Source organism: Telmatherina bonti (assembly GCF_933228915.1).
Source record: "Telmatherina bonti genome assembly, chromosome: 22".
Taxonomy (NCBI): Eukaryota; Metazoa; Chordata; class Actinopteri; order Atheriniformes; family Telmatherinidae; genus Telmatherina; species Telmatherina bonti.
In genome coordinates this window covers 2,994,149-3,134,868 of record NC_136631.1, presented here as the reverse complement: position 1 = coordinate 3,134,868, position 140,720 = coordinate 2,994,149, and the positions used below count along the sequence as shown (strand labels likewise).

At 51.4% G+C, this 140,720-nt stretch overlaps 1 protein-coding gene across 3 annotated transcripts; it reads right to left on the bottom strand.

Moving 5' to 3' along the window:
• Positions 1–27,222: 27,222 nt before the first annotated feature.
• setd3 (SET domain containing 3, actin histidine methyltransferase) lies at positions 27,223–100,084 on the bottom strand. Of its 3 annotated transcripts, XM_079262551.1 has the most exons (14): positions 99,946–100,084; positions 97,166–97,287; positions 95,528–95,620; positions 95,301–95,449; positions 95,077–95,149; positions 91,026–91,282; positions 50,302–50,360; positions 37,919–38,033; positions 36,752–36,826; positions 36,518–36,684; positions 30,003–30,088; positions 27,965–28,125; positions 27,606–27,887; positions 27,223–27,479 (listed from the first exon to the last, which is right to left on the bottom strand). In XM_079262551.1, exons 2-14 carry the CDS (start codon positions 97,266–97,268, stop codon positions 27,441–27,443), a joined length of 1,659 nt encoding a protein of 552 aa, XP_079118677.1. In that variant the 5' UTR covers positions 97,269–97,287; positions 99,946–100,084; the 3' UTR covers positions 27,223–27,440. The 3 variants fall into 3 exon arrangements, with proteins under 3 accessions (XP_079118677.1, XP_079118675.1, XP_079118676.1); XM_079262549.1 differs by having other exon boundaries at positions 27,223–27,887; XM_079262550.1 differs by having other exon boundaries at positions 27,223–27,887; positions 97,166–97,283; positions 99,946–100,044.
• Positions 100,085–140,720: the final 40,636 nt, after the last annotated feature.

The following is a 140,720-nucleotide window of genomic DNA, read 5'->3' as shown; positions in this document are numbered from 1 at the left end:
TGTGTGTGTGTGTGTGTGTGTGTGTGTGTGTGTGTGTGAGGATGTGTGGGTCTGTAGGTGTGTGTGTGTCTGTGGATGTGTGGGTCTGTAGGTGTGTGTGTGTGTGTGTGTGTGTCTGTAGGTGTGTGTTTGTGTGTGTGTGTGGATGTGTGGGTCTGTAGGTGTGTGTGTGTGTGGATGTGTGGGTCTGTAGGTGTGTGTGTGTGTGTGGATGTGTGGGTCTGTAGGTGTGTGTGTGTGTGTGTGTGTGTGTGTGTGTGTGTGTGGATGTGTGGGTCTGTAGGTGTGTGTGTCTGTGTGTGTGGATGTGTGGGTCTGTAGGTGTGTGTGTGTGTGGATGTGTGGGTCTGTAGGTGTGTGTGTGTGTGGATGTGTGGGTCTGTAGGTGTGTGTGTGTGTGTGTGTGGATGTGTGGGTCTGTAGGTGTGTGTGTGTGTGTGTGTGGATGTGTGGGTCTGTAGGTGTGTGTGTGTGGATGTGTGGGTATGTAGGTGTGTGTGTGTGTGTGTGTGGATGTGTGGGTCTGTAGGTGTGTGTGTGTGTGTGGATGTGTGGGTCTGTAGGTGTGTGTGTGTGTGTGTGTAGATGTGTGGGTCTGTAGGTGTTTGTGTGTGTGGATGTGTGTTTGTGTGTGTGGATGTGTGGGTCTGTAGGTGTGTGTGTGTGTGTGTGTGTGTTTGTGTGGATGTGTGGGTCTGTAGGTGTGTTTGTGTGTGTGTGTGTGTGGATGTGTGGGTCTGTAGGTGTGTGTGTGTGTGTGTGTGTGGATGTGTGGGTCTGTAGGTGTGTGTGTGTGTGTGTGTGTGTGAGGATGTGTGGGTGTGTAGGTGTGTGTGTGTGTGTGGATGTGTGGGTCTGTAGGTCTGTGTGTGTGTGTGTAGATGTGTGGGTCTGTAGGTGTGTCTGTGTGGATGTGTGGGTCTGTAGGTGTGTGTGTGGATGTGTGGGTCTGTAGGTGTGTGTGTGTGTGTGTGGATGTGTGGGTCTGTAGGTGTGTGTGTGTGGATGTGTGGGTCTCTAGGTGTGTGTGTGTGTGGATGTGTGGGTCTGTAGGTCTGTGTGTGTGTGTGGATGTGTGGGTCTGTAGGTGTGTGTGTGGATGTGTGGGTCTGTAGGTGTGTGTGTGTGTGGATGTGTGGGTCTGTAGGTGTGTGTGTGGATGTGTGGGTCTGTAGGTGTGTGTGTGTGTGTGTGGATGTGTGGGTCTGTAGGTGTGTGTGTGTGGATGTGTGGGTCTCTAGGTGTGTGTGTGTGTGGATGTGTGGGTCTGTAGGTGTGTGTGTGTGTGTGTGTGTGTGTGGATGTGTGGGTCTGTAGGTGTGTGTGTGTGGATGTGTGGGTCTGTAGGTGTGTGTGTGGATGTGTGGGTCTGTAGGTGTGTGTGTGTGTGTGTGTGTGGATGTGTGGGTCTGTAGGTGTGTGTGTGTGGATGTGTGGGTCTGTAGGTGTGTGTGTGGATGTGTGGGTCTGTAGGTGTGTGTGTGGATGTGTGGGTCTGTAGGTGTGTGTGTGTGTGGATGTGTGGGTCTGTAGGTGTGTGTGTGTGGATGTGTGGGTCTGTAGGTGTGTGTGTGTGTGTGGATGTGTGGGTCTCTAGGTGTGTGTGTGTGTGGATGTGTGGGTCTGTAGGTGTGTGTGTGGATGTGTGGGTCTGTAGGTGTGTGTGTGTGTGTGTGTGGATGTGTGGGTCTGTAGGTGTGTGTGTGTGTGGATGTGTGGGTCTGTAGGTGTGTGTGTGTGTGGATGTGTGGGTCTGTAGGTGTGTGTGTTTGTGGATGTGTGGGTCTGTAGGTGTGTGTGTGTGTGTGTGGATGTGTGGGTCTGTAGGTGTGTGTGTGTGTGGATGTGTGGGTCTGTAGGTGTGTGTGTGTGTGGATGTGTGGGTCTGTAGGTGTGTGTGTGTGTAGATGTGTGGGTCTGTAGGTGTGTGTGTGTGTGGATGTGTGGGTCTGTAGGTGTGTGTGTGTGTGTGTGTGAGGATGTGTGGGTCTGTAGGTGTGTGTGTGTGTGTGTGGATGTGTGGGTCTGTAGGTGTGTGTGTGTGTGTGTGGATGTGTGGGTCTGTAGGTGTGTGTGTGTGTGTGTGTGGATGTGTGGGTCTGTAGGTGTGTGTGTGTGGATGTGTGGGTCTGTAGGTGTGTGTGTGTGTGTGTGTGTGTGGATGTGTGGGTCTGTAGGTGTGTGTGTGTGTGTGGATGTGTGGGTCTGTAGGTGTGTGTGTGTGTGTGTGTGTGTGTGTGTGTGTGTGTGTGGATGTGTGGGTCTGTAGGTGTGTGTGTGTGTGGATGTGTGGGTCTGTAGGTGTGTCTGTGTGTGTAGATGTGTGGGTCTGTAGGTGTGTGTGTGTGTGTGTGTGTGTGTGTGTGTGTGTGTGTGTGTGTGTGTGTGTGTGTGGATGTGTGGGTCTGTAGGTGTGTGTGTGTGTGTGTGGATGCATGGGTCTATAGGTGTGTGTGTGTGTGTGGACGTGTGGGTCTGTAGGTGTGTGTGTGTGTGTGTGTGTGTGTCTGTGGATGTGTGGGTCTGTAGGTGTGTGTGTGTGTGTGGATGTGTGGGTCTGTAGGTGTGTGTGTGTAGATGTGTGGGTCTGTAGGTGTGTGTGTGTGGATGTGTGGGTCTGTAGATGTGTGTGTGTAGATGTGTGGGTCTGTAGATGTGTGTGTGTGTGTGTGTGTGTGTGTGTGTGTGTGTGTGTGTAGATGTGTGGGTCTGTAGGTGTGTGTGTGTGTGTGTGTAGATGTGTGGGTCTGTAGATGTGTGTGTTTGTGTGTGTGTAGATGTGTGGGTCTGTAGGTGTGTGTGTGTGTGTGTGTGTGTGTAGATGTGTGGGTCTGTAGGTGTGTGTGTGTGTGTGTGTGTGTGTAGATGTGTGGGTCTGTAGATGTGTGTGTGTGTGTGTGTGTGTGTGTAGATGTGTGGGTCTGTAGATGTGTGTGTGTGTGTGTGTGTGTGTAGATGTGTGGGTCTGTAGATGTGTGTGTGTGTGTGTGTGTGTAGATGTGTGGGTCTGTAGGTGTGTGTGTGTGTGTGTGTAGATGTGTGGGTCTGTAGGTGTGTGTGTGTGTGTGTGTGTAGATGTGTGGGTCTGTAGGTGTGTGTGTGTGTGTAGATGTGTGGGTCTGTAGGTGTGTGTGTGGGTCTGTAGGTGTGTGTGTGTGTGTGTAGATGTGTGTGTATACCAGGCTGATGGTGAGGGGGTGTGAATGTGTTGGTGTGTAAAGGAGGAGGGAATGCAACGTGTCTCTGGGTGGGGGCGTCTCCTGGGGGTGTGGGGGCGGTGGGCCCTTGGTCTGTCTCACCTTCCTTGCCCCCCCCCCGTTGGTGCCTTCTGGGGCCGGTGGCAGCTCCTGTGTTGGTGTTGCTGATGGCCCTGGTTGTTGGGGCAGCTGCCCTTGGCCTGTCCTGGCCTTCGGGGGCCCCGGGAATGGGGGAATGCGGGAATGCCGCAGGTGGCTCATCTTCTTGAGGGAGGCGCGCTTCCCTCGGGACCTAAATCCCCGGACCCCCCTCCTTCCCTTCTTCCAGCACACAGGCAGGGCGTTGGGAGGTGGACACGTTGATCTGGATGGTGAGAGAGGCCATCAAAGTGGTCTCCATCGCTGCACCCAGCATCGGTTCACCTCCCAGTTTTAATTACACTTAGTCAACATAACACAAAAAACACACACATGGACATATTTTGGGGGGCGGGACTGCTTTGGTGGTTACTTCTTCCCAATTTTAATTGCAAACAACAATCAGGGTGTAAGAATTTAGGAAAATACATATATATATATATATATATATATATATATATATATATATATATATATATATATATATATATGCCTCTCCCTGAGCCGTCACCTTATCGTGGTGGAGGGGTTTGTGCGTCCCGAAGATCCTAGCAGCTATGTTGTCGGGGGCTTTATGCCCCTGGTAGGGTCACCCATGGCAAACAGGTGTCTAGGGGAGGGACCAGACCAAGCACGGCTCATAGACCCCTATGATGACGACCAACCTGGGCATGAATGTTCCCTTGCCCGGACGCGGGTTACCGGGGCCCCCCTCTGGAGCCAGGCCTGGAGGCGGGGTACGAGAGCGAGCGTCTGGTGGCTGGGCCTTCGCCCATGGGGCCCGGTCGGGCTCAGCCCGAAAGGGTTCCATGGGCCCCACCTCCCGTGGGCTCACCATCTGCGGGAGGAGCCGTAGGGGTCGGGTGCAATGTGAGCTGGGCGGCAGCAAGGGGCGGGGACCCTGGCGGTCCGATCCCCGGCTGCAGAAGCTGGCTCTAGGGACGTGGAACGTCACCTCTCTGGTGGGGAAGGAGCCTGAGCTTGTGCGCGAGGTTGAGCGGTTCCGGCTAGATATAGTTGGACTCACCTCGACGCATGGCTTGGGCTCTGGAACCAGAACCCTCGAGAGGGGCTGGACCTTCTTCCACTCTGGAGTTGCTCATGGTGAGAGGCGCCGAGCAGGTGTGGGCATTCTCATCAGCCCCCAGCTTGGTGCCTGCACGTTGGGGTTTACCCCGGTGGATGAAAGGGTAGTTTCCCTCCGCCTCCGGGTGGGGGGACGGGTCCTGACTGTTGTCTGTGCTTATGCACCGAACAGCAGTTCAGAGTACCCACCCTTTCTGGAGTCCTTGGAGGGAGTGCTGGAGGGTGCTCCTTCTGGGGACTCCATTGTTCTGCTGGGGGACTTCAATGCTCACGTGGGCAATGACAGTGGAGGGGAGTGATTGGGAGGCATGGTCCCCCCCCCCCCCCCCCTCTGAACCCAAACGGTGTTTTGTTATTGGACTTCTGTGCTCGTCATGGATTGTCTATAACGAACACCATGTTCCAGCATAAGAGTGTCCATATGTACACCTGGCATCAGGATTCCCTGGGCCGCAGTTCCATGATCGACTTTGTAGTCGTATCGTCGGACCTGCGGCCACATGCCTTGGACACTCGGGTGAAGAAGGGGGCGGAGCTTCAACTGATCACCACCTGGTGGTGAGTTGGCTCAGATGGTGGGGGAGGAAGCCGGTCAGATCTGGCAGGCCCAAACGTGTTGTGAGGGTCTGCTGGGAACGTCTGGCTGAGTCCCCTGTCAGAGCGAGCTTCAACTCCCACCTTCAGCAGAGCTTCAACCATGTCCCGGGTGAGGCGGGGGACATTGAGTCTGAATGGGCTGTGTTCCGTGCCTCTATTGCTGAGGCGGCCAGCCGGAGCTGTGGCTGCAAGGTTGTTGGTGCCTGTCGTGGCGGTAATCCCAGGACTTGTTGGTGGACACCAGCAGTGAGGGATGCCGTCAAGCTGAAGAAGGAGTCCTATCGGGCCTTCTTGGCCTGTGGGACTCTGGAGGCAGCTGATGGCAGAAGATGGATGGATGGATGTATATATATATATACATACATATATATACATATATATATATATATGTATATATGTTTCACGACAGTATATTTGTTAAAAAATACTATCGTTCTGTATATGTTGAAAATATGTCATTGTGCCATATGTGTGAAAAAATGTCACAGTATTGTATTATCAAAAAATTCATAGTATTGTATGTGTCAGAAATGTTATTGTCTTGTATATGTCACAACATAGTATTGTGTCAAAAGTGTCATGGCATTCTGGATATCACAACATAGTATTCTATGTGTCAAAAATATCATAGTATTGCATGTATCAGGACATAGAATTTAGTCAAAAAAAGTCAATTGTAAGTCATGACATAGCATTGTATGTCTCAAAAAATGTCTGTATCGTATTTGTCCAAAAATGTCAGTCCTGTATGCGTCTCAATATAGAATTGTATTTGTCCAAACATGCCGTAGTACTGTAGGTTTTGAAAATATGTCTTAGTATTGTCATGACATAGTATTTTGTCAGAAAATGTCAGAATTGCATGTTATGACATAGTATTATATGTCTAAAAAAAAAAGTTAAAAAAAAATGTCAGTATTGCATCCGTCTCAACATAGTATTGTTTGTGTAAAGAAATAACATTGTATTATATTTGTAAAAAATGTCACAATATTTGTCACTATATAGTGTTGTAGGTGTCAAAAAATGTCACACTTGTATTTGTTATGACTTAATATTGTATTTGTCAAAAAAAATTCCCAGCATTTTATTTGAAAAAATGTCATCGTAATGTGTGTATCACAACATACTATTGTGTGTCAAAATATGTCAAAGTGTAGATTTTGTCAAAAAAAAAAAAAAGTCATGGTATTGTATGTGTCAAAAAATTCCTCAAATTTTATGTGAAAAAATGTCATGGTTTGTATGTGTAAAAAACAATCATTCTATGTGTTAAAAATAATCATTGTATGTGTCATAAAAAATGTCATAGTATTCTATGTGTCGTGGTCACGACTGTCATTCTATTTACATTTTCAGTATTGCATGTCACCTGAGGTTTTTGTCATGTAATATAGATTTGTATGGTAAATATGTGTAATATTCTAGTTAGAGTATTTTCTTTGTGCACTTCTGTTTGTATATATTGTGTCATTGTGTCACATTTTTTATGTGTACATGTACATACAGCTGTTGGTGATCACCTTTTTCTGATTGGTTGGACGATCAGACCGAGATTACTTGAGCAGGTGCATCACTTGTTGTTCTCATTCTGAGGAAGGGCCGTGGCCCGGAACATTCCTCGCTTTTGTTAATAAAACATATTTGGAGCTACCTCTAGTGTGCAGACATATCTTTCTGTACTGTAGTCCAATGTTGTCCATTCTTGGGTGTGTTTAGCTCTGGGTCACATTGTGCCAGACAGGACACAGACATTCAGACTGAAAATTGACCATTATGTTATGAATAAAGATGCACTTGCATATTTCTGTATTTGAAAGTGTGAAACAGACCCAATACAGTTTACAAGAAAAGCCTTTGTAGAAATGGAAAAACAGCATTAACAAGGCGTGAATGAACAATTCATATTTTCTTTCATAAACAAGAAAAATGTAGTTACATGAAAATGCGACTGGGTCATTTCTTGCCTGCGGGTATCTTGGGACTTGTAGTTTAATGACTACGTACAAACTGGTAGGTAGCTTTCTGAGCCCCTCAGAAAGGCAGGCAACGCAGAATCAATGTTCTACATACATTTTTTATTGCATTTTATGCTTTAAACTTTTTCTGAAATTAACAAAAGAAAGGAGCCAGATGAGGTGGTTCGGGCATCTGGTTAGGATGCCTCCTGGACATCTCCCTGAGGAGTTCCCATCCCTGTAGGAGGAGACCCCGAGGAAGACCCAGGACATGCTGGCAGATCCGCTCGGATGAGCTGGCAAATGTGACAGTGGAGAGGAAAGTCTGTCACAGCTGACAGGATCTACAGCAGGACACGTCTTCATGACACTATCAGTGTAAACCAAACGAGACCAAAACACATCTGATCAACATGTGACGTCACACTGACTCCACTCTGACTGATCACGGATCAATACGAAGTCTGCAGGCCGTCCTCTCTTCATCCGTCCTCCATCAGATCCTTCCCTGATTTTTTTCTCTTTGATCAACAGTCAGATTGGATCAGTAACCTAAGATCCATCAACAAACTGATCGGACTGATCAGTCAGCCATCAGAGGAGTCGGATCAACGGTTCTGCCTCCGTTCGGACGTCCTGTGTTTGATCCTGGACTTGGACTGTACCTGCAGAGAGGAGAGAGAGAGACAAATAGATAGCTAGATAAATAGATCATAGTGTTTCTGCACAACACACACGTGTGTGTAAGTGTGTGTGTTCTACTTGGATGTCCTCCACTGCAGACTAGTCTTGATAGGAGTATTGGGGATGAAGTAAGTGATTGATCTACATGTCAAGTGACTAAGTAGTGTCTCTGCACACAGCTCAGATTGGTGTGTGTGTGTGTGTGTGTGTGTGTGTGTGTGTGTTGTAGGGAGGTGAATAAAGATGAAAGGTAGCCATGACAACATGCTTTCTCTGTTTGCATGCGTCTTGGTGTGTTCTGTGGGTTTGATGTGGAGCTTCACCAGGAACCTTTCGTTGCCGTGGAGTCCCTTCCGGTCTGGTGATGTCTTTGTGTCCCCTGTGGGCCTCCGTAGAAAGCTGATACGTTACGCGGGACTTCATTTTAGACTTGATTTCTTATTTCACACCAGAAAGTTGGACTTTGAGCATCATTGCTGAACAACGTGGAGTTTTTGGCTGTAAACATCCCAACGGCGCTTTGCCATGGTTACCACGGCAGCGACCTCTTTCCTGTCTTGAAGGTGGGGCTGCATCATTAAACCGAGCCGAAGCTCTGACTTTGAGCGCATCCCGGTGAGCTGGTCACGGCGGTGAAGTGCTGATGCTGCCTGCAGAGAATTCCCCACGGCAGCCGGGTGTCTGCAGGTCTCCATCAGCTCTAACAAATGAGCTTCTCTTCTGGGCAGGTGGCTGCACCTCCACCACCTCCTCCCTGCTCTCACTGCTGAGAAATGATCCTGGAAGGGTTAACCCCTTGCTCCCCTCCAGCTCTCCTTCTCCTACCCCTGACTTCTCTCGCCTCCATCCATTTGCAAATGATCCGGCTTGTCTGCATATTGTCACCTGCAGCCAGCCCGGCCATTCATCACCTGTCAGCGACTCCCAGCGTCCTCCACACTTAATTGTTCCCTCTCTGACCTGCAGAATGATGCTGGTCTCCTCCCAAGGAGACAGAAACAAGGAGAACTGGTCGGTCTCTCACCATGCTCTCTGTTTCTAGGTCGCATCAGGCAGAGAGGTCATGTTGCTGCATCCAGACACAGAGACCACCTGGTCCAGGGTCCCATAAGAGGACACGAAGACCACCTGGATCAGGGTCCCATAAGAGGACACAAAGACCACCTGGTCCAGGGTCCCATAAGAGGACACGAAGACAACCTGGTCCAGGGTCCCATAAGAGGACACGGAGACCACCTGGACCAGGGTCCCATAAGAAGACACGGAGACCACCTGGTCCAGGGTCCCATAAGAGGACACAAAGACAACCTGGTCCAGGGTCCCATAAGAGGACACGAAGACAACCTGGTCCAGGGTCCCATAAGAGGACACGAAGACAACCTGGTCCAGGGTCCCATAAGAGGACACGAAGACAACCTGGTCCAGGGTCCCATAAGAGGACACGAAGACCACCTGGATCAGGGTCCCATAAGAGGACACGAAGACAACCTGGTCCAGGGTCCCATAAGAGGACACGAAGACAACCTGGACCAGGGTCCCATAAGAGGACACAAAGACAACCTGGTCCAGGGTCCCATAAGAGGACACAAAGACAACCTGGTCCAGGGTCCCATAAGAGGACACGAAGACAACCTGGTCCAGGGTCCCATAAGAGGACACGAAGACCACCTGGTCCAGGGTCCCATAAGAGGACACGAAGACCACCTGGATCAGGGTCCCATAAGAGGACACGAAGACCACCTGGATCAGGGTCCCATAAGAGGACACGAAGACAACCTGGTCCAGGGTCCCATAAGAGGACACAAAGACAACCTGGTCCAGGGTCCCATAAGAGGACACGAAGACAACCTGGACCAGGGTCCCATAAGAGGACACGAAGACAACCTGGATCAGGGTCCCATAAGAGGACACGAAGACAACCTGGTCCAGGGTCCCATAAGAGGACACAAAGACAACCTGGACCAGGGTCCCATAAGAGGACACAAAGACAACCTGGACCAGGGTCCCATAAGAGGACACAAAGACAACCTGGACCAGGGTCCCATAAGAGGACACGAAGACAACCTGGTCCAGGGTCCCATAAGAGGACACAAAGACAACCTGGTCCAGGGTCCCATAAGAGGACACAAAGACAACCTGGTCCAGGGTCCCATAAGAGGACACGAAGACAACCTGGACCAGGGTCCCATAAGAGGACACGAAGACAACCTGGTCCAGGGTCCCATAAGAGGACACGAAGACCACCTGGATCAGGGTCCCATAAGAGGACACGAAGACAACCTGGTCCAGGGTCCCATAAGAGGACACGAAGACAACCTGGTCCAGGGTCCCATAAGAGGACACGAAGACCACCTGGATCAGGGTCCCATAAGAGGACACAAAGACCACCTGGTCCAGGGTCCCATAAGAGGACACAAAGACCACCTGGTCCAGGGTCCCATAAGAGGACACGAAGACAACCTGGACCAGGGTCCCATAAGAGGACACGAAGACAACCTGGACCAGGGTCCCATAAGAGGACACGAAGACCACCTGGATCAGGGTCCCATAAGAGGACACAAAGACAACCTGGTCCAGGGTCCCATAAGAGGACACAAAGACAACCTGGTCCAGGGTCCCATAAGAGGACACAAAGACAACCTGGACCAGGGTCCCATAAGAGGACACGAAGACAACCTGGACCAGGGTCCCATAAGAGGACACGGAGACAACCTGGTGCAGGGTCCCATAAGAGGACACGAAGACAACCTGGTCCAGGGTCCCATAAGAGGACACAAAGACAACCTGGACCAGGGTCCCATAAGAGGACACGAAGACCACCTGGATCAGGGTCCCATAAGAGGACACGAAGACAACCTGGACCAGGGTCCCATAAGAGGACACAAAGACAACCTGGACCAGGGTCCCATAAGAGGACACGAAGACAACCTGGACCAGGGTCCCATAAGAGGACACGAAGACAACCTGGACCAGGGTCCCATAAGAGGACACAAAGACAACCTGGACCAGGGTCCCATAAGAGGACACGAAGACAACCTGGACCAGGGTCCCATAAGAGGACACGAAGACAACCTGGTCCAGGGTCCCATAAGAGGACACGAAGACAACCTGGTCCAGGGTCCCATAAGAGGACACAAAGACAACCTGGACCAGGGTCCCATAAGAGGACACGAAGACAACCTGGACCAGGGTCCCATAAGAGGACACAAAGACAACCTGGACCAGGGTCCCATAAGAGGACACGAAGACAACCTGGACTAAGGTCCCACTTTCTATCTGTGGACCTCCGGGTCTGCTGTCCCAGAAACGGTCATGCCACCAACGGCCTGCACCTCTTCAGGACGACGGGACGTCTCTAAGCAGATGTCTGAAAGCACCAAAGACTGTTCCCCTGATCCAGAGCCTGTTGCCCCACAGTGCTGAAACACTGTGGTTTTTATCAGCTTTTAGAACTCATTTACATCCTCCTGCTCTCTGCTACTTCAATTCTACATCTTTCTAAATATACTGAAGAACTTGTAAATGCTTCGTACATGACTGTGCACTATTTTACTCCAGAAACACGCTAATGGCCTCATGAGCCTCATTAGTACAGGAAAGCTTTGAACACGAAAACAAAACGTTCTTTTCCAACATGACATCAACGGTCCGTTATCTCCAATTTCCTGAACATCTGTTGAAAACATGTGTGATTTTTGTTAAACAGATACATTTACTGATCAGAGGTCATTCAGCTAAAAATGGCCAAAACATTTCCTTCTTTTTATCTGAGATTCATACCTTTAGCTCACCAAGGTTACCCGACTGTGGTGTAAAGTGGGTCTTTAATCAGGTTTAACTGGATCTTTACTCAGGTGTAAATCATATTTAATCAGGTTTAACTGGATCTTTACTCAGGTGTAAATCATATTTAATCAGGTTTAACTGGATCTTTACTCAGGTGTAAATCATATTTAATCAGGTTTAACTTGTCTTTAATCTGGTTTAAATCATATTTAATCATGTTTAAGTTATATTTCATCAGGTTTAACTAATCTTTAATCAGGTTTAAATCATATTTAATCAGGTTTAACTTGTCTTTAATCTGGTTTAAATCATATTTAATCATGTTTAAGTTATATTTCATCAGGTTTAACTAATCTTTAATCAGGTTTAAATCATATTTAATCAGGTTTAACTTGTCTTTAATCAGGTTTAACTCGTCTTTAATCAGGTTTAAATCATATTTAATCATGTTTAAGTTATATTTAATCAGGTTTAACTAATCTTTAATCAGGTTTAAATCATATTTAATCAGGTTTAACTTGTCTTTAATCAGGTTTAACTCATCTTTAATCAGGTTTAACTCATCTATAATCAGGTTTAACTCATCTTTAATCAGGTTTAAATCATATTTAATCAGGTTTAACTAATCTTTAATTAGGTTTAAATCATATTTAATCATGTCTAACTAATCTTTAATCAGGTTTAAGAGTTGTGTTCAGCCGGGACAAACTGTACCCAGAACTCGTAGAGTTCATGTTTACGAAGATTACGGCAGAGAAAGATACAAAGCTGCTAGAAAATCCAGATCTGTGATCTTCACCTCCTGGGTGGATGCATGGCTGGCTCCGGAGTGGGGTGGTTGGGCTGTGGTGGGGTGCCTGCCGGCTGCCCAGGGCTCAGGGTTCTCGTTGCCTCTCTATGGGCGGGGCCAAGTTGTGTGGGCGGGGTCACATTGGCGCAATCACTCTCCTCTGAACACGTTCCACTCTGTATGTTCTACATGTGACAGTCACTGAGTCGTCTGCAGGTTTATTTACTAACAGCAGCTGGTTTTCTTTCTGTTTCTGGTTTAAGTAGTTAGTTTTCCATCCTCTTCTGTCCGATCCAGCAGTACAAACTCTGGAATACAAACAATAATGCAAAATGAACAGAAAAATGAAAAAAGAATCCAGAATATGAAGGGGATCATCATCTCTACAAAGCTCCTCGTGGCAAAGTAAATTTTCCCAGCAGAACAGCATCCAGATCATCGTTCTGCTGCTTCAATGCTGGACAGGACAAAGAAAAAAAAGAACATGATTGTGGTGATTAATGAACAGCTTGTCTCTGTTAGCTAACAACATGCTAAGTCAGAACATTACGTGATCCCGACACGAACTCAAAACCACCTGACATGTTTCTTCTGAGAAACGCAGCAGTTAGAGGGACGGTGGAGAATCCTCCACCTGTTTGGTTCCACAAATCCTGCTGGTCCAGGTGGTCCTGAGACAACCATGGGCAAGTCTACATCCTGGAAAGCTTCTCTGACCGACTTCATTTAGATTTTCATCATATAAATAACTTTGTAATCATTTTCAGTTCATTTTTAGTCTATTAGAAGTATCAGTACTGAAGCGGGAAATGGTTCCAGATACCAGGAAGTAGAAGCTTCCTCCTCGTACTGGTCTCCTGTCTGGTTCCTCCTCCTTGAACTGGTCTCCTGCCTGGTTCCTCTGCCTCATACTGGTCTCCAGCATGGTTCCTCCTCCTCATACTGGTCTCCAGCATGGTTCCTCCTCAAACTGGTCTCCTGCATGGTTCCTCTTCCTCGTACTGGTCTCCAGCATGGTTCCTCCTCCTCATACTGGTCTCCAGCATGGTTCCTCCTCAAACTGGTCTCCTGCATGGTTCCTCTTCCTCGTACTGGTCTCCAGCATGGTTCCTCCTCATCGTACTGGTCTCCAGTCTGGTTCCTCTGCCTCATACTGGTCTCCAGTCTGGTTCTTCCTCCTCGTACTGGTCTCCTGTCTGGTTCCTCCTCCTTGAACTGGTCTCCTGCCTGGTTCCTCCTCCTCATACTGGTCTCCAGCATGGTTCCTCCTCCTCGTACTGGTCTCCTGTCTGGTTCCTCCTCCTTGAACTGGTCTCCTGCCTGGTTCCTCTGCCTCATACTGGTCTCCAGCATGGTTCCTCCTCCTCATACTGGTCTCCAGCATGGTTCCTCCTCCTCATACTGGTCTCCAGCATGGTTCCTCCTCAAACTGGTCTCCTGCATGGTTCCTCTTCCTCGTACTGGTCTCCAGCATGGTTCCTCCTCATCGTACTGGTCTCCAGTCTGGTTCCTCTGCCTCATACTGGTCTCCAGTCTGGTTCTTCCTCCTCGTACTGGTCTCCAGTGTCGTGGAATTTATCCGATGAGAAATAAATCTATAAATCAACTGTTTTCTGTTTCATTTATTGACGATGCCCAGTTGTTGCAAGTGAGATGTCTGGAGAGCTCTGCCCCTGCTCAGGGTGTTACAGTGATCTTTAGACATACAGAAACAACCTTTGCCTGGCAGCACTAGTCAAAACAACTGCTAGCTTGGAGATAAGAACAGTCAAAGCTGAAACAGGCCTTGAACAGAACATTCAATTTGATGCATGAATCTACTAAAGCAAGCTTTCTTAACTACTCTAAACTATACAGAATTTAGATTTTGTACTACATAAAAGAAGCTTAATAAAGGAGTAACATATTAGAACTACACTATGTGCATAATTTCCATGACATTCCCCCCTTTTGATTCTTTCACAGTCAACACAAGAGAAGCACAATTCAGGGACACAGTAAAACAACAAAACAACCCCAGAAAAAATGAACTGCTTAAAGAGATACAGGAATATCTAAACATCAGAACAGCCACTCCCAGCAGGGTTGAAGAACATTCGTCATAAAACATCTTGAAAGGAAAAACACTCACATGTTAGTGTCAGAATCAGAAAAGCCATCACTATCAAAAAAAAAAAGGGAAAAGGATCAGAGAGAGAGGGAGATCCGAAGCAGGAAGAGAGTAATAAACAAGCCGAGGAATGCGACATCCTAAGGCAGAGTCAATCAGCCCAACCAACAAGGATCTGATACACGGGACGACACAGCAAACACAGAACAAAAAGGGCAGCAAGTACTGCAATGGAACCCCAATAGCGTTGACGTAGGCAGAAGCAGCTGAGTCGTCAGGATGAACAGAGTGTCTGGACCGGGTGACCAGATAAGGGGGCAGATGGGAAACCCAGGAAGACAGCTGTAGGCAAGAGAAGGGCGACAGGGGCACATATACCAGTTCACTTCCATGGCACCACGCCCCTAAGAACCAGACCACCGTACCACCACCAAAGGCCGGCGCAGGTCACAGAAAATTAACAGCATAAAAACTGTCACACCAAGCACGGTCCAAAACCCCTACAAAACCAGAACCCGGAGAGGAGCTCATGAAGCAAGTAAAATCTTGCTTCATCACACCTGAACCAAACAGGGGACTATGTGCAGGATGTAACAGGGAAAGGAACATCCCAGGAAATGTATTATTGAGAGGGTTAGGGTTCACAGAAGAAAGTAAATCAATCATACAGGCGGAGTCAAACTCAGGTGGAGGGGTAACTACACGCAGTTCAAGTCTGGGCCCCAGGCAGACCACACAAGCAACTCCAACAGACACACCTACCCGTTCTACTAACAGCAGCCAGTTATTGCTGATGCGGATATGCCAGTCATCATTTCAAAAGAAACATCTATGTCCGGTTCACCGTTACACACAAGTATCACCTCGTCTAACTGAGAATCGGGTCCTGGAACGAGGATGCTAACGGGGGGAATGGGAAAGGAATCAGTTAAGGTACGAGACGCAGTTATAACACTACGGCACACAGAAAAATGAATGAAAGGGTAGGTCCCTGTACACGCAAAAACATTCCCCCAAGTAGAGATGAAGATAGAATCAGACAAACACCACCGGCAACCAGTCCACCGATCACCATGCCATCCAAAGAACCGGAGCACACACGGTGCAGGTATCTTAATGACAGAGGAGACCGCACAGGGGCTCCTTAGAGTGCTAGCTGGGGAATAAAAGACCGCACGTCTACCTGTTAGAACCCTTCTGGACACTCAGTGACCGCGGGGCAGAGAAGGAGCTGTAGTGAGTGGCAGAGCGGTTAACAGGGGGTGAAGCAGAGTGATTAAAGAAGACAATAGGAAACACAATGATGATAGCTAAAATAACCAAGCAACACATTGAGCCCTTTAATGATCAGACATGAACCCTAAATGGATGCCAGGGCCGATCTCTCTCTATGATGCCGGGTGGGCGGAGCTTGTGTTGGAGCTTGGCACGCTACTGTTGCAGGTGGACGCTAATTTCACTCCACACTGAGATTGCTTGAGAACGGCGGCTGGTCTTCAGGTGTGAGAGTAGACTGTCTCACTACCCACGCTACCACAGGGATTATTCTGCCCTCTGCTGGGTGGTGCGTTATTCTGCTGCGTCATGTGTAGCAGCAAGCCGGAGAGCCACGGTCGGTGCAGGAAACTTCCTGAAGCGATACTACAGCAGTTGGATACTACGTGCACCCAAATAGCATGTATTCAGCCCGGTAGCACGGTCATCTGTCTGGGTCGCCAGAAGAATCTGAAACAGGTGGTCCCAGCACTGACGTTTGAAGCTCCTCATCAGTACAAAGTCTCCAGGCTGAAGTAAACGGAGCTGCTTAGACGCTGGTTCAGGAAGGTCTGCAGCAACCTGAGAGCAAATGCCTGAAATGGTTCACATGAGATCAGCACTGTATGTTAAAACATTACTATCACACAGGGCCGTGTCTGGAGGGGGAGCCTCGGAGGGGCCCATGCCCATTCGGGTGGACCTGTGAAAAGAATCTACGGGGGGACCAATTGGGTCCTCCCCTTTTACGCATGCGCATGGACAACAGCACGAGAGGAAGTGCTTTGGTCAAAGGAAGGCCTGAGAGAGACCAAGGAGGAAATCTCTCCATCTGTGGGCCATGAGAGAAAAGAGGAAGTGAAAGGCTGAAAAAGGAGGGTGGGTCAGAGACGCAGCCTTCATCTGCAGGAGAGTCACCTGTAGAGACAGGGTCAGAAGAGTCAGTGCACATGTGCATACAGCAACCTGTCAAGGGAGCAAAATGGCAGAAAGAAGGGAGTCAATAAGGCGACGGTGACGAACTGGGTCACCATCAGATGTCAGGAAACCACAGTGTTTCCACAACGCTCCAAAACCCACACCTGGGTCGGGGTTCTGAGAGCGGAGCCATCAAGTCAGGGTCAACTAGAGGTCGGTCAGAGAGGTCAGGTCTGGGGGTGCAGAGGATGGCCAGTCCAGCCACACAGTCATGGAGCGTGTCATCGACAGGAGCGGGAGTAGAGAGGCTGGATGTAGGACTGTGTGTCGGTTGACAGTGGGAATAAAACATCCAACACTGATGTTAAAGATGATTTCATCCACTACAACAAGACACACACACACACACACACACACACACACACACACACACACGTGCATACCCACATGCACAGCAACACCTCCTCCTTAGTGGTTTTGGAGAATTAAGAATGTTCTCCAATGTTACACACACACGTCTCCACTGGACTCAATGCAAATGTGCTTATCAGAAAAGACCAAGGCTAACAGTTTAGCATAATTAGCTTAACCTTGAAGTATCAATACTGTCCTGAATGATCGGCCTCATGTACATGTTATTTTGAAGAAATACAGGGTTTAAATGATTTGTTTGTTACCCTGCTCAGCGTGTTGACCCAGAGACCAGGCTGTCTACTGACAGCCATCACAAGAGTTGCTTCCCCTCATCAGATAAAACCACTTTATGTGTCTTTAAAAATAACAGAGTTCAGATCAGGACTAAAACACCAGGCTGTCAGCAAATAAAAACATGGAGGATTCCAAACCTTTCCTGATATTCTTCATCGATTGGTCATATTGTACCTTAGTGGTGCACACCAAAGCCAGAAAATGACCCTTTTACTTTTTGTCATACAGCGATGCAGTAATGCAGCCTCATGTTGTCTGGGCCGAAATTAGAAATGCACAGGGCTCGAGCCGGGAATACTCAGAGATCATCTGTGTGCTGTCTTTAAAACAGGTTTGCCACCGTAACGGCTGCCTGGTGCATGTTCTGTCAGAGACACTGAAGAGAAATGTTTTGTGATAAGGCACAGCTAGAGACGTAGAGCGTGCCAGAAGTTGTTTTGTCTGTAAGAACTGATGTTTAGTTTCACAGCAGCAGAGCAGAGAAAATACTGAGACCTTGTTCAGTTGCAAAAGTCTGCAGGACTGCAGAACTTTGTATGCATGTTCATAAGTGTAGTATGAAGCTAAGCAGAAATAATGAGAAAATGTTTGGTCTTTGGTCTAATTGTGTGGCCTGGTCATGTCGATACAAGGCCAGGAATATATGTAGGCGTGTATAATCATTCAGCCTGGACCACTCGGTCTGCTCAGGAATCAGATCCACTACAGTCACCACGCCCCACCCACCAATCAGCGTACAAGCAGAAATTCATGCCAGGAAGTGCCCAACACATGTCTATTAAAGCTTCCTGGTAGATAAGGTTCCTGGTTCCTTCTCCTCATACTGGTCACCAGTCTGGTACCTCCTCCTTGTACTGGTTTCCTAGCTGGTTCCTCCCCCTCATACTGGTCTCCAGTCTGGTTCCTCCTCCCTTTTACCTTCTCATGGGACCCTCTCACTCCTGGGGGTCAGGTGGATGGTCTGTGATATTCGGGAATTAGTGCTTGTCAGACTCGACATTTAGGTGGGTCACAGTAAGTCGTCTGTGCGTCTGGTCGGGTCGGGTCGCCCAGGACTGGTGGCCCTTGGAGGCGGCCGGGGGCTGGCCTGGGCTTGGCGGGTGGGTTTGCGGTGGTGTGGGCTGGGTGGGGGATGTTACCTCTGGGTTGGGGGGCCCTGCCTGCCTCTTTGGTACCCGGCAAGTACCCTGAGGACTACAATGTCTCCGCAGAGGAGTTGGGAATTGGGGGGACTAGGGTTCATTGGAGGTGGGAGGGGTGAAGGGTTTTCTCTTCCACTCTGAGTGGGCTGGTCCCGCTGTGGGGCCAGTGGGACCAGCCCCGGCTCTGCCAGAGGGAAGGAGTGGTCCTGGGGCCTATGGGGTCAGGTTCTTCCTGCGACACGCACTTTGGCGACTGCTGGGCCTGCTTGCCGTCACCCAGTGCTACTCGGTGCCCCCCTCGTGCCTTTGGGTCCCGTCCGGGGGCTTCCTCGGCTCTGAACTTGGTGGCCTGCCGGGCCCTGGGGATCTCGGGCTCCTTCCTGACGCTTCGATGTCTGGCTGTGGTCCCCTTACAAATACACAGTTCACTGTTGCTGCATGGTCACACGTGCACATTCATACGTGTGCGCCCACAAAGCTTTCCATCTGCTTTCTAATGAATGTTTCTGATGTTTATGTGTTGTCAGGTTCCCTGCAGGTCTGTTTACGTGTGTTCTTACGTACCTTTAATATTCTATACTAGGTATCCTGTAGTACCATAGTGTGTGTGTGTGTAAACTGATTTTGGCAGCTAGACTAATTTTTACTTCACACTTTCTCCACTTTTCTCTCTTCTTATTTTCTCTCTTCCTTCCTTCCCCTCCTCTGCCAGGTTTAGCATCGCCATGTCAGGACCGATGATTACAATAAAAAAAAGAATAAAATATTTAGAATATCAAGGGCAGCCATATATAAGACATGTCTCTTTTGGTAGAGAAAATCTGCCGGGCTAAATATGCACACAAACTGTTCTGTATGCTGTGATGCTGGACTGGACAGGGGGGAAAAAAAAAGCTAAAAGGAGCTAACCAGCTAACGGAGGTAAGTGGGCTAAAGGTAAGTCACGCTGTCCATCAATCCGTAACCGAACCACGTTCCAGAATGAGAAATGGTTCCTTTACATTGACATTTCAGTTCAATCCAGCTTTATTTTAACATCTTCTGCTGCTTATCCAGAGTCGGGTCGATCTCACGCTCTATCCTTCCCTCACTCATGAACAAGACCCCGAGATATTTGCCCCTCCACCTGGGGCAGGACTTGACTCCCGACCCGGAGAGGACAATCCACCCTATTCCGGCTAAGGACCATGGTCTGAGATTTGGAGGTGCTGATTCTCATCCCAGCCGCTTCACACTGGGCCGCGAATCGCTGTAAGTCATATGACAAATTTTTATATGAAATTACTTCTAAATGGAGTAGTTAGAAAAAAATTCACTCTCCCCACACTCATCATGAAGGTAAACCTGACATATTAAAGCTAAAATGTTTTTGTACCAGGTTGTAAACATCTTTATTTCTGCTGTAAACATGTTTATGTCAGCTGTGAAGTTGGTCTTATTAATGTGGGAGTCTGGGAATTTGCTTTGTTCTGAAGTCCCTAGTGAACGAGGGGGAAACCGCAATGTTTGGCACTTCCGCATAGACTTCACTTTTAACCGCCAGAGGTTGCTGCTTGGTTCCTCTGCATCACCATGAGAATCTCCCGTTCCACCACATCCCAAAGCTGCTCTGCTGGATGTAGATCTGGTGACTGTGGAGCCGTTGGAGGACAGTGAACTCATCGTCATGGTGGAGATGATGTGAGCTTTGTGACATGGTGCATCATCCTGCTGGAAGTTTCCATCAGAAGATGCTACACTGTGCTCATAGAGGCATGGACATGGTCAGCAGCAGGACTCTGGTTAAACCCTCCATGTTATGTTGGCCTACTGGCAGCAAGTCCAAGGAGATCCACTCTTATTTTGTGTCTGTTTAGAAAACTTTTTCTTCAAACTCGTTTTTTTTATTGTTTAGAGGTTAACATACCAAAACAAGGCTCATCAGGGAGACGACAATCATATTTACTGAATGATGCTAACTTCTGCAAATATATGGGAAAGAAAATTGAGGAATTTTTACTCACTAATAACACCAAGGATACATCATATTTTATCCTGTGGGAAATATTCAAAGTGGTTTTGAGGAGCCATGTAATTTCACATAAAAGCTCACAAAGAAACTTAGGAACTTTACGACTGAGGGAGATTGATAAGATAACGGAATTGATAAGATAACATTTTACAGCTAAAATGGCAACAACATTATTCTACATGAAATTATCACTCTCAAATTTGAATATAACACAATTTTAACTCAACAAGTAAGCGCCCAAATGTCTAAATTATGTATGTGCTACTTTGAGCTTATGAAAAAACCACAATCTTTTGGCCTCACAACTTCATGGTTAACAAAATAGCAGGACAAAACATGGGATTAAATCCAGGTCTGGGAATGACATTACTCTCCACAAGTCAATAAATAAATGTTGGGTTGGTTTCTACAAAGAGTTGTATAACTAAGACCCAGGGGAATGCAGACACTTGGCTCCAACATATCTCCATTCCAAGACTGGATGAGGCATCACGTGATGCTTTAAATCAACTCTGGACTATAAAAGGAGGTATTAGACTCTATTCAGTCATTTCCAAGAGCAAAAGCCCCTGGGCATGATGGGTTTGGGGTTGAATTTTACAAAGAGTTTTCTGGACAGACAATCTCAGTCCTACTGAGAATGCTTTCCCATTCTATGGAAGTAAAAACACTTCCTTCCACTCTGTATGATGTAAGCACAGTTCTTTACTAAAACCTGCTAGAGATGATTCCAACCCAGCATCATAACGTCCAGTCTTTGTTAAATCTTAAAAGAATTTCACTAAAATACTTGTTAGTAGATTAAATCTCTGTATGAATCAGTTGTACAACTCTCGCCATTGCTATTCGCCTTGGCGATCGAGCCCCTGGCCATCACGATCAGAGAAAACCCATTAATCAAACCCTTATCGATTGAGGGGGGTAGATCTTAAAATATCACTCTATGCTGATGATATTGCTGTCTTTATATCAGACCCGGAGCATTCAATCCCCAAACTAAATCTAATAAATGGTTTTGGGATGGTGTCAGGACACACAATCAACTGGCAGAAGAGTGAACTTATGGTACTCAAGGCAGATCTGGATCCACTGTTTTTGGCCTCAACTCAATTTAAAATTTCAGATAGTCAAATACCTGGGTATCAAAATCACAAAAAACCCAAACTCTCTCTAAACAGAATTATACTGAAAAATTAAATGCTCTAAAAGAGAACAATGGAGAACACTACTTTTGTCATTGACTGGCTGAATAAATAAGATTCCTGTATCCATATTCCAAAGTCATACATTGAGCTGATCGATTCTATTATTATGCCTTTTATTTGGGGCTACAAAGCGCATAGAATATCAAATCAACATCTCCAACAACCTAGGGAGTGCGGTGGTCTTGGCTTACCTTGTTTCTGCATTACTATTGGGCTGCTTGATAGGAAGGGCTCCATACCGGTACACGTAATAAATTTCCTTTTTTTGTGTGGGTGTGCTACTATGTCTTTGTGTATATGTGCCTTAAATATTGAGCTTGTTTGTGGGGGAAATGTACGTATGAACAAGCAACATTACGACAGACATCATTCCTTCTCTTATGACTTTAACTACCTCTCTGTGTGCTAACTGATGTTTTTAAGGAATTTAATCCCTCATGTTGTGATTGGCACTTGACACTTTTTTTTGGTAAACGTTGTTAAAGCTGACAAACTCGAAATGAACAAGGTGAAACAAGGAGGACTGGTTAGAAAGGCCAGCTCAGTGCTGGGTAGGGAGCTGGATCCTGTTGGAGCTGTGGTGGAGCAGCAGATGAGGAAACTCCAGGACATTGTGGACCGGACAGGACAGGACAGAGAAGCTGCAGGACCGAAGTTCAGGACATCCTTTGTCCCCACAGACATCAGACTGTACTGTTTATAGACCACGTCGTCCAGGAAGTGATGTTTACTTTTAACCAAGCAAAGGATTGCAGGGTGTCAAGCTCCACCCCTTCATGTCCAATGGAAGGCTCCCAGAAGAGTAGGGGTGCATTCCCAACAGGATAGTCTGCTAGAATCGGTCCAATAGGAGACTCGGTCCACTTGGGGACTGTGTCCAGCTGTAGGGGGGTGTATCCATGCGGACCGTGTTCACGCTGCACTTTGGTGAAACCAGCCAAACCATTAGAATAATATCTCCCCATTCCCACCAGAGGCGGCGCTGCACTAGTATTTAGCAGAAGAGAGGACCAGACCGGCGTGAAGAAGAAAACTCTGTTTCCTCCACCTGCCAGTTAAACATGGAGACCAAACTAAGGCTGTTTTGGGTTTTTATTGTGTCTTATGCAAGTATCCTGCAGAAATCCACTGCAACAATGGACGCAGTGTGAAGACCAGACGAGGCAGAGGACCCTTAACGCCATCGCGATGGATTTACCCACAATGCAACGCTACGCCACATGCAGGAAGGGACTTCTTGTAGTCCGCTTCCTGGATTTGGTCCACTTGGAACAGGCTGAGACCTGCGTTTGTAGGCGGACCGAGTCCGGTTCTTTGGTCCGAATCAGAAATCCTTTGGCACGTTCACATTTCCCCAAACGAAGCGACTTTCCGACAAACGGACTCGGATCAGAACGGCTGATGTGGTTGTGTCCCAGGACAGAACCCGACCTGTTGGTGGACCTGAGGCTGAAGGGGTCCAAAAGTCCTCCATCTGCTCCCAGGTTGGATGTGTTTTAGATCCAAGAGAACGTCCAGATCCCGCTGCCTCCACGCTCATGTCAAAGTTAAACATCATGACTCAGAGAAGTTTTAGGACCAGAGAATAAAAACCAGCAGACAGTCTGAGTTTTCATACAAAGTGTCATGTTGTCATATTTCAACAAGAAGACAAGAATCCGGAGGGAGACAGGAAGTCCCTCCGTCTTACAGTCTTACAGTCAACCCGTCGGGTTGACCGGGTCTGACGGGGTCCGACCGAGACAGACCGGGTCCGACCGGGACAGACGGGGTCCGACCGAGACAGACCGGGTCCGACAGGGGACAGACCGAGTCCGACCGGGACAGACCGGGTCCGACCGAGACAGACCGGGTCCGACAGGGGACAGACCGAGTCCGACCGGGACAGACCGGGTCCGACCGAGACAGACCGGGTCCGACCGAGACAGACCGGGTCCGACCGGGACAGACGGGGTCCGACCGAGACAGACCGGGTCCGACAGGGGACAGACCGAGTCCGACCGGGACAGACCGGGTCCGACCGAGACAGACCGGGTCCGACAGGGGACAGACCGAGTCCGACCGGGACAGACCGGGTCCGACCGAGACAGACCGGGTCCGACCGAGACAGACCGGGTCCGACAGAGACAGACCGGGTCCGACCGAGTCAGACCGAGTCAGACCGAGACAGACGGGGTCCGACCGAGACAGACGGGGTCCGACCGAGACAGACGGGGTCCGACCGAGACAGACGGGGTCCGACCGAGACAGACCGGGTCCGACCGAGACAGACCGGGTCCGACCGGGACAGACCGGGTCCGACAGAGACAGACCGGGTCCGACCGGGACAGACCGGGTCCGACAGAGACAGACCGGGTCCGACCGAGACAGACCGGGTCCGACAGAGACAGACGGGGTCCGACCGAGACAGACCGGGTCCGACCGGGACAGACCGGGTCCGACCGAGACAGACCGGGTCCGACCGGGTCCGACCGAGACAGACCGGGTCCGACCGAGACAGACCGGGTCCGACCGGGACAGACCAGGTCCGACAGAGACAGACCAGGTCCGACCGAGACAGACGGGGTCCGACCGAGACAGACGGGGCCCGACCGAGACAGACCGGGTCCGACCGAGACAGACCGGGTCCGACCGAGACAGACCGGGTCCGACCGGGACAGACCGGGTCCGACAGAGACAGATGGGGTCCGACCGAGACAGACCGGGTCCGACCGGGACAGACCGGGTCCGACCGAGACAGACCGGGTCCGACCGGGTCCGACCGAGACAGACCGGGTCCGACCGAGACAGACCGGGTCCGACCGGGACAGACCAGGTCCGACAGAGACAGACCAGGTCCGACCGAGACAGACCAGGTCCGACCGAGACAGACGGGGTCCGACCGAGACAGACCGGGTCCGACCGGGACAGACGGGGTCCGACCGAGACAGACCGGGTCCGACCGGGACAGACCGGGTCCGACCGAGACAGACCGGGTCCGACCGGGTCCGACCGAGACAGACCGGGTCCGACCGAGACAGACCGGGTCCGACCGAGACAGACCGGGTCCGACAGGGGACAGACCGAGTCCGACCGGGACAGACCGGGTCCGACCGAGACAGACCGGGTCCGACCGAGACAGACCGGGTCCGACCGAGACAGACCGGGTCCGACCGAGACAGACCGGGTCCGACAGGGGACAGACCGAGTCCGACCGGGACAGACCGGGTCCGACCGAGACAGACCGGGTCCGACCGAGACAGACGGGGTCCGACCGAGACAGACCGGGTCCGACCGAGACAGACGGGGTCCGACCGAGACAGACCGGGTCCGACCGAGACAGACCGGGTCCGACCGAGACAGACCGGGTCCGACAGAGACAGACCAGGTCCGACAGAGACAGACCAGGTCCGACAGAGACAGACCGGGTCCGACCGGGACAGACCGGGTCCGACCGAGACAGACCGGGTCCGACCGAGACAGACCAGGTCCGACAGAGACAGACCAGGTCCGACAGAGACAGACCGGGTCCGACCGGGACAGACCGGGTCCGACCGGGACAGACCGGGTCCGACCGAGACAGACCGGGTCCGACAGAGACAGACCGGGTCCGACCGAGTCAGACCGAGTCAGACCGAGACAGACCGGGTCCGACCGAGACAGACCGGGTCCGACCGAGTCAGACCGGGTCCGACCGAGTCAGACCGAGTCAGACCGAGACAGACCGGGTCCGACCGAGTCAGACCGAGTCAGACCGAGTCAGACCGGGACAGACAGAGTCAGACCGAGTCAGACCGAGTCAGACCGAGTCAGACCGAGTCAGACCGGGACAGACAGAGTCAGACCGAGTCAGACCGAGTCAGACCGAGTCAGACCGGGACAGACCGAGTCAGACCGAGTCAGACCAGGACAGACCGAGTCAGACCGAGTCAGACCGAGTCAGACCGGGACAGACCGAGTCAGACCGAGTCAGACCGGGACAGACCGAGTCAGACCGAGTCAGACCGGGACAGACCGAGTCAGACCGAGTCAGACCGGGTCCGACCGAGTCAGACCGAGTCAGACCGAGACAGACCGGGTCCGACCGAGTCAGACCGGGTCCGACCGAGTCAGACCAGGACAGACCGGGACAGACCGGGTCCGACCGAGTCAGACCGAGTCAGACCGAGTCAGACCGGGACAGACCGAGTCAGACCGAGTCAGACCAGGACAGACCGGGACAGACCGGGTCCGACGGGGTCTAACGAAGTCCGACCGGGTTGGACGGCGTCCGATTGGGACAGACCGGGTCAGACGGAGCATCAACCCTCTCCGAGCACCAGAGGATGATTGTCAACAGGAAAGAAGCAGGTGAAGACGAGCGACTGCTGTAGGATGGTAGAAACATTTTCACTCAAGACTTCTACGGCGCGGCATCGGCGGGCTCGGTGGCGGGCTCGGTGGCAGGTCGGTGGCGGGCTCGGTGGCGGGCTCGGTGGCGGGCTCGGTGGCGGGCTCGGTGGCGGGCTCGGTGGCAGGTCGGTGGCAGGTCGGTGGCGGGCTCGGTGGCGGGCTCGGTGGCGGGCTCGGTGGCAGGTCGGTGGCGAGGTCGGTGGCGAGGTCGGTGGCAGGTCGGTGGCGGGCTCGGTGGCAGGTCGGTGGCGGGCTCGGTGGCAGGTCGGTGGCAGGTCGGTGGCAGGCTCGGTGGCAGGTCGGTGGCAGGTCGGTGGCAGGTCGGTGGCGAGGTCGGTGGCAGGTCGGTGGCGAGGTCGGTGGCAGGTCGGTGGCAGGTCGGTGGCGGGCTCGGTGGCAGGTCGGTGGCAGGTCGGTGGCAGGTCGGTGGCGGGCTCGGTGGCGGGCTCGGTGGCGGGCTCGGTGGCGGGCTCGGTGGCAGGTCGGTGGCGGGCTCGGTGGCAGGTCGGTGGCAGGTCGGTGGCGGGCTCGGTGGCGGGCTCGGTGGCAGGTCGGTGGCAGGTCGGTGGCGGGCTCGGTGGCAGGTCGGTGGCGGGCTCGGTGGCAGGTCGGTGGCGGGCTCGGTGGCGGGCTCGGTGGCGGGCTCGGTGGCAGGTCGGTGGCAGGTCGGTGGCAGGCTCGGTGGCAGGTCGGTGGCAGGTCGGTGGCAGGTCGGTGGCGAGGTCGGTGGCAGGTCGGTGGCGAGGTCGGTGGCAGGTCGGTGGCAGGTCGGTGGCGGGCTCGGTGGCAGGTCGGTGGCAGGTCGGTGGCAGGTCGGTGGCGGGCTCGGTGGCGGGCTCGGTGGCGGGCTCGGTGGCGGGCTCGGTGGCAGGTCGGTGGCGGGCTCGGTGGCAGGTCGGTGGCAGGTCGGTGGCGGGCTCGGTGGCGGGCTCGGTGGCAGGTCGGTGGCAGGTCGGTGGCGGGCTCGGTGGCAGGTCGGTGGCGGGCTCGGTGGCAGGTCGGTGGCGGGCTCGGTGGCAGGTCGGTGGCAGGTCGGTGGCGGGCTCGGTGGCAGGTCGGTGGCGGGCTCGGTGGCAGGTCGGTGGCGGGCTCGGTGGCAGGTCGGTGGCGGGCTCGGTGGCGGGCTCGGTGGCGGGCTCGGTGGCGGGCTCGGTGGCAGGTCGGTGGCAGGTCGGTGGCAGGTCGGTGGCAGGTCGGTGGCAGGTCGGTGGCGGGCTCGGTGGCAGGTCGGTGGCAGGTCGGTGGCGGGCTCGGTGGCGGGCTCGGTGGCAGGTCGGTGGCGGGCTCGGTGGCAGGTCGGTGGCGGGCTCGGTGGCGGGCCCGGTGGCGGGCTCGGTGGCGGGCCCGGTGGCGGGCTCGGTGGCGGGCCCGGTGGCGGGCTCGGTGGCGGGCTCGGTGGCGGGCTCGGTGGCGGGCTCGCCACCGACCTGCCAGGATGTTAAACTTTCTATTCCCTCTCCTTGCAGAGCGTTCAGCAGCAGACAACTACACAAAGCCACGCTGAGGAACACGGCCGACAGATTTCTGAGATGTTTGAGAGACAGAAAATAAATAAATATCGGTCGGTTATTCTCTCTTCTCCTTGGGATCGTCTTCAGTTCCATCGGCCACTTCAGCCAAAGTTGTCTGTCCGTTAGAATCTGCTCCTACCTCCCCATTTAGGAGGTCTTCCTCTAGCCCACCCTCCTCCACCTCCTCCAGCTTGCGCAGGATGATGGGAAGCTTTGCATCGTTGTTTTCCAGCAGAGCGATGTCGCTTTCCTCAAAGTGCGGCAACGAGGCACCTTCCTCCAGCTTCTTCTGGAAGTGCATATGTTTAGCTCGACCGCTAGCTGACGCCTTTTCCAGGATCTGCTTCTCTGCCAAGCGGAGCCGGATGGCCAAACGGGAGTGAAGAGACAAATCCGGTTTCTCCAGCATGGAGCGATCCTCCTGGAAGAGGAAGATGGAAGTTCATCAGTCAGTTATCAAACGTGGTCACAAACCATAACAAGCGAACTCTGGCCCACCTCGGAGGTGGTTTTGTAGGTCTTGAGCAGCAGAGCAGCTCTAGTCTCCAGGAAAGTCCACAGCTTAATCTCATTCTCCCAGCTGACGGGAAACTCTGCGTTGCCCAGAGTGAAGACCTTATTAATGGCGTGCTCTCCAAGCAGGTAGTCCTTCAGCTCCTCTGAAATCATCAATATGATCAATAACAATGTTAGAATATAGATAGAGAAGTTGAGAGATACATCTGTCCTTCCATAATGTTACCATGTTGCTATAGCAACGCTAACAGTAAAACCCCCCACAAGGTCCATGATTAATCACCATGATAGAGGTGATGCACCATGAACCGAATCATTCTGATGCTCCGTAGGATCTCAGCAGAACCTCAGACAACTGGCTCTCACATCAGCAGCTAGCGCTAAGACAACAAGAAGTCCAATAACAAAACACCATTTGGGTTCAGAGGGGGGGGACCATGCCTCCCAATCACTCCCCTCCAGGTCTCACTGTCATTGCCCACGTGAGCATTGAAGTCCCCCAGCAGAACAATGGAGTCCCCAGAAGGAGCCCCCTCCAGCACTCCCTCCAAGGACTCCAGAAAGGGTGGGTACTCTGAACTGCTGTTCGGTGCATAAGCACAGACAACAGTCAGGACCCGTCCCCCCACCCGGAGGCGGAGGGAAACTACCCTTTCATCCACCGGGGTAAACCCCAACGAGCAGGCACCAAGCTGGGGGCTGATGAGAATGCCCACACCTGCTCGGCGCCTCTCACCATGAGCAACTCCAGAGTGGAAGAAGGTCCAGCCCCTCTCGAGGGTTCTGGTTCCAGAGCCCAAGCCATGCGTCGAGGTGAGTCCAACTATATCTAGCCGGAACCGCTCAACCTCGCGCACAAGCTCAGGCTCCTTCCCCACCAGAGAGGTGACGTTCCACGTCCCTAGAGCCAGCTTCTGCAGCCGGGGATCGGACCGCCAGGGTCCCCGCCCCTTGCTGCCGCCCAGCTCACATTGCGGTCTGTCGTGGTGAAGAAGGAGCTGAGCCAGAAGGCGAAGCTCTGGATTTACCAGTCGATCTACGTTCCTACCCTCACCTATGGTCATGAGCTGTGGGTCGTGACCGAAAGAAGGAGATCTCGTATACAGGCGGCTGAAATGAGTTTCCTCCGCAGGGTGGCCGGGCTCTCCCTTAGAGATAGGGTGAGGAGCTCGGTCATCCTGGAGGAGATCAGAGTAGAGCCGCTGCTCTGCAGTTGAGGTGGCTCAGGGCATCTGGTCAGGATGCCTCCTGGACCTCCCTGGTGAGGTGTTCCAGACACGTCCCTCTGGGAGGAGACCCCGGGGAAGACCCAGGACACGCTGGAGGGATTATATCTCTCGGCTGGCCTGGGAACGCCTCGGGATCCCCCCCACAGAGTTGGCAAATATAGCTGGGGAGAGGGAAGTCTGGGTATTCCTACTTAGGCTGCTGCCCCCGCGACCCGACCCCGGATAAGCGGCAGAAGATGGAAACATAAAGCTGGATTGAGCTGAAAAGGAGTCAGAACCATGTCTGGTTCTGGAACCCGGACTGGAACGTGGCTCAGTTACGGAGGAGGAGGAAAGACAAGTGCGGTGCACCTTTCTGCCATGACACGTCTGTTCAGAGATGTTGACACACACACGTTTGTGTGTGTGTGTGTGTGTGTGTGTGTGTGTGTGTGTGTGTGTGTGTGTGTGTGTGTGTGTGTGTGTGTGTGGAGAGGATACACGTCTCTGCAGACACCAGGACTGTTTTAAAAATGAACATGCAGCATAAATGTGAAGAGTGTATCAGGCAGGATCCTGGAAGTGGGGAGAATGTGGCCTGCTGTGACATCGCAGCCTTTCTGCACACATGTCAATGAATATTGTAAACCCCGCTGAGGATTGCTGCTACCACACATCTGCTGGCCTGCCTTTGTCAATTAACTGAGGATGGACAGGTGTCGTCCTCTTCTTCCACCGCTCCTCTGGGAGAGGAAGCAGCGAGGATGTCGGAAGACACCAGAATATGTGGCTGCATGGCTCGTGTCTCGTACCTTCGGTCATGCAGAAGACCCTGAGGAAGGCCAGGAGCTGGGCCGAGATGGGAGGTTCGTTGCAGTGCAGAGCGAAGACGCAGGAGCTGGAAGGAAAACAGAGGATGGACGACAGACAAAGCTTTGACACATTCAGCACGTTCAGTCAAAAAACAAAATAAGGAATGAATTTCAGAAATAGATATTAATAAGCATAGATATGTAAAAACCTAGTTGGAATCACCTGGTTTATGGAAAGGTCCGCCCACTTTCATCTAGGGCTGGGCGATATGACCGAAAAATAAAATCTCCGATTTTTTTTTTTTTTAAACCAAATCCAATTTCTAATTTTAAAATTTTTTAATTCTAAAGTTTTTTCTCCGTACTTTACAGAAAATAATAATTACAAACGTCAAAAATTCTTTTTCAACAAAGCTTTTATTGCAGTCAGCCGAGCAGTTTACCTAAATTTTAAGTGCAGCTAAACAAGTTGTTAAACAGGATTATAAAAAGAGATGCAGGCGCTGCCGCTGTAAACATTATAAGAAACAACATGTTTGTACTTCGTGTGTTTCCACTGTGAGATAGTTTTTTACTTTTGATAGTACATTTAATAATACGCCTCACTTCACCTGTGTAACTTTAATCTAAAATAAACTAATAATTAATAAAAAAAAAAAAAGCCTCCTCTTGGAAGAAAAATAGTGATTCCTTTCATTTGACATCGAATAACCAAAACAATTTCCCACATTGGCAATGAGGAAATAAAAATGAATGTTTCTTTACACTTATCATGTGTTTAGAGAAAATTTACCTCTTTGATACAAAATACTATTTTTAAAAAATCCCTGAATGTTAATTAAAGCTATATTTCTAACATACATGTATTATTACATTCTCGCTGTTTTTTGTTAAATTGAAACATTTTTGGCAAAAAGACGAGTCTGTCGACTGCATCTGACCGCGGTGGCATGTGCCCCCTCCCACACTGGAAACCCTGTGTTTCCATGACAAGTAGAACTTCGTAAAAACTAAATATCGCCATAAAAACCCACTAATGGAAACGCCTACGTCTAAAAAAAAGTCTCAAATATTGTTAAAGCTTTTACGATCTTTTACGATCTCAGGAGGTTGTTCTGACATTTTGATATAGAAATTTATGTCAAAAGGGTAACGGAAGCACTTTTTGGTTTTACGTGTCCCCAGGCCTGACGGGGGGGGAGTAACATGGGGAGGGACGTGAGGTGGGGAGGGATGTGATGAGGGGAGGACGTGACGAGGGGAGGACGTGACGAGGGGAGGATGTGACGAGGGGAGGACGTGACGAGGGGAGGACGTGACGAGGGGAGGACGTGACGAGGGGAGGACGTGACGAGGGGAGGACGTGACGAGGGGAGGACGTGACGAGGGGAGGACGTGACGAGGGGAGGATGTGACGAGGGGAGGACGTGATGAGGGGAGGACGTGATGAGGGGAGGACGTGACGAGGGGAGGACGTGACGAGGGGAGGACGTGACGTGGGGTCGGGACGTGGGGAGAGACGTGACGTGGGGGTCGGGACGTGGGGAGAGACGTGACGTGGGGGTCGTGACGTGGGGTCGGGACGTGGGGAGAGACGTGACGTGGGGGTCGTGACGTGGGGGTCGTGACGTGGGGGTCGTGACGTGGGGTCGTGACGTGGGGGTCGTGACGTGGGGGTCGTGACGTGGGGGTCGTGACGTGGGGTCGTGACGTGGGGTCGTGACGTGGGGTCGTGACGTGGGGGTCGTGACGTGGGGGTCGTGACGTGGGGGTCGGGACGTGGGGTCGGGACGTGGGGTCGGGACGTGGGGTCGTGACGTGGGGTCGGGACGTGGGGTCGGGACGTGGGGTCGTGACGTTGGGGTCGTGACATGGGGGACGTGACGTGGGGTCGGGACGTGGGGAGAGACGTGACGTGGGGGACGTGACGTGGGGGACGTGACGTGGGGGACGTGACGTGGGGGACGTGACGTGGGGGTCGTGACGTGGGGGTCGGGACGTGGGGAGAGACGTGACGTGGGGGACGTGACGTGGGGGACGTGACGTGGGGTCGTGACGTGGGGACGTGACATGGGGGACGTGACGTGGGGTCGGGACGTGGGGAGAGACGTGACGTGGGGGACGTGACGTGGGGGACGTGACGTGGGGGACGTGACGTGGGGGTCGTGACGTGGGGGTCGTGACGTGGGGGACGTGACGTGGGGGTCGTGACGTGGGGGACGTGACGTGGGGGTCGGGACGTGGGGTCGGGACGTGGGGTCGTGACGTGGGGGTCGTGACGTGGGGGTCGTGACGTGGGGGTCGTGACGTGGGGGTCGTGACGTGGGGTCGTGACGTGGGGGTCGTGACGTGGGGGTCGTGACGTGGGGGTCGTGACGTTGGGGTCGTGACCAGGTAATTCCCGGTTAAGACGGCGCGGTGTGGAATAAACAGTGAATTTCAGAGTTTTAACAAGAAAGTGAGGCAGAAAAGCTTAGAAAAATCTGAATTCTCCGCAGCAAGTAGAAAACCCTAAAACGTGCCCACGTTGCATTAACCGCAATTACAAAACTTGATGGTCATGTGCTAAACATTGTTCAATGGAAACACCCACAAATACAAAGTGTTGTTTGTCGAAATGTACAGATATCATTTATATTTTGCAACAAAATGGGAGGGGGCACTTGTTTGTTTCTAGCTGGTACGGAAGCCCAAAAGTGCTGGCAGACCAAAAAAAAAAATCCAGATTTTCATAAAAATAAATCTTCATAAACAGCAAATTCGAATTAATCGATTAAATCTATTAATCGCCCAGCCCTACTTTCAACAGGCACCACAGTGGAGGACTGGAGGAGCCTTTTCACTGGTTCTTGCTTGGCCAATTGATCGAATATTGATAGTATAGATACCAAAGCTAGTACTGGTCTTGACTGACAGCATCATGATGAGATGATATCAGATCCGTTCTGGATCTCCGGTCACGTGACGGTAAAACGGCTCCTCCTGCGACTGCAGGGAAAATGCGTCCTAATGTCCACTGGTGCTACTTGACCATTACTGGTCGCCGTACTTTAATGATGGTGCAGTCATGTCTCCGTTGACCTGGTTTATTTCCAAATCCTACAAAGTGCAGCAATACATACCGTGAGCCGTCCCAGTATGTACAATATTGACCATATGTACAATATCTCACCAATAGTTCCCCAGCTTCACAATTCCCATTCCAACTGTCCACCCTGTCAGATCAGATATGAGCTCCTTACAAACATCAAGCTCCGCCCCAAGCAGGAAACTTCCCAGTTGTCGCCGATAATACGGTTTTTCTTCAACACCATTTGTTCTCCGTAGCAAACATCCCATAAACACTTGAACACCCCAACATTAGTATAATCAACGTCACACAGACGAACATGATCAATAACACAATGCAGCTTGTCAGTGCGCCATGTGACAGTGACATCACTGCCGCATTGTGACATATGCGGCCGGAGTGTCGCCTCGGTTTTCACAAACTACCAGCGGACCTGGAAACACACGGTAAGTACTCGTCCAGCAGCTTAGTCACAGTATTAACAGCAAGACAACGAGGCGTGCACCCCTAATAATCCACCAACGGTAACTGGAAAGTGGCTGCTAACCAGTACCGCAGGTGTGTCGCTGGTCCTCGGGACAACCATCAGGTGAGTACAAATGGCGTTGTTTGGCAGTGTGCATCACACGCCCCCTACTGACTTACCCGTCATATCTACAAGCATTTCTTCGTTTATGAAAATGTGTCAGATATTAGCTGAAGTCATAACATCAATAACACAGCTACAAATGCAGACACACCTGGGCCAGAAAGTGTTACGCAATGTTCCCTAAAAACAGTCTGTCCGTCCATTCAGCCATGTATCAACCCATCCATCCATCAACCCACCCATCCATCTATCCACCCATCCATCCATCTATCTATCCACCCATCCATCCATCTATCTATCCACCCATCCATCCATCCATCCAGCCATGTATCAACCCATCCATCCATCAACCCATCCATCCATCTATCCAGTCATGTATCAACCCATCCATCCATCTATCCAGCCATGTATCAATCCACCCACCCATCCATCTATCCACCCATCCATCCATCTATCCACCCATCCATCCATCCATCCATCTATCCACCCATCCATCCATCTATCCAGCCATCCAGCCATCCATCCAGCCATGTATCAACCCATCCATCCATCCATTCACCCATCCATCCAGCCATGTATCAACCCATCCATCCATATATCCAGACATGTATCCACCCATCCATCCATCCATGTATCAACCCATCCATCCATCTATCCACCCACACATCCATCCATCCATCTATCCAGCCATGTATCAACCCATCCATCCATCCATTCAACCATCCATCCAGCCATGTATCAACCCATCCATCCATCTATCTAGCCATGTATCCATCCATCTATCTAGCCATGTATCCACCCATCCATCCATCATCTATCCACCCATCCATCCATCATCTATCCACCCATCCATCCATCCATCCATCCATCATCTATCCACCCATCCATCCATCCATCCATCCATCCATCCATCCATCTATCCAGCCATGTATCAACCCATCCATCTATCCAGCCATGTATCAACCCATCCATCCATCCATCTATCCACCCATCCATCCATCAATCCACAACATCCATCCATCCATCTATCCAGCCATGTATCAACCCACCCACCCATCCATCCATCCAGCCATGTATCAACCCATCCATCCATCTATCCAGTCATGTATCAACCCATCCAACAATCTATCCAGTCATGTATCAACCCATCCAACAATCTATCCAGCCATGTATCAACCCATCCATCAATCCATTCACCCATCCATCTAGCCATGTATCAACCCATCCATCAATCCATTCACCCATCCATCTAGCCATGTATCAACCCCATCCATCAATCCATTCACCCATCCATCTAGCCATGTATCAACCCATCCATCAATCCATTCACCCATCCATCTAGCCATCGTATCAACCCATCCATCCATCTATCCAGCCATGTATCCACCCATCCATCTATCCAGCCATGTATCCACCCATCCATCTATCCAGCCATGTATCAACCCATCCATCCATCTATCCACCCACCCATCCATCTATCCAGCCATGTATCAACCCATCCATCCATCTATCCACCCACCCATCCATCTATCCAGCCATGTATCAACCCATCCATCCATCCATCTAGCCATGTATCAACCCACCCATCCATCCATCCCATCATGTATCAACCATCCATCCATCTATCCAGCCATGTATCAACCACCACCCACCATCATCCAGCAGTATCAACCACCCATCCATCCAGCCATGTATCAACCTACCCATCCATCCATCCTATCCACCCATCCATCCAGCCATGTATCAACCCATCCATCCACCCATCCATCCAGCCATGTATCAACCACCCATCCATCCATCATCCATCCAGCCATGTATCAACCCACCCATCCATCCATCCAGTCATGTATCAACCCACCCATCCATCCATCTATCCAGCCATGTATCAACCCATCCATCCATCCGTCCGTCCTTTCAGCCATGTATCAACCCACCCATCCATCCATCCAGCCATGTATCAACCCACCCATCCATCCATCCAGTCATGTATCAACCCACCCATCCATCCATCTATCCAGCCATGTATCAACCCATCCATCCATCCGTCCGTCCTTTCAGCCATGTATCAACCCACCCACCCATCCATCCAGCCATGTATCAACCCATCCACCCACCCACACACCCACCCATCCAGCCATGTATCAACCCACCCACCCATCCATCAACCCACCCATCCAGCCATGTATCAACCCATCCACCCATCCATCCATCCATGTATCAGCCCAACCATCTGTCCATCCATCCGTCCGTCCATGCGGCAGCACAAACTGCAAATTATTATTGTACAACTCGTTTATTTCAACTCGCTAACTGCACTATCTAACTTGTACAACTTAATAATAATATATGATAAACTGTAACAAGCTGATTGGATGAAAACTTCAACCTGTTTTTATGGAGGAACTATCATTTAGTCCCGGTTTTCTCTGTTTAACATGTTTGTTCTGATGGATAGATGTGTTGTTCTCCTCCTGCTCCTCCTCCTCAGGAGAGCTGACTCCAGGCTAAAAAGGCTGCATTAAAGACCAGTGGCTGCTGATAAGAGACCAGACATAAAACCTGGTGCCTCTGAACACAATCTGGGAGCGAATGTGTCACTTTAACAGTTCTGATTGTTTCACTTAATTCCACTGCTGAGATTTACTCTGTCATCACCAAAAGATTAAAGCGTGTGATTAGAAACGCAGCATGTTGCATGAAATGAGGAGCTAATGATGAAACGATGAAGCTTTTTGGTGATGAAACTGCTGGGCGCGGCGGGGCGGGGGAACATCATGGGGTCTAGCTGGTTGCAACGTGGAACGTTGGGAGACAAACTACAGCTCAGACCTACGAAGGTGGAGGACGGAAACTCACGCTGGGATGCCGGCTCGGGCCAGAACCTCCGCCTTCATGGCGTACAGCCGTTCGCTCTTGCTGACGCCCAGCTTGATCTTTACTCTGTCGTGGGCGTTGTCTGGGAAGAAGAAGCCGTTGTGGATGACGAACTCTGCGTTGGATCTCGTGCCGTAGAAGATGTAGATCTGCAGAAAGAGGAGTGCTGTGTAAAAACCGGCTGCTCGTGTTTGAGCGTGCTCAGTGCGTCCTCACCTGTTCATTCTGCTTGTAATCCTGCAGAGCAACGCACTCGCAGCGGTCGTCCTCCAGGTTGTAGCCGGTAGTAATCTGCACGGTAAACAGTTTTTACTCGTTGAAGCAATGAAACAGGGAAAACACCAAACCTGGAGTCCCATCCAGGGTTCGGCTTCCTGACATGTCACCATAACAACAGTCAGACCAAGCTGTGTGTCACGGTTTCCACGTTGGTGCACAGACCCCAACCCATTATCCCGACTGGACATCTTTAAAGCTTCTGTGAGACGCTGCCATGTGATTGGCTGATGTGTGGGAGCAGGCAGCAGGTGAAGGGGATGAAGAGAATGGTGAGTTTACCGCAGATCTCAGGCAGCTGTTGTCGAGTATTTATTGGCTTCTGGTTGGTCAGTTAAGGGTCAGCTGATCTGAGGAGCGGACCAATCATCACCAACAGTCAGGTGGAGGTAACAGGTACATCCAGCAGGTAAGAAAAATAAAACAATTCACAAAAGCCCAATAAAAAGAAAAGAACGTTTCTGAGTCTAATTGCTGCATTTATAGAATCTGAATGTAGAAAACCTTTTACTTTTCTGTCAAGTCATAATTATTCATATCATTTATTGTGTTAAAAGTTATTCAACTTTTAAAATAATTTTTATTTTACTTTAATTTCCTTATAAATTTATTATTTATTTATATTTATTTATAAATATATTTTTTTTCTGAAGAGATGATTCTTAACATGAGTAAAGTTTCATTATTTCTAATTTAACTAAATCCTATAATAAAAATAAATATTGAAATCTTATGGACAACCTGCCCTGTTAGTGACGTGCCTCCATCTGGTCAACGCTCCACCCGCTCCACCTCCTGCATGTATGAATACGTCACTCTGAGCTGCTTTCATTCAGATGAGGTTGTGATTTAGTAAAATACGATTTATGCTAATGATATAGAGCCAAAGAAGTTACACCGTAGCTTTATTATATAAAACAGAAAAATGTCACAAAGTTTGTAATGAAGGAATTATCTCCATCTTTGTAACAGTTTCAGTGTATTTTCTGTAGTTTTTGCTTTTTCATGGAGAAGAGAAAACATGAAGGAAGGAATGAAATCACCAAAATCTTCATGTTGGGGATGAAAACACGGAGTGTGTGTGTGTGTGTGTGCTGCAGACGTTACCAGGCCGTTGGTGTGGTTGCACATGTCCCACAGTGGGATGAGGGCCAACGTGACCCGGCTGCCGTCCTCGGTGGGGATCTGGTTCTGACGGGTCATCACGGAGGACACCGCCCACCTGACACACAACCCACTACAGCTTGTTACTCCTCGTCATCATCATCACCATCATCCTCCTCCTCCTCCTCCTCATCATCATCCTCCTCATCACCATCATCATCATCATGGGCGACAGTCCCGTAGCCTCAGCACCGTAGACGTGACGTTCATGTTTTTAATGTTTGTGCGGAAACACGACGAGGAAGACAAAGACGGAGACGACGACGAGGAAGAAGACGACGGGGAAGAAGACGACGGGGAAGAAGACGACGGGGAAGAAGACGAGGGGGAAGAAGACGACGGGGAAGAAGACGACGGGGAAGAAGACGAGGAGGAAGAAGACGACGGGGAAGAAGACGACGGGGAAGAAGACGAGGGGGAAGAAGACGACGGGGAAGAAGACGACGGGGAAGAAGACGAGGAGGAAGAAGACGGGGAAGAAGACAACGAGGAGGAAGAAGACGACGGGGAAGAAGACGACGGGGAAGAAGACGACGAGGAGGAAGAAGACGACGGGGAAGAAGACGACGGGGAAGAAGACGACGACGACGAGGAAGACGACGACGACGAGGAGGAAGACGACGACGACGAGGAGGAAGACGACGACGACGAGGAGGAAGACGACGACGAGGAGGAAGACGACGACGAGGAGGAGGAAGACGACGACGACGAGGAGGAAGACGACGACGACGAGGAGGAAGACGACGACGAGGAGGAAGACGACGACGAGGAGGAAGACGACGACAAGGAGGAAGACGACGACGGGGAAGAAGACGACGAGGAAGAAGACGACGGGGAAGAAGACGACGAGGAAGAAGACGACGAGGAAGACGACGACGGGGAGGAAGACGACGGGGAAGAAGACGACGACGGGGAGGAAGACGACGACGGGGAGGAAGACAACGACGGGGAGGAAGACGACGACGACGACGAGGAGGAAGACGACGACGAGGAGGAAGACGACGACGGGGAAGAAGACGAAGGGGAAGAAGACGACGGGGAAGAAGACGACGGGGAAGAAGACGAGGAGGAAGAAGACGACGGGGAAGAAGACGACGGTGAAGAAGACGACGGGGAAGAAGACGACGGGGAAGAAGACGACGGGGAAGAAGACGACGAGGAAGAAGACGACGGGGAAGAAGACGACGGGGAAGAAGACGACGAGGAAGAAGACGACGAGGAAGAAGACGACGAGGAAGAAGACGACGGGGAAGAAGACGACGGGGAAGAAGACGACGGGGAGGAAGACGACGGGGAGGAAGACGAGGAGGAAGAAGACGACGGGGAAGAAGACGAGGAGGAAGAAGACGACGGGGAAGAAGACGACGGTGAAGAAGACGACGGGGAAGAAGACGACGGGGAAGAAGACGACGGGGAAGAAGACGACGGTGAAGAAGACGAGGAGGAAGAAGACGACGGGGAAGAAGACGACGGTGAAGAAGACGACGGGGAAGAAGACGACGGGGAAGAAGACGACGGGGAAGAAGACGACGGGGAAGAAGACGACGGGGAAGAAGACGACGGTGAAGAAGACGACGGTGAAGAAGACGACGGGGAAGAAGACGACGGGGAAGAAGACGACGAGGAAGAAGACGACGGGGAAGAAGACGACGGGGAAGAAGACGACGGGGAAGAAGACGACGGGGAGGAAGACGACGAGGAGGAAGAAGACGACGGGGAAGAAGACGACGGGGAAGAAGACGACGGGGAAGAAGACGACGGGGAAGAAGACGACGGGGAAGAAGACGACGAGGAAGAAGACGACGGGGAAGAAGACGACGGGGAAGAAGACGACGAGGAAGAAGACGACGAGGAAGAAGACGACGAGGAAGAAGACGACGGGGAAGAAGACGACGGGGAAGAAGACGACGGGGAGGAAGACGACGGGGAGGAAGACGAGGAGGAAGAAGACGACGGGGAAGAAGACGAGGAGGAAGAAGACGACGGGGAAGAAGACGACGGTGAAGAAGACGACGGGGAAGAAGACGACGGGGAAGAAGACGACGGGGAAGAAGACGACGGTGAAGAAGACGAGGAGGAAGAAGACGACGGGGAAGAAGACGACGGTGAAGAAGACGACGGGGAAGAAGACGACGGGGAAGAAGACGACGGGGAAGAAGACGACGGGGAAGAAGACGACGGGGAAGAAGACGACGGGGAAGAAGACGACGGTGAAGAAGACGACGGTGAAGAAGACGACGGGGAAGAAGACGACGGGGAAGAAGACGACGAGGAAGAAGACGACGGGGAAGAAGACGACGGGGAAGAAGACGACGGGGAAGAAGACGACGGGGAGGAAGACGACGAGGAGGAAGAAGACGACGGGGAAGAAGACGACGGGGAAGAAGACGACGGGGAAGAAGACGACGGGGAAGAAGACGACGGGGAAGAAGACAACGAGGAGGAAGAAGACGACGGGGAAGAAGACGACGGGGAAGAAGACGACGGGGAAGAAGACAACGAGGAGGAAGAAGACGAGGAGGAAGAAGACGACGGGGAAGAAGACGACGGGGAAGAAGACGACGAGGAGGAAGAAGACGACGGGGAAGAAGACGACGAGGAGGAAGACGACGAGGAGGAAGAAGACGACGAGGAGGAAGAAGACGACGGGGAAGAAGACGACGAGGAGGAAGACGACGACGAGGAGGAAGACGACGACGAGGAGGAAGACGACGACGGGGAAGAAGACGACGAGGAAGAAGACGACGGGGAAGAAGACGACGACGAGGAGGAAGACGACGACGAGGAGGAAGACGACGACGAGGAGGAAGACGACGACGGGGAAGAAGACGACGAGGAAGAAGACGACGAGGAAGAAGACGACGGGGAGGAAGACGACGACGGGGAGGAAGACGACGAGGAGGAAGAAGACGACGGGGAGGAAGACGACGAGGAGGAAGAAGACGACGGGGAAGACGACGACGAGGAGGAAGACGACGACGAGGAGGAAGACGACGACGAGGAGGAAGACGACGACGGGGAAGAAGACGACGAGGAAGAAGACGACGGGGAAGAAGACGACGACGAGGAGGAAGACGACGACGAGGAGGAAGACGACGACGAGGAGGAAGACGACGACGGGGAAGAAGACGACGAGGAAGAAGACGACGAGGAAGAAGACGACGGGGAGGAAGACGACGACGGGGAGGAAGACGACGACGAGGAGGAAGACGACGACGAGGAGGAAGACGACGAGGAGGAAGAAGACGACGAGGAGGAAGACGACGACAAGGAGGAAGAAGACGAAGGGGAAGAAGACGATGGGGAAGAAGACGAGGAGGAAGAAGACGATGGGGAAGAAGACGAGGAGGAAGACGACGAAGGGGAAGAAGACGAGGAGGAAGAAGACGACGAGGAGGAAGACGACGACGAGGAGGAAGACGACGACGAGGAGGAAGACGACGACGAGGAGGAAGACGACGACAAGGAGGAAGAAGACGAAGGGGAAGAAGACGATGGGGAAGAAGACGAAGGGGAAGAAGACGAGGAGGAAGAAGACGACGGGGAAGAAGACGACGGGGAAGAAGACGACGGGGAAGAAGACGACGAGGAAGAAGACGACGGGGAAGAAGACGAGGAGGAAAAAGACGACGGGGAAGAAGACGAGGAGGAAGAAGACGACGGGGAAGAAGACGACGGGGAAGAAGACGACGGGGAAGAAGACGACGGGGAAGAAGACGACGAGGAAGAAGACGACGGGGAAGAAGACAACGACGGGGAGGAAGACAACGACGGGGAGGAAGACAACGACGGGGAGGAGGAAGACGACGACGACGACGAGGAAGACGACGACGACGAGGAAGACGACGACGACGAGGAGGAAGACGACGACGACGAGGAGGAAGACGACGACGAGGAGGAAGACGACGACGAGGAGGAAGACGACGACGAGGAGGAAGACGACGACGAGGAGGAAGACGACGACGAGGAGGAAGACGACGACGGGGAAGAAGACGACGAGGAAGAAGACGACGGGGAAGAAGACGACGAGGAAGAAGACGACGAGGAAGACGACGACGGGGAGGAAGACGACGGGGAGGAAGACAACGACGGGGAGGAAGACAACGACGGGGAGGAAGACAACGACGGGGAGGAAGACGACGACGACGACGAGGAGGAAGACGACGACGAGGAGGAAGACGACGACGAGGAGGAAGACGACGACGAGGAGGAAGACGACGACGGGGAAGAAGACGAAGGGGAAGAAGACGATGGGGAAGAAGACGAGGAGGAAGAAGACGAAGGGGAAGAAGACGAGGAGGAAGAAGACGACGGGGAAGAAGACGACGGTGAAGAAGACGACGGGGAAGAAGACGACGGGGAAGAAGACGACGGGGAAGAAGACGACGGGGAAGAAGACGACGGGGAAGAAGACGACGAGGAAGAAGACGACGAGGAAGAAGACGACGGGGAAGAAGACGACGGGGAAGAAGACGACGGGGAAGAAGACGACGGGGAGGAAGACGACGGGGAGGAAGACGAGGAGGAAGAAGACGACGGGGAAGAAGACGAGGAGGAAGAAGACGACGGGGAAGAAGACGACGGTGAAGAAGACGACGGGGAAGAAGACGACGGTGAAGAAGACGACGGGGAAGAAGACGACGGTGAAGAAGACGACGGTGAAGAAGACGACGGGGAAGAAGACGACGGGGAAGAAGACGACGGGGAAGAAGACGACGGGGAAGAAGACGACGGTGAAGAAGACGACGGGGAAGAAGACGACGGGGAAGAAGACGACGAGGAAGAAGACGACGGGGAAGAAGACGACGGGGAAGAAGACGACGGGGAAGAAGACGACGGGGAGGAAGACGACGAGGAGGAAGAAGACGACGGGGAAGAAGACGACGGGGAAGAAGACGACGGGGAAGAAGACGACGGGGAAGAAGACAACGAGGAGGAAGAAGACGACGGGGAAGAAGACGACGGGGAAGAAGACGACGGGGAAGAAGACAACGAGGAGGAAGAAGACGAGGAGGAAGAAGACGACGGGGAAGAAGACGACGGGGAAGAAGACGACGAGGAGGAAGAAGACGACGGGGAAGAAGACGACGAGGAGGAAGACGACGAGGAGGAAGAAGACGACGAGGAGGAAGAAGACGACGAGGAGGAAGAAGACGACGGGGAAGAAGACGACGAGGAGGAAGACGACGACGAGGAGGAAGACGACGACGAGGAGGAAGACGACGACGAGGAGGAAGACGACGACGGGGAAGAAGACGACGAGGAAGAAGACGACGGGGAAGAAGACGACGACGAGGAGGAAGACGACGACGAGGAGGAAGACGACGACGGGGAAGACGACGACGAGGAAGAAGACGACGAGGAAGAAGACGACGGGGAGGAAGACGACGACGGGGAGGAAGACGACGACGACGAGGAGGAAGACGACGACGAGGAGGAAGACGACGACGAGGAGGAAGACGACGACCAGGAGGAAGAAGACGAAGGGGAAGAAGACGATGGGGAAGAAGACGAGGAGGAAGACGACGAAGGGGAAGAAGACGAGGAGGAAGAAGACGACGAGGAGGAAGACGACGACGAGGAGGAAGACGACGACGAGGAGGAAGACGACGACAAGGAGGAAGAAGACGAAGGGGAAGAAGACGATGGGGAAGAAGACGAAGGGGAAGAAGACGAAGGGGAAGAAGACGAGGAGGAAGAAGACGACGGGGAAGAAGACGACGGGGAAGAAGACGACGGGGAAGAAGACGACGAGGAAGAAGACGACGGGGAAGAAGACGAGGAGGAAAAAGACGACGGGGAAGAAGACGACGGGGAAGAAGACGACGGGGAAGAAGACGACGAGGAAGAAGACGACGGGGAAGAAGACGACGGGGAAGAAGACGACGGGGAAGAAGACGACGGGGAAGAAGACGAGAAGGAAGAAGACGACGAGGAGGAGGAAGACGACGAGGAGGAGGAAGACGACGAGGAGGAGGAAGACGACGAGGAGGAGGAAGAAGACGGGGAGGAAGACGACGGGGAGGAAGAAGACGGGGAGGAAGACGACGGGGAAGAAGACGACGGGGAAGACGACGAGGGAGACGACGAGGGAGACGACGAGGAGGAAGAAGACGAAGGGGAAGAAGACGAGGAGGAAGAAGACGACGGGAAAGAAGACGAGGAGGAAGAAGACGACGGGGAAGAAGAAGACGAGGAGGAAGAAGACGACGGGGAAGAAGACGACGAGGAAGAAGAAGACGACGGGGAAGAAGACGACGGGGAAGAAGACGACGGGGAAGAAGACGAGGAGGAAGAAGACGACGAGGAAGAAGACGACGGGGAAGAAGACGAGGAGGAAGAAGACGACGGGGAAGAAGACGACGAGGTAGAAGACGAGAAGGAAGAAGACGAGGAGGAGGAGGAAGACGAGGAGGAGGAGGAAGAAGACGAGGAGGAGGAGGAAGAAGACGAGGAGGAGGAAGAAGAAGACGAGGAGGAGGAAGAAGACGACGAGGAGGAAGACGACGACGGGGAAGAAGACGACGAGGAAGAAGACGACGGGGAAGAAGACGACGACGAGGAGGAAGACGACGACGAGGAGGAAGACGACGACGAGGAGGAAGACGACGAGGAGGAAGACGACGACGAGGAGGAAGACGACGACGAGGAGGAAGACGACGACGGGGAAGAAGACGACGAGGAAGAAGACGACGAGGAAGAAGACGACGAGGAAGAAGACGACGAGGAAGAAGACGACGAGGAGGAAGACGACGACGAGGAGGAAGACGACGAGGAGGAAGACGACGACGAGGAGGAAGACGACGACGGGGAAGAAGACGACGAGGAAGAAGACGACGAGGAAGAAGACGACGGGGAGGAAGACGACGACGGGGAGGAAGACGACGACGACGAGGAGGAAGACGACGACGAGGAGGAAGACGACGACGAGGAGGAAGACGACGACGAGGAGGAAGACGACGACGGGGAAGAAGACGACGAGGAAGAAGACGACGAGGAAGAAGACGACGGGGAGGAAGAAGACGACGGGGAGGAAGACGACGACGGGGAGGAAGACGACGACGACGAGGAGGAAGACGACGACGGGGAGGAAGACGACGACGGGGAGGAAGACGACGACGACGAGGAGGAAGACGACGACGGGGAAGAAGACGACGAGGAAGAAGACGACGAGGAAGAAGACGACGACAAGGAGGAAGACGACGACGGGGAAGAAGACGACGAGGAAGAAGACGACGAGGAAGAAGACGACGAGGAGGAAGACGACGACGAGGAGGAAGACGACGACGAGGAGGAAGACGACGACGGGGAAGAAGACGACGAGGAAGAAGACGACGAGGAAGAAGACGACGGGGAGGAAGACGACGACGGGGAGGAAGACGACGACGACGAGGAGGAAGACGACGACGAGGAGGAAGACGACGACGAGGAGGAAGACGACGACAAGGAGGAAGAAGACGAAGGGGAAGAAGACGATGGGGAAGAAGACGAGGAGGAAGACGACGAAGGGGAAGAAGACGAGGAGGAAGAAGACGACGGGGAAGAAGACGACGGGGAAGAAGACGACGGGGAAGAAGACGACGGGGAAGAAGACGACGGGGAAGAAGATGAGGAGGAAGAAGACGACGGGGAAGAAGACGACGGGGAAGAAGACGACGGTGAAGAAGACGACGAGGAAGAAGACGACGGGGAAGAAGACGACGGGGAAGAAGACGAGAAGGAAGAAGACGAGAAGGAAGAAGACGAGGAGGAGGAAGACGACGAGGAGGAGGAAGACGACGAGGAGGAGGAAGACGACGAGGAGGAGGAAGAAGACGGGGAGGAAGAAGACGGGGAGGAAGACGACGGGGAGGAAGAAGACGGGGAGGAAGACGACGGGGAAGAAGACGACGGGGAAGAAGACGACGGGGAAGACGACGAGGGAGACGACGAGGGAGACGACGAGGAGGAAGAAGACGAAGGGGAAGAAGACGAGGAGGAAGAAGACGACGGGAAAGAAGACGAGGAGGAAGAAGACGACGGGGAAGAAGACGAGGAGGAAGAAGACGACGGGGAAGAAGACGACGAGGTAGAAGACGAGAAGGAAGAAGACGACGAGGAGGAGGAAGACGAGGAGGAGGAGGAAGAAGACGAGGAGGAGGAAGAAGACGACGGGAAAGAAGACGAGGAGGAAGAAGACGACGGGGAAGAAGACGATGAGGAAGAAGAAGACGACGGGGAAGAAGACGACGGGGAAGAAGACGACGGGGAAGAAGACGACGAGGAAGAAGACGACGAGGAAGAAGACGACGGGGAAGAAGACGAGGAGGAAGAAGACGACGGGGAAGAAGACGACGAGGTAGAAGACGAGAAGGAAGAAGACGACGAGGAGGAGGAAGACGAGGAGGAGGAGGAAGAAGACGAGGAGGAGGAAGAAGACGACGAGGAGGAAGACGACGACGGGGAAGAAGACGACGAGGAAGAAGACGACGGGGAAGAAGACGACGACGAGGAGGAAGACGACGACGAGGAGGAAGACGACGACGAGGAGGAAGACGACGACGGGGAAGAAGACGACGAGGAAGAAGACGACGAGGAGGAAGACGACGACGAGGAGGAAGACGACGACGGGGAAGAAGACGACGAGGAAGAAGACGACGAGGAAGAAGACGACGACGGGGAGGAAGACGACGACGACGAGGAGGAAGAAGACGAAGGGGAAGAAGACGATGGGGAAGAAGACGAGGAGGAAGACGACGAAGGGGAAGAAGACGAGGAGGAAGAAGACGACGGGGAAGAAGACGACGGGGAAGAAGACGACGGGGAAGAAGACGACGGGGAAGAAGACGAGGAGGAAGAAGACGACGGGGAAGAAGACGACGGGGAAGAAGACGACGGTGAAGAAGACGACGAGGAAGAAGACGACGGGGAAGAAGACGACGGTGAAGAAGACGACGAGGAAGAAGACGACGAGGAAGAAGACGACGGGGAAGAAGACGACGGGGAAGAAGACGACGGGGAAGAAGACGACGGGGAAGAAGACGAGAAGGAAGAAGACGACGAGGAGGAGGAAGACGACGAGGAGGAGGAAGACGACGAGGAGGAGGAAGACGACGAGGAGGAGGAAGAAGACGGGGAGGAAGAAGACGGGGAGGAAGACGACGGGGAGGAAGAAGACGGGGAGGAAGACGACGGGGAAGAAGACGACGGGGAAGAAGACGACGGGGAAGAAGACGACGGGGAAGACGACGAGGGAGACGACGAGGGAGACGACGAGGAGGAAGAAGACGAAGGGGAAGAAGACGAGGAGGAAGAAGACGACGGGAAAGAAGACGAGGAGGAAGAAGACGACGGGGAAGAAGACGAGGAGGAAGAAGACGACGGGGAAGAAGACGACGAGGTAGAAGACGAGAAGGAAGAAGACGACGAGGAGGAGGAAGACGAGGAGGAGGAGGAAGAAGACGAGGAGGAGGAAGAAGACGACGGGGAAGAAGACGACGAGGAGGAGGAAGAAGACGAGGAGGAGGAAGAAGACGACGGGGAAGAAGACGACGGGGAAGAAGACGACGAGGAAGAAGACGACGAGGAAGAAGACGACGGGGAAGAAGACGACGGGGAGGAGGAAGAAGACGAGGAGGAGGAAGACGACGGGGAAGAAGACGACGAGGAAGAAGACGACGAGGAAGAAGACGACGGGGAAGAAGACGACGAGGAAGAAGACGACGAGGAGGAGGAAGAAGACGAGGAGGAGGAAGAAGACGACGGGGAAGAAGACGACGGGGAAGAAGACGACGAGGAAGAAGACGACGGGGAAGAAGACGACGAGGAAGAAGACGACGAGGAAGAAGACGACGGGGAAGAAGACGACGAGGAGGAGGAAGAAGACGAGGAGGAGGAAGAAGACGACGAGGAGGAGGAAGAAGACGACGAGGAAGAAGACGACGGGGAAGAAGACGACGAGGAAGAAGACGACGAGGAAGAAGACGACGGGGAAGAAGACGACGAGGAGGAGGAAGAAGACGAGGAGGAGGAAGAAGACGACGAGGAGGAGGAAGAAGACGAGGAGGAGGAAGAAGACGAGGAGGAGGAAGAAGACGAGGAGGAGGAAGAAGACGACGGGGAAGAAGACGACGGGGAAGAAGATGAGGAAGACTTCTGAAACCATGTTGGTGTTCGGCAGGAGGCCGACTTCAGATGGAAACAGAATCCTGCAGGAGGAGTTCCAGTCTGACTGGTAGAAGTTCATTTTCAAGTCCTCGTTTCACCGTGTCCTCCTCCATCACCGACTCCTTTCTCCTCCTCCATCAACGACTCCTTTCTCCTCCTCCATCACCGACTCTTTTCTCCTCCTACATCACCGACTCTTTTCTCCTCCTCCATCACCGACTCTTTTCTCCTCCTCCATCACCGACTCTTTTCTCCTCCGGCTCCCCGACTCCCGTCCAGGAACTCCTTCAGTCTCACGCTGACAGCAGCAACACCCGATAAAACCAGCCAAACAGCCGGCACAGCGTTTAAAGCAACAAGACGCTTCTGATACCCCACTCCCCCAAGGAGGAGGAGAACTAGGAGGAGGAGGAGAACTAGGAGGAGGAAGAGGAGAACTAGGAGGAGGAAGAGGAGGAGAACTAAGAGGAGAACTAGGAGGAGGAGAACTAAGAGGAGAACTAGGAGGAGGAGGAGGAGGAGGAGGAGAACTAGGAGGAGGAGGAGGAGGAGAACTAAGAGGAGAACTAGGAGGAGGAGGAGGAGAACTAAGAGGAGAACTAGGAGGAGGAGGAGGAGAACTAAGGGGAGAACTAGGAGGAGGAGGAGGAGGAGAACTAGGAGGAGGAGGAGGAGGAGAACTAAGAGGAGAACTAGGAGGAGGAGGAGAACTAAGAGGAGAACTAGGAGGAGCAGGAGGAGAACTAAGAGGAGAACTAGGAGGAGCAGGAGGAGAACTAAGGGGAGAACTAGGAGGAGGAGGAGAACTAAGAGGAGAACTAGGAGGAGGAGGAGAACTAAGAGGAGAACTAGGAGGAGGAGGAGGAGGAGAACTAAGAGGAGAACTAGGAGGAGGAGGAGGAGGAGAACTAAGAGGAGAACTAGGAGGAGGAGGAGGAGGAGAACTAGGAGGAGGAGGAGGAGGAGGAGGAGGAGAACTAGGAGGAGGAGGAGAACTAAGAGGAGAACTAGGAGGAGGAGGAGGAGAACTAAGGGGAGGAGGAGGAGGAGGAGAACTAGGAGGAGGAGGAGGAGGAGAACTAAGAGGAGAACTAGGAGGAGGAGGAGAACTAAGAGGAGAACTAGGAGGAGCAGGAGGAGAACTAAGGGGAGAACTAGGAGGAGGAGGAGGAGAACTAAGGGGAGAACTAGGAGGAGGAGGAGGAGAACTAAGAGGAGAACTAGGAGGAGGAGGAGGAGGAGAACTAAGAGGAGAACTAGGAGGAGGAGGAGAACTAAGAGGAGAACTAGGAGGAGGAGGAGAACTAAGAGGATAAATAGGAGGAGGAGGAGAACTAAGAGGAGAACTAGGAGGAGGAGGAGAACTAAGGGGAGAACTAGGAGGAGGAGGAGGAGAACTAAGAGGAGAACTAGGAGGAGGAGGAGAATTAAGAGGAGAACTAGGAGGAGGAGGAGGAGAACTAAGAGGAGAACTAGGAGGAGGAGGAGAACTAAGAGGAGAACTAGGAGGAGGAGGAGGAGAACTAAGAGGAGAACTAGGAGGAGGAGGAGGAGAACTAAGAGGAGAACTAGGAGGAGGAGGAGAACTAAGAGGAGAACTAGGAGGAGGAGGAGAACTAAGAGGAGAACTAGGAGGAGGAGGAGAACTAAGAGGAGAACTAGGAGGAGGAGGAGAACTAAGAGGAGAACTAGGAGGAGGAGGAGAACTAAGAGGATAAATAGGAGGAGGAGGAGAACTAAGAGGAGAACTAGGAGGAGGAGGAGAACTAAGAGGAGAACTAGGAGGAGGAGGAGAACTAAGAGGAGAACTAGGAGGAGGAGGAGGAGAACTAAGAGGAGAACTAGGAGGAGGAGGAGGAGAACTAAGAGGATAAATAGGAGGAGGAGCAGAACTAAGAGGATATATAGGAGGAGGAGGAGAACTAAGAGGAGAACTAGGAGGAGGAGGAGGAGAACTAAGAGGAGAACTAGGAGGAGGAGGAGGAGAACTAAGAGGAGAACTAGGAGGAGGAGGAGGAGGAGGAGAACTAAGAGGATAAATAGGAGGAGGAGGAGAACTAAGAGGATATATAGGAGGAGGAGGAGAACTAAGAGGAGAACTATGAGGAGAACTAGGAGGAGGAGGAGGAGAACTAAGAGGATAAATAGGAGGAGGAGGAGAACTAGGAGGAGCGTCTGACCTGTAGTCGTCGAAGGAGAAGTTGTCCTTCAGAGGCAGTTTGCTGGCAGCAGGATGAGTCTGCAGGAGGAGGAGAAAAAGACAGGAATATACATACATATATACATACATATACACACACATATATATATACACACACACACACATATATATATATATATATATATATATATATATATATATATATATATATATATATATATATATATATATATATATATACACACACACAGGTCCGAGTCAGAACCAGGTGAGTTTCAGAGTCAGAACCAGGTGAGTTTCAGAGTCAGAACCAGGTCATATACAGAGTCAGAACCAGGTCCAATTCAGAGTCAGAACCAGGTCAGATTCAGATTCAGAGTCAGAGCCAGAGCCAGGTCCGTTTCAGAGTCAGAGCCAGGTCTGTTTCAGAGTCAGAACCAGGTCCGAGTCAGAACCAGGTGAGTTTCAGAGTCAGAACCAGGTGAGTTTCAGAGTCAGAGCAAGGTCCGATTCAGAACCAGGTGAGTTTCAGAGTCAGAACCAGGTCATATTCAGAGTCAGAACCAGGTCCGATTCAGAGTCAGAACCAGGTCAGATTCAGAGTCAGAGCCAGAGCCAGGTCAGAGCCAGGTCCGTTTCAGAGCCAGAGCCAGGTCTGTTTCAGAGTCAGAACCAGGTCTGTTTCGGAGTCAGAGCCAGGTCTTTTTCAGATTCAGAGCCAGTTCCGAGTCAGAACCAGGTAAGTTTCGGAGTCATAACCAGGTCCGAGTCAGAACCAGGTGAGTTTCAGAGTCAGAACCAGGTCCGAGTCAGAACCAGGTCCATTTCTGAGTCAGAGCCAGGTCCGTTTCAGAGTCAGAACCAGGTCCGAGTCAGAACCAGGTCCGTTTCTGAGTCAGAACCAGGTCCGTTTCTGAGTCAGAGCCAGGTCTTTTTCAGATTCAGAGCCAGGTCAGAGTCAGAACCAGGTCAGTTTCGGAGTCATAACCAGGTCCGAGTCAGAGTCAGAACCAGGTCAGATTCAGAGTCAGAGCCAGGTCCGTTTCAGAGTCAGAGCCAGGTCCGAGTCAGAACCAGGTCCGTTTCTGAGTCAGAACCAGGTCCGTTTCTGAGTCAGAACCAGGTCCGTTTCTGAGTCAGAGCCAGGTCAGTTTCGGAGTCAGAGCCAGGTCTTTTTCAGATTCAGAACCAGGTCCGAGTCAGAACCAGGTCAGTTTCGGAGTCATAACCAGGTCCGAGTCATAACCAGGTCCGAGTCAGAACCAGGTCCGAGTCAGAACCAGGTCCGAGTCAGAACCAGGTGAGTTTCAGAGTCAGAACCAGGTGAGTTTCAGAGTCAGAACCAGGTCCGTTTCAGAGTCAGAGCCAGGTCCGTTTCAGAGTCAGAGCCAGGTCCGAGTCAGAACCAAGTGAGTTTCAGAGTCAGAGCCAGGTCCGAGTCAGAACCAGGTGAGTTTCAGAGTCAGAGCCAGGTCCGAGTCAGAACCAGGTGAGTTTCAGAGTCAGAACCAGGTGTGTTTCAGAGTCAGAACCAGGTCAGTTTCAGAGTCAGAACCAGGTCAGTTTCGGAGTCATAACCAGGTCCGAGTCAGAACCAGGTCAGTTTCGGAGTCAGAACCAGGTCAGTTTCGGAGTCATAACCAGGTCCGAGTCATAACCAGGTGAGTTTCAGAGTCAGAACCAGGTGAGTTTCAGAGTCAGAGCCAGGTCCGAGTCAGAACCAAGTGAGTTTCAGAGTCAGAGCCAGGTCCGAGTCAGAACCAGGTGAGTTTCAGAGTCAGAACCAGGTGTGTTTCAGAGTCAGAGCCAGGTCAGATTCAGAACAAGGTGAGTTTCAGAGTCAGAACCAGGTGTGTTTCAGAGTCAGAACCAGGTGTGTTTCAGAGTCAGAGCCAGGTCCGAGTCAGAGCCAGGTGAGTTTCAGAGTCAGAACCAGGTGTGTTTCAGAGTCAGAACCAGGTCAGATTCAGAACCAGGTGAGTTTCAGAGTCAGAACCAGGTGTGTTTCAGAGTCAGAGCAAGGTCAGATTCAGAACCAGGTGAGTTTCAGAGTCAGAACCAGGTGTGTTTCAGAGTCAGAGCCAGGTCCGAGTCAGAGTCAGAGCCAGGTCCGAGTCAGAGTCAGAGCCAGGTCAGATTCAGAGTCATAACCAGGTCGGATTCAGAGTCAGAACCAGGTCAGATTCAGAGTCAGAGCCAGGTCAGATTCAGAACCAGGTGAGTTTCAGAGTCAGAACCATGTGTGTTTCAGAGTCAGAACCAGGTCAGATTCAGAGTCAGAGCCAGGTCAGATTCAGAACCAGGTGAGTTTCAGAGTCAGAACCAGGTGTGTTTCAGAGTCAGAACCAGGTGTGTTTCAGAGTCAGAACCAGAACCATGTGAGTTTTAGAGTCAGAATAGGTCAGTTTCAGAGTCAGAGCCAGGTCCGAGTCAGAGTCAGAGCCAGGTCCGAGTCAGAGTCAGAGCCAGGTCAGATTCAGAGTCAGAGCCAGGTCAGATTCAGAGTCAGAACCAGGTCAGATTCAGAGTCAGAACCAGGTCAGATTCAGAGTCAGAACCAGGTCCGAGTCAGAACCAGGTGAGTTTCAGAGTCAGAACCAGGTGTGTTTCAGAGTCAGAGCCAGGTCCGAGTCAGAACCAGGTGTGTTTCAGAGTCAGAGCCAGGTCCGAGTCAGAACCAGGTGAGTTTCAGAGTCAGAACCAGGTGTGTTTCAGAGTCAGAGCCAGGTCAGATTCAGAACCAGGTGAGTTTCAGAGTCAGAACCAGGTGTGTTTCAGAGTCAGAACCAGGTGTGTTTCAGAGTCAGAACCAGGTGTGTTTTAGAGTCAGAGCCAGGTCCGAGTCAGAACCAGGTGAGTTTCAGAGTCAGAACCAGGTGAGTTTCAGAGTCAGAGCCAGGTCCGAGTCAGAGTCAGAGCCAGGTCCGAGTCAGAGTCAGAGCCAGGTCCGAGTCAGAGTCAGAGCCAGGTCAGATTCAGAGTCATAACCAGGTCAGATTCAGAGTCAGAACCAGGTCCGAGTCAGAACCAGGTCCGTTTCAGAGTCAGAGCCAGGTCCGTTTCAGAGTCAGAGCCAGGTCCGAGTCAGAACCAGGTCCGTTTCTGAGTCAGAACCAGGTCCGTTTCTGAGTCAGAACCAGGTCCGTTTCTGAGTCAGGGCCAGGTCAGTTTTGGAGTCAGCCAGGTCAGTTTCGGAGTCAGAGCCAGGTCCGAGTCAGAGCCAGGTGAGTTTCAGAGTCAGAACCAGGTGAGTTTCAGAGTCAGAACCAGGTCAGTTTCAGAGTCAGAACCAGGTCAGTTTCAGAGTCAGAACCAGGTCAGTTTCAGAGTCAGAACCAGGTCAGTTTCAGAGTCAGAGCCAGGTCCGTTTCAGAGTCAGAACCAGGTCAGTTTCAGAGTCAGAACCAGGTCCGTTTCAGAGTCAGAGCCAGGTCGGATTCAGAGTCAGAACCAGGTCGGATTCAGAGTCAGAAACAGGTCAGATTCAGAGTCAGAGCCAGGTCAGATTCAGAACCAGGTGTGTTTCAGAGTCAGAACCAGGTGTGTTTCAGAGTCAGAGCCAGGTCAGATTCAGAACCAGGTGAGTTTCAGAGTCAGAACCAGAACCATGTGAGTTTCAGAGTCAGAACCAGAACCATGTGAGTTTTAGAGTCAGAATAGGTCAGTTTCAGAGTCAGAGCCAGGTCCGAGTCAGAGTCAGAGCCAGGTCCGAGTCAGAGTCAGAGCCAGGTCAGATTCAGAGTCAGAACCAGGTCAGATTCAGAGTCAGAACCAGGTCCGAGTCAGAACCAGGTGAGTTTCAGAGTCAGAACCAGGTGTGTTTCAGAGTCAGAGCCAGGTCCGAGTCAGAACCAGGTGAGTTTCAGAGTCAGAACCAGGTGTGTTTCAGAGTCAGAGCCAGGTCAGATTCAGAACCAGGTGAGTTTCAGAGTCAGAGCCAGGTCAGTTTCAGATTCAGAACCAGGTGAGTTTCAGAGTCAGAACCAGGTGTGTTTCAGAGTCAGAGCCAGGTCCGAGTCAGAGCCAGGTCAGATTCAGAGTCATAACCAGGTGTGTTTCAGAGTCATAACCAGGTGTGTTTCAGAGTCAGAGCCAGGTCAGATTCAGAACCAGGTGAGTTTCAGTCAGAACCAGGTGTGTTTCAGAGTCAGAACCAGGTCAGAGTCAGAACCAGAACCATGTGAGTTTCAGAGTCAGAACCAGAACCATGTGAGTTTTAGAGTCAGAATAGGTCAGTTTCAGAGTCAGAGCCAGGTCCGAGTCAGAGTCAGAGCCAGAGTCATAACCAGGTCAGATTCAGAGTCATAACCAGGTCAGATTCAGAGTCAGAACCAGGTCCGTTTCAGAGTCAGAACCAGGTCCGTTTCAGAGTCAGAGCCAGGTCCGTTTCAGATTCAGAGCCAGGTCCGAGTAAGAACCAGGTCAGTTTCGGAGTCATAACCAGGTCCGAGTCATAACCAGGTCCGAGTCAGAATCAGAACCAGGTCAGATTCAGAGTCAGAGCCAGGTCTTTTTCAGATTCAGAGCCAAGTCCGAGTCAGAACCAGGTCAGTTTCGGAGTCAGAACCAGGTCAGTTTCGGAGTCAGAACCAGGTCAGTTTCGGAGTCAGAACCAGGTCAGTTTCGGAGTCAGAACCAGGTCAGTTTCGGAGTCAGAACCAGGTCAGTTTCGGAGTCAGAACCAGTTTCGAGTCAGAACCAGGTCCGAGTCAGAACCAGGTCCGAGTCAGAACCAGGTGAGTTTCAGAGTCAGAACCAGGTCAGTTTCAGAGTCAGAGCCAGGTCCGAGTCAGAACCAAGTGAGTTTCAGAGTCAGAACCAGGTGTGTTTCAGAGTCAGAGCCAGGTCCGAGTCAGAACCAGGTGAGTTTCAGAGTCAGAACCAGGTGTGTTTCAGAGTCAGAGTCAGGTCCGAGTCAGAACCAGGTGAGTTTCAGAGTCAGAACCAGGTGAGTTTCAGAGTCAGAACCAGGTGTGTTTCAGAGTCAGAGCCAGGTGTGTTTCAGAGTCAGAACCAGGTCAGAGTCAGAACCAGAACCATGTGAGTTCGAGTCAGAACCAGAACCATGTGAGTTTTAGAGTCAGAATAGGTCAGTTTAGGAGTCAGAACCAGGTCAGATTCAGAGTCAGAACCAGGTCAGATTCGGAGTCAGAACCAGGTCAGTTTCGGAGTCATAACCAGGTCCGAGTCATAACCAGGTCCGAGTCATAACCAGGTCAGTTTCGGAGTCAGAACCAGGTCAGTTCCCGAGTCAGAACCAGGTGAGTTTCCGAGTCAGAACCAGGTGAGTTTCCGAGTCAGAACCAGGTCCGAGTTTCAGAGTCAGAACCAGGTGAGTTTCAGAGTCAGAACCAGGTGAGTTTCAGAGTCAGAACCAGGTGAGTTTCAGAGTCAGAACCAGGTGAGTTTCAGAGTCAGAACCAGGTGTGTTTCAGAGTCAGAGCCAAGTCCGATTGAGAACCAGGTGAGTTTCAGAGTCAGAACCAGGTGAGTTTCAGAGTCAGAACCAGGTCAGTTTCAGAGTCAGAACCAGGTGTGTTTCAGAGTCAGAACCAGGTCAGATTCAGAACCAGGTGAGTTTCAGAGTCAGAACCAGGTGTGTTTCAGAGTCAGAACCAGGTCAGATTCAGAGTCAGAACCAGGTCAGATTCAGAGTCAGAGCCAGGTCAGATTCAGAACCAGGTGTGTTTCAGAGTCAGAACCAGGTGTGTTTCAGAGTCAGAGCCAGGTCAGATTCAGAACCAGGTGAGTTTCAGAGTCAGAACCAGGTGTGTTTCAGAGTCAGAGCAAGGTCAGATTCAGAACCAGGTGAGTTTCAGAGTCAGAACCAGGTGTGTTTCAGAGTCAGAGCCAGGTCCGAGTCAGAGTCAGAGCCAGGTCCGAGTCAGAGTCAGAGCCAGGTCAGATTCAGAGTCATAACCAGGTCGGATTCAGAGTCAGAACCAGGTCAGATTCAGAGTCAGAGCCAGGTCAGATTCAGAACCAGGTGAGTTTCAGAGTCAGAACCAGGTGTGTTTCAGAGTCAGAACCAGGTGTGTTTCAGAGTCAGAGCCAGGTCAGATTCAGAACCAGGTGAGTTTCAGAGTCAGAACCAGGTGTGTTTCAGAGTCAGAACCAGAACCATGTGAGTTTTAGAGTCAGAATAGGTCAGTTTCAGAGTCAGAGCCAGGTCCGAGTCAGAGTCAGAGCCAGGTCCGAGTCAGAGTCAGAGCCAGGTCCGAGTCAGAGTCAGAGCCAGGTCAGATTCAGAGTCAGAACCAGGTCAGATTCAGAGTCAGAACCAGGTCAGATTCAGAGTCAGAACCAGGTCCGAGTCAGAACCAGGTGAGTTTCAGAGTCAGAACCAGGTGTGTTTCAGAGTCAGAGCCAGGTCCGAGTCAGAACCAGGTGTGTTTCAGAGTCAGAGCCAGGTCAGATTCAGAACCAGGTGAGTTTCAGAGTCAGAACCAGGTGTGTTTCAGAGTCAGAGCCAGGTCAGATTCAGAACCAGGTGAGTTTCAGAGTCAGAACCAGGTGTGTTTCAGAGTCAGAACCAGGTGTGTTTCAGAGTCAGAACCAGGTGTGTTTTAGAGTCAGAGCCAGGTCCGAGTCAGAACCAGGTGAGTTTCAGAGTCAGAACCAGGTGAGTTTCAGAGTCAGAGCCAGGTCCGAGTCAGAGTCAGAGCCAGGTCCGAGTCAGAGTCAGAGCCAGGTCCGAGTCAGAGTCAGAGCCAGGTCAGATTCAGAGTCATAACCAGGTCAGATTCAGAGTCAGAACCAGGTCCGAGTCAGAACCAGGTCCGTTTCAGAGTCAGAGCCAGGTCCGTTTCAGAGTCAGAGCCAGGTCCGAGTCAGAACCAGGTCCGTTTCTGAGTCAGAACCAGGTCCGTTTCTGAGTCAGAACCAGGTCCGTTTCTGAGTCATAACCAGGTCCGAGTCATAACCAGGTGAGTTTCCGAGTCAGAACCAGGTGAGTTTCCGAGTCAGAACCAGGTCCGAGTTTCAGAGTCAGAACCAGGTGAGTTTCAGAGTCAGAACCAGGTGAGTTTCAGAGTCAGAACCAGGTGAGTTTCAGAGTCAGAACCAGGTGTGTTTCAGAGTCAGAGCCAAGTCCGATTGAGAACCAGGTGAGTTTCAGAGTCAGAACCAGGTGAGTTTCAGAGTCAGAACCAGGTCAGTTTCAGAGTCAGAACCAGGTGTGTTTCAGAGTCAGAGCCAGGTCAGATTCAGAACAAGGTGAGTTTCAGAGTCAGAACCAGGTGTGTTTCAGAGTCAGAACCAGGTGTGTTTCAGAGTCAGAGCCAGGTCCGAGTCAGAGCCAGGTGAGTTTCAGAGTCAGAACCAGGTGTGTTTCAGAGTCAGAACCAGGTCAGATTCAGAACCAGGTGAGTTTCAGAGTCAGAACCAGGTGTGTTTCAGAGTCAGAGCCAGGTCAGATTCAGAGTCAGAGCCAGGTCAGATTCAGAGTCAGAACCAGGTCAGATTCAGAGTCAGAACCAGGTCAGATTCAGAGTCAGAGCCAGGTCAGATTCAGAACCAGGTGTGTTTCAGAGTCAGAACCAGGTCAGATTCAGAACCAGGTGAGTTTCAGAGTCAGAACCATGTGTGTTTCAGAGTCAGAGCAAGGTCAGATTCAGAACCAGGTGAGTTTCAGAGTCAGAACCAGGTGTGTTTCAGAGTCAGAGCCAGGTCCGAGTCAGAGTCAGAGCCAGGTCCGAGTCAGAGTCAGAGCCAGGTCAGATTCAGAGTCATAACCAGGTCGGATTCAGAGTCAGAACCAGGTCAGATTCAGAGTCAGAGCCAGGTCAGATTCAGAACCAGGTGAGTTTCAGAGTCAGAACCAGGTGTGTTTCAGAGTCAGAACCAGGTGTGTTTCAGAGTCAGAGCCAGGTCAGATTCAGAACCAGGTGAGTTTCAGAGTCAGAACCAGGTGTGTTTCAGAGTCAGAACCAGAACCATGTGAGTTTTAGAGTCAGAATAGGTCAGTTTCAGAGTCAGAGCCAGGTCCGAGTCAGAGTCAGAGCCAGGTCCGAGTCAGAGTCAGAGCCAGGTCCGAGTCAGAGTCAGAGCCAGGTCAGATTCAGAGTCAGAACCAGGTCAGATTCAGAGTCAGAACCAGGTCAGATTCAGAGTCAGAACCAGGTCCGAGTCAGAACCAGGTGAGTTTCAGAGTCAGAACCAGGTGTGTTTCAGAGTCAGAGCCAGGTCAGATTCAGAACAAGGTGAGTTTCAGAGTCAGAACCAGGTGTGTTTCAGAGTCAGAACCAGGTGTGTTTCAGAGTCAGAGCCAGGTCCGAGTCAGAGCCAGGTGAGTTTCAGAGTCAGAACCAGGTGTGTTTCAGAGTCAGAACCAGGTCAGATTCAGAGTCAGAACCAGGTCCGAGTCAGAACCAGGTGAGTTTCAGAGTCAGAACCAGGTGTGTTTCAGAGTCAGAACCAGGTCAGATTCAGAACCAGGTGAGTTTCAGAGTCAGAACCAGGTGTGTTTCAGAGTCAGAGCCAGGTCAGATTCAGAGTCAGAGCCAGGTCAGATTCAGAGTCAGAACCAGGTCAGATTCAGAGTCAGAACCAGGTCAGATTCAGAGTCAGAGCCAGGTCAGATTCAGAACCAGGTGTGTTTCAGAGTCAGAACCAGGTGTGTTTCAGAGTCAGAGCCAGGTCAGATTCAGAACCAGGTGAGTTTCAGAGTCAGAACCAGGTGTGTTTCAGAGTCAGAGCAAGGTCAGATTCAGAACCAGGTGAGTTTCAGAGTCAGAACCAGGTGTGTTTCAGAGTCAGAGCCAGGTCCGAGTCAGAGTCAGAGCCAGGTCCGAGTCAGAGTCAGAGCCAGGTCAGATTCAGAGTCATAACCAGGTCGGATTCAGAGTCAGAACCAGGTCAGATTCAGAGTCAGAGCCAGGTCAGATTCAGAACCAGGTGAGTTTCAGAGTCAGAACCAGGTGTGTTTCAGAGTCAGAACCAGGTGTGTTTCAGAGTCAGAGCCAGGTCAGATTCAGAACCAGGTGAGTTTCAGAGTCAGAACCAGGTGTGTTTCAGAGTCAGAACCAGAACCATGTGAGTTTTAGAGTCAGAATAGGTCAGTTTCAGAGTCAGAGCCAGGTCCGAGTCAGAGTCAGAGCCAGGTCCGAGTCAGAGTCAGAGCCAGGTCCGAGTCAGAGTCAGAGCCAGGTCAGATTCAGAGTCAGAACCAGGTCAGATTCAGAGTCAGAACCAGGTCCGAGTCAGAACCAGGTGAGTTTCAGAGTCAGAACCAGGTGTGTTTCAGAGTCAGAGCCAGGTCCGAGTCAGAACCAGGTGTGTTTCAGAGTCAGAGCCAGGTCAGATTCAGAACCAGGTGAGTTTCAGAGTCAGAACCAGGTGTGTTTCAGAGTCAGAGCCAGGTCAGATTCAGAACCAGGTGAGTTTCAGAGTCAGAACCAGGTGTGTTTCAGAGTCAGAACCAGGTGTGTTTCAGAGTCAGAACCAGGTGTGTTTTAGAGTCAGAGCCAGGTCCGAGTCAGAACCAGGTGAGTTTCAGAGTCAGAACCAGGTGAGTTTCAGAGTCAGAGCCAGGTCCGAGTCAGAGTCAGAGCCAGGTCCGAGTCAGAGTCAGAGCCAGGTCCGAGTCAGAGTCAGAGCCAGGTCAGATTCAGAGTCATAACCAGGTCAGATTCAGAGTCAGAACCAGGTCCGAGTCAGAACCAGGTCCGTTTCAGAGTCAGAGCCAGGTCCGTTTCAGAGTCAGAGCCAGGTCCGAGTCAGAACCAGGTCCGTTTCTGAGTCAGAACCAGGTCCGTTTCTGAGTCAGAACCAGGTCCGTTTCTGAGTCATAACCAGGTCCGAGTCATAACCAGGTGAGTTTCCGAGTCAGAACCAGGTGAGTTTCCGAGTCAGAACCAGGTCCGAGTTTCAGAGTCAGAACCAGGTGAGTTTCAGAGTCAGAACCAGGTGAGTTTCAGAGTCAGAACCAGGTGAGTTTCAGAGTCAGAACCAGGTGAGTTTCAGAGTCAGAACCAGGTGTGTTTCAGAGTCAGAGCCAAGTCCGATTGAGAACCAGGTGAGTTTCAGAGTCAGAACCAGGTGAGTTTCAGAGTCAGAACCAGGTCAGTTTCAGAGTCAGAACCAGGTGTGTTTCAGAGTCAGAGCCAGGTCAGATTCAGAACAAGGTGAGTTTCAGAGTCAGAACCAGGTGTGTTTCAGAGTCAGAACCAGGTGTGTTTCAGAGTCAGAGCCAGGTCCGAGTCAGAGCCAGGTGAGTTTCAGAGTCAGAACCAGGTGTGTTTCAGAGTCAGAACCAGGTCAGATTCAGAACCAGGTGAGTTTCAGAGTCAGAACCAGGTGTGTTTCAGAGTCAGAGCCAGGTCAGATTCAGAGTCAGAGCCAGGTCAGATTCAGAGTCAGAACCAGGTCAGATTCAGAGTCAGAACCAGGTCAGATTCAGAGTCAGAGCCAGGTCAGATTCAGAACCAGGTGTGTTTCAGAGTCAGAACCAGGTGTGTTTCAGAGTCAGAGCCAGGTCAGATTCAGAACCAGGTGAGTTTCAGAGTCAGAACCAGGTGTGTTTCAGAGTCAGAGCAAGGTCAGATTCAGAACCAGGTGAGTTTCAGAGTCAGAACCAGGTGTGTTTCAGAGTCAGAGCCAGGTCCGAGTCAGAGTCAGAGCCAGGTCCGAGTCAGAGTCAGAGCCAGGTCAGATTCAGAGTCATAACCAGGTCGGATTCAGAGTCAGAACCAGGTCAGATTCAGAGTCAGAGCCAGGTCAGATTCAGAACCAGGTGAGTTTCAGAGTCAGAACCAGGTGTGTTTCAGAGTCAGAACCAGGTGTGTTTCAGAGTCAGAGCCAGGTCAGATTCAGAACCAGGTGAGTTTCAGAGTCAGAACCAGGTGTGTTTCAGAGTCAGAACCAGAACCATGTGAGTTTTAGAGTCAGAATAGGTCAGTTTCAGAGTCAGAGCCAGGTCCGAGTCAGAGTCAGAGCCAGGTCCGAGTCAGAGTCAGAGCCAGGTCCGAGTCAGAGTCAGAGCCAGGTCAGATTCAGAGTCAGAACCAGGTCAGATTCAGAGTCAGAACCAGGTCAGATTCAGAGTCAGAACCAGGTCCGAGTCAGAACCAGGTGAGTTTCAGAGTCAGAACCAGGTGTGTTTCAGAGTCAGAGCCAGGTCAGATTCAGAACAAGGTGAGTTTCAGAGTCAGAACCAGGTGTGTTTCAGAGTCAGAACCAGGTGTGTTTCAGAGTCAGAGCCAGGTCCGAGTCAGAGCCAGGTGAGTTTCAGAGTCAGAACCAGGTGTGTTTCAGAGTCAGAACCAGGTCAGATTCAGAACCAGGTGAGTTTCAGAGTCAGAACCAGGTGTGTTTCAGAGTCAGAGCCAGGTCAGATTCAGAGTCAGAGCCAGGTCAGATTCAGAGTCAGAACCAGGTCAGATTCAGAGTCAGAACCAGGTCAGATTCAGAGTCAGAGCCAGGTCAGATTCAGAACCAGGTGTGTTTCAGAGTCAGAACCAGGTGTGTTTCAGAGTCAGAGCCAGGTCAGATTCAGAACCAGGTGAGTTTCAGAGTCAGAACCAGGTGTGTTTCAGAGTCAGAGCAAGGTCAGATTCAGAACCAGGTGAGTTTCAGAGTCAGAACCAGGTGTGTTTCAGAGTCAGAGCCAGGTCCGAGTCAGAGTCAGAGCCAGGTCCGAGTCAGAGTCAGAGCCAGGTCAGATTCAGAGTCATAACCAGGTCAGATTCAGAGTCAGAGCCAGGTCAGATTCAGAACCAGGTGAGTTTCAGAGTCAGAACCAGGTGTGTTTCAGAGTCAGAACCAGGTGTGTTTCAGAGTCAGAGCCAGGTCAGATTCAGAACCAGGTGAGTTTCAGAGTCAGAACCAGGTGTGTTTCAGAGTCAGAACCAGAACCATGTGAGTTTTAGAGTCAGAATAGGTCAGTTTCAGAGTCAGAGCCAGGTCCGAGTCAGAGTCAGAGCCAGGTCCGAGTCAGAGTCAGAGCCAGGTCCGAGTCAGAGTCAGAGCCAGGTCCGAGTCAGAGTCAGAGCCAGGTCAGATTCAGAGTCAGAACCAGGTCAGATTCAGAGTCAGAACCAGGTCAGATTCAGAGTCAGAACCAGGTCCGAGTCAGAACCAGGTGAGTTTCAGAGTCAGAACCAGGTGTGTTTCAGAGTCAGAGCCAGGTCCGAGTCAGAACCAGGTGTGTTTCAGAGTCAGAGCCAGGTCAGATTAAGAACCAGGTGAGTTTCAGAGTCAGAACCAGGTGTGTTTCAGAGTCAGAGCCAGGTCAGATTCAGAACCAGGTGAGTTTCAGAGTCAGAACCAGGTGTGTTTCAGAGTCAGAACCAGGTGTGTTTCAGAGTCAGAACCAGGTGTGTTTTAGAGTCAGAGCCAGGTCCGAGTCAGAACCAGGTGAGTTTCAGAGTCAGAACCAGGTGAGTTTCAGAGTCAGAGCCAGGTCCGAGTCAGAGTCAGAGCCAGGTCCGAGTCAGAGTCAGAGCCAGGTCCGAGTCAGAGTCAGAGCCAGGTCAGATTCAGAGTCATAACCAGGTCAGATTCAGAGTCAGAACCAGGTCCGAGTCAGAACCAGGTCCGTTTCAGAGTCAGAGCCAGGTCCGTTTCAGAGTCAGAGCCAGGTCCGAGTCAGAACCAGGTCCGTTTCTGAGTCAGAACCAGGTCCGTTTCTGAGTCAGAACCAGGTCCGTTTCTGAGTCATAACCAGGTCCGAGTCATAACCAGGTGAGTTTCCGAGTCAGAACCAGGTGAGTTTCCGAGTCAGAACCAGGTCCGAGTTTCAGAGTCAGAACCAGGTGAGTTTCAGAGTCAGAACCAGGTGAGTTTCAGAGTCAGAACCAGGTGAGTTTCAGAGTCAGAACCAGGTGAGTTTCAGAGTCAGAACCAGGTGTGTTTCAGAGTCAGAGCCAAGTCCGATTGAGAACCAGGTGAGTTTCAGAGTCAGAACCAGGTGAGTTTCAGAGTCAGAACCAGGTCAGTTTCAGAGTCAGAACCAGGTGTGTTTCAGAGTCAGAGCCAGGTCAGATTCAGAACAAGGTGAGTTTCAGAGTCAGAACCAGGTGTGTTTCAGAGTCAGAACCAGGTGTGTTTCAGAGTCAGAGCCAGGTCCGAGTCAGAGCCAGGTGAGTTTCAGAGTCAGAACCAGGTGTGTTTCAGAGTCAGAACCAGGTCAGATTCAGAACCAGGTGAGTTTCAGAGTCAGAACCAGGTGTGTTTCAGAGTCAGAGCCAGGTCAGATTCAGAGTCAGAGCCAGGTCAGATTCAGAGTCAGAACCAGGTCAGATTCAGAGTCAGAACCAGGTCAGATTCAGAGTCAGAGCCAGGTCAGATTCAGAACCAGGTGTGTTTCAGAGTCAGAACCAGGTGTGTTTCAGAGTCAGAGCCAGGTCAGATTCAGAACCAGGTGAGTTTCAGAGTCAGAACCAGGTGTGTTTCAGAGTCAGAGCAAGGTCAGATTCAGAACCAGGTGAGTTTCAGAGTCAGAACCAGGTGTGTTTCAGAGTCAGAGCCAGGTCCGAGTCAGAGTCAGAGCCAGGTCCGAGTCAGAGTCAGAGCCAGGTCAGATTCAGAGTCATAACCAGGTCGGATTCAGAGTCATAACCAGGTCAGATTCAGAGTCAGAGCCAGGTCAGATTCAGAACCAGGTGAGTTTCAGAGTCAGAACCAGGTGTGTTTCAGAGTCAGAACCAGGTGTGTTTCAGAGTCAGAGCCAGGTCAGATTCAGAACCAGGTGAGTTTCAGAGTCAGAACCAGGTGTGTTTCAGAGTCAGAACCAGAACCATGTGAGTTTTAGAGTCAGAATAGGTCAGTTTCAGAGTCAGAGCCAGGTCCGAGTCAGAGTCAGAGCCAGGTCCGAGTCAGAGTCAGAGCCAGGTCCGAGTCAGAGTCAGAGCCAGGTCAGATTCAGAGTCAGAACCAGGTCAGATTCAGAGTCAGAACCAGGTCAGATTCAGAGTCAGAACCAGGTCCGAGTCAGAACCAGGTGAGTTTCAGAGTCAGAACCAGGTGTGTTTCAGAGTCAGAGCCAGGTCCGAGTCAGAACCAGGTGTGTTTCAGAGTCAGAGCCAGGTCAGATTCAGAACCAGGTGAGTTTCAGAGTCAGAACCAGGTGTGTTTCAGAGTCAGAGCCAGGTCAGATTCAGAACCAGGTGAGTTTCAGAGTCAGAACCAGGTGTGTTTCAGAGTCAGAGCCAGGTCAGATTCAGAACCAGGTGAGTTTCAGAGTCAGAACCAGGTGTGTTTCAGAGTCAGAACCAGGTGTGTTTCAGAGTCAGAACCAGGTGTGTTTTAGAGTCAGAGCCAGGTCCGAGTCAGAACCAGGTGAGTTTCAGAGTCAGAACCAGGTGAGTTTCAGAGTCAGAGCCAGGTCCGAGTCAGAGTCAGAGCCAGGTCCGAGTCAGAGTCAGAGCCAGGTCCGAGTCAGAGTCAGAGCCAGGTCAGATTCAGAGTCATAACCAGGTCAGATTCAGAGTCAGAACCAGGTCCGAGTCAGAACCAGGTCCGTTTCAGAGTCAGAGCCAGGTCCGTTTCAGAGTCAGAGCCAGGTCCGAGTCAGAACCAGGTCCGTTTCTGAGTCAGAACCAGGTCCGTTTCTGAGTCAGAACCAGGTCCGTTTCTGAGTCAGGGCCAGGTCAGTTTTGGAGTCAGCCAGGTCAGTTTCGGAGTCAGAGCCAGGTCCGAGTCAGAGCCAGGTGAGTTTCAGAGTCAGAACCAGGTGAGTTTCAGAGTCAGAACCAGGTCAGTTTCAGAGTCAGAACCAGGTCAGTTTCAGAGTCAGAACCAGGTCAGTTTCAGAGTCAGAACCAGGTCAGTTTCAGAGTCAGAGCCAGGTCCGTTTCAGAGTCAGAACCAGGTCAGTTTCAGAGTCAGAACCAGGTCCGTTTCAGAGTCAGAGCCAGGTCGGATTCAGAGTCAGAACCAGGTCGGATTCAGAGTCAGAGCCAGGTCAGATTCAGAACCAGGTGTGTTTCAGAGTCAGAACCAGGTGTGTTTCAGAGTCAGAGCCAGGTCAGATTCAGAACCAGGTGAGTTTCAGAGTCAGAACCAGGTGAGTTTCAGAGTCAGAACCAGAACCATGTGAGTTTCAGAGTCAGAACCAGAACCATGTGAGTTTTAGAGTCAGAATAGGTCAGTTTCAGAGTCAGAGCCAGGTCCGAGTCAGAGTCAGAGCCAGGTCCGAGTCAGAGTCAGAGCCAGGTCAGATTCAGAGTCAGAACCAGGTCAGATTCAGAGTCAGAACCAGGTCAGATTCAGAGTCAGAACCAGGTCCGAGTCAGAACCAGGTGAGTTTCAGAGTCAGAACCAGGTGTGTTTCAGAGTCAGAGCCAGGTCCGAGTCAGAACCAGGTGAGTTTCAGAGTCAGAACCAGGTGTGTTTCAGAGTCAGAGCCAGGTCAGATTCAGAACCAGGTGAGTTTCAGAGTCAGAGCCAGGTCAGTTTCAGATTCAGAACCAGGTGAGTTTCAGAGTCAGAACCAGGTGTGTTTCAGAGTCAGAGCCAGGTCCGAGTCAGAGCCAGGTCAGATTCAGAGTCAGAGCCAGGTGTGTTTCAGAGTCATAACCAGGTGTGTTTCAGAGTCATAACCAGGTGTGTTTCAGAGTCAGAGCCAGGTCAGATTCAGAACCAGGTGAGTTTCAGTCAGAACCAGGTGTGTTTCAGAGTCAGAACCAGGTCAGAGTCAGAACCAGAACCATGTGAGTTTCAGAGTCAGAACCAGAACCATGTGAGTTTTAGAGTCAGAATAGGTCAGTTTCAGAGTCAGAGCCAGGTCCGAGTCAGAGTCAGAGCCAGGTCCAAGTCAGAGTCATAACCAGGTCAGATTCAGAGTCATAACCAGGTCAGATTCAGAGTCAGAACCAGGTCCGTTTCAGAGTCAGAACCAGGTCCGTTTCAGAGTCAGAGCCAGGTCCGTTTCAGATTCAGAGCCAGGTCCGAGTCAGAACCAGGTCAGTTTCGGAGTCATAACCAGGTCCGAGTCATAACCAGGTCCGAGTCAGAATCAGAATCAGGTCAGATTCAGAGTCAGAGCCAGGTCTTTTTCAGATTCAGAGCCAAGTCCGAGTCAGAACCAGGTCAGTTTCGGAGTCAGAACCAGGTCAGTTTCGGAGTCAGAACCAGGTCAGTTTCGGAGTCAGAACCAGGTCAGTTTCGGAGTCAGAACCAGTTTCGAGTCAGAACCAGGTCCGAGTCAGAACCAGGTCCGAGTCAGAACCAGGTGAGTTTCAGAGTCAGAACCAGGTCAGTTTCAGAGTCAGAGCCAGGTCCGAGTCAGAACCAAGTGAGTTTCAGAGTCAGAACCAGGTGTGTTTCAGAGTCAGAGCCAGGTCCGAGTCAGAACCAGGTGAGTTTCAGAGTCAGAACCAGGTGTGTTTCAGAGTCAGAGTCAGGTCCGAGTCAGAACCAGGTGAGTTTCAGAGTCAGAACCAGGTGAGTTTCAGAGTCAGAACCAGGTGTGTTTCAGAGTCAGAGCCAGGTGTGTTTCAGAGTCAGAACCAGGTCAGAGTCAGAACCAGAACCATGTGAGTTCGAGTCAGAACCAGAACCATGTGAGTTTTAGAGTCAGAATAGGTCAGTTTAGGAGTCAGAACCAGGTCAGATTCAGAGTCAGAACAAGGTCAGATTCGGAGTCAGAACCAGGTCAGTTTCGGAGTCATAACCAGGTCCGAGTCATAACCAGGTCCGAGTCATAACCAGGTCAGTTTCGGAGTCAGAACCAGGTGAGTTTCCGAGTCAGAACCAGGTGAGTTTCAGAGTCAGAACCAGGTGAGTTTCAGAGTCAGAACCAGGTGAGTTTCAGAGTCAGAACCAGGTGAGTTTCAGAGTCAGAACCAGGTGAGTTTCAGAGTCAGAACCAGGTGTGTTTCAGAGTCAGAGCCAAGTCCGATTGAGAACCAGGTGAGTTTCAGAGTCAGAACCAGGTGAGTTTCAGAGTCAGAACCAGGTCAGTTTCAGAGTCAGAACCAGGTCATATTCAGAGTCAGAACCAGGTCCAATTCAGAGTCAGAACCAGGTCAGATTCAGATTCAGAGTCAGAGCCAGAGCCAGGTCAGAGCCAGGTCCGTTTCAGAGTCAGAGCCAGGTCTGTTTCAGAGTCAGAGCAAGGTCCGATTCAGAACCAGGTGAGTTTCAAAGTCAGAACCAGGTCATACTCAGAGTCAGAACCAGGTCCGATTCAGAGTCAGAACCAGGTCCGATTCAGAGTCAGAGCCAGAGCCAGGTCAGTGCCAGGTCCGTTTCAGAGCCAGAGCCAGGTCTGTTTCAGAGTCAGAACCAGGTCTGTTTCGGAGTCAGAGCCAGGTCTTTTTCAGATTCAGAGCCAGGTCCGAGTCAGAACCAGGTCAGTTTCGGAGTCATAACCAGGTCCGAGTCAGAACCAGGTGAGTTTCAGAGTCAGAACCAGGTCCGAGTCAGAACCAGGTCCGTTTCATAGTCAGAACCAGGTCCGTTTCAGAGTCAGAGCCAGGTCCGTTTCAGAGTCAGAGCCAGGTCCGAGTCAGAACCAGGTCCGTTTCTGAGTCAGAACCAGGTCCGTTTCTGAGTCAGGGCCAGGTCAGTTTTGGAGTCAGCCAGGTCAGTTTCGGAGTCAGAGCCAGGTCCGAGTCAGAACCAGGTGAGTTTCAGAGTCAGAACCAGGTCAGTTTCAGAGTCAGAACCAGGTCAGTTTCAGAGTCAGAACCAGGTCAGTTTCAGAGTCAGAACCAGGTCCGTTTCAGAGTCAGAACCAGGTCCGTTTCAGAGTCAGAGCCAGGTCCGAGTCAGAACCAGGTCAGTTTCGGAGTCATAACCAGGTCCGAGTCATAACCAGGTCCGAGTCAGAATCAGAACCAGGTCAGATTCAGAGTCAGAGCCAGGTCTTTTTCAGATTCAGAGCCAAGTCCGAGTCAGAACCAGGTCAGTTTCGGAGTCAGAACCAGGTCAGTTTCGGAGTCAGAACCAGGTCAGTTTCGGAGTCAGAACCAGTTTCGAGTCAGAACCAGGTCCGAGTCAGAACCAGGTCCGAGTCAGAACCAGGTGAGTTTCAGAGTCAGAACCAGGTCAGTTTCAGAGTCAGAGCCAGGTCCGAGTCAGAACCAAGTGAGTTTCAGAGTCAGAACCAGGTGTGTTTCAGAGTCAGAGCCAGGTCCGAGTCAGAACCAGGTGAGTTTCAGAGTCAGAACCAGGTGTGTTTCAGAGTCAGAGTCAGGTCCGAGTCAGAACCAGGTGAGTTTCAGAGTCAGAACCAGGTGAGTTTCAGAGTCAGAACCAGGTGTGTTTCAGAGTCAGAGCCAGGTGTGTTTCAGAGTCAGAACCAGGTCAGAGTCAGAACCAGAACCATGTGAGTTCGAGTCAGAACCAGAACCATGTGAGTTTTAGAGTCAGAATAGGTCAGTTTAGGAGTCAGAACCAGGTCAGATTCAGAGTCAGAACCAGGTCAGATTCGGAGTCAGAACCAGGTCAGTTTCGGAGTCATAACCAGGTCCGAGTCAGAGTCAGAACCAGGTCAGTTTCGGAGTCAGAACCAGGTCAGTTTCCGAGTCAGAACCAGGTGAGTTTCAGAGTCAGAACCAGGTGAGTTTCAGAGTCAGAACCAGGTGAGTTTCAGAGTCAGAACCAGGTGAGTTTCAGAGTCAGAACCAGGTGAGTTTCAGAGTCAGAACCAGGTGAGTTTCAGAGTCAGAACCAGGTGTGTTTCAGAGTCAGAGCCAGGTCCGATTCAGAACCAGGTGAGTTTCAGAGTCAGAACCAGGTGAGTTTCAGAGTCAGAACCAGGTCAGTTTCAGAGTCAGAACCAGGTCATATTCAGAGTCAGAACCAGGTCCAATTCAGAGTCAGAACCAGGTCAGATTCAGATTCAGAGTCAGAGCCAGAGCCAGGTCAGAGCCAGGTCCGTTTCAGAGTCAGAGCCAGGTCTGTTTCAGAGTCAGAGCAAGGTCCGATTCAGAACCAGGTGAGTTTCAAAGTCAGAACCAGGTCATACTCAGAGTCAGAACCAGGTCCGATTCAGAGTCAGAACCAGGTCCGATTCAGAGTCAGAGCCAGAGCCAGGTCAGTGCCAGGTCCGTTTCAGAGCCAGAGCCAGGTCTGTTTCAGAGTCAGAACCAGGTCTGTTTCGGAGTCAGAGCCAGGTCTTTTTCAGATTCAGAGCCAGGTCCGAGTCAGAACCAGGTCAGTTTCGGAGTCATAACCAGGTCCGAGTCAGAACCAGGTGAGTTTCAGAGTCAGAACCAGGTCCGAGTCAGAACCAGGTCCGTTTCAGAGTCAGAGCCAGGTCCGTTTCAGAGTCAGAGCCAGGTCCGAGTCAGAACCAGGTCCGTTTCTGAGTCAGGGCCAGGTCAGTTTTGGAGTCAGCCAGGTCAGTTTCGGAGTCAGAGCCAGGTCCGAGTCAGAACCAGGTGAGTTTCAGAGTCAGAACCAGGTGAGTTTCAGAGTCAGAACCAGGTGAGTTTCAGAGTCAGAACCAGGTGAGTTTCAGAGTCAGAACCAGGTCAGTTTCAGAGTCAGAACCAGGTCAGTTTCAGAGTCAGAACCAGGTCAGTTTCAGAGTCAGAACCAGGTCCGTTTCAGAGTCAGAACCAGGTCAGTTTCAGAGTCAGAACCAGGTCCGTTTCAGAGTCAGAACCAGGTCCGTTTCAGAGTCAGAGCCAGGTCCGAGTCAGAACCAGGTGAGTTTCAGAGTCAGAACCAGGTGTGTTTCAGAGTCAGAACCAGGTGTGTTTTAGAGTCAGAACCAGGTGTGTTTTAGAGTCAGAACCAGGTCCGAGTCAGAACCAGGTGTGTTTCAGAGTCAGAACCAGGTGTGTTTCAGAGTCAGAGCCAGGTGTGTTTCAGAGTCAGAGCCAGGTCAGATTCAGAACCAGGTGAGTTTCAGAGTTAGAACCAGGTGAGTTTCAGAGTCAGAACCAGGTGTGTTTCAGAGTCAGAACCAGGTGTGTTTCAGAGTCAGAACCAGGTGTGTTTCAGAGTCAGAGCCAGGTCAGATTCAGAACCAGGTGAGTTTCAGAGTCAGAACCAGGTGTGTTTCAGAGTCAGAACCAGGTCAGAGTCAGAACCAGAACCATGTGAGTTTCAGAGTCAGAACCAGAACCATGTGAGTTTTAGAGTCAGAGCCAGGTCAGATTAAGAACCAGGTGAGTTTCAGAGTCAGAACCAGGTGTGTTTCAGAGTCAGAACCAGGTGTGTTTCAGAGTCAGAACCAGGTGTGTTTTAGAGTCAGAACCAGGTCCGAGTCAGAACCAGGTGTGTTTCAGAGTCAGAACCAGGTGTGTCTCAGAGTCAGAGCCAGGTGTGTTTCAGAGTCAGAGCCAGGTCAGATTCAGAACCAGGTGAGTTTCAGAGTCAGAACCAGGTGTGTTTCAGAGTCAGAGCCAGGTCCGTGTCAGAGTAAGAGCCAGGTCCGAGTCAGAGTCAGAGCCAGGTCAGATTCAGAGTCATAACCAGGTGTGTTTCAGAGTCAGAACCAGGTCAGATTCAGAGTCAGAGCCAGGTCAGATTCAGAACCAGGTGAGTTTCAGAGTCAGAACCAGGTGTGTTTCAGAGTCAGAACCAGGTCAGAGTCAGAACCAGAACCATGTGAGTTTCAGAGTCAGAACCAGAACCATGTGAGTTTTAGAGTCAGAATAGGTCAGTTTCAGAGTCAGAGCCAGGTCCGAGTCAGAGTCAGAGCCAGGTCCAAGTCAGAGTCAGATCAGATTCAGAGTCATAACCAGGTCAGATTCAGAGTCATAACCAGGTCAGATTCAGAGTCAGAACCAGGTCAGATTCAGAGTCAGAGCCAGGTCAGATTCAGAGTCAGAGCCAGGTCTTTTTCAGATTCAGAGCCAGGTCCGAGTCAGAACCAGGTCAGTTTCGGAGTCAGAACCAGGTCCGAGTAAGAACCAGGTGAGTTTCAGAGTCAGAACCAGGTGAGTTTCAGAGTCAGAACCAGGTGAGTTTCAGAGTCAGAACCAGGTGAGTTTCAGAGTCAGAACCAGTTGAGTTTCAGAGTCAGAACCAGGTGAGTTTCAGAGTCAGAACCAGGTGTGTTTCAGAGTCAGAGCCAGGTCCGATTCAGAACCAGGTGAGTTTCAGAGTCAGAACCAGGTGAGTTTCAGAGTCAGAACCAGGTGAGTTTCAGAGTCAGAACCAGGTCAGTTTCAGAGTCAGAACCAGGTCAGTTTCAGAGTCAGAACCAGGTCATATTCAGAGTCAAAACCAGGTCCAATTCAGATTCAGAGTCAGAGCCAGAGCCAGGTCAGAGCCAGGTCTGTTTCAGAGTCAGAGCCAGGTCTGTTTCAGAGTCAGAACCAGGTCCGAGTCAGAACCAGGTGAGTTTCAGAGTCAGAACCAGGTGAGTTTCAGAGTCAGAGCAAGGTCCGATTCAGAACCAGGTGAGTTTCAGAGTCAGAACCAGGTCATATTCAGAGTCAGAACCAGGTCCGATTCAGAGTCAGAACCAGGTCAGATTCAGAGTCAGAGCCAGAGCCAGGTCAGAGCCAGGTCCGTTTCAGAGCCAGAGCCAGGTCTGTTTCAGAGTCAGAACCAGGTGTGTTTCAGAGTCAGAGCCAGGTCAGATTCAGAACCAGGTGAGTTTCAGAGTCAGAACCAGGTGTGTTTCAGAGTCAGAACCAGGTCAGAGTCAGAACCAGAACCATGTGAGTTTCAGAGTCAGAACCAGAACCATGTGAGTTTTAGAGTCAGAATAGGACAGTTTCAGAGTCAGAGCCAGGTCCGAGTCAGAGTCAGAGCCAGGTCCAAGTCAGAGTCAGAGCAGGGTCAGATTCAGAGTCATAACCAGGTCAGATTCAGAGTCATAACCAGGTCAGATTCAGAGTCGGAACCAGGTCAGATTCAGAGTCAGAGCCAGAGCCAGGTCAGAGCCAGGTCCGTTTCAGAGCCAGAGCCAGGTCTGTTTCAGAGTCAGAACCAGGTCTGTTTCGGAGTCAGAGCCAGGTCTTTTTCAGATTCAGAGCCAGGTCTTTTTCAGATTCAGAGCCAGGTCCGAGTCAGAACCAGGTCAGTTTCGGAGTCATAACCAGGTCCGAGTCAGAACCAGGTGAGTTTCAGAGTCAGAACCAGGTCCGAGTCAGAACCAGGTCCGTTTCTGAGTCAGAGCCAGGTCCGTTTCAGAGTCAGAGCCAGGTCCGAGTCAGAACCAGGTCCTTTTCTGAGTCAGAACCAGGTCCGTTTCTGAGTCAGAGCCAGGTCAGTTTCGGAGTCAGAGCCAGGTCTTTTTCAGATTCAGAGCCAGGTCCGAGTCAGAACCAGGTCAGTTTCGGAGTCATAACCAGGTCCGAGTCAGAGTCAGAACCAGGTCCGAGTCAGAGTCAGAGCCAGGTCTTTTTCAGATTCAGAACCAGGTCCGAGTCAGAACCAGGTCAGTTTCGGAGTCAGAACCAGGTCAGTTTCGGAGTCATAACCAGGTCCGAGTCATAACCAGGTGAGTTTCAGAGTCAGAACCAGGTGAGTTTCAGAGTCAGAACCAGGTGAGTTTCAGAGTCAGAACCAGGTCAGTTTCAGAGTCAGAACCAGGTCAGTTTCAGAGTCAGAACCAGGTCCGTTTCAGAGTCAGAGCCAGGTCCGAGTCAGAACCAAGTCAGTTTCAGAGTCAGAGCCAGGTCCGAGTCAGAACCAGGTGAGTTTCAGAGTCAGAACCAGGTGTGTTTCAGAGTCAGAGCCAGGTCCGAGTCAGAACCAGGTGAGTTTCAGAGTCAGAACCAGGTGTGTTTCAGAGTCAGAACCAGGTCAGTTTCAGAGTCAGAACCAGGTCCGAGTCAGAACCAGGTCAGTTTCGGAGTCAGAACCAGGTCAGTTTCGGAGTCATAACCAGGTCCGAGTCATAACCAGGTCCGAGTCAGAACCAGGTGAGTTTCAGAGTCAGAATAGGTCAGTTTCAGAGTCAGAACCAGGTCAGTTTCAGAGTCAGAACCAGGTCAGTTTCAGAGTCAGAACCAGGTCAGTTTCAGAGTCAGAGCCAGGTCCGAGTCAGAACCAAGTGAGTTTCAGAGACAGAGCCAGGTCCGAGTCAGAACCAGGTGAGTTTCAGAGTCAGAACCAGGTGTGTTTCAGAGTCAGAGCCAGGTCAGATTCAGAACCAGGTGAGTTTCAGAGTCAGAACCAGGTGTGTTTCAGAGTCAGAACCAGGTCCGAGTCAGAGCCAGGTGAGTTTCAGAGTCAGAACCAGGTGTGTTTCAGAGTCAGAACCAGGTGTGTTTCAGAGTCAGAGCCAGGTCAGATTCAGAACCAGGTGAGTTTCAGAGTCAGAACCAGGTGTGTTTCAGAGTCAGAGCCAGGTCAGAGTCAGAGCCAGGTCAGATTGTGAGTCAGAACCAGGTCAGATTCAGAGTCAGAGCCAGGTCAGATTCAGAACCAGGTGAGTTTCAGAGTCAGAACCAGGTGTGTTTCAGAGTCAGAACCAGGTGTGTTTCAGAGTCAGAGCCAGGTCCGAGTCAGAACCAGGTGAGTTTCAGAGTCAGAACCAGGTGTGTTTCAGAGTCAGAGCCAGGTCCGAGTCAGAACCAGGTGAGTTTCAGAGTCAGAACCAGGTGTGTTTCAGAGTCAGAACCAGGTGTGTTTCAGAGTCAGAACCAGGTCAGTTTCAGAGTCAGAACCAGGTCCGTTTCAGAGTCAGAGCCAGGTCCGAGTCAGAACCAAGTGAGTTTCAGAGTCAGAGCCAGGTCCGAGTCAGAACCAGGTGAGTTTCAGAGTCAGAACCAGGTGTGTTTCAGAGTCAGAGCCAGGTCCGAGTCAGAACCAGGTGAGTTTCAGAGTCAGAACCAGGTGTGTTTCAGAGTCAGAACCAGGTCAGTTTCAGAGTCAGAACCAGGTCAGTTTCGGAGTCAGAACCAGGTCAGTTTCGGAGTCAGAACCAGGTCAGTTTCGGAGTCAGAACCAGGTCCGAGTCATAACCAGGTCCGAGTCATAACCAGGTGAGTTTCAGAGTCAGAACCAGGTGAGTTTCAGAGTCAGAACCAGGTCAGTTTCAGAGTCAGAGCCAGGTCCGAGTCAGAACCAAGTGAGTTTCAGAGTCAGAGCCAGGTCCGAGTCAGAACCAGGTGAGTTTCAGAGTCAGAGCCAGGTCAGATTCAGAACCAGGTGAGTTTCAGAGTCAGAACCAGGTGTGTTTCAGAGTCAGAACCAGGTGTGTTTCAGAGTCAGAACCAGGTGTGTTTCAGAGTCAGAACCAGGTGTGTTTCAGAGTCAGAACCAGGTGTGTTTCAGAGTCAGAACCAGGTGTGTTTCAGAGTCAGAGCCAGGTCAGAGTCAGAACCAGGTGTGTTTCAGAGTCAGAACCAGGTGTGTTTCAGAGTCAGAGCCAGGTCCGAGTCAGAGTCAGAGCCAGGTCAGATTCAGAGTCATAACCAGGGCAGAGTCAGAACCAGGTCAGATTCAGAGTCAGAACCAGGTCCGAGTCAGAACCAGGTGAGTTTCAGAGTCAGAACCAGGTGTGTTTCAGAGTCAGAGCCAGGTCAGATTCAGAACCAGGTGAGTTTCAGAGTCAGAACCAGGTGTGTTTCAGAGTCAGAGCCAGGTCAGATTCAGAACCAGGTGAGTTTCAGAGTCAGAGCCAGGTCCGAGTCAGAGTCAGAGCCAGGTCCGAGTCAGAGTCAGAGCCAGGTCAGATTCAGAGTCATAACCAGGTCAGATTCAGAGTCAGAACCAGGTCAGATTCAGAGTCAGAACCAGGTGAGTTTCAGAGTCAGAACCAGGTGTGTTTCAGAGTCAGAACCAGGTGTGTTTCAGAGTCAGAACCAGGTGTGTTTCAGAGTCAGAGCCAGGTCAGATTCAGAACCAGGTGAGTTTCAGAGTCAGAACCAGGTGTGTTTCAGAGTCAGAACCAGGTCAGAGTCAGAACCAGAACCATGTGAGTTTCAGAGTCAGAACCAGAACCATGTGAGTTTTAGAGTCAGAGCCAGGTCAGATTCAGAACCAGGTGAGTTTCAGAGTCAGAACCAGGTGTGTTTCAGAGTCAGAACCAGGTGTGTTTCAGAGTCAGAACCAGGTGTGTTTCAGAGTCAGAACCAGGTGTGTTTTAGAGTCAGAACCAGGTGTGTTTTAGAGTCAGAACCAGGTCCGAGTCAGAACCAGGTGTGTTTCAGAGTCAGAACCAGGTGTGTTTCAGAGTCAGAGCCAGGTCCGAGTCAGAGTCAGAGCCAGGTCAGATTCAGAGTCATAACCAGGTGTGTTTCAGAGTCAGAACCAGGTCAGATTCAGAGTCAGAGCCAGGTCAGATTCAGAACCAGGTGAGTTTCAGAGTCAGAACCAGGTGTGTTTCAGAGTCAGAACCAGGTCAGAGTCAGAACCAGAACCATGTGAGTTTCAGAGTCAGAACCAGAACCATGTGAGTTTTAGAGTCAGAATAGGTCAGTTTCAGAGTCAGAGCCAGGTCCGAGTCAGAGTCAGAGCCAGGTCCAAGTCAGAGTCAGATCAGATTCAGAGTCATAACCAGGTCAGATTCAGAGTCATAACCAGGTCAGATTCAGAGTCAGAGCCAGGTCCGTTTCAGAGTCAGAGCCAGGTCCGTTTCAGAGTCAGAGCCAGGTCTTTTTCAGATTCAGAGCCAGGTCCGAGTCAGAACCAGGTCAGTTTCGGAGTCATAACCAGGTCCGAGTCATAACCAGGTCCGAGTCAGAATCAGAACCAGGTCAGATTCAGAGTCAGAGCCAGGTCTTTTTCAGATTCAGAGCCAGGTCCGAGTCAGAACCAGGTCAGTTTCGGAGTCAGAACCAGGTCAGTTTCGGAGTCAGAACCAGGTCCGAGTCAGAACCAGGTCCGAGTCAGAACCAGGTCCGAGTCAGAACCAGGTCCGAGTCAGAACCAGGTCCGAGTCAGAACCAGGTGAGTTTCAGAGTCAGAACCAGGTATGTTTCAGAGTCAGAGCCAGGTCCGAGTCAGAACCAAGTGAGTTTCAGAGTCAGAACCAGGTGTGTTTCAGAGTCAGAGCCAGGTCCGAGTCAGAACCAGGTGAGTTTCAGAGTCAGAACCAGGTGTGTTTCAGAGTCAGAACCAGGTGTGTTTCAGAGTCAGAGTCAGGTCCGAGTCAGAACCAGGTGAGTTTCAGAGTCAGAATCAGGTGTGTTTCAGAGTCAGAACCAGGTGTGTTTCAGAGTCAGAGCCAGGTGTGTTTCAGAGTCAGAACCAGGTCAGAGTCAGAACCAGAACCATGTGAGTTTCAGAGTCAGAACCAGAACCATGTGAGTTTTAGAGTCAGAATAGGTCAGTTTCAGAGTCAGAGCCAGGTCCGAGTCAGAGTCAGATTCAGAGTCAGAACCAGGTCAGATTCAGAGTCAGAACCAGGTCAGTTTCGGAGTCATAACCAGGTCCGAGTCATAACCAGGTCCGAGTCAGAGTCAGAACCAGGTCAGAGTCAGAGCCAGGTCTTTTTCAGATTCAGAGCCAGGTCCGAGTCAGAACCAGGTCAGTTTCGGAGTCAGAACCAGGTCCGAGTCAGAACCAGGTCAGTTTCAGAGTCAGAGCCAGGTCCGAGTCAGAACCAAGTGAGTTTCAGAGTCAGAACCAGGTGTGTTTCAGAGTCAGAGCCAGGTCCGAGTCAGAACCAGGTGAGTTTCAGAGTCAGAACCAGGTGTGTTTCAGTCAGAACCAGGTCAGAGTCAGAACCAGAACCATGTGAGTTTCAGAGTAAGAACCAGAACCATGTGAGTTTTAGAGTCAGAATAGGTCAGTTTCAGAGTCAGAGCCAGGTCAGATTCAGAGTCAGAGCCAGGTCAGATTCAGAGTCAGAACCAGGTCAGATTCAGAGTCAGAACCAGGTCAGATTCAGAGTCAGAACCAGGTCAGATTCAGAGTCAGAACCAGGTCCATTTCAGAGTCAGAGCCAGGTCCGTTTCAGAGTCAGAACCAGGTCCGTTTCAGAGTCAGAACCAGGTCAGATTCAGAGTCAGAACCAGGTCCGTTTCAGAGTCAGAGCCAGGTCCATTTCAGAGTCAGAGCCAGGTCTTTTTCAGATTCAGAGCCAGGTCCGGAGTCATAACCAGGTCCGAGTCATAACCAGGTCCGAGTCATAACCAGGTCCGAGTCATAACCAGGTCCGAGTCTGAGTCATAACCAGGTCAGATTCAGAGTCAGAGCCAGGTCTTTTTCAGAGTCAGAGCCAGGTCTTTTTCAGAGTCAGAGCCAGGTCCGAGTCAGAACCAGGTCAGTTTCGGAGTCATAACCAGGTCCGAGTCATAACCAGGTCCGAGTCATAACCAGGTCCGAGTCAGAGTCAGAGCCAGGTCCGTTTCAGAGTCAGAACCAGGTCTGTTTCAGAGTCATAACCAGGCCAGATTCGAGTCATAGCCAGGTCTGTTTCAGAGTCAGAACCAGGTCCGTTTCAGAGTCATAACCAGGCCAGATTCAGAGTCAGAGCCAGGTCTGTTTCAGAGTCATAACCAGGCCAGATTCAGAGTCAGAACCAGGTCCGTTTCAGAGTCAGAGCCAGGTCCGTTTCAGAGTCAGAGCCAGGTCCGTTTCAGAGTCAGAACCAGGTCTGTTTCAGAGTCAGAACCAGGCCAGATTCAGAGTCAGAACCAGGTCCGTTTCAGAGTCAGAGCCAGGTCCGTTTCAGTCATAACCAGGCCAGATTCAGAGTCAGAGCCAGGTCTGTTTCAGAGTCAGAGCCAGGTCAGATTCAGAACCAGGTGAGTTTCAGAGTTAGAACCAGGTGAGTTTCAGAGTCAGAACCAGGTGTGTTTCAGAGTCAGAACCAGGTGTGTTTCAGAGTCAGAACCAGGTGTGTTTCAGAGTCAGAGCCAGGTCAGATTCAGAACCAGGTGAGTTTCAGAGTCAGAACCAGGTCAGAGTCAGAACCAGAACCATGTGAGTTTCAGAGTCAGAACCAGAACCATGTGAGTTTTAGAGTCAGAGCCAGGTCAGATTCAGAACCAGGTGAGTTTCAGAGTCAGAACCAGGTGTGTTTCAGAGTCAGAACCAGGTGTGTTTCAGAGTCAGAACCAGGTGTGTTTTAGAGTCAGAACCAGGTCCGAGTCAGAACCAGGTGTGTTTCAGAGTCAGAACCAGGTGTGTCTCAGAGTCAGAGCCAGGTGTGTTTCAGAGTCAGAGCCAGGTCAGATTCAGAACCAGGTGAGTTTCAGAGTCAGAACCAGGTGTGTTTCAGAGTCAGAGCCAGGTCCGTGTCAGAGTAAGAGCCAGGTCCGAGTCAGAGTCAGAGCCAGGTCAGATTCAGAGTCATAACCAGGTGTGTTTCAGAGTCAGAACCAGGTCAGATTCAGAGTCAGAGCCAGGTCAGATTCAGAACCAGGTGAGTTTCAGAGTCAGAACCAGGTGTGTTTCAGAGTCAGAACCAGGTCAGAGTCAGAACCAGAACCATGTGAGTTTCAGAGTCAGAACCAGAACCATGTGAGTTTTAGAGTCAGAATAGGTCAGTTTCAGAGTCAGAGCCAGGTCCGAGTCAGAGTCAGATCAGATTCAGAGTCATAACCAGGTCAGATTCAGAGTCATAACCAGGTCAGATTCAGAGTCAGAACCAGGTCAGATTCAGAGTCAGAGCCAGGTCAGATTCAGAGTCAGAGCCAGGTCTTTTTCAGATTCAGAGCCAGGTCCGAGTCAGAACCAGGTCAGTTTCGGAGTCAGAACCAGGTCCGAGTCAGAACCAGGTGAGTTTCAGAGTCAGAACCAGGTGAGTTTCAGAGTCAGAACCAGGTGAGTTTCAGAGTCAGAACCAGGTGAGTTTCAGAGTCAGAACCAGGTGAGTTTCAGAGTCAGAACCAGTTGAGTTTCAGAGTCAGAACCAGGTGAGTTTCAGAGTCAGAACCAGGTGTGTTTCAGAGTCAGAACCAGGTGTGTTTCAGAGTCAGAGCCAGGTCCGATTCAGAACCAGGTGAGTTTCAGAGTCAGAACCAGGTGAGTTTCAGAGTCAGAACCAGGTGAGTTTCAGAGTCAGAACCAGGTGAGTTTCAGAGTCAGAACCAGGTCAGTTTCAGAGTCAGAGCCAGGTCCGAGTCAGAACCAAGTGAGTTTCAGAGTCAGAGCCAGGTCCGAGTCAGAACCAGGTGAGTTTCAGAGTCAGAGCCAGGTCAGATTCAGAACCAGGTGAGTTTCAGAATCAGAACCAGGTGTGTTTCAGAGTCAGAACCAGGTGTGTTTCAGAGTCAGAACCAGGTGTGTTTCAGAGTCAGAACCAGGTGTGTTTCAGAGTCAGAACCAGGTGTGTTTCAGAGTCAGAACCAGGTGTGTTTCAGAGTCAGAGCCAGGTCAGAGTCAGAACCAGGTGTGTTTCAGAGTCAGAACCAGGTGTGTTTCAGAGTCAGAGCCAGGTCCGAGTCAGAGTCAGAGCCAGGTCAGATTCAGAGTCATAACCAGGGCAGATTCAGAGTCAGAACCAGGTCAGATTCAGAGTCAGAACCAGGTCCGAGTCAGAACCAGGTGAGTTTCAGAGTCAGAACCAGGTGTGTTTCAGAGTCAGAGCCAGGTCAGATTCAGAACCAGGTGAGTTTCAGAGTCAGAACCAGGTGTGTTTCAGAGTCAGAGCCAGGTCAGATTCAGAACCAGGTGAGTTTCAGAGTCAGAGCCAGGTCCGAGTCAGAGTCAGAGCCAGGTCCGAGTCAGAGTCAGAGCCAGGTCCGAGTCAGAGTCAGAGCCAGGTCAGATTCAGAGTCATAACCAGGTCAGATTCAGAGTCAGAACCAGGTCAGATTCAGAGTCAGAACCAGGTGAGTTTCAGAGTCAGAACCAGGTGTGTTTCAGAGTCAGAAGCAGGTGTGTTTCAGAGTCAGAACCAGGTGTGTTTCAGAGTCAGAGCCAGGTCAGATTCAGAACCAGGTGAGTTTCAGAGTCAGAACCAGGTGTGTTTCAGAGTCAGAACCAGGTCAGAGTCAGAACCAGAACCATGTGAGTTTCAGAGTCAGAACCAGAACCATGTGAGTTTTAGAGTCAGAGCCAGGTCAGATTCAGAACCAGGTGAGTTTCAGAGTCAGAACCAGGTGTGTTTCAGAGTCAGAACCAGGTGTGTTTCAGAGTCAGAACCAGGTGTGTTTCAGAGTCAGAACCAGGTGTGTTTTAGAGTCAGAACCAGGTGTGTTTTAGAGTCAGAACCAGGTCCGAGTCAGAACCAGGTGTGTTTCAGAGTCAGAACCAGGTGTGTTTCAGAGTCAGAGCCAGGTCCGAGTCAGAGTCAGAGCCAGGTCAGATTCAGAGTCATAACCAGGTGTGTTTCAGAGTCAGAACCAGGTCAGATTCAGAGTCAGAGCCAGGTCAGATTCAGAACCAGGTGAGTTTCAGAGTCAGAACCAGGTGTGTTTCAGAGTCAGAACCAGGTCAGAGTCAGAACCAGAACCATGTGAGTTTCAGAGTCAGAACCAGAACCATGTGAGTTTTAGAGTCAGAATAGGTCAGTTTCAGAGTCAGAGCCAGGTCCGAGTCAGAGTCAGAGCCAGGTCCAAGTCAGAGTCAGATCAGATTCAGAGTCATAACCAGGTCAGATTCAGAGTCATAACCAGGTCAGATTCAGAGTCAGAGCCAGGTCCGTTTCAGAGTCAGAGCCAGGTCCGTTTCAGAGTCAGAGCCAGGTCTTTTTCAGATTCAGAGCCAGGTCCGAGTCAGAACCAGGTCAGTTTCGGAGTCATAACCAGGTCCGAGTCATAACCAGGTCCGAGTCAGAATCAGAACCAGGTCAGATTCAGAGTCAGAGCCAGGTCTTTTTCAGATTCAGAGCCAGGTCCGAGTCAGAACCAGGTCAGTTTCGGAGTCAGAACCAGGTCAGTTTCGGAGTCAGAACCAGGTCCGAGTCAGAACCAGGTCCGAGTCAGAACCAGGTCCGAGTCAGAACCAGGTCCGAGTCAGAACCAGGTGAGTTTCAGAGTCAGAACCAGGTATGTTTCAGAGTCAGAGCCAGGTCCGAGTCAGAACCAAGTGAGTTTCAGAGTCAGAACCAGGTGTGTTTCAGAGTCAGAGCCAGGTCCGAGTCAGAACCAGGTGAGTTTCAGAGTCAGAACCAGGTGTGTTTCAGAGTCAGAACCAGGTGTGTTTCAGAGTCAGAGTCAGGTCCGAGTCAGAACCAGGTGAGTTTCAGAGTCAGAATCAGGTGTGTTTCAGAGTCAGAACCAGGTGTGTTTCAGAGTCAGAGCCAGGTGTGTTTCAGAGTCAGAACCAGGTCAGAGTCAGAACCAGAACCATGTGAGTTTCAGAGTCAGAACCAGAACCATGTGAGTTTTAGAGTCAGAATAGGTCAGTTTCAGAGTCAGAGCCAGGTCCGAGTCAGAGTCAGATTCAGAGTCAGAACCAGGTCAGATTCAGAGTCAGAACCAGGTCAGTTTCGGAGTCATAACCAGGTCCGAGTCATAATCAGGTCCGAGTCAGAGTCAGAACCAGGTCAGAGTCAGAGCCAGGTCTTTTTCAGATTCAGAGCCAGGTCCGAGTCAGAACCAGGTCAGTTTCGGAGTCAGAACCAGGTCCGAGTCAGAACCAGGTCAGTTTCAGAGTCAGAGCCAGGTCCGAGTCAGAACCAAGTGAGTTTCAGAGTCAGAACCAGGTGTGTTTCAGAGTCAGAGCCAGGTCCGAGTCAGAACCAGGTGAGTTTCAGAGTCAGAACCAGGTGTGTTTCAGTCAGAACCAGGTCAGAGTCAGAACCAGAACCATGTGAGTTTCAGAGTAAGAACCAGAACCATGTGAGTTTTAGAGTCAGAATAGGTCAGTTTCAGAGTCAGAGCCAGGTCAGATTCAGAGTCAGAGCCAGGTCAGATTCAGAGTCAGAACCAGGTCAGATTCAGAGTCAGAACCAGGTCAGATTCAGAGTCAGAACCAGGTCAGATTCAGAGTCAGAACCAGGTCCATTTCAGAGTCAGAGCCAGGTCCGTTTCAGAGTCAGAACCAGGTCCGTTTCAGAGTCAGAACCAGGTCAGATTCAGAGTCAGAACCAGGTCCGTTTCAGAGTCAGAGCCAGGTCCATTTCAGAGTCAGAGCCAGGTCTTTTTCAGATTCAGAGCCAGGTCCGGAGTCATAACCAGGTCCGAGTCATAACCAGGTCCGAGTCATAACCAGGTCCGAGTCATAACCAGGTCCGAGTCATAACCAGGTCCGAGTCTGAGTCATAACCAGGTCAGATTCAGAGTCAGAGCCAGGTCTTTTTCAGAGTCAGAGCCAGGTCTTTTTCAGAGTCAGAGCCAGGTCCGAGTCAGAACCAGGTCAGTTTCGGAGTCAGAACCAGGTCCGAGTCAGAACCAGGTCCGAGTCAGAACCAGGTGAGTTTCAGAGTCAGAACCAGGTCAGTTTCAGAGTCAGAACCAGGTCTGTTTCAGAGTCAGAGCCAGGTCTTTTTCAGATTCAGAGCCAGGTCCGGAGTCATAACCAGGTCCGAGTCATAACCAGGTCCGAGTCATAACCAGGTCCGAGTCAGAGTCAGAGCCAGGTCCGTTTCAGAGTCAGAACCAGGTCTGTTTCAGAGTCATAACCAGGCCAGATTCGAGTCATAGCCAGGTCTGTTTCAGAGTCAGAACCAGGTCCGTTTCAGAGTCATAACCAGGCCAGATTCAGAGTCAGAGCCAGGTCTGTTTCAGAGTCATAACCAGGCCAGATTCAGAGTCAGAACCAGGTCCGTTTCAGAGTCAGAGCCAGGTCCGTTTCAGAGTCAGAGCCAGGTCCGTTTCAGAGTCAGAACCAGGTCTGTTTCAGAGTCAGAACCAGGCCAGATTCAGAGTCAGAACCAGGTCCGTTTCAGAGTCAGAGCCAGGTCCGTTTCAGTCATAACCAGGCCAGATTCAGAGTCAGAGCCAGGTCTGTTTCAGAGTCAGAGCCAGGTCAGATTCAGAACCAGGTGAGTTTCAGAGTTAGAACCAGGTGAGTTTCAGAGTCAGAACCAGGTGTGTTTCAGAGTCAGAACCAGGTGTGTTTCAGAGTCAGAACCAGGTGTGTTTCAGAGTCAGAGCCAGGTCAGATTCAGAACCAGGTGAGTTTCAGAGTCAGAACCAGGTGTGTTTCAGAGTCAGAACCAGGTCAGAGTCAGAACCAGAACCATGTGAGTTTCAGAGTCAGAACCAGAACCATGTGAGTTTTAGAGTCAGAGCCAGGTCAGATTCAGAACCAGGTGAGTTTCAGAGTCAGAACCAGGTGTGTTTCAGAGTCAGAACCAGGTGTGTTTCAGAGTCAGAACCAGGTGTGTTTTAGAGTCAGAACCAGGTCCGAGTCAGAACCAGGTGTGTTTCAGAGTCAGAACCAGGTGTGTCTCAGAGTCAGAGCCAGGTGTGTTTCAGAGTCAGAGCCAGGTCAGATTCAGAACCAGGTGAGTTTCAGAGTCAGAACCAGGTGTGTTTCAGAGTCAGAGCCAGGTCCGTGTCAGAGTAAGAGCCAGGTCCGAGTCAGAGTCAGAGCCAGGTCAGATTCAGAGTCATAACCAGGTGTGTTTCAGAGTCAGAACCAGGTCAGATTCAGAGTCAGAGCCAGGTCAGATTCAGAACCAGGTGAGTTTCAGAGTCAGAACCAGGTGTGTTTCAGAGTCAGAACCAGGTCAGAGTCAGAACCAGAACCATGTGAGTTTCAGAGTCAGAACCAGAACCATGTGAGTTTTAGAGTCAGAATAGGTCAGTTTCAGAGTCATAACCAGGTCAGATTCAGAGTCATAACCAGGTCAGATTCAGAGTCAGAACCAGGTCAGATTCAGAGTCAGAGCCAGGTCAGATTCAGAGTCAGAGCCAGGTCTTTTTCAGATTCAGAGCCAGGTCCGAGTCAGAACCAGGTCAGTTTCGGAGTCAGAACCAGGTCCGAGTCAGAACCAGGTGAGTTTCAGAGTCAGAACCAGGTGAGTTTCAGAGTCAGAACCAGGTGAGTTTCAGAGTCAGAACCAGGTGAGTTTCAGAGTCAGAACCAGGTGAGTTTCAGAGTCAGAACCAGTTGAGTTTCAGAGTCAGAACCAGGTGAGTTTCAGAGTCAGAACCAGGTGTGTTTCAGAGTCAGAACCAGGTGTGTTTCAGAGTCAGAGCCAGGTCCGATTCAGAACCAGGTGAGTTTCAGAGTCAGAACCAGGTGAGTTTCAGAGTCAGAACCAGGTGAGTTTCAGAGTCAGAACCAGGTCAGTTTCAGAGTCAGAACCAGGTCATATTCAGAGTCAGAACCAGGTCCAATTCAGATTCAGAGTCAGAGCCAGAGCCAGGTCAGAGCCAGGTCTGTTTCAGAGTCAGAGCCAGGTCTGTTTCAGAGTCAGAACCAGGTCCGAGTCAGAACCAGGTGAGTTTCAGAGTCAGAACCAGGTGAGTTTCAGAGTCAGAGCAAGGTCCGATTCAGAACCAGGTGAGTTTCAGAGTCAGAACCAGGTCATATTCAGAGTCAGAACCAGGTCCGATTCAGAGTCAGAACCAGGTCAGATTCAGAGTCAGAGCCAGAGCCAGGTCAGAGCCAGGTCCGTTTCAGAGCCAGAGCCAGGTCTGTTTCAGAGTCAGAACCAGGTCAGATTCAGAGTCAGAGCCAGGTCAGATTCAGAACCAGGTGAGTTTCAGAGTCAGAACCAGGTGTGTTTCAGAGTCAGAACCAGGTCAGAGTCAGAACCAGAACCATGTGAGTTTCAGAGTCAGAACCAGAACCATGTGAGTTTTAGAGTCAGAATAGGACAGTTTCAGAGTCAGAGCCAGGTCCGAGTCAGAGTCAGAGCCAGGTCCAAGTCAGAGTCAGAGCAGGGTCAGATTCAGAGTCATAAACAGGTCAGATTCAGAGTCATAACCAGGTCAGATTCAGAGTCGGAACCAGGTCAGATTCAGAGTCAGAGCCAGAGCCAGGTCAGAGCCAGGTCCGTTTCAGAGCCAGAGCCAGGTCTGTTTCAGAGTCAGAACCAGGTCTGTTTCGGAGTCAGAGCCAGGTCTTCTTCAGATTCAGAGCCAGGTCTTTTTCAGATTCAGAGCCAGGTCCGAGTCAGAACCAGGTCAGTTTCGGAGTCATAACCAGGTCCGAGTCAGAACCAGGTGAGTTTCAGAGTCAGAACCAGGTCCGAGTCAGAACCAGGTCCGTTTCTGAGTCAGAGCCAGGTCCGTTTCAGAGTCAGAGCCAGGTCCGAGTCAGAACCAGGTCCTTTTCTGAGTCAGAACCAGGTCCGTTTCTGAGTCAGAGCCAGGTCAGTTTCGGAGTCAGAGCCAGGTCTTTTTCAGATTCAGAGCCAGGTCCGAGTCAGAACCAGGTCAGTTTCGGAGTCATAACCAGGTCCGAGTCAGAGTCAGAACCAGGTCCGAGTCAGAGTCAGAGCCAGGTCTTTTTCAGATTCAGAACCAGGTCCGAGTCAGAACCAGGTCAGTTTCGGAGTCAGAACCAGGTCAGTTTCGGAGTCATAACCAGGTCCGAGTCATAACCAGGTGAGTTTCAGAGTCAGAACCAGGTGAGTTTCAGAGTCAGAACCAGGTGAGTTTCAGAGTCAGAACCAGGTCAGTTTCAGAGTCAGAACCAGGTCAGTTTCAGAGTCAGAACCAGGTCCGTTTCAGAGTCAGAGCCAGGTCCGAGTCAGAACCAAGTCAGTTTCAGAGTCAGAGCCAGGTCCGAGTCAGAACCAGGTGAGTTTCAGAGTCAGAACCAGGTGTGTTTCAGAGTCAGAGCCAGGTCCGAGTCAGAACCAGGTGAGTTTCAGAGTCAGAACCAGGTGTGTTTCAGAGTCAGAACCAGGTCAGTTTCAGAGTCAGAACCAGGTCCGAGTCAGAACCAGGTCAGTTTCGGAGTCAGAACCAGGTCAGTTTCGGAGTCATAACCAGGTCCGAGTCATAACCAGGTCCGAGTCAGAACCAGGTGAGTTTCAGAGTCAGAATAGGTCAGTTTCAGAGTCAGAACCAGGTCAGTTTCAGAGTCAGAACCAGGTCAGTTTCAGAGTCAGAACCAGGTCCGTTTCAGAGTCAGAGCCAGGTCCGAGTCAGAACCAAGTGAGTTTCAGAGTCAGAGCCAGGTCCGAGTCAGAACCAGGTGAGTTTCAGAGTCAGAACCAGGTGTGTTTCAGAGTCAGAGCCAGGTCAGATTCAGAACCAGGTGAGTTTCAGAGTCAGAACCAGGTGTGTTTCAGAGTCAGAACCAGGTCCGAGTCAGAGCCAGGTGAGTTTCAGAGTCAGAACCAGGTGTGTTTCAGAGTCAGAACCAGGTGTGTTTCAGAGTCAGAGCCAGGTCAGATTCAGAACCAGGTGAGTTTCAGAGTCAGAACCAGGTGTGTTTCAGAGTCAGAGCCAGGTCAGAGTCAGAGCCAGGTCAGATTGTGAGTCAGAACCAGGTCAGATTCAGAGTCAGAGCCAGGTCAGATTCAGAACCAGGTGAGTTTCAGAGTCAGAACCAGGTGTGTTTCAGAGTCAGAACCAGGTGTGTTTCAGAGTCAGAGCCAGGTCCGAGTCAGAACCAGGTGAGTTTCAGAGTCAGAACCAGGTGTGTTTCAGAGTCAGAGCCAGGTCCGAGTCAGAACCAGGTGAGTTTCAGAGTCAGAACCAGGTGTGTTTCAGAGTCAGAACCAGGTGTGTTTCAGAGTCAGAACCAGGTCAGTTTCAGAGTCAGAACCAGGTCCGTTTCAGAGTCAGAGCCAGGTCCGAGTCAGAACCAAGTGAGTTTCAGAGTCAGAGCCAGGTCCGAGTCAGAACCAGGTGAGTTTCAGAGTCAGAACCAGGTGTGTTTCAGAGTCAGAGCCAGGTCCGAGTCAGAACCAGGTGAGTTTCAGAGTCAGAACCAGGTGTGTTTCAGAGTCAGAACCAGGTCAGTTTCAGAGTCAGAACCAGGTCAGTTTCGGAGTCAGAACCAGGTCCGAGTCAGAACCAGGTCAGTTTCGGAGTCAGAACCAGGTCAGTTTCGGAGTCAGAACCAGGTCCGAGTCATAACCAGGTCCGAGTCATAACCAGGTGAGTTTCAGAGTCAGAACCAGGTGAGTTTCAGAGTCAGAACCAGGTCAGTTTCAGAGTCAGAGCCAGGTCCGAGTCAGAACCAAGTGAGTTTCAGAGTCAGAGCCAGGTCCGAGTCAGAACCAGGTGAGTTTCAGAGTCAGAGCCAGGTCAGATTCAGAACCAGGTGAGTTTCAGAATCAGAACCAGGTGTGTTTCAGAGTCAGAACCAGGTGTGTTTCAGAGTCAGAACCAGGTGTGTTTCAGAGTCAGAACCAGGTGTGTTTCAGAGTCAGAACCAGGTGTGTTTCAGAGTCAGAACCAGGTGTGTTTCAGAGTCAGAGCCAGGTCAGATTCAGAACCAGGTGAGTTTCAGAGTCAGAACCAGGTGTGTTTCAGAGTCAGAGCCAGGTCCGAGTCAGAGTCAGAGCCAGGTCAGATTCAGAGTCATAACCAGGGCAGATTCAGAGTCAGAACCAGGTCAGATTCAGAGTCAGAACCAGGTCCGAGTCAGAACCAGGTGAGTTTCAGAGTCAGAACCAGGTGTGTTTCAGAGTCAGAGCCAGGTCAGATTCAGAACCAGGTGAGTTTCAGAGTCAGAACCAGGTGTGTTTCAGAGTCAGAGCCAGGTCAGATTCAGAACCAGGTGAGTTTCAGAGTCAGAGCCAGGTCCGAGTCAGAGTCAGAGCCAGGTCCGAGTCAGAGTCAGAGCCAGGTCCGAGTCAGAGTCAGAGCCAGGTCAGATTCAGAGTCATAACCAGGTCAGATTCAGAGTCAGAACCAGGTCAGATTCAGAGTCAGAACCAGGTGAGTTTCAGAGTCAGAACCAGGTGTGTTTCAGAGTCAGAACCAGGTGTGTTTCAGAGTCAGAACCAGGTGTGTTTCAGAGTCAGAGCCAGGTCAGATTCAGAACCAGGTGAGTTTCAGAGTCAGAACCAGGTGTGTTTCAGAGTCAGAACCAGGTCAGAGTCAGAACCAGAACCATGTGAGTTTCAGAGTCAGAACCAGAACCATGTGAGTTTTAGAGTCAGAGCCAGGTCAGATTCAGAACCAGGTGAGTTTCAGAGTCAGAACCAGGTGTGTTTCAGAGTCAGAACCAGGTGTGTTTCAGAGTCAGAACCAGGTGTGTTTCAGAGTCAGAACCAGGTGTGTTTTAGAGTCAGAACCAGGTGTGTTTTAGAGTCAGAACCAGGTCCGAGTCAGAACCAGGTGTGTTTCAGAGTCAGAACCAGGTGTGTTTCAGAGTCAGAGCCAGGTCCGAGTCAGAGTCAGAGCCAGGTCAGATTCAGAGTCAGAGCCAGGTCAGATTCAGAACCAGGTGAGTTTCAGAGTCAGAACCAGGTGTGTTTCAGAGTCAGAACCAGGTCAGAGTCAGAACCAGAACCATGTGAGTTTCAGAGTCAGAACCAGAACCATGTGAGTTTTAGAGTCAGAATAGGTCAGTTTCAGAGTCAGAGCCAGGTCCGAGTCAGAGTCAGAGCCAGGTCCAAGTCAGAGTCAGATCAGATTCAGAGTCATAACCAGGTCAGATTCAGAGTCATAACCAGGTCAGATTCAGAGTCAGAGCCAGGTCCGTTTCAGAGTCAGAGCCAGGTCTTTTTCAGATTCAGAGCCAGGTCCGAGTCAGAACCAGGTCAGTTTCGGAGTCATAACCAGGTCCGAGTCATAACCAGGTCCGAGTCAGAATCAGAACCAGGTCAGATTCAGAGTCAGAGCCAGGTCTTTTTCAGATTCAGAGCCAGGTCCGAGTCAGAACCAGGTCAGTTTCGGAGTCAGAACCAGGTCAGTTTCGGAGTCAGAACCAGGTCCGAGTCAGAACCAGGTCCGAGTCAGAACCAGGTCCGAGTCAGAACCAGGTCCGAGTCAGAACCAGGTCCGAGTCAGAACCAGGTGAGTTTCAGAGTCAGAACCAGGTCAGTTTCAGAGTCAGAGCCAGGTCCGAGTCAGAACCAGGTGAGTTTCAGAGTCAGAACCAGGTGTGTTTCAGAGTCAGAACCAGGTGTGTTTCAGAGTCAGAGTCAGGTCCGAGTCAGAACCAGGTGAGTTTCAGAGTCAGAATCAGGTGTGTTTCAGAGTCAGAACCAGGTGTGTTTCAGAGTCAGAGCCAGGTGTGTTTCAGAGTCAGAACCAGGTCAGAGTCAGAACCAGAACCATGTGAGTTTCAGAGTCAGAACCAGAACCATGTGAGTTTTAGAGTCAGAATAGGTCAGTTTCAGAGTCAGAGCCAGGTCCGAGTCAGAGTCAGATTCAGAGTCAGAACCAGGTCAGATTCAGAGTCAGAACCAGGTCAGTTTCGGAGTCATAACCAGGTCCGAGTCATAACCAGGTCCGAGTCAGAGTCAGAACCAGGTCAGAGTCAGAGCCAGGTCTTTTTCAGATTCAGAGCCAGGTCCGAGTCAGAACCAGGTCAGTTTCGGAGTCAGAACCAGGTCCGAGTCAGAACCAGGTCAGTTTCAGAGTCAGAGCCAGGTCCGAGTCAGAACCAAGTGAGTTTCAGAGTCAGAACCAGGTGTGTTTCAGAGTCAGAGCCAGGTCCGAGTCAGAACCAGGTGAGTTTCAGAGTCAGAACCAGGTGTGTTTCAGTCAGAACCAGGTCAGAGTCAGAACCAGAACCATGTGAGTTTCAGAGTAAGAACCAGAACCATGTGAGTTTTAGAGTCAGAATAGGTCAGTTTCAGAGTCAGAGCCAGGTCAGATTCAGAGTCAGAGCCAGGTCAGATTCAGAGTCAGAACCAGGTCAGATTCAGAGTCAGAACCAGGTCAGATTCAGAGTCAGAACCAGGTCAGATTCAGAGTCAGAACCAGGTCCATTTCAGAGTCAGAGCCAGGTCCGTTTCAGAGTCAGAACCAGGTCCGTTTCAGAGTCAGAACCAGGTCAGATTCAGAGTCAGAACCAGGTCCGTTTCAGAGTCAGAGCCAGGTCAGAGTCAGAGCCAGGTCTTTTTCAGATTCAGAGCCAGGTCCGGAGTCATAACCAGGTCCGAGTCATAACCAGGTCCGAGTCATAACCAGGTCCGAGTCATAACCAGGTCCGAGTCATAACCAGGTCCGAGTCTGAGTCATAACCAGGTCAGATTCAGAGTCAGAGCCAGGTCTTTTTCAGAGTCAGAGCCAGGTCTTTTTCAGAGTCAGAGCCAGGTCCGAGTCAGAACCAGGTCAGTTTCGGAGTCAGAACCAGGTCCGAGTCAGAACCAGGTCCGAGTCAGAACCAGGTGAGTTTCAGAGTCAGAACCAGGTCAGTTTCAGAGTCAGAGCCAGGTCTTTTTCAGATTCAGAGCCAGGTCCGGAGTCATAACCAGGTCCGAGTCATAACCAGGTCCGAGTCATAACCAGGTCCGAGTCATAACCAGGTCCGAGTCAGAGTCAGAGCCAGGTCCGTTTCAGAGTCAGAACCAGGTCTGTTTCAGAGTCATAACCAGGCCAGATTCGAGTCATAGCCAGGTCTGTTTCAGAGTCAGAACCAGGTCCGTTTCAGAGTCATAACCAGGCCAGATTCAGAGTCAGAGCCAGGTCTGTTTCAGAGTCATAACCAGGCCAGATTCAGAGTCAGAACCAGGTCCGTTTCAGAGTCAGAGCCAGGTCCGTTTCAGAGTCAGAGCCAGGTCCGTTTCAGAGTCAGAACCAGGTCTGTTTCAGAGTCATAACCAGGCCAGATTCAGAGTCAGAACCAGGTCCGTTTCAGAGTCAGAGCCAGGTCCGTTTCAGTCATAACCAGGCCAGATTCAGAGTCAGAGCCAGGTCTGTTTCAGAGTCATAACCAGGCCAGATTCAGAGTCAGAGCCAGGTCCGTTTCAGAGTCAGAGCCAGGTCCGTTTCAGAGTCAGAGCCAGGTCCGTTTCAGAGTCAGGTCTGTCCGGTTCCTTGCTTTGTATTCTAACATATCTGGTTCGTCCCGAAGGACCCAAAGCTCGGAGCTAAGCTCAACTGGAAGTGGTCCATTACCAGACCTGGACTGGGTCATTATCCTACTGGATGTGGACTTGAACACTTCAGGTAGCCTGTGGTTGTACCTCCCAGCCAGCAGTCAACCATACAGAAGGCGTTTGAACGAATGGCATACCTGCAGCAGCTTGGAGAAGTAGGCGTACTGGCGAGCGGTGTTCTTGTACTGGTTCAGGACGTCCTGCACCGCCTGCGTCCCCAGCAGCTGCTGCACGTCGTCCTGCTGGTAGTACAGCGGCGTGTCGTACTCCTGGGGGAGACTACGGATGTACGGCAGCCAGAAGGAGACGGGGTTAGCTCGCTCGCACAGCAGGTGGAGGGCCAGCGTCACGTTGCCCATGGCCTGCATGATCCGGTCCTGGCTGTACAGAGGACCTGGGACAGACAGGAGAGGTCGGGTTAGACCGGCCCAGTTCGGGGACCTCAGGAGGATGAGCTTTTATTCCTTTAACAACTTCTTTCAGCTGCTTTAGGCAGGAACTTTTGTTCCAGTATAACCAGCTGTCCTTGTTTGTTTTCCAGAGGACACAGATACTCTGCAGACACGAAAATGATGCTTTTATTAATCAGTTTGATATATTTTTTATAATCAATTTTGCCTCATTCCACTGGAAAAGGTTCTCCTTGCCATTAAAGCAGCAAACTCCAGCGCAGCTACGCTCCTACCGGTCGTCGGCCGTTAGACGGCTACGATCCTACCGGTCGTCGGCCGTTAGACGGCTACGATCCTACCGGTCGTCGGCCGTTAGACGGCTACGATCCTACCGGTCGTCGGCCGTTAGACGGCGACGCTCCTACCGGTCGTCGGCCGTTAGACGGACGGCGACGATCCAACCGGTCGTCGGCCGTTAGACGGACGGCGACGATCCTACCGGTCGTCGGCCGTTAGACGGCGACGCTCCTACCGGTCGTCGGCCGTTAGACGGCGACGATCCAACCGGTCGTCGGCCGTTAGACGGACGGCGACGCTCCTACCGGTCGTCGGCCGTTAGACGGACGGCGACGCTCCTACCGGTCGGCGGCCGTTAGACGGACGGCGACGCTCCTACCGGTCGGCGGCCGTTAGACGGACGGCGACGCTCCTACCGGTCGGCGGCCGTTAGACGGACGGCGACGCTCCTACCGGTCGGCGGCCGTTAGACGGACGGCGACGCTCCTACCGGTCGGCGGCCGTTAGACGGACGGCGACGCTCCTACCGGTCGGCGGCCGTTAGACGGACGGCGACGCTCCTACCGGTCGGCGGCCGTTAGACGGACGGCGACGCTCCTACCGGTCGGCGGCCGTTAGACGGACGGCGACGCTCCTACCGGTCGGCGGCCGTTGGACGGCGACGCTCCTACCGGTCGGCGGCCGTTAGACGGCGACGCTCCTACCGGTCGTCGGCCGTTAGACGGCGACGATCCAACCGGTCGTCGGCCGTTAGACGGACGGCGACGATCCTACCGGTCGTCGGCCGTTAGACGGACGGCGACGCTCCTACCGGTCGTCGGCCGTTAGACGGACGGCGACGCTCCTACCGGTCGGCGGCCGTTAGACGGCGACGCTCCTACCGGTCGGCGGCCGTTAGACGGCGACGCTCCTACCGGTCGGCGGCCGTTAGACGGCGACGCTCCTACCGGTCGTCGGCCGTTAGACGGCGACGATCCAACCGGTCGTCGGCCGTTAGACGGACGGCGACGATCCTACCGGTCGTCGGCCGTTAGACGGACGGCGACGCTCCTACCGGTCGTCGGCCGTTAGACGGACGGCGACGCTCCTACCGGTCGTCGGCCGTTAGACGGACGGCGACGCTCCTACCGGTCGTCGGCCGTTAGACGGACGGCGACGCTCCTACCGGTCGTCGGCCGTTAGACGGACGGCGACGCTCCTACCGGTCGTCGGCCGTTAGACGGACGGCGACGATCCTTTTAAGCTTAATTGTGACTCAGCTGTGCATGTTCAGGTGATGCACACAGTGTTGTCACGGCAACACCACAGTAAGGAAAACAGTCTGGTCGTTCCTCAATGGAGAGCGACGGTGTTATCCACTGGCAGAGTTTAGAAAACAAATATTTGTCTGATTTTCAGGTGGTAGATGATTCTTTGCAACGTGTGCTCTGACCGTGTTGCTGGCGGAAGGCCGCTCACATGGGTGTGCGTGCACGACGGCGAAACAGAGCTCGACACAGAGCAGCTCGTTGGGACACGTGTTTACGTGGTTTTAGCAGTCGCAGTAAATGTAGCTCATCAAGCTTTTCCAGCAGGCCGTCCGGAACGCCACTGAACGCTGACGTTTACAGCCACGATGTAAACGGATGAAATGAAAAATACTTTATTAATCCCCAAAGGGAAATATTGCAGTATATAATAATAATAACTAGAGGAGGTCTTGTTCCGGAGGCTGATGGCTGCTGGCAGGAATGATCTTCTGTATCTTTCAGTCTTACATCGGACCTGAAGAAGCCTCTCACTGAACACACTTTGTTGTTTCATCACTGTGTTGTGGAGAGGGTGTGAAGAATCCTCCATCATCTTCATCAGCTTGTGCAGCATTCTTCTTTGGACAATCAGCTCCAGCGGCTCCAGAGTTACTCCAAGCACAGAAGCAGCTTTCTGGATCAGTTTGTTGATTCTCTTCAAGTCTCTGGTTCTGATGCTACTACCCCAGCAGATGCTGCAAAGCTGACTGCACTCTCCACAACAGACTTATAGAAGATATGCAACATCTTGGTGCAGACGTTAAACCATCTCAGCTTCCTTAAGAAGTACAGTCTGCTCTGACCTTTCTTGTAGATGTAGTCAGTGTTGCATTTCCAGTCCAGTTTGTTGTCCAGCTGAACTCCAAGATACTTGTATTCCTCCACCACCTCCACCTCCTCTCCCAGGATGGAAACAGTGCTTTGTTTATTCTTCTTCCTCCTGAAGTCAACAATCATCTCTTTTGTTTTGCTGCTATTTAATATGAGATGATTGTCACCGCACCATTTAACAAACTGGCTGACCAGTTCTCTGTACTCTGCTTCTTGTCCATCCCTGATACACCCCACAACTGCAGAGTCATCAGAGTATTTCTGCAGATGACAGGACTCAGAGTTGTACTGGAAGTCTGAGGTGTACAGAGTGAAGAGGAATGGCCAGAGTACAGTTCCTTGTGGTGCACCAGTGCTGCTGACCTCCATCTCAGACACACAACCTTTCAGTCTCACAAACTGGGGTCTGTTTGTGAGGTAGTCATAGATCCAGGTGGTTGTGGAGGTATCCACCTGGAATTTATGGAGCTTCTCACATAACAAAGCAGGCTGAATGGTATTAAAAGCACTGAGAAATGAAAGAACATGACCCTCAGAGTGCTGCCTGAATGGTCCAGATGAGAGTGTGCTCTCTGGAGCAGGTATATGATGGCATCTTCAACCCCAAGTCCATTACGATATGCAGACTGGAATGGGTCCTGAAAGGTGTTTACTTGCTTGTTGAGGTGAGCCAGTAAGAGTCTCTCCAGGACTTTCATGATGTGAGATGTCAGGGCAACTGGTCTGTAGTCACTTGGTTCAGCTGGTTGGGTTTTTTTAGGCACTGGAACAAGGCAGGAGGTTTTCCACAGCACTGGGACTCTATTTTGTCTCAGACTGGTGTTGAAAAGGTGCTGGAGAATCGGACATAGTTGTTCTGAGCAGGTCTTGAGAACTCTGGGACTGACACCATCTGGACCTGCAGCCTTGTTCTGGTTCAGTTTCTCAAGTTGCTTCATAACCTGATTGCAGGAGACAAACAAGGTGGAGGTCTCAGGATGTCCTGATGTGGAGGGAGATGAAGCTGTGTTCTGGTCCATGACTGAGCTGCAGGGACCAGTTCCCAGTTCCACCAGAGGAGAACCAGACATCATCATGTGTCTGTGCTGCTGGCATCATGACCTCCGTGCCCTTTGTTCTGCTCGTCCACTGAACAGGTGATTCCAGTCAGTTTCTGAGCAGGACAAACACGCAGCATGGAGACGACTTGCTTCGACTTGATCCACTGTGGCCACCGTTGCTGGAAAAAGCTAAAATACATCATTCATTTACACAATTTTAACGTTAGATGGGAGCGTTCCTCTGGAGGAACTTCCTACGTGTCAGGCTGGAAGGTGCCAGAAGAGGAGCAGCTACGACTCACACCTGCAACTGGGAGAATTCCAGCATCAGAAGCTTACCCAGGATGGAGTTCTGGGCGGATTCCACCGTCATCAGCATCTTCCTGGGAATCCACAGGAAAAGTTCTTCTGCCTGGAAACAGGAGGCAGCGTGCACATCAGGGGTCTTATTCTAATTCCAGACCGATGTGGTCTCCAGTAGACCAGTAAAACAAGAAATCACATTTATCTCGTTTATTCCTCCTGTTTATGCTCCACAACGAGCGTCAGGTGAAGCGTCTCACCTTGATGTCTCTGGTGGCCCGCAGGCCATAGCCCTCCGCCCCGAAGTCGGCCACGGTGAAGTCCTCGCAGGACGCCCCGTTCTCCCGGGCCCAGGACATCAGGTCGGAGAAGTAGTCCTCCCTGCTGCCTTCAAACACTGTGGACACACCTGAACACAACACGTCTGGCATGGTGACGACATCCCAATTCACCTTTCAGTCAGAAGGACATCAACATTCAGACTCACCTTTCTGCTTCTTCCTGATCTTCTCCACCAAACCTCTGATCTGGAGGTACTCCTCCCACTCTCTCCCAGCAGAGGGCGCTGGACTGCTGCATTCTGGGAAAACATCACACATCAACAGCTCCACTGGGAGTAAAAAGCATCTTTTAAGCTGGAACTGGATTACTCTGATTTTACTGATACAAGTCAAAATAAACAACGTGTCTCCAGTACCAAGCAGCAGGTAAGGGTGCCAGGTTTGGGTAGAAAAGCAGCAGTCTTCCAAACAAGGACTCAACACTTTGCCTCAAACTGCATCAGAGAATCTTCATCAAATATTTTTCAGAGACAGATGAGAAAGAACTTTGCTCTTTCAGGATCTACACAGAAGTATGTTGGGGGAGATTCAGTGGGTCTGGAAGAAACTCCTGCTGAGCAGTCGGGACTAAAACCAATCAGAACCCCCCCCCCCCTTGACAGGAAGCTGTTGGAAGATAATGGAAACCAGATTAACCAGCTTGTCCTGAGTGATGCTACAGGAGATTCTACATCAGGGTCTGGTTTGCTCAAACGATTAGGGCTGCAAGTTTTAATCGAATCATTCGATTTAAATAATTACAACAAAAGATCTATTGAAATTCTCAAACGACGGTTCATTTCTTATGCCATTATGTTGGGATGCTAACAGCTAGCTATAGTTATGGAGTGACTTAATATGCTGTTAACTGTTTCTCATCTAGCACGCAGCTAAAAAACTTAGAACTCTTTAAATCAATTCAGCTCTGATGCATTGAGGTCAAACAGCTGGCAGCTAGCCCGCTGTAGCAGCGGAGTCGCTAGCCCTGCAAAGTTTGTTTTACACGTAGACGACAGAATTTAACCCTTCACAACATTGTCTGAAATACCGTAAATCTTTGACCGTCAACGCAACGTAACTCTGCCAGCTGAGCAGACCAGCTTTGCACTGATGTACGACACATTAGCTTCAGTAAAGCCTACGTTTCACTGGATTTCACTGCGAGAAAACTGTTAAAAATGAATATATTGTTGTGCTGCATAAACATCAGTAGGATCATTCGACAGTTCCTGGCAGATTGTAATTTTATCTGTTAACGTCAAAACGTTTCAGATCTATTTATGGTATTAGTTCATTATATTTATTACAATCCAGCAATATCCATGTTGTTACGGTTCATCCTGTAATTATATCACCAGGTACAGTCATGACCGGTGGGATAATCTGGATTTTGTTGCAGTTATTTAAAGTCAGAATAAAGCAGCCGAACTTTCCTGCAGGCCATAAATATGTAACCGTTACTGACCTGCTATTTTGCTGTTCCACGATCAAACAAAAGAGAAAAAGCTTATCGGATTAATCCATTAATCGGCTGACGACGGTTCCATGTTAGCCGATATGTAACGTGATGGACAGCAGCGGTCTGAAAGAAAGCGACGGCGAGTCCTCTGTTCGAGTGTCTGGTGAATAAATAATGTGATGCAAACCTGCCAACGTTACGTCCAGGTTTTTCTACCTGAACTCATTTTGGTTCCAAATCTGACATAAAACCTTGTTTGTTGTGTAAGTTAGCTGAGCGAGGCAACACAGTGGACATAAACATTCCGAGCTGGTTTCTCCAGACTCGTACAAGAGGCTGAACTCACTCTGCAGGAGCTCGGAGACCAGGTTCAACATCTCCTTGGGTGTCACCACCGTGCTGGCCCCGGACCCCGACTTCTGAGTCTTTACACGACTCTTCTTCCCCATGGTGCTGATGGACGACTAGCTGAAAGAACAGAACACTGTCATCGTCTATTTTATAGGCTGTTGGTCACTAAGCACCAGAAAAAAACTGATAAAGACGAACTTTAACACAGAAAACTTGAGGATGGACAACAGAGGAGGAGGGTGGCCAACAGGAAACAGCTGGCAGAGCTAAAGGTTAGAAAACTGGTCAGATATCAACCGTCCTGAGAGGCTTCATGCAAATAAAAGCTTCCTGTTTCCACTGCAGGAATCACCCTGGTAGATTTTCCCATCCACCACACAGACAAGCAGAAGGAATCTCTGTATGCGCAGGACAAGGCTGGTGATCTTCTGCATTGTAACATGATTCTCTACTGGAAACCAGTGCATGGATCAGGAAGCTTCCAGAAACCAGTGTGAACCCAGTTCATGCAGGTTAAAGCTCCATCATATGTGAAGAGGATCCAGAAACACGCCGTCTTCTCTGGACCAAAGCTCATTTAAAATGTTCTGAGTGGAAACCTGGATGAAGATGTGGAATAGTTTGTGGACAGCATGGACGGCGTGTCCTGCAGACTAAAGAGGAGAGGGAGCATCCAGCTTGTTATCAGCCTGCATCTCTGATGGGATGGGGTTGCATTAGTGCCGATGGCGTGGGCAGCTTCCACATCTGGGAAGCTCCATCAATGCTGAAAAATCTGCTCCCATCCAGACGTCTCTTTCAGGTGAAGACCTTCCACCATGCTGGACCACATCCTGATGGTGGAACAGGAGAACTGGTCCAGCAGGACCACATCCTGATGGTGGAACAGGAGAACTGGTCCAGCAGGACCACGCTGAACCACATCCTGATGGTGGAACAGGAGAACTGGTCCAGCAGGACCACGCTGAACCACATCCTGATGGTGGAACAGGAGAACTGGTCCAGCAGGACCACGCTGAACCACATCCTGATGGTGGAACAGGAGAACTGGTCCAGCGGGACCACGCTGAACCACATCCTGATGGTGGAACAGGAGAACTGGTCCAGCAGGACCACGCTGAACCACATCCTGATGGTGGAACAGGAGAACTGGTCCAGCAGGACCACGCTGAACCACATCCTGATGGTGGAACAGGAGAACGGGTCCTGCAGGACCACATCCTGATGGTGGAACAGGAGAACTGGTCTGTTGCAGTCCAGACCTTCCACCAGTACGAACATCTGGAGCATCATGGAAGCAGAAAGTCCTAAAGAGAAAGGACCAGGACTTGGACCATTTCCTTAGAGATGTTTGTGCTTCTGAAGCTGAGCTGACACCTGGTGGCCACCATCACACTTTAAAGTGGAACTATTCTGTGCATTTCAGGCTAATTTATTTTTATTTCTGAGACCAGAAGGGCTGGGATTGATGGAGTTATTGTCACAAATGGCTTTATTTACTTCAGACCGACCCTCTCCGTAGGCTGTCAGATCAGCCTGCGGGCAAAACGAGTGGATTGAGACTCTTCCGCATTAAGCCCCGCCTCCCGCCACTGCACTACATCGGGAGCGCGCACCGCACCTGCTTTCACCGTCATTGTAACGTCTCATAAACAGAAGGATTAGGCTCATATGAACTCAATAAAAAAAACAAACTACAATGTCAACACATAGCATCCAGCCCTACATGTTGGAACCTGAATCAGAGCCTGAAAACGAAGTGTAAAACAGCAACCCACAGCAACGAATGCAGCAGGATGTCTCTCTCTGGTAAACTCACCAGCCATCGTTGGAAATAACTTTATCCCACGTTTTCCACCCACCTGATGTATTTGTACATGCCCTTGTTAACCAGTAGAAGGTAACCAATCACCCAACCTTATCCCCCGGGACGTCACAAGGATTTCCAAGTAGAAAAAACTCTCTAAAACCACGCGTTTTTCGTCGCCATGGAAACCGAACGGAGAGAGTGCTGGAACTCGAACTCAAACTCAAACATGTGTTTAGGTGATTAAAAAAAAAAACAGTGCCGTTCACATGTCTGATGAGGATTCAACACTGTAACACTGTAGAAAGCTCAGAAAACTCCAAATACAATCATGGCACCCCTTTAAATCCCTGGAACAGTTTTAGGACTTCATGAGGAACAGTGGAGCAGGTCGTTGCAACATCAGAGTCTAACCCAGCTGTCCAACATGTCCTGAAGTCTCTGCTGTCAAAGAAATCCAGCTGCTTTGCTAAGCACCATGTTTATGCTAGGTGTCACGGCTATTAGTTGAAGTGAAGCTAACTGAGCTAAAGTCGAAACTTAGATTAAAATAAACCAGACAAGCCTCAGTTGCTGCAGAGAGGCTCTAAAGAAGGAAGTTTCTAACTCACTTTTCTGCTAGCATGCTGTTAGCAACCTGCTAGCTGCTACTGCCAGCTGCTTCCTGCTAACATGCAGCTACACCCCGACCCTCGTTTTGTTTTAGCTGCGCACTGATGCTTGCTGATGCTAACTAACGCTAACTGATGCTAGCTGACGACCTGAAGGTCTCACGCCCATCTCAGGACAGGCGTTACTGAGACGCACGCGGCTCATTCCTCTGCTGAACAGATGCTAACTGATCAGCTGCTCCTCAGTCTGCTAGCTGATTAGCATTGACAGCCCCCGGGACCACGGTCTCACGGTGCAGCGCGGGTCAGGAGTTTGCCTCAGCAGGCCAGTAACATGTTCTCCGCTTCCAAACAGACCTTAAGAAGAGACCGCGGCTCCTGTCCGGCTCCTCTCCGGCTCTGAACCCCGCGAGCGGCCGGGAGACGCGACGCACGCCTACCAACGCTACCCGGGCCTCCGGCGCTTGGATTGGCTGCTGGGCCGCCGGCGCAGTTCACGATGATGCATTCGCAAACCAACGGAAACTCAGTTTTCATCTTTTCAACTAAACACATTCACGGCTAAATCAATCAATCAAAAATGATTGATCACTAAATTTAGAGTTAAGTTTTAGATTTTTAGGCAGCACACCAAAATCTTTACTTTTTAAAAATAAAAGTACTACCGATTATAAAATACAAACACAAGTACTGAGTTTGAAATTTACGGGAGAGTCATATCTCTTTATTGAACTACAGTGAACGCATCAATAAAGAACTCCGCCCAAGACGCGCTATGATTGGTTGTTGTCTCTTCGAAGGCCTTATATGGTCATGTTTGCCCTGCAGTGATTGGTTGACAGGAGAATAACTCAATTTTAAAAACTTTATTTATAAGGTCTGTGTGTATGTTTACAATACACAAACGCCTTCATTCCTTCATTCATTTTCCGAACCGCTTATTCCAATTCAGGGTCGCGGGGAAGCTGGAGCCTATCCCAGCCGGCTTTGGGCGACAGGCAGGGTACACCCTGGACAGCTCGCCAGTCCATCGCAGACAAACGCCTTGAGTTAAGATAAATGTAAATAAAGTACATAAATGTTATTTGTTAGTAATATTTCTTGGTAATTTATTAATAAAAACACAAATTTTACCTTGAAATATGTTGTGAATTATAACAATGTTAATTTCGTAACTGAACTCTACTTCTCAGAGGCATGTGATCAAGATGTGAAAAATTCTACAAAAACAGCCATGGTTTGCTTATTTTTCTTCTTCTGGTGTTTTAACCCCCTGGTAAACGGTTGACGTTCTGACAGACACCAACCGCTGTCAGAGCCTTTCATTGAGAGGATGAAACATCTGATAGGTGACATGAACCGCCCAGTCGTGGTGTGTGAGTTGGGGTTATAGATAGATAGATAGATAGTTGTACAATACATTTATATTTTTTGTGCTTATATAACAAAAAAAACAAAACAGTTTAAAATGAGAGACGTGTAATATTTCAGTCTTCCAGCTGATAGAGCCACAGAGTCAGAAAGAGTTTCTGTCAGAAACTCAGAAAAACCTGATTTAGAAAAAAAGCTTCACATATATTATTTATTTTTGCAAGTTAATCTAAGATCACCTGACATTAGGTCCAGGTCAAGGACCTGGTCTGTGTAAGGGTGCAGGTCCTGGTCCATCTGCAGATGCAGGTTCAGGTCCAGGTCCAGCTCAAGGTCTAGGTCCAGGTGCAGGTCCAGATGCAGTTGCAGGTCTAGGTCTTGGTGAGGGTTCAGGTCCAGGTCCAGGTATAGGTCCAGGTCCAGGTCTAGATGCAGGTGGAGGTCCAGGGCGAGGTGCAGGTGCAAGTACAGATGCAGGTCCAGCTGCAGGTCTAGGTCCTGGTGCAGGTCCAGGTCCAGATGCAGGTGAAGGTCCAAGTCTAGCTCCAGGTCCAGGACCAGGTGCAGGTGCAGGTGTAGGTGCAGGTCCAAGTCTAGCTCCAGTTCCAGGTCCAGTTCCAGGTCCAGGACCAGGTGCAGGTGCAGGTGTAGGTGCAGGTCCAAGTCTAGCTCCAGTTCCAGGTCCAGTTCCAGGTCCAGGACCAGCTCCAGGTGCAGGTCCAGGTGCAGGTGCCGGTGCAGGTGCAGGTACAGGTGCAGGTGCAGGTCCAGGTCCAGATCTAGGTACAAGTCCAGGCGGAGGTCCAGCTGCAGGTCCAGGTCCAGGTGCAGGTGCAGGTGCAGGTCCAGGTGAAGGTCCAGTTGCAGGTGCAGGTCCAAGTCCAAGTCCAGGTGCAGGTGCAGATCCAGATGCAGTTGCAGGTCCAGGTCCAGGGCCCAAGTCCAGGTGCAGGTCCAGACGCAGGTGCAGGTCCAGGTCCAGATCTAGGTCCAGGTCCAGGCGGAGGTCCACATTAAGGTCCAGTTGCAGTTGGACGTGCAGGTGCAGGTCCATGTACAGATCAAGGTCCAGATCCAGGTCCAATTCCAGAATCAGGTGCAGGTCGAGGTCCAGGGCCAAAGTCCAAGTCCAGGTGCAGGTGCAGGTGCAGGTCCAGGTCCAGATGCAGGTGAAGGTGCAGGTCCAGGTGCAGGTCAAAGTCCAGATGCAGGTCCAGATGCAGGTCCAGGTGCAGGTGCAGATCCAGGTCAAGATCTAGATCCAGGTCCAGGCGGAGGTCCAGATGCAGGTCCAGGTCCAGGTGCAGGTGCAGTTCCAGGTCCAGGTGCAGGTCAAAGTCCAGATGCAGGTCCAGATGCAGGTCCAGGTGCAGGTGCAGATCCAGGTCAAGATCTAGATCCAGGTCCAGGCGGAGGTCCAGATGCAGGTCCAGGTCCAGGTACAGGTGCAGGTCCAGGTCCAGGTGAAGGTCCAAGTCCAGTTCCAGGGGCAGGTGCAGGTCCAAGTCCAAGTCCAGGTGCAGGTCCAGGTGCAGGTCCAGGTCCAGATCTAGGTCCAGGTCTAGGCGGAGGTCCAGATGCAGGTCCAGATGCAGGTGCAGGTCCAGGTCCAGTTGGAGTTGCAGGTGCAGATGCAGGTCCAAGTCAAGATCCAGGTCCAGGTCCTGGTGCAGGTGCCGGTCCAGGTGCAGGTCCAGGTCCAGGTCCAGGTCCAGGTCCAGGTGCAAGTCCAGATCCAGGTGCAGGTCTAGGTCCAGGTGCAGGTCCAGGTGCAGGTGCAGGTGCAGGTGCAGGTCCAGGTTCAGGTGCAGGTGAACGTGCCGGTGCAGGTCCTGGTGCAGGTACAGGTCCAGGTCCAGAGTCAGTTTCAGGTGCAGGTGCAGATGCAGCTGCAAGTGAAGGTTCTAGTGCAGGTGACGGTGAAGGTCCAGGTCCAGATCCAGGTGCAGGTGCAGGTCCATATCTAGATCCAGGTCCAGGCGGAGGTCCAGGTGCAGTTCCAAGTCCAGGTGCAGGTGCAGGTCCAGGTCCAGATTCAGGTGAAGGTGCAGGTGCAGATCAAGGTCCAGGTGCAGGTCCAGTTACAGGTACAGGTCCAGGTCCAGGTGAAGGTCCAAGTCCAGTTCCAGTTGCAGGTCCAGGTGCAGGTGCAGGTGCAGGTCCAGTTACAGGTACAGGTGAAGGTCCAAGTCCAGTTCCAGTTGCAGGTCCAGGTGCAGGTGCAGGTCCAGGTCCATATCTAGGTCCAGGTCTAGGCGGAGGACCAGGTGCAGGTCCAGGTCCTGGTGCAGGTCCAGCTGCAGGTCACGGTCCTGGTTCAGGTGCAGGTCAAGGTGCAGGTCCAAGTCCAGGTCCAGTTCCAGGTGCAGGTCCAGGTCCTGGTGCAGGTCCTGGTCCAGATGTAGGTGCAGGTCCAGTTGCAGGTGCAGGTCCAGGTCCAGGTGTAGGTCCAGGTGCAGGTGCAGGTCCAGATGCAGGTGCAGGTCCAGGTCCAGTTGCAGGTGCAGGTGCAGGTGAAGGTGCAGTTCTAGATCCAGGTCCAGGTCCCGTTTCAGGTGCAGGTCCAGTTGCAGGTGCAGGTCCAGGTCCAGTTGCAGGTGCAGGTGCAGGTCCAGTTCCAGGTCCAGGTCCAGGTCCAGTTGCAGGTGCAGGTGCAGGTGCAGGTCCATATCTAGCTCCAGGTCCAGGTGGAGGTCCAGATGCAGGTCAATGTCCAGATGCAGGTTCAGTTCCAGGTCCAGGTCCAGGTGAAGGTCCAAGTCCAGTTCCAGGGGCAGGTGCAGGTCCAGGTCCAGATCTAGGTCCAGGTCTAGGCGGAGGTCCAGATGCAGGTGCAGGTGCAGGTCCATATCTAGATCCAGGTCCAGGCGGAGGTCCAGGTGCAGTTCCAAGTCCAGGTGCAGGTGCAGGTCCAGGTCCAGATTCAGGTGAAGGTGCAGGTGCAGATCAAGGTCCAGGTGCAGGTCCAGTTACAGGTACAGGTCCAGGTCCAGGTGAAGGTCCAAGTCCAGTTCCAGTTGCAGGTCCAGGTGCAGGTGCAGGTGCAGGTCCAGTTACAGGTACAGGTGAAGGTCCAAGTCCAGTTCCAGTTGCAGGTCCAGGTGCAGGTGCAGGTCCAGGTCCATATCTAGGTCCAGGTCTAGGCGGAGGACCAGGTGCAGGTCCAGGTCCTGGTGCAGGTCCAGCTGCAGGTCACGGTCCTGGTTCAGGTGCAGGTCAAGGTGCAGGTCCAAGTCCAGGTCCAGTTCCAGGTGCAGGTCCAGGTCCTGGTGCAGGTCCTGGTCCAGATGTAGGTGCAGGTCCAGTTGCAGGTGCAGGTCCAGGTCCAGGTGTAGGTCCAGGTGCAGGTGCAGGTCCAGATGCAGGTGCAGGTCCAGGTCCAGTTGCAGGTGCAGGTGCAGGTGAAGGTGCAGTTCTAGATCCAGGTCCAGGTCCCGTTTCAGGTGCAGGTCCAGTTGCAGGTGCAGGTCCAGGTCCAGTTGCAGGTGCAGGTGCAGGTCCAGTTCCAGGTCCAGGTCCAGGTCCAGTTGCAGGTGCAGGTGCAGGTGCAGGTCCATATCTAGCTCCAGGTCCAGGTGGAGGTCCAGATGCAGGTCAATGTCCAGATGCAGGTTCAGTTCCAGGTCCAGGTCCAGGTGAAGGTCCAAGTCCAGTTCCAGGGGCAGGTGCAGGTCCAGGTCCAGATCTAGGTCCAGGTCTAGGCGGAGGTCCAGATGCAGGTGCAGGTGCAGATGCAGGTGCAGGTGCAGGTCCAAGTCAAGGTCCAGGTTCAGATGCAAGTCCAGATATAGGTGCAGATCCAGGTCCAGGTCCAGGTCCAGATTCAGGTGAAAGTGCAGGTGCAGGTCCAGGTCCAGGTCCAGATGCAGGTGCAGGTCCAGGTGCAGGTCCAGTTGGAGTTGCAGGTGCAGGTCCAGGTCCAGATCCAGGTGCAAGTCCAAGTACAGGTGCAGTTGCAGGTGCAGGTGCAGGTCCATATCTAGATCCAGGTCTAGGCGGAGGTCCAGATGCAGGTCCAGGTGCAGTTCCAAGTCCAGGTGCAGGTGCAGGTGCAGGTCTTGGTCCAGATGTAGGTGCAGGTCCAGGTCCAGGTCCAGATTCAGGTAAAGGTGCAGGTCCAGTTACAGGTACAGGTCCAGGTCCAGGTGAAGGTCCAAGTCCAGTTCCAGTTCCAGGTCCAGGTGCAGTTGCAGGTGCAGGTCCAGGTTCAGGTGCAGGTCCAGGTCCAGGTCCAGGTGCAGGTACAGGTCCAGGTGCAGGTCCAGGTCCAGATGCAGGTGAAGGTGCAGGTCCAGGTGCAGGTCAAAGTCCAGATGCAGGTCCAGGTGCAGGTGCAGATCCAGGTCAAGATCTAGATCCAGGTCCAGGCGGAGGTCCAGATGCAGGTTCAGGTGCAGGTCCAAGTCCAGGTGCAGGTCTTGGTCCAGATCCAGGTCCAGATGTAGGTGCAGGTCCAGATTCAGGTGCAGGTCCAGGTCCAGGTCTAGGGCCCAAGTCCAGGTGCAGGTGCCGGTCCAGGTGCAGGTCCAGATGCAGGTCATGGTCCAGGTCCAAGTCCAGGTGCAGGTACAGGTCCAGGTCCAGGGCCCAAGTCCAGGTGCAGGTCCTGGTGCAGTTGCAGGTGCAGGTGCAGGTCCTGACGCAGGTGCAGGTCCAGGTCCAGATCTAGGTCCAGGTCCAGGCGGAGGTCCACATTAAGGTCCAGTTGCAGTTGGACGTGCAGGTCCAGGTCCATGTACAGATCAAGGTCCAGATCCAGGTCCAATTCCAGAATCAGGTGCAGGTCGAGGTCCAGGGCCGAAGTCCAAGTCCAGGTGCAGGTGTGGGTCCAGGTCCAGGTCCAGGTCCAAGTGCAGGTCCAAGTCCAGAGTAAGGTCCAGATGCAGGTCCAGGTGTAGGTCTTGGTCTAGGTCCAGGTCCAGGTCCAGGTCCAGGTGCAGATGCAGGTGCAGGTCTAGGTCCTGGTGCAGGTTCAGATGCAGGTGCAGGTCCAAGTGCAGGTCCAGGGCCAGGTGCAGGTCCAGGTCCAGATGCAGGTCCAGGTGCAGGTGCAGGTCCAGGTGCAGGTCCAGGTCCAGGTCCAGTTGCAGGTCCAGGTCCAGGTCAAGGTCCTGGTACAGGTGCAGGTCCTGGTGCAGGTCCTAGTGCAGGTCCAGGTCCAGGTCCAGGTGCAGGTCCAGTTCCAGATGCAGGTGCAGGTCCTAGTGCAGGTGCAGGTCCAGGTGCAGGTGCAGTTTCAGGTCACGGTCCTGGTCCAGGTCCAGATGCAAGTGGAGGTCCAGGTGCAGGTCCACGTCCAGGTCCAGGTCCTGGTGCAGGTCCAGGTGCAGGTCCAGGTCCAGGTCCAGGTCCAGGTCCAGGTGCAGGTGCAGTTTCAGGTCACGGTCCTGGTGCAGGTCCAGGTGAAGGTCCAAGTCCAGGTCCAGGTCCAGCTGCAGGCCCAAGTCCAGTTCCAGGTCCACTTCCAGGTACAGGTGCAGGTCCACGTGCAGGTTTAGGTCCAGGTCCAGGTGCAGGTGCAAGTCCAGGTCCAGATCCAGGTGCAAGTCCAAGTCCAAGTCCAGGTCCAGGTGCAGGTGCAGGTGCAACTCCAATTGCATGTCCAGGTGCAGGTGCAGGTTCAGGTACAGACGCAGGTCCAGGTCCAGGTACAGATCCAGGTCCAGGTCCAGTTGCAGGTCCAGGTAGATTCAGGTGAAGGTGCAGGTGCAGGTCACGGTCCTGGAGAAAGTGCAGGTCCAGCTGCAGGTCCAAGTCTTGCTCCAGTTCCAGGTGCAGGTGAAGATCCAGGTCCAGGTGTAGGTGCAGGTCCAGATGCAGATGCAGGTCCACATCCTGGTGCAGGTGCAGGTCCTGGTGCAATTGCAGGTACAGGTGCAGGTCCAGGTAAAGGTCCAAGTCCAGATGCAGGTGCAGGTGCAGGTCCAGGTAAAGGTCCAAGTCCAGATGCAGGTGCAGGTGCAGGTCCAGGTAAAGGTCCAAGTCCAGATGCAGGTGCAGGTGCAGGTCCAGGTAAAGGTCCAGATGCAGGTCCAGGTGCAGGTACAGATCAAGGTCCAGGTCTCGGTGCAGGTGCAGGTCCAGGTCCATGTCCAGGTGCAGGTCCAAGTCCAAGTCCAGGTGTGGGTGCAGGTCCAGATGCAGGTGAAGGTCCATTTGTAGGTCTAGGTCCAGATGCAGGTCCGTGTGCAGGTCTAGGTCGAGGTCCAGGTCTAGGTGCAGGTGTATATGCGGGTGCAGGTCCAGGTTCAGGTCAATGCGGCTGTAGCTCAGGAGGTAATTTGGGGGATCGATTCCAGGCTTCCCCTGAAATGCCGAAGTGTCCTAGGGCAAGACACTGAACCCCAAACCCAAACACACACACTCACTCAACACACTCAACAACATACCCCGATGTGCCTATCGGTGTGTGTGTGCGAATGGGTGAATGTAACAAGTAGTGTAAAGCGCTTTGAGTCTGTATGACTAGAAAAGCGCTATAGAAGTACAAGTCCATTTACCATTTACCATGGTGCAGGTGCAGGTCCCGGTCCAGGTGCCGGTCCAGGTGCCGGTCCAAGTCCAGGTGTATGTTCATGTGTATGTCCAGGTGCAGGTGCAGGTCCAGGTACTTGTCCAGGTCCAGGTGCAGGTGCAGGTCCAGGTGCAGGTGTATGTTCATGTGTATGTCCAAGTTCCAAATGCCGGTGCAGGTCTAGTTGCAGGTCCAGGTCCAGATGCTGGTGCAGGTCCAGATATCGGTACAGGTTCAGTTGCAGGTCCAGGTGTAGGTCCAGGTCCAGGTTCAGGTCCATATGCCGGTTTAGGTCCAGGTGCAGGTCCAGGTCTCGTTTCACGTCCAGGTCCAGGTCCAGGTCGAGGTGCAGGTCCAGATGCTAGTGCAGGTCCAGGTACAGGCGCAGATCCAGATGCAGGTCCAGGTGAGGGTCCAGATGCAGGTGTAGATCCAGATGTAGGTCCAGGTCCAGGTCCAGGTGCAGGTGCAGGTCCAAGTCCAGGTCCAGATGCAGGTGCAAATCCAGATGTAGGTCCAGGTCCGGGTGCAGGTCCGGGTGCAGGTCCAGATGTAGGTGCAGGTACAGGTGCAGGTCCAGGTCTAGCTTCAGGTCTAGGTGCAGGTCCAGGTCCAGGTCCAGGTGCAGGTACAGGTACAGATGCAAGTGAAGGTCCAGGTGCAGGTGGAGGTCCAGGTCCTGATGCCGGTTTAGATCCAGGTCTAGATGCAGGTTCAGGTCCAGGTTCAGGTCCATATGCCGGTTTAGGTCCAGGTGCAGGTCCAGGTTCAGGTTCATATGCCGGTTTACGTCCAGGTGCAGCTCCAGGTGCAGGTCCAGGTCTCGTTTCATGTCCAGGTCCAGATGCAGGTCTAGGTCCAGGTGCAGGTCCAGATACAGGTCTAGGTCCAGGTGCAGGTCCAGATACAGGTCTAGGTTCAGGTGCAGGTCCAGATTGAGGTGCAGGAGCAGGTCCAGGTCCAGGTGCAGGTGCAGGTCCAGGTGCAGGTCCAGGTGCATGTGCAGCTCCATGTGCAGGTCCAGCTGCCGGTGCAGGTCCAGGGCCAGGTGCAGGTCCAGGTGCAGGTGCAGGTCCAAGTCTCGGTCCGGGTCCACGTCTAGCTCCAGGTGCAGGTCCAGGTGCAGGTGCAGGTCCAGTGGCAGGTCCAGGTGCAGCTGCAGATGCCGGTGCAGGTCCAGGTGCAGGTCCAGGTCCAGGTCCAGGGCCAGGTGCAGGTCCAGGTATAGGTGCAGGTCCAGGTCCAGTTGCAGGTCCAGGTGCAGGTGCAGGTCCAGCTGCAGGCGCAGGTCCAGATGCAGGTGCAAGTCTCGGTCCGGGTCCACGTCTAGCTCCAGGTGCAGGAGCAGGTCCAGGTGCAGTTCCAAGTCCACGTCCAAGTCCAGGTGCAGGTCCAGGTGCAGGTTCAGGTCCAGGTTCAGTTCCAAGTCCAGGTGCAGGTCCAGATACAGTTCCAGGTCCAGGTGCAGGTCCAGGTTCAGGTGCACGTCTAGATTGAGGTGCAGGTCCAGGTCTAGCTTCAGGTCTAGGTGCAGTTCCAGGTGCAGGTGCAGGTCCAGGTCCTGGTCCAAGTGCAGGTCCATGTCCAGGGCCAGATGCAGGTGCAGGTGCAGGTCAGAGTCCAGGTGCAGGTGCAGGTGCAGGTCCAGATGCAGTTGTAGGTCCAGGTGCAGGTCCAGGTCCAAGTCCAGATGCAGGTCCAGGTCCAGGTCCAGGTGCATGTCCAGGCGCAGGTCCAGATGCAAGTCCAGGTCCAGGTCAACGTGCAGGTCCAGATGCAGGTGCAGGTCCAGGTGCAGGTCGAGATGCAGGTGCAGGTCCAGGTCCAGGTGCAGTTCCAGATGCAGGTGCAGGTCCAGGTGCAGTTCCAAGTCCACGTCCAGGTCCAGGCGCAGTTCCAGATGCAGGTGCAGGTGCAGGTGCAGTTCCAAGTCCACGTCCAGGTCCAGGTCTAGTTCCAGGTGCGGGTCCAGATGCAGGTGCAGGTACAGGTCCAGATGTAGGTGCAGGTCCAGGTCCAGATGCAGGCCCAGGTGCATGTTCAGGTCCAGGTGCAGGTCCACGTCTAGGTCCAGGTGCAGGTCCAGGTCCAGATGCAGGTTTAGGTCCACGTGCAGGTCCAGGTCCAGGTGCAGGTCGAGATGCAGGTGCAGGTCCAGGTGCAGTTCCAGGTCCAGGTGCAGTTCCACGTCTAGGTCCAGGTGTAGGTGCAGGTCCAGATGCAGGTGCAGGTCCAGGTGCAGGTGCAGGTCCAGGTCCAGGCGCAGTTCCAGATGCAGGTGCAGGTCCAGGTGCAGTTCCAAGTCCACGTCCAGGTCCATGTCTAGTTCCAGGTGCGGGTCCAGATGCAGGTCCAGGTGCAGGTCCAGGTCCAAATGCAGGTGCAGGTCCAGGTCCAGGTCCAGATGCAGGCCCAGGTGCATGTTCAAGTCCAGGTGCAGGTCCACGTCTAGGTCCAGGTGCAGGTCCAGGTCCAGATGCAGGCCCAGGTGCATGTTCAAGTCCAGGTGCAGGTGCAGGTCCAGGTGCAGTTCCAGGTGCAGGTGCAGGTCCACGTCTAGGTCCAGGTGCAGGTCCAGATGCAGGTGCAGGTCCAGATGCAGGTGCAGGTCGAGGTGCAGGTCCTGATGCCGGTTTAGATCCAGGTCCAGATGCAGGTCCAGGTGCAGGTGAAGGTCCAGGTTAGGGTCCAGATGCAGGTCCAGGTGCATGTTCAGGTCCACGTCTAGGTCCAGGTCCAGGTGCAGGTCCAAGTCCAGGTTCAGGTCCAGGTCCAGGTCCAGGTCCAGGTCCAGATGCAGGTCCAGGTGCATGTTCAGGTACAGGTGCAGGTCCAAGTCCAGGTTCAGGTCCAGGTCAGAGTCCAGATGCAGGTGCAGGCCCAGGTCCAGATGCAGGTGCAGGTCCAGATGCAGGTCCAGGTGCAGGTGGAAATCCAGGTCCAGATGCAGGTCCAGGTCCAGGTCCAGGTCCAGGTCCAGGTGCAGGTGGAAATCCAGGTCCAGGTGCAGGTCCAGGTGAAGTTCCAGGTCCAGGTCCAGGTCCAGGTGCAGGTCCAGGTCTAGGTCAGAGTCCAGGTGCAGGTCCAGATGCAGGTGCAGGTCCAGATACAAGTCCAGGTCCAGGTCCAGGTGCAGGTCCAGATGCAGGTTGAGGTGCAGGTCCAGGTCCAGATGCAGGTCCAGTTCCAGGTCCAGGTGCAGATGCAGGTCCAGATGCAGGTCCAGGTGCAGATGCAGGTCCAGATGCAGGTCCAGTTCCAGGTCCAGGTGCAGATGCAGGTCCAGATGCAGGTGCAGTTTCAGGTCCAGGTGCAGGTCCAGTTACAGATGAAGGTGCAGGTCCAGGTGCAGGTCCAGATACAAGTCCAGGTCCAGGTCCAGATGCAGGTGCAGGTCCAGGTCCAGGTCCAAGGCCAGGTGCAGGTCCAAGTCCAGATGCAGGTGCAGGTCCAGGCGCAGGTCCAGATACAAGTCCAGGTCCAGGACCAGGTCCAGGTGCAGGTAAAGGTCCAGGTGAAGTTCAAGGTCCAGGTCAGAGTCCAGGTCCAGGTCCAGATGCAGGTCCAGGTGCAGGTGCAGGTCCAGATGCAAGTGTAGGTCCAGGTGCAGGTCCAGGTCCAGGTGTAGCTCCCGGTCTAGGTGCAGGTGCAAGTGCAGGTCCAGGTTCAGGTTCAGGTGCACGTCTAGATTGAGGAGCAGGTCCAGGTCTAGGCGCAGTTCCAGGTGCAGGTGCAGGTCCAGGTCCTGGTCCAGGTGCAGGTCCATGTCCAAGGCCAGGTGCAGGTCCAGGTCTAGGTCCAGGTCCAGGTCCAGATGCAGGTGCAGGTGCAGCTCCAAGTCTTGGTCCAGGTCCACGTCTCGCTCCAGATGCAGGTCCAGGTGCAGGTCCAGATGCAGGTCCAGGTGCAGGTCAGAGTCTAGGTGCAGGTGAAGGTCCAAGTCCAGGTGCAGGTCCAGATGCAAGTGGAAATCCAGGTCCAGGTGCAGGTCCAGGTCCAGGTCCAGGTGCAGGTGGAAATCCAGGTCCAGGTGCAGGTCCAGGTCCAGGTCGAGGTGCAGGTGGAAATCCAGGTCCAGGTGCAGGTCCAGGTCCAGGTCCAGGTGCAGGTGGAAATCCAGGTCCAGGTGCAGGTCCAGGTGAAGTTCCAGGTCCAGGTCCAGGTCCAGGTCCAGGTGCAGGTCCAGGTCTAGGTCAGAGTCCAGGTCCAGGTCCAGATGCAGGTCCAGGTGCAGGTCCAGGTCCAGGGCCAGGTGCAGGTCCAAGTCCAGATGCAGGTGCAGGTCCAGATGCAGGTCCACGTCTAGGTCCAGGTGCAGGTCCAGATGCAGCTGCAGGTCCAGGCGCAGGTCCAGATACAAGTCCAGGTCCAGGTCCAGGTGCAGGTCCAGATGCAGGTTTAGGTGCAGGTCCAGGTCCAGGTCTAGGCGCAGTTCCAGGTCCAGGTGCAGGTCAGAGTCCAGGTCCACGTGCAGGTCCAGTCCCAGGTCCAGGTCTAGGCGCAGTTCCAGGTCCAGGTGCAGATGCAGGTCCAGGTGCAGGTCAGAGTCCAGGTCCACGTGCAGGTCCAGGTGCAGGTCCAGGTACAGATGAAGGTGCAGGTCCAGGTCCAGATGCAGGTGCAGGTCCAGGTGCAGGTCCAAGTCCAGATGCAGGTCCAGGTCCAGGCGCAGGTCCAGATGCAGGTCCAGGTGCAGGTCCAGGTCCAGGTCCAGGTGCAGGTCCAGATGCAGGTCCAGGGCCAGGTGCAGGTCCAAGTCCCGATGCAGGTCCAGATACAAGTCCAGGTCCAGGACCAGGTGCAGGTCCAGATGCAGGTCCAGGTCCAAGTCCAGGTGCAGGTGCAGGTTCACGTCTAGTTCCAGGTGCAGGTGCAGTTCCAGGTGCAGGTGCAGGTGCAGGTCCAAGTCCAGGTGCAGGTCCAGATGCAGGTGCAGGTCCAGATGCAGGTGCAGGTCCAGGTGCAGGTCCAGGCGCAGATCCAGATACAAGTCCAGGTCCAGATGCAGGTCCAGGTGCAGGTGCAGGTCCACGTCTAGGTCCAGGTAAAGGTCCAGGTCCAAGTCCAGGTTAAGGTCCAGGTACAGGTGTAGGTCCAGATGCAGGTGTAGGTCCAGGTCCAGGTCTAGGCCCAGTTCCAGATGCAAGTCCAGGTCCAGATGCAGGTCCAGGTGCAGGTCAGAGTCCAGGTGCAGGTCCAGGTGCAGGTCCAGATGCAGGTGCAGGTCCAGGTCCAAGTCCAGATGCAGGTCCAGGTCCAGGCGAAGGTCCAGGTGCAGGTCCAGATGCAGGTGCAGGTCCAGGTCCAAGTCCAGATGCAAGTCCAGGTCCAGGTCCAGGTGCAGGTCCAGATGCAGGTGCATCTGTCCAGGTGCGGGTCCAGGTGCAGGTCTAGTTCCAGGTGCGGGTCCTGATGCAGGTGCAGGTCCAGGTGCAGGTTCAGGTCCAGGTCTAGTTCCAGGTGCGGGTCCAGATTCAGGTACAGGTGCAGGTCCAGGTCAGGATGCAGGTGCAGGTCCAGGCGCAGGTCCAGATACTAGTCCAGGTCCAGGTTCAGATGCAGGTCCACGTCTAGGTCCAGGTGCAGGTCCAGGTCCAGGTGCAGGTGCAGGTGAAGGTCCACGTCTTGGTCCAGGTCCAAGTCCAGGTGCAGGTCCAGGTGCAGGTCCAGTTCCAGGTCCAGGTCTAGGCGCAGTTCCCGGTCCAGGTGCAGGTCCAGATGCAAGTCCAGGTCCAGGTCCACGTGCAGGTCGAGATGCAGTTGTCGGTCCAGGTCCAGGTCTAGTTCCAGGTGAGGGTCCAGATGCAGGTGCAGATGCAGGTGCAGGTCCAGGTCCAAGTCCAGATGCAGGTCCAGGTCCAGGTGCAGGCCCAGATGCAAGTCCAGGTCCAGGTCCACGTGCAGTTCGAGATGCAGGTGCAGGTCCAGGTCCAGGTCTAGTTCCAGGTGCGGGTCCACGTCCAGGTGCAGGTCCAGGCGCAGGTCCAGATACAAGTCCAGGTCCAGGTGCAGGTCCAGATGCAGGTGCAGGTCCAGATGCAGGTCCAGGTGCATGTTCAGGTCCAGGTGCAGGTTCACGTCTAGGTCCAGGTACAGGTCCAAGTCCAGGTTCAGGTCCAGGTCCAGGTCCAGGTCTAGGCGCAGTTCCAGGTCCAGGTGCAGGTACAGGCGCAGATCCAGATGCAAGTCCAGGTCCAGGTCCAGATGCAGGTGCAGGTCCAGGTGCAGGTACAGGCGCAGATCCAGATGCAAGTCCAGGTCCAGGACCAGATGCAGGTGTAGGTCCAGATGCAGGTGCAGGTCCAGGTCCAGGTCTAGTTCCAGGTGTGGGTCCAGATGCAGGTACAGGTGCATGTTCAGGTGCAGGTGCAGGTACAGGTCCAGGTCCAAGTCCAGGTCCAGGTCCAGATGCAGGTGCAGGTGCAGGTCTAGGTCCAGGTGCAGGTCCAGATGCAGGTGCAGATGCAGATGCAGGTGCAGGTGCAGGTGCAGGTCCAGATGCAGGTGCAGGTACAGATGCAGGTGCAGGTCCAGGTCCAGGTCCAGGTGCAGGTCCAGATGCAGGTGCAGGTCCAGGTCCAGGTGCAGGTACAGATGCAGGTGCAGGTACAGGTCCAGGTCCAGGTCCAGGTGCAGGTCCAGATGCAGGTGCAGGTACAGGTCCAGGTCCAGGTGCAGGTCCAGGTGCAGGTGCAGGTCCACGTCTAGGTCCAGGTAAAGGTCCAGGTCCAAGTCCAGGTTAAGGTCCAGGTACAGGTGTAGGTCCAGATGCAGGTGTAGGTCCAGGTCCAGGTCTAGGCCCAGTTCCAGATGCAAGTCCAGGTCCAGATGCAGGTCCAGGTGCAGGTCAGAGTCCAGGTGCAGGTCCAGGTGCAGGTCCAGATGCAGGTGCAGGTCCAGGTCCAAGTCCAGATGCAGGTCCAGGTCCAGGCGAAGGTCCAGGTGCAGGTCCAGATGCAGGTGCAGGTCCAGGTCCAAGTCCAGATGCAAGTCCAGGTCCAGGTCCAGGTGCAGGTCCAGATGCAGGTGCATCTGTCCAGGTGCGGGTCCAGGTGCAGGTCTAGTTCCAGGTGCGGGTCCTGATGCAGGTGCAGGTCCAGGTGCAGGTTCAGGTCCAGGTCTAGTTCCAGGTGCGGGTCCAGATTCAGGTACAGGTGCAGGTCCAGGTCAGGATGCAGGCGCAGGTCCAGATACTAGTCCAGGTCCAGGTTCAGATGCAGGTCCACGTCTAGGTCCAGGTGCAGGTCCAGGTCCAGGTGCAGGTGCAGGTGCAGGTGAAGGTCCACGTCTTGGTCCAGGTCCAAGTCCAGGTGCAGGTCCAGGTGCAGGTCCAGTTCCAGGTCCAGGTCTAGGCGCAGTTCCCGGTCCAGGTGCAGGTCCAGATGCAAGTCCAGGTCCAGGTCCACGTCCAGGTCCAGGTCTAGTTCCAGGTGAGGGTCCAGATGCAGGTGCAGATGCAGGTGCAGGTCCAGGTCCAAGTCCAGATGCAGGTCCAGGTCCAGGTGCAGGCCCAGATGCAAGTCCAGGTCCAGGTCCACGTGCAGTTCGAGATGCAGGTGCAGGTGCAGGTCCAGGTCCAGGTCTAGTTCCAGGTGCGGGTCCACGTCCAGGTGCAGGTCCAGGCGCAGGTCCAGATACAAGTCCAGGTCCAGGTGCAGGTCCAGATGCAGGTGCAGGTCCAGATGCAGGTCCAGGTGCATGTTCAGGTCCAGGTGCAGGTTCACGTCTAGGTCCAGGTACAGGTCCAAGTCCAGGTTCAGGTCCAGGTCCAGGTCCAGGTCTAGGCGCAGTTCCAGGTCCAGGTGCAGGTACAGGCGCAGATCCAGATGCAAGTCCAGGTCCAGGTCCAGATGCAGGTGCAGGTCCAGGTGCAGGTACAGGCGCAGATCCAGATGCAAGTCCAGGTCCAGGACCAGATGCAGGTGTAGGTCCAGATGCAGGTGCAGGTCCAGGTCCAGGTCTAGTTCCAGGTGTGGGTCCAGATGCAGGTACAGGTGCATGTTCAGGTGCAGGTGCAGGTACAGGTCCAGGTCCAAGTCCAGGTCCAGGTCCAGATGCAGGTGCAGGTGCAGGTCTAGGTCCAGATGCAGGTGCAGATGCAGATGCAGGTGCAGGTGCAGGTGCAGGTCCAGATGCAGGTGCAGGTACAGATGCAGGTGCAGGTACAGGTCCAGGTCCAGGTCCAGGTCCAGGTGCAGGTCCAGATGCAGGTGCAGGTCCAGGTCCAGGTGCAGGTACAGATGCAGGTGCAGGTACAGGTCCAGGTCCAGGTCCAGGTGCAGGTCCAGATGCAGGTGCAGGTACAGGTCCAGGTCCAGGTGCAGGTCCAGATGCAGGTGCAGGTCCAGATGCAGGTCCAGGTGCATGTTCAGGTCCAGGTGCAGGTTCACGTCTAGGTCCAGGTACAGGTCCAGGTCCAAGTCCAGGTTCAGGTCCAGGTCCAGGTCCAGGTCTAGGCGCAGTTCCAGGTCCAGGTGCAGGTACAGGCGCAGATCCAGATGCAAGTCCAGGTCCAGGTCCAGATGCAGGTGCAGGTCCAGGTGCAGGTACAGGCGCTGATCCAGATGCAGGTGCAGGTCCAGGACCAGATGCAGGTGCAGGTCCAGATGCAGGTGTAGGTCCAGATGCAGGTGCAGGTCCAGGTCCAGGTCTAGTTCCAGGTGTGGGTCCAGATGCAAGTACAGGTGCATGTTCAGGTGCAGGTGCAGGTACAGGTCCAGGTCCAGGTCCAAGTCCAGGTCCAGGTCCAGATGCAGGTGCAGGTGCAGGTGCAGGTGCAGGTCTAGGTCCAGGTGCAGGTCCAGATGCAGGTGCAGGTGCAGGTGCAGGTGCAGGTCCAGGTGCAGGTGCAGGTCCAGGTCCAGATGCAGGTGCAGGTACAGATGCAGGTGCAGGTCCAGGTGCAGGTCCAGGTGCAGGTACAGGTGCAGGTGCAGGTCCAGATGCAGGTGCAGGTACAGATGCAGGTGCAGGTCCAGGTCCAGGTCCAGGTACAGATGCAGGTGCAGGTACAGGTCCAGGTCCAAGTCCAGGTCCAGGTACAGATGCAGGTGCAGGTACAGGTCCAGGTCCAGGTCCAGGTCCAGGTGCAGGTACAGATGCAGGTGCAGGTCCAGATGCAGGTGTAGGTCCAGGTGCAGGTCCAGATGCAGGTGCAGGTCCAGGTCCAGGTGCAGGTACAGGTCCAGGTCCAGGTCCAGGTCCAGGTGCAGGTACAGATGCAAGTCCAGGTCCAGGTCCAGATGCAGGTGCAGGTCCAGATGCAGGTGTAGGTCCAAGTGCAGGTCCAGATGCAGGTGCAGGTCCAGGTCCAGGTCTAGTTCCAGGTGTGGGTCCAGATGCAGGTACAGGTGCATGTTCAGGTGCAGGTGCAGGTACAGGTCCAGGTCCAAGTCCAGGTCCAGGTCCAGGTCCAGGTCCAGATGCAGGTGCAGGTGCAGGTGCAGGTCCAGGTGCAGGTACAGATGCAGGTGCAGGTCTAGGTCCAGGTGCAGGTCCAGATGCAGGTGCAGGTGCAGGTCCAGGTGCAGGTACAGATGCAGGTACAGGTCCAGGTCCAAGTCCAGGTGCAGGTCCAGATGCAGGTGCAGGTCCAGGTCCATGTGCAGGTACAGGTCCAGGTCCAGGTCCAGGTCCAGGTGCAGGTACAGATGCAGGTGCAGATGCAGGTGCAGGTGCAGGTCCAGATGCAGGTGCAGGTCCAGATGCAGGTCCAGGTCCAGGTCCAGGTGCAGGTGCAGGTCCAGGTCCATGTGCAGGTACAGGTGCAGGTGCAGGTCCACGTCTAGGTCCAGGTAAAGGTCCAGGTCCAAGTCCAGGTTAAGGTCCAGGTACAGGTGTAGGTCCAGATGCAGGTGTAGGTCCAGGTCCAGGTCTAGGCCCAGTTCCAGATGCAAGTCCAGGTCCAGATGCAGGTCCAGGTGCAGGTCAGAGTCCAGGTGCAGGTCCAGGTGCAGGTCCAGATGCAGGTGCAGGTCCAGGTCCAAGTCCAGATGCAGGTCCAGGTCCAGGCGAAGGTCCAGGTGCAGGTCCAGATGCAGGTGCAGGTCCAGGTCCAAGTCCAGATGCAAGTCCAGGTCCAGGTCCAGGTGCAGGTCCAGATGCAGGTGCATCTGTCCAGGTGCGGGTCCAGGTGCAGGTCTAGTTCCAGGTGCGGGTCCTGATGCAGGTGCAGGTCCAGGTGCAGGTTCAGGTCCAGGTCTAGTTCCAGGTGCGGGTCCAGATTCAGGTACAGGTGCAGGTCCAGGTCAGGATGCAGGCGCAGGTCCAGATACTAGTCCAGGTCCAGGTTCAGATGCAGGTCCACGTCTAGGTCCAGGTGCAGGTCCAGGTCCAGGTGCAGGTGCAGGTGCAGGTGAAGGTCCACGTCTTGGTCCAGGTCCAAGTCCAGGTGCAGGTCCAGGTGCAGGTCCAGTTCCAGGTCCAGGTCTAGGCGCAGTTCCCGGTCCAGGTGCAGGTCCAGATGCAAGTCCAGGTCCAGGTCCACGTCCAGGTCCAGGTCTAGTTCCAGGTGAGGGTCCAGATGCAGGTGCAGATGCAGGTGCAGGTCCAGGTCCAAGTCCAGATGCAGGTCCAGGTCCAGGTGCAGGCCCAGATGCAAGTCCAGGTCCAGGTCCACGTGCAGTTCGAGATGCAGGTGCAGGTGCAGGTCCAGGTCCAGGTCTAGTTCCAGGTGCGGGTCCACGTCCAGGTGCAGGTCCAGGCGCAGGTCCAGATACAAGTCCAGGTCCAGGTGCAGGTCCAGATGCAGGTGCAGGTCCAGATGCAGGTCCAGGTGCATGTTCAGGTCCAGGTGCAGGTTCACGTCTAGGTCCAGGTACAGGTCCAAGTCCAGGTTCAGGTCCAGGTCCAGGTCCAGGTCTAGGCGCAGTTCCAGGTCCAGGTGCAGGTACAGGCGCAGATCCAGATGCAAGTCCAGGTCCAGGTCCAGATGCAGGTGCAGGTCCAGGTGCAGGTACAGGCGCAGATCCAGATGCAAGTCCAGGTCCAGGACCAGATGCAGGTGTAGGTCCAGATGCAGGTGCAGGTCCAGGTCCAGGTCTAGTTCCAGGTGTGGGTCCAGATGCAGGTACAGGTGCATGTTCAGGTGCAGGTGCAGGTACAGGTCCAGGTCCAAGTCCAGGTCCAGGTCCAGATGCAGGTGCAGGTGCAGGTCTAGGTCCAGATGCAGGTGCAGATGCAGATGCAGGTGCAGGTGCAGGTGCAGGTCCAGATGCAGGTGCAGGTACAGATGCAGGTGCAGGTACAGGTCCAGGTCCAGGTCCAGGTCCAGGTGCAGGTCCAGATGCAGGTGCAGGTCCAGGTCCAGGTGCAGGTACAGATGCAGGTGCAGGTACAGGTCCAGGTCCAGGTCCAGGTGCAGGTCCAGATGCAGGTGCAGGTACAGGTCCAGGTCCAGGTGCAGGTCCAGATGCAGGTGCAGGTCCAGATGCAGGTCCAGGTGCATGTTCAGGTCCAGGTGCAGGTTCACGTCTAGGTCCAGGTACAGGTCCAGGTCCAAGTCCAGGTTCAGGTCCAGGTCCAGGTCCAGGTCTAGGCGCAGTTCCAGGTCCAGGTGCAGGTACAGGCGCAGATCCAGATGCAAGTCCAGGTCCAGGTCCAGATGCAGGTGCAGGTCCAGGTGCAGGTACAGGCGCTGATCCAGATGCAGGTGCAGGTCCAGGACCAGATGCAGGTGCAGGTCCAGATGCAGGTGTAGGTCCAGATGCAGGTGCAGGTCCAGGTCCAGGTCTAGTTCCAGGTGTGGGTCCAGATGCAAGTACAGGTGCATGTTCAGGTGCAGGTGCAGGTACAGGTCCAGGTCCAGGTCCAAGTCCAGGTCCAGGTCCAGATGCAGGTGCAGGTGCAGGTGCAGGTGCAGGTCTAGGTCCAGGTGCAGGTCCAGATGCAGGTGCAGGTGCAGGTGCAGGTGCAGGTCCAGGTGCAGGTGCAGGTCCAGGTCCAGATGCAGGTGCAGGTACAGATGCAGGTGCAGGTCCAGGTGCAGGTCCAGGTGCAGGTACAGGTGCAGGTGCAGGTCCAGATGCAGGTGCAGGTACAGATGCAGGTGCAGGTCCAGGTCCAGGTCCAGGTACAGATGCAGGTGCAGGTACAGGTCCAGGTCCAAGTCCAGGTCCAGGTACAGATGCAGGTGCAGGTACAGGTCCAGGTCCAGGTCCAGGTCCAGGTGCAGGTACAGATGCAGGTGCAGGTCCAGATGCAGGTGTAGGTCCAGGTGCAGGTCCAGATGCAGGTGCAGGTCCAGGTCCAGGTGCAGGTACAGGTCCAGGTCCAGGTCCAGGTCCAGGTGCAGGTACAGATGCAAGTCCAGGTCCAGGTCCAGATGCAGGTGCAGGTCCAGATGCAGGTGTAGGTCCAAGTGCAGGTCCAGATGCAGGTGCAGGTCCAGGTCCAGGTCTAGTTCCAGGTGTGGGTCCAGATGCAGGTACAGGTGCATGTTCAGGTGCAGGTGCAGGTACAGGTCCAGGTCCAAGTCCAGGTCCAGGTCCAGGTCCAGGTCCAGATGCAGGTGCAGGTGCAGGTGCAGGTCCAGGTGCAGGTACAGATGCAGGTGCAGGTCTAGGTCCAGGTGCAGGTCCAGATGCAGGTGCAGGTGCAGGTCCAGGTGCAGGTACAGATGCAGGTACAGGTCCAGGTCCAAGTCCAGGTGCAGGTCCAGATGCAGGTGCAGGTCCAGGTCCATGTGCAGGTACAGGTCCAGGTCCAGGTCCAGGTCCAGGTGCAGGTACAGATGCAGGTGCAGATGCAGGTGCAGGTGCAGGTCCAGATGCAGGTGCAGGTCCAGATGCAGGTCCAGGTCCAGGTCCAGGTGCAGGTGCAGGTCCAGGTCCATGTGCAGGTACAGGTCCAGGTCCAGGTCCAGGTCCAGATGCAGGTGCAGGTCCAGATGCAGGTCCAGGTCCAGGTCCAGGTCCAGGTGCAGGTCCAGGTCCATGTGCAGGTACAGGTCCAGGTCCAGGTCCAGGTCCAGATGCAGGTGCAGGTCCAGATGCAGATGCAGGTCCAGGTCCAGGTCCAGGTCCAGATGCAGGTCCAGGTCCAGGTCCAGGTCCAGATGCAGGTGCAGGTACAGATGCAGGTGCAGGTCCAGATGCAGGTGCAGGTCCAGATGCAGGTCCAGGTCCAGGTGCACTGACTTTGTATCAATCTGTAACTTTTAATGATCTGGATTTGATTTCATAATTGATTGAATTGAAGTTTTTGCTTTGATGTACTTTTCTTTCCAACAGGTTCTGTTTTCATGTCGAGACTCTGAACAGACGGACCTGCCTCTCTCTGAGGGCAGAGCACCAAACTCCTGCATCGTTACAGGATAAAAGGTAAAAGCAACACAACTAGTGTATTTAATAATAACAACTGCAGTAAGTAACCAGCAGGATGAACGTCGTCAGACTCTGGTCGTCACGTGGACATCAGGATTATGGAATATCTGGAGTTCTGATGAACATTGCAACATCTGAGAAATCATCAATAATTTACGGGAATGAAAATTCCCGAGTGGAGAAGTCAGATGATGAAACGTTGAGAGGAAGTAAAAGGAACACGACAGAAGGAGGCTGGAGGTCAGACTGCAGGTTGGAGGGTCTTTCCTGGGGGGGTCCCACATCTTCTCATCTTGGTTTATTTTCCAAATTAACCAAGATGCTGAAGAACTGCAGGGATTTATGTTTTTGTCATAATTCTCTTCAGCTGTCAGCGAAGTCTTATTTCATGGAGAAAACCAGGATTTCATCATTCAGGTCCCGTCTGTCTCCTCGTTACACACAAAGTGTCAATGAAAATCTGCCAGACGACTTTTCAGCACGTTTCTGCTTCATTCAAACTGGTCTTTAGACATTTAGGACTCCGACCTGTTTAGTACCAGACGTTCCAGCCGAGTAAACACGTGCGTTTCATTCCCGACACACAACATGCGTCAACGTTTTCACTTTATGTTGGTTGTATAACAGGTTTTATATCTGGTTTTGCGGCTGCTGCTTGCGATGGCCCTTTCCCACCCGTCCGGTGGGAAAGGGTCTGGACTCTTCAGAATAAAATCTTTTTCATCATCGTTGTCCCGCCGTTTAGCAGCTAAATGGCCTGTTTAGCTTCCGCTTTCCACCTGAGCAGCAACTCTGATGCAGTAAACGTCACTTTTGGTTTCTTTTAAGTTCAGAAGATCCAAAAACTCTGCTGGGTTTAAATTCAGAAGAGAAAACACACAAAATAAACAGAATAAACATGCAAAACCTTTGACAGCAGCTAGCCACTATGCTAGTGCTAGCACGTTGCTACAACCATATAATTCTCATCTTGCAGCAGCAGGATCCTCCTAAAATATGTCTGCAAAATATTTCAGCTAAATCTGTTAATTAAGGTAGTAATTTATTTAAAAACATGCATTAGCCTCTCGAAGCTAAAATAGGTAGAATGCTTCCAGAAGAGAAAGAATGACTGCTGGAAGTGTTCCACAGTAGAAACTGGACGCCATCTTTAACCCGCTTTGCTTCGTCTTTATGTTTCCACCATGTTTTTCACCATCAGCTTGTTTTTCTGAGCCAGCCGGTGGCAGGAGGCCATTTCTGCAGATAACCGGTGAAGGACATGTCGATCAGATGTTAAATCAAATAAATCTGATTGGCGCAGATTAAACAGCGAGAGGAGTCCTGCTGAGTTCCTGTCTGCTTTGTAGATCACCGTTGTCTGCTTATTTAATGTTTGCTGTCTGTCTGTAGTTCCAGACGGGTCAATACTGTCGCGCTCTCCGCAAGGGGCTCAGAAACTCCTCATTTAACCCTCTAAAAGTTGGGATTCTTCTAAGTTTTCCTCTTCAAGCGGTTGGAAAACAGGTCATCTGCTCGTGTTGGTCCAAAACAAACCACCTCTGAATAAAATCTAAAGTCCAACATGAGTTCCTGCTGCTCAGTTTTTTTTCTGGAAATCAGCTGTTAGCCGTATGAATGAGGCTCGAAGCTGCGATATTTACACCTTAACAGCAGAATTCAGCCAAGGCTTCTGTCAGACACACGTTTACAGACCTTCATCCCTTCCAGAACTGGTTTCTGCAACACTCCTACTGGTGTCCCTGCAGAACCAGCAGCACCGCCTCCTGAATGAGAGGCATTCACTGGAAAACAGGACACTGGTTTTAACATAAAACATTTACTGGATTAAACTTCTTTTCCATCTAAAACTGAAGGTTTATGAGTTGGATCGGTTGAATGGAGCCCAATTTTCAGAATAGAATTGACTTAAAAGTCCAAACTGGATGAAAATTCTCCTATCGCCTCTCAGTAGGAACAAAGTGGAAGCAAGCGAATGGAGGTTCATCTGGGGAGAATATTCTGTAACTCAATAAAGGAAAGTTTTGTTCTTGACTTTTTTTGTAACTCCTCTGTTTAGCAGTGATTTAATCTCAAAATTTGGCATAATAACCTGGCGTGTCCTTTTGATTGACAGGTACCAGATGTAGCACAGTTTTTAGCCAGTTAACAGCAGGACTTAGCTTTAGCCCACCTAGCTGCTTAGCTAATCGTGGACTCGTGTTAGCAGACCTCTTAAACCAACAGATGGTGAAATAATTCGGATTCTGGAATTTTTCCAAAGGATTTTCTATCATAAAAGGATGGATCCCTGGCGGAGGAGCGCCTCTGTTTAGGGAGTCATGTTAGCTTCGGTCTGCCACTGATTAGCTTCAATTAGCCACATTTAGCTTCTACTGAACAGCAAAATAAAGACGCAGACGTATCCTGCAACGTTCCGCAGCTCATCAGACTCCTGCTGACGTTGTTCTGGATAAACGCTGCGAAAACATTCCTCACACATCGCTGCATCTGCAGGCAGAGAGCTAGCTTAGCAGTCTGCTAACACTGATCCCAACTAAAGGTTTTACCCGTAGACATAATATACATAGACGCCGCGTAGCGTCACGCTGCCTATACCATAGACATAATATACATAGACGACGCATAGCATCACGCTGCCTATACCATAGACATAATATACATAGACGACGCATAGCATCACGCTGCCTATACCATAGACATAATATACATAGACGACGCATAGCATCACGCTGCCTATACCATAGACATAATATACGTAGACGACGCATAGCATCACGCTGCCTATACCGTAGACATAATATACATAGACGACGCATAGCATCACGCTGCCTATACCGTAGACATAATATACATAGACGACGCATAGCATCACGCTGCCTATACCATAGACATAATATACATAGACGACGCATAGCATCACGCTGCCTATACCATAGACATAATATACATAGACGACGCATAGCATCACGCTGCCTATACCATAGACATAATATACATAGACGACGCATAGCATCACGCTGCCTATACCATAGACATAATATACATAGACGACGCATAGCATCACGCTGCCTATACCGTAGACATAATATACATAGACGACGCATAGCATCACGCTGCCTATACCATAGACATAATATACATAGACGACGCATAGCATCACGCTGCCTATACCATAGACATAATATACATAGACGACGCATAGCATCACGCTGCCTATACCATAGACATAATATACATAGACGACGCATAGCATCACGCTGCCTATACCATAGACATAATATACATAGACGCCACGTAGCATCAAGCTGCCTATACCATAGAAATAATATACATAGACGCCACTTAGCATCAAGCTGCCTATACCATAGAGATAATATACATAGACGCCACTTAGCATCAAGCTGCCTATACCATAGAGATAATATACATAGACGCCACTTAGCATCAAGCTGCCTATACCATAGAGATAATATACATAGATGCCACTTAGCATCAAGCTGCCTATACCATAGAGATAATATACATAGACGCCACTTAGCATCAAGCTGCCTATACCATAGAGATAATATACATAGACGCCACTTAGCATCAAGCTGCCTATACCATAGAGATAATATACATAGACGCCACTTAGCATCAAGCTGCCTATACCAGCTGATGTTTCATCGCGCCACCATCTTGGATGGGTCTCCATACGCCTCCAATGGATTTATTTGTAAGGTGTTGGTCCAACCACAACAATAACTTTACCAAGTTTAGCTGATTACCTGGAGTCCAGTCCAGAGTCCAGAGACCAGAAACCAGACCAGTGACCTGACCAAAGAAAAGACCAGAGACCAGACCAGAGTCCAGACCAGAGATCACACACACACAGAAATGCACACTTGTATGATGGACGTGGAAAGAACTGTGGTTATAAATAACAACTGTTTATGGAAAGCCGTATGAAGTCGGGACCATGTGACAGTTTTTGACACATAAATGGAATAACTGGGAACACGTGCTGCAGTCATGGCTAGATATCCCACAGTGGAACTGTGCTGTGGGGGAAGACCGGCTCTGGAGCTGGATCTGGACTCGCTACGTTGCTACTGACGGGGCTTCAGGGCCCCAGCGGCGCTGTCGGGGTGGGAGGCAGCAGCCAGGATGATGACAGCTCTGCTCTTTTTATTACATCTAATGATTTCTTCATGTATCTCAAATGAAAATGAAGATGAAGACCGAGGCCCGGATCAGATGAAGACCTGCACATGATGAAATCCTTATTTTCTGTAAACTGTAAATGATTCCATTTTTGTTGCAGAAACTCGTCAGACTGACGTGCCGGCTGGATTACGCTCAGTGTTTATCTGTAAAAAGAAACATCAAAAGGACTGATGGTTGTGTGTCTGGTGGCGTTTTCTGTCCGACGTGCACTTTGAAACAGGAAACTTTCCCCTGCAGACATTCCAGCTTTGTGTTTTGTCTCTTTTTTGAACCTTCAGGCCGTCCCCGCTGCAACCATCACTGCCAAATCTTTTTCCGACCAACAAGGTCAAACAAACACCAAACATTCAGCAGACATCATGTGATCGACCCTTCCATCCGACCCCGGGCTTTCGTAACATTATATAAGGTTATGCTGCCTACACACACTTACTCATTGTTGCATGTTTGCCCAGGTGGGGGTTGGAGTGATGGGGGCTTGTAATGGAGTTCAGAGCACTGTGTCACATTTATTGATCAATTCTTTTCAGAGTACAGTCTATTACCCTCCAATCTCCAATCAGTAGCAGACAAAAACAAAAATTAAACTTATTTGCTGATTTATGATCCAAATATGAAAAACTTGAACAAATACATATTTTTTAATGTTTTTATGCACTTACTCTGTTAAAACTGCATAAAATAGTATTGGAGCCAAACTCTTTACTACTTTAAGTTTTAGTTTAAAAAGTTACCTGTAAATAATTTTTCCATGAGCAGAGAGTTCACACACACTCCTGTTGTTCAAGGATAACTTCATTTCACATTGCATAAGTTGGCTCTGTCAACAGGTCTGGCATGTTGCCCCTCCCTCTGGTGAAAAACAGCCATGTTTAATGGGTCCAGGCATTCAATGATACGCATGACTTATCTCTGCCCAGAATTCTGCAACAAACCAGCCAAAATGTTCAACAAAAAATAAAAACTGGGAATATCAGAATGTGGTTGTTGAGATGACAGGATTCCAGAACCGAACTGGCCTCGCTGATTCAGGGCTTATCTTGCAGGGAGAGTTTAACACGGATCAATACAGTTTCAGGAAATAGTCTGATACACGGCGTTCCCCAAAGCTCAATTTTAGGTCCAGGTCTCTTTAAGCGCTTTTACAGGAGCAAAATTTCAACAGTTACGCTGATGATACGCAGATTTACATCACCGTGTCTCCTGCTCACAGTCATCTCATGAATGACTTGTTATTTTAGATATTCAGACATGGATGACAAAAAAACGTCCTTCAGTTTAACCTGGTAAATACAAGTTTTAGTCATCGGTCAGAGAGGAAGAACTTTTTCAAACTAAACTCCCTTTAATGCAGTGTTTCTTAATTCCGGTCCTCAGCCCCCCTGCCCTGCATGTTTCATAGGCAACCCTACTTTAACCAGGCTGCTCTCACAAATCATTCGTATAATCTCAAACGAAAAGTAACTCACAGACATTCGTACGTTTCCAACGTAATCCTGAGCAGGCGCTTTCATCACGTGACGTTTCAGTCGATGGTTCTGTCCCCACGAGGAGCATTGGACACGTTGAAGTCTGAGTAAAATGCATCGTGTCTCACTGATTATGACTGTAAAGCTTTTAAGCTCTTCGGTATCGGCTGCATTGCTAGATGTTTAAAATAAAACAAACTGTAAAGTATTGTTTAACAGCACAACTTGATATGAACGTATAAAGTACACTACTGTCCACCACATGACCACTGCAGTCCAATCACGGCTGTCTTATGGGGCCAGTTTTCCAAATCTGGGAGAAAATCAGACCTTTTTCTCTTTATCTTAATTACATTTAATCCGTCGTTTGGGATAATGATACATGAATATTTGTCTTTAAAAATAAATGGATGCTGTCTGTGTTGAGTGACATTATCCATATAGTATATGATCAATATTGGAATTCAGAACCTGAATCCAAGCTGAAAGCATAAATATTTGTCTTTTACTTGGGCAAAATTATCAAATCCAAAATAATATCCCAGTTTGGTTTCAAGCATTGAACTACAGTCATTCTGATGATGAGTTGTGGAGGTGGATGCACATACCAAAAGAATACTTGGATTTATGTTTTTTAACAAAAGCAGTGTTAGATGCCTGTGAGTAGAATATTCATGACTAATTGCCACATTTATCTTTATTTAACACATTCTTGAAAATAAGCAGTACTAAAGACAATATGCTCTGAATACAAATAGTCCAGGAACCAGGACAGCTCTCTGTTAAAATTAAATGTATTGTTTCTTTAGAGAAAATCAGGGACCATATGGCCGTAGCAACAGATTGACTTTGTGTCTATGTTACACAAAGTAAAACATTAAAGAACAAAAACAACCCCTGCATGTGCAAAAACAGCAACAGTAGAGAGTGAACTGTTACTTCGGTCTACTTCATGTCATCAGAGAACACCCACGAATCTTTCCATTTCCTGTGGCTAGAAGAAAGAGGACACTATCTTTACTTTTACAAACAAAACAAACAGCAAAAACAAAACAAGTTTTAGCTTTATAATGAATACAGGCCATAGTATAGAAAAATTCAACTGGCCTTATTTGTCAGTGTTACATTAGTCCCATGTACAATACAAACAAATCAATCAATAAATCAGTCAGTTCTGAGGTTGACAGATTTGCTCATTACCTTCAGGATGATTCAGTTTATAAGGAAATCCAGGCTGCTGCTCTTTGATTTGGAAATTACCTGTGAAAATAAATAAATTATTTATTCATTCATTTCTGTTGATTTACCAATAGATATACTTCATGTTTTTTTTTGTTTTAAAAACTATTGTAAATATGTACTTACGTTGGAAGACGACAGAGGAAAACCCAGGGTGTCGGCAGTATATCTGGGTGAACGGTATTGTTTTTAGAAAAAAAATCTCGACATTCAAAGAAAGTGCAAATTAATTAATACATCTAAAAATTATTAAATTATAAATTAAAATTTACTGCTTGTGGGCAGTTCTAAATATTTCCACTAAAAATAAAGGAAGTGTGATATACATCCACAGCTCATCATCAGAATGGCTGTAGTTCAATGCTTGAAACCAAACTGTATCTTACAGCTACAGTATCTTTATTTCAGGCACATATTTTCTGTTTCACATCACAGATCATTTAGTTACTTAATAAATACTAGTTCGGCTGTCACTTACATTTGAAATATGAAGAAAAAGTGTCATATTACGAACCTATTTCCAATGAAATTGTGGAAGATTGACCAGACCACATCCACTTAATGTTATAATTGTTTATATATCTCAAATAAGCCATCATATTTGCCTTTATCAACACATATCATTTATTCGTTGGAGACCCACTAATTCGGCTTTATTAGGTATTTAATTCATGAAGCATATACGTGTTTTCCAAACCCTAGCTTAAGAGTGGGTGTGAAACTTAGAAAAACTACAGTCATGGCGTTTATTTGCTGTGCGCAGGCGCACTGGTTGCTAGAAATACGTAGCAAATCCTACGTAAATTTGAGCATAGTTTTTCGTAGATATTATACGAAGCAGTAATCAGAATATGTTGTTTTAACACACCTGAATGAAATAAAGGATCGTGAACAAGCTGCAAAGAACTTGATGAGGAAGTTCAGTAATCCGACTCAGGTGCTTTGGAGGAGGATCATGTCTAAAACAGGCAGGGGGGCCTGAGGACTGGAATTGAGAAACACTGCTTTAATGCATCCCAGGAAGAACCGCAGGTTTGTCTTCGATAAAAAGTATATTTAGTTTACAGCCTGGTTCAAAAATCCATTTTAGGTTTAATAGGTCAGGTTTACCTTCATGACAACTGTGAGGGGGGGGGGGGGGGGGGAGTGAATTTTTTTCTAACTCGCCCGTTTAAAAGTAATTTAATCTCGAAGTTCGTCATATTTAGGGGCGTGTCCTTTTGATTGACAGGTACCCGATCTCCCGCTTCAAGTCAGAAGAACGTAGAACAACCGCGGTTTTTAGCCGGTTAACAACGTGACTTAGCTTTAGCCCGCTTATCTCCGTTAGCTGGTTAGCTCCTGTTATCTCCGGGTTAGCTCGGTTAGCTCTTAGCTACAGAAAGCTCGGAGTTCGCTCGATGTCAATCATCCACCATGACGCTCACAGCCCCCCTCTCAGCTCCACCTCTTTGCCCATATTTGTATTTTCCGGGAGAGATGATGCGCATGATGCTGCCAAGATGGTGATGGTAGGAACCGCCCACCGAGCTTCAATTCAGCTCTTCAGAAACCTACGGGTGACGTCACGAAGGCTCCGCCCATCTTTTATATACAGTCTATGAGTTGGCATCACACGAAGGTTTAATATAATCAATTACTTTGATTATACAAACTTTAATAAAAACATATAACAAGCTGCAAAACAATAAAAGTTCCAGATCAGAACTGAGAAAATAGAAAACATCAGATTTCACTTTATTTTCTTTATCACCTGAAACTTCCTGTTTCGTGTAAATGTTCTGATGTCGGACCTTCACTCCTCAACAGTGAACATTGTTGCATTTCAATTCTAATGACAATCTGAAACAATCTGTTTTTTAGCTCAAACTGGGCCCAAACCCGGCCCAAGCTGGATTTAAACCAGACCCAAACCTGATCCAAACTGAGCTCAAACCTGGCTTAAACCTGGTCCAAACTGGGCCCAAAACGGACCCAAACCAGGTCTAAACTGGACCCAAACCTGAACCAAACTGAGCTCAAAACTGGCCCAAACAGGGCACAAACTGGATCCGAAATGGCTCAAACCAAGCCCAAACTGGGTCCGAAACCGTTCCCAAACCGTTCCCAAACCGTTCCCAAACTGGTCCCGAACTTGTTGTTCTCCAACAAGTGAGTCTGAAGTCCTGAGTTTTCTTTGTACAGATACGAATTATAAATCAGAGAGAAGAATTTAAGCTGGCTTGAAGTGAACGAGTTGCCACTGAGTTCTGGAGCTTCAAGCATCAGAAAACCTCCAACAGCCTTCCATCATCTCATCTGCTCCACAGGTACAGGTCTTATCTACAGAGAAGAGGATGAATGTGGAGTCTGAAGTGTCAGAAACTTCATGATAAATGAAGGAAGAAGCTCCATTGGAGCCGGGCATCATCAGCTTCATCACGTCTGACAGACACGTCTGCAGAGATGACCTGAGATGGTGATGAAGCTGCTGAAAACAAGGTGGAGAAAGTGCTAAAACAGCTCACAGTAGGTCAAACATAAAACCTTCAGGTCCTTTTTCTGGCACGACAGTCCCAAAGTCATTGCTGAGACGACGCGACGCATTGTTGCTTCTCTGAGACGTCATTTCCCGCTTTCACTGCGGTGTAAAAGAAAGATTACAGCTGGAGGATCATTTCATCAGTCCAGGAATAGACGCAAGCATTTTTCAAACCCGCTATTTGTCCCTTCAGTGACAGACGGTGTGTTTCATACGGCAGACAAAGGTCTCAGATGTTTTGTTGATTGATCAAATATAATATTCCCTCCAGACATCCACTCAGGTCAGGCATTGTATGCAGAAGATGAAACTTCCATCAGAACGCACCAGACAATCCTGTTGATGATTGTGTGACGCGGACGCGCTGACGTTGCGGTAACGTATTGTGTCATTTCCTGTTTCCCTAGCGTGTGTCACTGCGGATTGCTACGAGCCGTTGGCTCCTTTAACTTCTTTCTAACTTCTATCTATTGTTAACCAACCACTCACTTTAGCGCACAATATCTTCCCAAACCACTGTTCTATATATTGCATTTATTTTTGGGATCTTAGGCTTTCTGTTTACTGACTTAAACAGCTCAAGCACTCGGTTTTAGCATGGCTGCTAGCTCTCTTCCCACACCCCGGTCCCCTGCCTTTTCTTGCTCGGTGTGTCTGATGTTTAGCTACTCCTCCGCCTCCTTTAGTGATAACGGTAGGTGTATTAAGTGTAGCAGCTTGGCAGCCTTGGAGGCGAGGCTCTGTGAGTTAGAAGCCCAGCTCCGCACTCAGTTAGGAAAGCAGTTAGTCAGCAAGCCCCCATTAGCCAGTGCGGAGCTACCAGCCAGGGCAGCTAGCCCACCTAGCCGTCCCTCAGCAGTTCCCGCGCAGCCGGGAGCCGAGGCGGGCTGGACGACGGTCAGGCGGAAGCGTAGCCCCAAACCAAAACCCACTGGCCACCACCGACCTGTTCACGTTTCTAACAGATTTTCCCCGCTCGGCGACACACCCGCTGAGGCAGAAACCCTGATTATAGGTAGTTCCATAGTCAGAAACGTGGCTCTAGAGACACCGGGGACCATAGTCAAATGCATTCCTGGGGCCAGAGCGGGCCACGTCGAATCGTATCTGAAACTGCTGGCTAAGGCTAAACGTAAATACCGTAAGATTGTAATTCACGTCGGCGGTAACGACACCCGGTTACGCCAATCGGAGGTCACTAAAATTAATGTTGCTTCGGTGTGTAACTTTGCCAAGAGCATGTCGGACTCCGTAGTTTTCTCTGGTCCCTTGCCAAATTTAATCAGCGATGACATGTTTAGCCGCATGTCATCCTTCAACCGCTGGTTGTCTAGGTGGTGTCCCGATAACAACGTGGGTTTTATAGATAATTGGAGCGCTTTTTGGGGAAAGCCTGGTCTTATTAGGAGAGATGGCATCCATCCCACGTTGGATGGAGCCGCTCTCTTATCTAGCAATATGGACTCTTTTATTAGTCAGCTAAATTGACAACTCAGGGTTGGGACCAGGAGGCAGAATTGTAGTCCTACACACTTTTCTGCAGCTTCCCACCTGCCGCCGCCCACCCAAAACCCCATTCCGACCTTATACAACTTCCCAGCAGTAAGAATTAAACAACACAAAAACACTTCTGGGGTTAATCGTGAAAACCTCATAAAAATAAAAACAATGGATCTAATAAAATCTGAAAATAAGACAATAAAGTGTGGCCTACTGAATATCAGATCCCTCGCAAATAAGTCTTTATTAGTCAATGACTTGATAGGTGATCACCACATTGATTTATTCTGTCTTACGGAAACCTGGTTACAGCAAGAGGATTATGTTAGTATTAATGAAGCTACGCCAGCTAACTATTTAAACTTTCACATTCCTAGAACTACAGGCAGAGGAGGAGGTGTTGCAGCTATTTTTCAGTCAGAATTTTTAATTAATCCTAAGCACAAAACTAACTATAAATCCTTTGAATTCTTGACATTAAATTTATCTCATCCAAAATGGAATTCAGAGAAACCGCTCCTTTTAGCATTAGTGTATCGCCCACCTGGACCTTACTCCGAGTTTCTGACCGAATTCTCTGATCTCTTGTCTGAGTTAGTGCTGACTACTGATAAGGTCATTGTACTAGGTGATTTTAATATTCATGTTGACCATGAAAATGATAGTTTAAACATTTCCTTTAGTTCTATTCTAAACTCAATTGGGTTTTCACAAAATGTCCATGCAGCCACTCACTCTCATGGTCATACTCTTGATCTGGTTCTAACATCTGGTATTGAGACTGATAAGCTCAAAGTATTTCCTCAAAACCCTGTCTTGTCCGATCACTTCTTATTAACCTTTGAATTCACTTTATTTGATTACTCACTGACCAAAAATAAATTCTACTATAGTAGATGTTTATCAGACAATAATATTACAAAATTTAAACAATCAATTGAATAAATTTTTTCCCCTCTACCATGTGTTAGCATGACTGAGAGTCCCCCTTTAAGCCTTACTCTTGCTCAGATTGATCAACATGCTGATACTATAACAGCTTCAATGCGTACAACCTTGGATAATGTTGCTCCCCTAAAGAAGAAGAAATTAGGTAAGATTATGAAGGCTCCCTGGTTTAATTCCCAGCTTCGAGCTCTAAAACAGGCGTCAAGGCGTTTGGAAAACAGATGGCGTTCATCAGGACTAGAGGAGTCTCACTTAACCTGGAAAGAAAGTTTAATCGTATACAGAAAAGCCTTACGTACGGCAAGAACAGCTTATTATTCATCATTGATAGAGGAAAACAAAAACAACCCTCGGTTTCTTTTCAGCACTGTAGCCAGGCTTACTAGGAGCCGGAGCGCTGTGGAGCCATGTATTCCTTTCTCACTTAGCTGTGATGATTTCATGTATTTTTTCAGGAATAAAATTGACACTATTAGAGATCAAATTCACAATATTCTTCCTTCTACCTATAATGTTGAGCCTGTTGTGGTCTCCGAAGCATCCTTAGAACCAGGATCTGACTTGTGTCTAAATAGTTTCTGTCCTGTCCAACCCTCTGAATTAACTAAAATAATAGCTTCATCTAAACCATCCACCTGTATCTTAGACCCTCTCCCAACGAGCCTCTTTAAGGACATTTTCCCTTTAATTAATACATCACTACTAAGTCTTATCAATATGTCTTTAGTGACAGGATATGTACCACAATCATTTAAAACTGCTGTAATCAAGCCTTTACTTAAAAAGCAATCTCTGGATCCAGAGGTGATAGCAAATTATAGACCTATATCTAATCTCCCGTTTATGTCCAAAATTCTGGAGAAAATAGTTTCAGCTCAGCTACATGCCCACCGGAGCAGAAATAATTTATGCGAGGAGTTTCAGTCAGGATTTAGAGCTCATCATAGCACTGAGACGGCATTGGTGAAAGTTACTAATGACCTTCTTATGGCCTCAGACAAAGGACTTGTGTCCGTACTTATCTTGCTTGATCTTAGTGCTGCATTTGATACAGTCGATCATAACATTCTGTTACAGAGACTAGAACAGGTGGTCGGAATTACAGGTACAGTGTTAAGATGGTTTAAATCATATTTATCTGATAGACTTCAGTTTGTTCATGTAAATGACAAGTCCTCCTCACAAACTACAGTAAGTCATGGAGTTCCTCAAGGTTCTGTACTTGGACCAATACTCTTCACACTATATATGCTCCCTTTAGGCAAAATTATTAGACAGCATGGAATAAACTTTCATTGTTATGCAGATGATACTCAACTATACTTATCCTTTAAACCAGATGAAACAAATCAGCCCAATAGGCTACAAAATTGTCTCATAGACATAAAGACTTGGATGTCTAGAAATTTTCTCCTCTTAAACTCAGATAAGACTGAAGTAATTCTCTTTGGATCTGAAAAACTCAGAGCTAAATTTTCCGGTTTTGTAATGAACCTGGATGGCATTACTTTAGCTTAATTAATACATCACGTCTACAGTGAGAAACCTTGGAGTTATATTTGACCCTGACCTGTCCTTTGGCCCACATATTAAGCAGGTTACTAAAACAGCCTTCTTTCATTTACGTAATATAGCCAAAATTAGGGACATTCTGTCTCAGAGTGATGCAGAAAAACTGGTTCACGCTTTTGTTACTTTGAGACTAGATTACTGTAACTCTCTATTACTGGGCTGTCCTAAATATGCCCTGAAAAGCCTTCAGCTGATCCAGAATTCTGCAGCCAGAGTCCTGACCAGAACCAGCAGGAGAGATCAGGAGAGATCATATTTCTAGAATATGATCATGAATCTAGAATAGAATTTAAAATCCTTCTCCTTACATATAAAGCCCTCCACAACCAGGCACCACTATATATCAAAGACCTCATAGTTCCTTATATACCAAGCAGAGTACTTCGTTCGCAGACTGCAGGCTTACTTGTGGTTCCTAGAGTCTCAAAGAGCCGAGCAGGAGGCAGAGCCTTTGGTTATCAGGCCCCTCTCTTATGGAATAAGCTCCCAGTTAGTGTTAGGGAAGCAGACACCCTCCCCACCTTTAAGACTAGGCTGAAGACTTATCTTTTTGATAAGTCCTATAGCTAGGGATGGTTAGCATCCCTTAGTTATGCTGCTATAGGTTTAGACTGCTGAGGGACATTTCCTGATACACTGAGCTTCTTTCTTTTTCTCTTTATCTCTCTCTTTTATCATTAACATGTATGTCTCCTGTCTCAGCAGGTCTCCCTGGGCGGGAGTAGCAGTTCCTGTTGTCTGTTGTCTTTCTGTCCTCTTCCCCCCACACAGCAGAGGCAGATGGCTGCCTGTCCTGAGCCGGGTTCTGCCGGAGGTTTCCTTCCTGTTAAAAGGGAGTTTTTTCCTTCCCACTGTTGCCAGTGTGCTTGCTCAGGATGGGAGATTGAGTTGGACTCAACTCAATCTGTTGGTTTCCTTATATAGGTTGTTATGAATTGGCCTTCATTATGTTTTCTTCTCTGTCTGTAAAGCGTCTTGAGATGGCATTGCCGTGATTTGACGCTATATAAATAAAGTTGAATTGAATTAAATTGCCTGCACGTTGGGGTTTACCCCGGTGGATGAAAGGGTAGTTTTCCTCCGCCTCCGGGTGGGGGGACGGGTCCTGACTGTCTGTGCTTATGCACCGAACAGCAGTTCAGAGTACCCACCCTTTCTGGAGTCCTTGGAGGGAGTGCTGGAGGGTGCTCCTTCTGGGGACTCCATTGTTCTGCTGGGGGACTTCAATGCTCACGTGGGCAATGACAGTGAGACCTGGAGGGGAGTGATTGGGAGGCATGGTCCCCCCCCTCTGAACCCAAATGGTGTTTTGTTATTGGACTTCTGTGCTCGTCATGGATTGTGCATAACGAACACCATGTTCCAACATAAGAGTGTCCATATGTACACCTGGCATCAGGATTCCCTGGGCCGCAGTTCAATGATCGACTTTGTAGTCGTATCGTCGGACCTGCGGCCACATGCTTTGGACACTCGGGTGAAGAGGGGGGCGGAGCTTCAACTGATCACCACCTGGTGGTGAGTTGGCTCAGATGGTGGGGGAGGAAGCCGGTCAGAGCTGGCAGGCCCAAACGTGTTGTGAGGGTCTGCTGGGAACGTCTGGCTGAGTCCCCTGTCAGAGCGAGCTTCAACTCCCACCTTCAGCAGAGCTTCGAACATGTCCCGAGTGAGGCGGGGGACATTGAGTCCGAATGGGCTGTGTTCCGTGCCTCTATTGCTGAGGCGGCCAGCCAGAGCTGTGGCTGCAAGGTCGTTGGTGCCTGTCGTGGCGGTAATCCCAGGACTCGTTGGTGGACACCAGCAGTGAGGGATGCCGTCAAGCTGAAGAAGGAGTCCTATCGGGCCTTCTTGGCCTGTGGGACTCTGGAGGCAGCTGATGGGTACCGGCGGGCTAAGCGGCATGCGGCTTCGGCTGTCGCCAAGGCAAAAACTCGGGCATGGGAGGAGTTCGGCGAGGCCATGGAGAAAGACTTCCGGACGGCTTCGAGGAGATTCTGGTCCACCATCCGGTGGCTCAGGAGGGGGAAGCAGTGCTCCATCAACACTTTATATAGTAGAGATGGGGAGCTGCTGACCTTGTGGGTCGGTGGAAGGAATACTTTGAAGACCTCCTCAATCCTACCAACATGTCTTCCGATGAGGAAGCAGAGCTGGTGGACTCAGGGGTGGACTCTCCTATCTCTGGGGCTGAAGTCGCTAAGGTGGTCAAAAAGCTCCTTGGCGGCAAGGCCCCGGGGGTGGACGAGATCCGCCCGGAGTTCCTTAAGGCTCTGGATGCTGTGGGGCTGTCCTGGCTGACACGCCTCTGCAGCATCGCGTGGACATCGGGGGCAGTACCGCTGGATTGGCAGACTGGGGTGGTGGTCCCCCTTTTTAAGAAGGGGGACCGGAGGGTGTGTTCCAATTACAGGGGAATCACACTCCTCAGCCTTCCTGGTAAGGTCTATTCAGGGGTCCTGGAGAGGAGGGTCCGCCGGATAGTCGAATCTCGGATTGAAGAGGAGCAGTGTGGTTTTCGTCCTGGTCGCGGAACAGTGGACCAGCTCTATACCCTCTTTGGGGTCCTGGAGGGGGCATGGGAGTTTGCCCAACCAGTCTACATGTGTTTTGTGGACCTGGAGAAGGCATCCGATCGTGTCCCCCAGGGGCTCCTGTGGGGGGGGTTACTCCGGGAGTATGGGGTACCGGATCCCCTTGTGCAAGCTGTCCGGTCCCTGTACGACAGGTGTCAGAGCTTGGTCCGCATTGCCGGTAGTAAGTCGAATTCGTTTCCAGTGAGGGTTGGACTCCGCCAAGGCTGCCCTTTATCACCGATTCTGTTCATAACTTATATGGACAGAATTTCTAGGTGCAGCCGAGGTGTTGAGGGGATCCGACTTGGTGGCCTCAGGATTGGGTCCCTGCTTTTTGCAGATGACGTTGTTCTGTTGGCTTCATCTGGTCGTGATCTCCAGCTCTCGCTTGAGCGATTCGCGGCCGAGTGTGAAGCAGCTGGGATGGGAATCAGCACCTCCAAATCTGAGACCATGGTCCTCAGCCGGAATAGGGTGGATTGTCCTCTCCGGGTGGGGAGTCAGGTCCTGCCTCAAGTGGAGGAGTTTAAATATCTCGGGGTCTTGTTCACGAGTGAGGGAAGGATGGAGCGTGAGGTCGACAGACGGATCGGTGCGGCGTCTGCAGTAATGCGGACTCTGCGCCGGTCTGTCGTGGTGAAGAAGGAGCTGAGCCAGAAGGCGAAGCTCTCGATTTACCAGTCGATCTACGTTCCTACCCTCACCTATGGTCATGAGCTGTGGGTCGTGGCCGAAAGAAGGAGATCTCGTATACAGGCGGCTGAAATGGGTTTCCTCCGCAGGGTGGCCGGGCTCTCCCTTAGAGATAGGGTGAGGAGCTCGGTCATCCGGGAGGAGATCAGAGTAGAGCCGCTGCTCCTCCGCATCGAGAGGAACCAGTTGAGGTGGCTCGGGCATCTGGTCAGGATGCCTCCTGGACCTCCCTGGTGAGGTGTTCCAGGCACGTCCCTCTGGGAGGAGACCCCGGGGAAGACCCAGGACACGCTGGAGGGATTACATCTCTCGGCTGGCCTGGGAACGCCTCGGGATCCCCCCCGCAGAGTTGGCAAATGTGGCTGGGGAGAGGGAAGTCTGGGCTTCCCTGCTTAGGCTGCTGCCCCCGCGACCCGACCCCGGATAAGTGGCAGAAGATGGATGGATGGATGGGTGGATGGAGGACGGCTGAATGGATGGATGGGTGGATGGAGGACGGCTGAATGGATGGATGGGTGGATGGATGGATGGGTGGATGGATGGATGGGTGGATGGAGGACGGGCCCAGTACATATGAAGCTTTCACACACTAGGTCCACATCTGGGTGTGTGTGCCAGCTTCACCTTCAACAGGTGGGCGCGGTGAACAGTTTTAAACTGAACAAGTGTGTGTGTGTTGAGTACACATTGACGTCGTACGAAGCAAACTTAGAACAGAGTTCCGCAGTTTATCTGTAAAGGTAAAACTGGTCCTGTGTCCATCTGGATTCAATAGAAACCTTGGAAGGACGTTGTAGATGGGAAATGAAACAATACAGAACTGAAATGACCCCTGCTGGCTGCTTTGACCAGTAAGAATCATTCAATTCAATTCAATTCAACTTTATTTATATAGCGTCAAATCACGGCAATGCCATCTCAAGACGCTTTACAGACAGAGAAGAAAACATAATGAAGGCCAATTCATAACAGCCTATATAAGGAAACCAACAGATTGAGTTGAGTCCAACTCAATCTCCCATCCTGAGCAAGCACACTGGCAACAGTGGGAAGGAAAAAACTCCCTTTTAACAGGAAGGAAACCTCCGGCAGAACCCGGCTCAGGACAGGCAGCCATCTGCCTCTGCTGTGTGGGGGGAAGAGGACAGAAAGACAACAGACAACAGGAACTGTTTTTTTTTTGAGGGCTTTATATGTAAGGAGAAGGATTTTAAATTCTATTCTAGATTCAACAGGCAGCCAATGAAGAGAGGCTAAAACTGGAGAAATATGATCTCTCCTGCTGGTTCTGGTCAGGACTCTGGCTGCAGAATTCTGGATCAGCTGAAGGCTTTTCAGGGCATATTTAGGACAGCCCAGTAATAGAGAGTTACAGTAATCTAGTCTCGAAGTAACAAAAGCGTGAACCAGTTTTTCTGCATCACTCTGAGACAGAATGTCCCTAATTTTGGCTTTATTACGTAAATGAAAGAAGGCTGTTTTAGTAACCTGCTTAATATGTGGGCCAAAGGACAGGTCAGGGTCAAATATAACTCCAAGGTTTCTCACTGTAGATGTGATGTATTAATTAAGCTAAAGTAATGCCATCCAGGTTCATTACAAAACCGGAAAATTTAGCTCTGAGTTTTTCAGATCCAAAGAGAATTACTTCAGTCTTATCTGAGTTTAAGAGGAGAAAATTTCTAGACATCCAAGTCTTTATGTCTATGAGACAATTTTGTAGCCTATTGGGCTGATTTGTTTCATCTGGTTTAAAGGATAAGTATATCTGAGTATCATCTGCATAACAATGAAAGTTTATTCCATGCTGTCTAATAATTTTGCCTAAAGGGAGCATATATAGCGTGAAGAGTATTGGTCCAAGTACAGAACCTTGAGGAACTCCATGACTTACTGTAGTTTGGGAGGAGGACTTGTCATTTACATGAACAAACTGAAGTCTATCAGATAAATATGATTTAAACCAGCTTAACGCTGTACCTGTAATTCCAATCACCTGTTCTAGTCTTTGTAACAGAATGTTATGATCGACTGTATCAAATGCAGCACTAAGATCAAGCAAGATAAGTACGGACACAAGTCCTTTGTCTGAGGCCATAAGAAGGTCATTAGTAACTTTCACCAATGCCGTCTCAGTGCTATGATGAGCTCTAAATCCTGACTGAAACAAATAAATTATTTCTGCTCAGGTGGGCATGTAGCTGAGCGGAAACTATTTTCTCCAGAATTTTTGTACATAAGTGGGAGATTAGATATAGGTCTATAATTTGCCATAGACCAAGCTGGGGGCTGATGAGAATGCCCACACCTGGTCGGCGCCTCTCACCATGAGCAACTCCAGAGTGGAAGAAAGTCCAGCCCCTCTCGAGGGTTCTGGTTCCAGAGCCCAAGCCATGCGTCGAGGTGAGTCCAACTATATCTAGTCGGAACCGCTCAACCTCGCGCACAAGCTCAGGCTCCTTCCCCACCAGAGAGGTGACGTTCCACGTCCCTAGAGCCAGCTCTGAAGTCCTGCAACATGAAATGAAATCAGATCCACTGTGTGATGTTTCTGTATCGGCTCCGGAACTCCACTTGCCAAAGTCCCTTCTCCTGCCGGGTTGTTCTCTTCGTCAGGACCTTCTGTCATACTTTTCGACAGAACCACATAATCCTACAGTTTCTAGTTCTTGATGCAACAAAGTCAACAAGATGTTGGAACATTTGTTGGAAATTTTGCTCCATTTATCAGTTTTGGTTCATCATCTGAGTGGATGGATCTGTGGTGCGTGACATGGTTTGATCATCCTTCATGCAGCTGCAGCTCCGACAGAGTTAAAACCAGAGAAGAAATAATTGAAGATGCAGTTTCGGGTCCATGCGTTTCGGAACCAGGTGCTGGAATCTGGCTTCACCTTCAGTCATGATGGGAAAACAAGTTGCCTCCGAACTCAGACATCGTCTCCATGTGATTCATTAAAATCTGAGCTCATCGATCAGCTTGAACTGACGTCGTGTCGGGATCATGAATACATAAACAGATATGACAGAAGGCCGAGACTTAACAGTAACATTCATTCATTTTCCTAACTGCTTAATCCAGCATGTGGGTGAAAGGCAGGGTACGCCCTGGACAGCTTGCCAGTCCATCACAGGGACACACAGATTTAGAGCAACCAGTTAACCTAACATCATGGACAGTGGGAGGAAGCCGGAGAACCC

Excerpts from the sequence above, each read along its gene's own strand:
- setd3 (XM_079262549.1), bottom strand. The coding sequence starts at position 97,268 with ATGGGGAAGAAGAGTCGTGTAAAGACTCAGAAGTCGGGGTCCGGGGCC. Across the intron at positions 91,283-95,076 it reads CGCCCAGAACTCCATCCTGG|GTCCTCTGTACAGCCAGGAC; the intron begins GTAAGCTTCTGA and ends TGTCTGTCCCAG. Across the intron at positions 36,685-36,751 it reads ATTACAAGCAGAATGAACAG|ATCTACATCTTCTACGGCAC; the intron begins GTGAGGACGCAC and ends CTCTTTCTGCAG.